This window comes from Carassius carassius, chromosome 19 (assembly GCF_963082965.1).
Source record: "Carassius carassius chromosome 19, fCarCar2.1, whole genome shotgun sequence".
NCBI classification, from domain to species: Eukaryota; Metazoa; Chordata; class Actinopteri; order Cypriniformes; family Cyprinidae; genus Carassius; species Carassius carassius.
This window is the reverse complement of record NC_081773.1, coordinates 16,545,663-16,680,847: the sequence shown is the minus strand read 5'-3', so window position 1 is coordinate 16,680,847 and position 135,185 is coordinate 16,545,663. Positions and strand designations below refer to the sequence as shown.

At 36.7% G+C, this 135,185-nt stretch overlaps 11 protein-coding genes and 1 non-coding gene across 16 annotated transcripts in view; 5 read left to right on the top strand and 7 right to left on the bottom strand.

Annotated features, from left to right (window-relative positions):
- The window catches only part of gypc (glycophorin C (Gerbich blood group)), a 21,773-nt gene extending 17,778 nt beyond the window's left edge, over positions 1-3,995 (top strand). Inside the window, exon 3 of the mRNA XM_059500007.1 lies at positions 3,132-3,995. Coding sequence (XP_059355990.1) covers positions 3,132-3,328 — 197 coding nt within the window. The 3' untranslated portion in view covers positions 3,329-3,995. The remainder of the gene's footprint in view (positions 1-3,131) is intronic.
- A 12,553-nt stretch (positions 3,996-16,548) lies between these two features.
- ndufa10 (NADH:ubiquinone oxidoreductase subunit A10) lies at positions 16,549-21,040 on the bottom strand. The gene is made up of 10 exons (XM_059500005.1): positions 20,873-21,040; positions 20,338-20,506; positions 20,005-20,220; positions 19,801-19,887; positions 19,539-19,660; positions 19,033-19,112; positions 18,789-18,843; positions 18,627-18,712; positions 17,511-17,619; positions 16,549-16,780 (listed from the first exon to the last, which is right to left on the bottom strand). Exons 1-10 carry the CDS (start codon positions 20,945-20,947, stop codon positions 16,712-16,714), a joined length of 1,068 nt encoding a protein of 355 aa, XP_059355988.1. The 5' UTR covers positions 20,948-21,040; the 3' UTR covers positions 16,549-16,711.
- A 3,885-nt stretch (positions 21,041-24,925) lies between these two features.
- LOC132094719 (fas apoptotic inhibitory molecule 1-like) lies at positions 24,926-28,747 on the top strand. The gene is made up of 5 exons (XM_059499375.1): positions 24,926-25,074; positions 25,458-25,588; positions 26,461-26,689; positions 27,594-27,643; positions 28,290-28,747. The coding sequence occupies exons 2-5, from the start codon at positions 25,475-25,477 to the stop codon at positions 28,434-28,436; spliced, it is 540 nt and encodes a 179-aa protein (XP_059355358.1). The 5' UTR covers positions 24,926-25,074; positions 25,458-25,474; the 3' UTR covers positions 28,437-28,747.
- Positions 28,748-32,084: 3,337 nt separating this feature from the next.
- LOC132095198 (protein mono-ADP-ribosyltransferase PARP9-like) lies at positions 32,085-40,951 on the bottom strand. Of its 3 annotated transcripts, none has more exons than XM_059500002.1 (9): positions 40,810-40,951; positions 35,429-36,342; positions 34,974-35,195; positions 34,682-34,894; positions 34,395-34,476; positions 33,724-34,266; positions 33,477-33,586; positions 33,152-33,308; positions 32,085-32,982 (listed from the first exon to the last, which is right to left on the bottom strand). In XM_059500002.1, exons 2-9 carry the CDS (start codon positions 36,305-36,307, stop codon positions 32,696-32,698), a joined length of 2,493 nt encoding a protein of 830 aa, XP_059355985.1. In that variant the 5' UTR covers positions 36,308-36,342; positions 40,810-40,951; the 3' UTR covers positions 32,085-32,695. The 3 variants fall into 3 exon arrangements, with proteins under 3 accessions (XP_059355985.1, XP_059355986.1, XP_059355987.1); XM_059500003.1 differs by having other exon boundaries at positions 35,429-36,336; positions 40,810-40,945; XM_059500004.1 differs by lacking the exon at positions 40,810-40,951 and adding an exon at positions 40,635-40,790.
- Positions 40,952-41,016: 65 nt separating this feature from the next.
- On the top strand, positions 41,017-51,172 carry parp14rs1 (poly(ADP-ribose) polymerase family member 14-related sequence 1). 2 transcript variants are annotated; one of them, XM_059499999.1, is made up of 17 exons: positions 41,017-41,209; positions 41,427-41,530; positions 41,614-41,647; positions 43,363-43,593; positions 43,723-43,950; positions 44,031-46,291; positions 46,493-46,726; positions 46,819-47,040; positions 47,162-47,246; positions 47,432-47,578; positions 47,727-47,789; positions 47,929-48,105; positions 48,560-48,766; positions 48,951-49,616; positions 49,789-49,931; positions 50,201-50,375; positions 50,490-51,172. In XM_059499999.1, the coding sequence occupies exons 1-17, from the start codon at positions 41,026-41,028 to the stop codon at positions 50,771-50,773; spliced, it is 5,445 nt and encodes a 1,814-aa protein (XP_059355982.1). In that variant the 5' UTR covers positions 41,017-41,025; the 3' UTR covers positions 50,774-51,172. The 2 variants fall into 2 exon arrangements, with proteins under 2 accessions (XP_059355982.1, XP_059355983.1); XM_059500000.1 differs by lacking the exons at positions 49,789-49,931; positions 50,490-51,172 and having other exon boundaries at positions 50,201-50,320.
- Positions 51,158-66,900, bottom strand: esyt3 (extended synaptotagmin-like protein 3). The gene is made up of 23 exons (XM_059500001.1): positions 66,280-66,900; positions 65,261-65,302; positions 64,979-65,113; positions 64,785-64,861; positions 64,586-64,655; positions 64,165-64,254; positions 64,014-64,069; positions 63,454-63,574; positions 63,171-63,347; positions 59,479-59,561; positions 59,346-59,394; positions 59,087-59,176; positions 58,826-58,888; positions 58,619-58,678; positions 54,794-54,865; positions 54,603-54,689; positions 54,295-54,444; positions 53,029-53,399; positions 52,847-52,945; positions 52,631-52,762; positions 52,437-52,542; positions 52,277-52,326; positions 51,158-51,875 (listed from the first exon to the last, which is right to left on the bottom strand). Exons 1-23 carry the CDS (start codon positions 66,598-66,600, stop codon positions 51,836-51,838), a joined length of 2,541 nt encoding a protein of 846 aa, XP_059355984.1. The 5' UTR covers positions 66,601-66,900; the 3' UTR covers positions 51,158-51,835.
- Positions 66,901-67,973: 1,073 nt separating this feature from the next.
- On the bottom strand, positions 67,974-68,086 carry trnal-caa (transfer RNA leucine (anticodon CAA)). Its single transcript has 2 exons — positions 68,049-68,086; positions 67,974-68,019 (listed from the first exon to the last, which is right to left on the bottom strand). It is a non-coding gene; the product is annotated as a tRNA-Leu (tRNA).
- Positions 68,087-68,293: 207 nt separating this feature from the next.
- LOC132094718 (dehydrogenase/reductase SDR family member 12-like) lies at positions 68,294-73,667 on the top strand. The gene is made up of 10 exons (XM_059499374.1): positions 68,294-68,451; positions 68,578-68,711; positions 68,931-69,013; positions 69,116-69,208; positions 69,555-69,636; positions 69,862-69,923; positions 70,224-70,328; positions 72,980-73,070; positions 73,179-73,316; positions 73,461-73,667. The coding sequence occupies exons 1-10, from the start codon at positions 68,396-68,398 to the stop codon at positions 73,571-73,573; spliced, it is 957 nt and encodes a 318-aa protein (XP_059355357.1). The 5' UTR covers positions 68,294-68,395; the 3' UTR covers positions 73,574-73,667.
- Positions 73,668-77,323: 3,656 nt separating this feature from the next.
- Positions 77,324-85,173, bottom strand: wdfy2 (WD repeat and FYVE domain containing 2). The gene is made up of 12 exons (XM_059499998.1): positions 84,774-85,173; positions 83,049-83,116; positions 82,649-82,722; positions 82,513-82,567; positions 81,230-81,380; positions 79,848-79,960; positions 79,214-79,340; positions 79,004-79,109; positions 78,775-78,876; positions 77,922-78,052; positions 77,735-77,843; positions 77,324-77,646 (listed from the first exon to the last, which is right to left on the bottom strand). The coding sequence occupies exons 1-12, from the start codon at positions 84,908-84,910 to the stop codon at positions 77,617-77,619; spliced, it is 1,203 nt and encodes a 400-aa protein (XP_059355981.1). The 5' UTR covers positions 84,911-85,173; the 3' UTR covers positions 77,324-77,616.
- A 1,707-nt stretch (positions 85,174-86,880) lies between these two features.
- ints6 (integrator complex subunit 6) lies at positions 86,881-103,518 on the top strand. Its single transcript, XM_059499996.1, has 18 exons — positions 86,881-87,339; positions 87,427-87,504; positions 87,901-88,050; positions 89,225-89,314; positions 92,260-92,443; positions 94,763-94,888; positions 95,523-95,671; positions 95,827-95,979; positions 96,108-96,240; positions 96,463-96,557; positions 96,670-96,780; positions 96,865-97,080; positions 97,387-97,513; positions 97,710-97,852; positions 97,936-98,107; positions 98,257-98,595; positions 98,955-99,048; positions 102,031-103,518. Exons 1-18 carry the CDS (start codon positions 87,229-87,231, stop codon positions 102,122-102,124), a joined length of 2,565 nt encoding a protein of 854 aa, XP_059355979.1. The 5' UTR covers positions 86,881-87,228; the 3' UTR covers positions 102,125-103,518.
- A 465-nt stretch (positions 103,519-103,983) lies between these two features.
- On the bottom strand, positions 103,984-112,211 carry serpine3 (serpin peptidase inhibitor, clade E (nexin, plasminogen activator inhibitor type 1), member 3). The gene is made up of 9 exons (XM_059499997.1): positions 111,620-112,211; positions 110,689-110,955; positions 110,328-110,561; positions 105,985-106,215; positions 105,688-105,886; positions 105,503-105,603; positions 105,290-105,376; positions 104,778-104,861; positions 103,984-104,074 (listed from the first exon to the last, which is right to left on the bottom strand). Exons 2-9 carry the CDS (start codon positions 110,939-110,941, stop codon positions 104,025-104,027), a joined length of 1,239 nt encoding a protein of 412 aa, XP_059355980.1. The 5' UTR covers positions 110,942-110,955; positions 111,620-112,211; the 3' UTR covers positions 103,984-104,024.
- A 2,992-nt stretch (positions 112,212-115,203) lies between these two features.
- Positions 115,204-125,354, bottom strand: LOC132095191 (protein FAM124A-like). 2 transcript variants are annotated; one of them, XM_059499995.1, is made up of 5 exons: positions 125,002-125,354; positions 124,489-124,527; positions 123,332-123,363; positions 119,248-120,011; positions 115,204-116,027 (listed from the first exon to the last, which is right to left on the bottom strand). In XM_059499995.1, the coding sequence occupies exons 3-5, from the start codon at positions 123,345-123,347 to the stop codon at positions 115,245-115,247; spliced, it is 1,563 nt and encodes a 520-aa protein (XP_059355978.1). In that variant the 5' UTR covers positions 123,348-123,363; positions 124,489-124,527; positions 125,002-125,354; the 3' UTR covers positions 115,204-115,244. The 2 variants fall into 2 exon arrangements, with proteins under 2 accessions (XP_059355978.1, XP_059355977.1); XM_059499994.1 differs by lacking the exon at positions 124,489-124,527.
- Positions 125,355-135,185: the final 9,831 nt, after the last annotated feature.

The window sequence follows — 135,185 nt, the reverse complement described above, 5'->3', positions numbered from 1 at the left end:
ACACACAATCTGCAAAACGGTTAATTTCATGCTCAAAATCACACATTGTAAACTAAACTCCAAATCTAATTTTCAAAATACAATAATACACTAACACAATACACGATGTCTACCAAAACACTGCAAACATGTTTCAAAATCAAATAATTATTCAAAACACTAACACATGTTCTCTTCCAACAGGAACATTTAGTCAATCATAACACAATGACAAAAAAAACACTATCATCAGCTGAAATTACAGAAACTGCATTATTTTATGTGACAGGTCTGCCCTTATACAATGGACAGTACAGTATATTGTATTGATCAGAGATTGTGTTTTGCACTGTAGTTTCTTTTGAAGCCTCTCTACATTTTTGTTTTGTTGGGTTTAGTAAATGCATGCATTTTGTCACAAAAAATGAATGACCATCTCAGAGTAGCTTTATAGAATGTACAGTTACAGTTCTAAAAAAAAGACAGAGACAGAATTGCTGCAGTAAAGACTTTATTTGCAAAAGGACATTACTGCAAGATATACAAACAGAAAAAGCACCGGAATAATAATTAAAAAAAAACAAAGTAAACTTCTAATCTGCCCGGTCTTCTGCATTTGGCCACATGTTCTCATCCACATCACACCTGATATCTTCTCTGGCAAGGCATCGTGGGAAGAATCTTTTTGCATGCCTTATCCACCCCTGGCAGTGTTCTGCTGTGATGTCTTGGCATGCAGCATCCATTGCATCCAGGAGGGACATTTGCTTTTGAAGCATGGAAGAAGAGTTTGGGGAAAGATATTTGATTTTGCTAGTGAGCTATAATGTTGAGCAGAACTGTAAGACTGTTTGGCCAAATGACCTTATGGTTTTGAGAATGTCATCTCGGTTTCAAGAAATGAGCCAAACCAATCGAGAAAAACTGTAAAATACAGGGAATATATTTGTGTTTCAATTCACAATATGAACAGCTGTTTACCTTGACTTTAGCCTGTTAGGTTTAGAACATGGTGTTATCTGTTCTGACATGCAGTGTTAAATCATTGGTAAATTTGGCAGTAAAAATCCATTGTTTTGGTCTTGTTTGAGCTTGTGTGTAAAAGAAGTTCAAGCATTTTAAATTTGTGTTAATTGTATGCATTTTGTGTTAAAGCAACAAGAAATGTGTTAATAGTATAGCTTACACAGGCGGATGTAGTGCTAACTGTGTTAAGAGTTTTGGAAAATTGTTAAAAGTATTGAAAAATCTGTCATAGCAATCGTAAAAAACTGTAGTAATGTCATTGACACAATCATGCCGATGAGTGATGCAGTGTCGTCTGAGAGCCCGAAGACCACGGGCATCCAATAAAGGTCTCCGGCCTTGTCCCTTACGCACAGAGATTTCTCCAGTTTCTCTGAATCTTTTGATGATGTTATGCACTGTAGATGATGAGATTTGCAAAGCCTTTGCAATTTGACGTTGAGGAACATTGTTTTTAAAGTTTTCCACAATTTTTTTACGCAGTCTTTCACAGATTGGAGAGCCTCTGCCCATCTTTACTTCTGAGAGACTCTGCTTCTCTAAGACAAAGCTTTTATAGCTAATCATGTTACAGACCTGATATCAATTAACTTAATTAATCACTAGATGTTCTCCCAGCTGAATCTTTTCAAAACTGCTTGCTTTTTTAGCCATTTGTTGCCCCCGTGCCAACTTTTTTGAGACCTGTAGCAGGCATTACATTTTAAATGAGCTAATTAAGTGGATAAAAGTGTAAAATTTCTCAGTTTAAACATTTGCTACGTTATCTATGTTCTATTGTGAATAAAATATTGGCTCATGTGATTTGAAATTCCTTTAGTTTTCATTTTATTAAAATTTAAAAAACGTCCCAACTTTTCCGGAATTCGGGTTGTAACACAATGACAAAAAAAACACTATCATCAGCTGAAATTACAGAAACTGCATTATTTTATGTGACAGGTCTGCCCTTATACAATGGACAGTACAGTATATTGTATTGATCAGAGATTGTGTTTTGCACTGTAGTTTCTTTTGAAGCCTCTCTACATTTTTGTTTTGTTGGGTTTAGTAAATGCATGCATTTTGTCACAAAAAATGAATGACCATCTCAGAGTAGCTTTATAGAATGTACAGTTACAGTTCTAAAAAAAAGACAGAGACAGAATTGCTGCAGTAAAGACTTTATTTGCAAAAGGACATTACTGCAAGATATACAAACAGAAAAAGCACCGGAATAATAATAAAAAAAAAACAAAGTAAACTTCTAATCTGCCCGGTCTTCTGCATTTGGCCACATGTTCTCATCCACATCACACCTGATATCTTCTCTGGCAAGGCATCGTGGGAAGAATCTTTTTGCATGCCTTATCCACCCCTGGCAGTGTTCTGCTGTGATGTCTTGGCATGCAGCATCCATTGCATCCAGGAGGGACATTTGCTTTTGAAGCATGGAAGAAGAGTTTGGGGAAAGATATTTGATTTTGCTAGTGAGCTATAATGTTGAGCAGAACTGTAAGACTGTTTGGCCAAATGACCTTATGGTTTTGAGAATGTCATCTCGGTTTCAAGAAATGAGCCAAACCAATCGAGAAAAACTGTAAAATACAGGGAATATATTTGTGTTTCAATTCACAATATGAACAGCTGTTTACCTTGACTTTAGCCTGTTAGGTTTAGAACATGGTGTTATCTGTTCTGACATGCAGTGTTAAATCATTGGTAAATTTGGCAGTAAAAATCCATTGTTTTGGTCTTGTTTGAGCTTGTGTGTAAAAGAAGTTCAAGCATTTTAAATTTGTGTTAATTGTATGCATTTTGTGTTAAAGCAACAAGAAATGTGTTAATAGTATAGCTTACACAGGCGGATGTAGTGCTAACTGTGTTAAGAGTTTTGGAAAATTGTTAAAAGTATTGAAAAATCTGTCATAGCAATCGTAAAAAACTGTATTGTGATAACAAACCCAGAACAAAAACCCTTTTTTTTTGTCTCAACCACTGACAAAAACACACACCTCCAGCAATGCTCCTCTGAACTCAAAACAGTGTAGTCAGTTTATTTCAGGACATTCAGTCTCACCTTATAGCTGCATCCCCCAGGTTCCCTTCTAATATAACTTCTCTTTCTCTGCGTCTGTGTGTTCTAGTTGTCATTGCTGTGGTGGTTCTGGTCCTGATCCTTCTCCTTGCCATCATTCTGCGATACCTTTACAAGCACAAGGGCACATATCATACCAATGAGGCCAAGGGCACAAAGTTCGCGGAGACAGCAGACACTGCTCTGCGTGGAGACCCTGCCCTGCAGGACGCCATGGATGAGAGCAAGAAAGAGTATTTCATATGAGACACAATAGCTGGCCCTTTATACACATCATATTATAAACTCCTACAGGCACACATGATGCCTCAATCCTGTTTGCTGGAGCGGTGAAGTAACTGTTTTCTAACAGAAACAAACGTGTGAAATGTCTTCTATATTTGAGATTGTGTATATTTATTTGTTCCACAGAAAGAAGTAATATTGAGTACAGATGAAAGAATATTCCACACTCCTTGTAAAGCTGAGTGTCTGAACAAACATCAGCTCAGGAGAATGAGATGCTATTCAGATAAAGGGAAGGAAAGTCTTTGATCTCGTTAGACAGAATGTGAATGATAGGAGATATATGAAGACATTGAAATCAACACTGTTACAAAACAAGAATGTGAAATTAATTGGTCTCATATCTATATTCGATATACTGTTTATGACATATGTAACCCTGGACTATAAAAAAGGTCTTTATGGTAATTTATTTTTTAATTGAGGTTAATACATCATCTGAAAGCTTAATAAATAAGCTTTCCATTGATGTATGGTTTTAAATATTGGACAATATTTGACCGATATACAACTATTTGAACATCTGGAATCAGAGGGTGCAAAAAAATCAAAATATTGAGAAAATTGCCTTTAAATTTGTCCAGATAAAGTTCTTTGAAATACATATTACTAATCAAAAATTAAGTGTTGATATATTTACGGTAGGAAATGTACAAAATATCTTAATGAAACATGACCTTTACTTAATATGCTTAACGACAAATAAAACAAATTATATTGCTTGCTGTTGTTTTAAAATTCTTGATTTTATTCGTATTGTGAAGTAAAAAGAACATATCAAGAAAGAAAGCAAAAGAAATAGTACACCCCAAAATGAAAAGTGTGTCATCATTTACTCAACTTCAAGTCTTTCAAAACTTTCTTATTTATAGCATATTGTCTCAGCTGCTCTTTACTATGAAGTAAAAGTAAACATAGCTGTCAAGTTAGATTTTTAGTTCAATTTAGTTGTCAAATGGCTCAGAAGACTTGGAATACAGTGAGTGAGTCATATTTCCTTTTATGAGGCTTTGATGGTGCTGTTTTTGCTAAAATCTTCTTTTGTTGTCCAAAGGGAAAACATAGTCATTCAGGTTTGGAACAACGTGAGGGTTAGTAAATGATGACAGAATTTTCATTTTTGCGTGAAGTATTTCCTTTAAGCTCACAGCAACTGGCAGTAAAGAGAGCTCATGCTGTGCTCAGTTTAGTGATTTTTGGATCAAACAAGCAGGCCTCGGGCCATTGATAGTTTCACTTCCTCTTCACGGGGGAGTAATTAGTACAGGTGTTGTGTTTTTCACTCCTGGGAAACCAGAATGTGCAAATAAAACACTGACATACTATCTCATGCAAACAGTTTGCATGGAAGTGGGACGTGGAGTGCTATAAATATGATTTGAGTTGATGTGTACCGTGATAAATCATTTTTCAATGAGATCTCTTCTGGAAGATTTTTACCAAAAAATGTACACATTATTCAAAGGCCAGTACAGATGCTGATGCAACAAAATGAAAATGCCAGACACTTTGGAGGTGAGCTACACTGCGAGAATCCGACACGAGTGAGAGATATTTTTCTTTTGATTAATTCTTAGCTTCAAGGATGGAGGCTGAAAATAAGCCCTGAGCACCAAATCTCATCTCACCTTCTCACCCCGCTCTTCCTACATCTGACGCTCTTGATTAATGACACCTCACTACTAAAGGTTTCTGTTGCGTTGTTTTTTTATGTGAATTTAACATCTGAAATTACAGTTTTTTTGTAATAGCTAGAAGTGCCTTTCATCACTTATATTTTGATGATCAACAGTGACACCTCTATGTTTAATCATCCAAAAACAGGAGTGAAGAGTGCATGAGGACACAATTATCACCTCCCACAATGCTCCAACACAAATGTTTGTTTCCTACATCACTTCATCATTTCTTAACTGCTTCTGAAAACATTTGAAACTTTAAATATGTTCCCAGAGTTTTGACAACAGCGAACTGTTAAAAGAGGATAAAAAGGATGGAAAAAAGTGGAAATATGCTCTCAAAAACTCTACAAGCAAGCTAAAAGAAGAAAAAGATTTATTATTATTATTGTCTGTTGCACAACAGAAAGCCTGAGGTGATCTGGCAAATCAGACACTTTCCAAAAATTTAAATTTGCTGAAAATGCACTCACCCTCAGTCTATCCAAGATGTAGATGAGCTTGTTTCTTTATAGGAACAGATTTGGAGAAAGCATTACGTCACTTGCTCATCCTCCGAAAGTAAATGGGTGCCGTTTCAATGAGAGCCAAACAACTAATAAAAACTATAATCTGCATGACTCCAATCCATCATTTAATGTCTTGTGCAGTGTAAAGCTGCATGTTCATAGGAAACATAATACTTTTAAACTTTAAAAGTCGTTTTTGGCAAAAAATAAAAATAAAATACCTAAAATAGTCAATAATAATCCATATTTTTAAACAAAATCCATCCTCTGTTTTCCTCTCACGTCAAAATCTACTGACTTATTTGTTTAGAACTGTTTTTTATTGAGCATATTTCTTTCCTGATTCAGACAGGACACCTTTTTCACTGGAAAAGGCAATATTATGGAGGAGTCATATTTTACCCAGAAACAATGGTTTTAAGTTAAAAACATCTTAATGGTGGATTTGTCCATTACAAATATTCAGCTATTTACTTTACCATACATAAACTGATGGACTGGAGTCACTGCCAAATTTCTCCAAATGTGATGTGATGAAAAAGGAACTAAGCAGAAACATCATCTTGGATGACCTGTACATTTCTTGCAAATTTTCAAATTGAGGTGAACTCTTCCTTTAATGTACACCTGGCTGTCATTTTCTAGTGAACTTAGACCTGCCCTGAAAAGTTAGAGCAGCAGTTTTCTGTGTAGCTAAATTTCTCTCCAATATTAGACTGAAAAGCCTGTAACATTAAAATGAAATGATCTATTGAAATGAACAGTATGTCAATAATGCAGCTTTTTTCAGATGTGCGGAAATCAAGTAGACTTGAAATAAGACAGGGATTTGCAAACAATACAATACAAAAGTGAACAGAAACTATGTCAAATGAACACAAAGAAGCCATCAGCACATCAGTTCTCCACTTTTCAAGCAGAATGCTTCTCTGTGACATTTCTGAGTATTCAGAATCTCTCTTCACATACAGTACAGTAGCGCTTGCCAAGCACAAATTGCTTTTGTAACATTTTGATTTTACTAAAATTACACTGGAGGGGAATAAAGTCGCAAGACTGTCCCCAACTGAGTTTAAAGCTTGACAGGCTGTTAAATTCACAAGTGCTGAATATCAAAGTGACAGCTTCAATACAGAGGCTTTTCCTATTAGCAGCTGCTTTCCCAATTCATATTTTTCAAAAGGTGCTAAGTTTGCTTCTTCTTTCTTTTTTTCCACAAGGGCACTTATACTACTGTTCAAAAGTTTGGAGTAAGTAAGCAGCAGTAAATGATCAAAAGTAACAGTAAAGACATTTATCATGTAACAAAGCTTTCTATTTCAAATGAAATTATGTGCTTTTGTACTTTTATTCAATTTATTTATTTTTGAGTAAAATTGACACAAAAATATTATGCAGCACAACTGTTTTATTAGCATTAATATGAATAAGAAATGTTTTCTGAGCACCAAACCATCATATTAGAATGATTCCTGAAAGATAATGTCAAAATGGAGACAGGAGTAATGGCTGCTGAAAATTCAGCTGCGCATCACGGAAATAATTTACAAAGTTTTTTTTTTTTACTTTTATTTCTGATCAAATAAATACAGCCTTGGTAAGCATAAGAGACTTCTTTCAACAATCTTTATATTTTATTTTCCGTCTATAAAATTTTTTTTACCAACCCCACACTTTTAAACAGTAGACTAAAAATGGTTACTTTCATATTTTTTATTATCTGAGATGCTATTTCACTCCTGCAGATATAGGCTTTTGAAACTGCCTGATTGTATCTGTATGGCATCAAGTCTGAATCCAAAGTTTTCATAATATGCTTTTCTACAAAGATGGCTTCATAGTTTTTCTGAAGGCACCATTGATTTATCCTTTGTTGCCATAAACCAACACATGTCATTTAGCGGATGTTTGAATTAAAATAAAAATGCCATTTTCAGGTTACTAAAGCACACTTGAATTTGTTCTTGATCATTAGACATTACGTTATGGCACCTGTCTGAAGCAGTTTCCCCATAGAAGGTTCCTTCATACAAACACGCTGCCTGTGAAGTCACTGAAGGACTGGGCAGCAAAACAGCTGCATTTGGATTCAGACAGCTTCACACATCCTCTGACGAAAATCTCTAAACTTTGCATTTTGCAGTGTTTAGAATAAGAGAGATTTGTAAAAGTAATTGTAGCCATAATGAACCACAGTGTATGTCTTTACAAACCTGTAAGAGAGCTAGAGGAAGAGAAGATTAGAGGTGATGTACACTATGATTTCCATTAACCTACTTTCCCCTCCTCATTCTGAATTCAGCCATCGGTGTGCTGGGATCACACTCTTTCCTCTCTGACATAATGCTGAAAACAACATAGCATCTCCAGCCACAGCTCAGCAGAGACTGATCCAGATCTGCTCGCTCTATCCAGCTGTGTGTCAGTGGCTGAGCCAGAGCTGTGGCACAGAAGGCTGACATCTGTCCTTAGTGGGGTGGATTGAGGGAGCTGCTCTGCACAACTGGAAATCCAGCAGATATATTTAGAGCATGAGGACAAGGTTGTTCATCTTGAAAATGACTGTGACTGTTGGCAACCTTGATGCCCTCTGCAGCTCCACAGGAGAACGTGGCCTGGCTCGGTTTACTGAACTCGCTTAAATCCACAGCCAAAGTGCTCTGATTCCTCCTCTGTCAGAGGACTTACAGTACACGTACTCAGGGTGGTGGAAAGCAGCTTATTTAGACATTAATTAAATTAATCTTTTTTGGTTCTATTTTTTAAATCATGATGAACAAAGGACAACTCAGAATAACTCAACTGGTATTTTTTTGTTTAGACTTTTTATCTTTAGTCTTATCTAAAGATTAGTGATTTGTTGTTTTATCATATTATTTGACCATTTACTATTAAAAATAAAGGTTCTTTATTGGCATTATGGAGAATCTTTACATCCATGGAACTTTTAAGATTCTTTATAGTAGAAAATGTTTCTTTAGATCATTAAAATGTTCTTCACTCACAAAAAAAGAAAAGAAAAATAACTGATTTCTGTTAATGACATCACTTTATTTTATTTATTTTATTAAGAGTGTTGTTGCCGATTTCAATCTTAAACTCACATAATCAAAACAAAATATTTAACCCCTTTCAATATTATTTGTGCATGTGCAATATTACTATGTGCATGTAGGATTTTACAAAATTATGAAAAAATAACAAATTGAAAAAAATATATTTATTAAACCATTTTTAATCATTTAACATAATTTTAAAAAACTTATCAAATCTATAATTTTTAAGAATTCAAAATAAATTATTATGTTAAAGGATGTTTTCAGAGTTCACAATTTAGAGATGTCCTCTTTTCAGTGTTTAGTAGATTTTTACGTCATGCTTTATTTTAAGGTCCACCTCTCATTATTAACAAATTATTAACTACTATTTTTCCTCAATAAACTCCTAATTTTCTACTCATTAATAGTTAGTACGGTAGTTTTTAAGTTTAGGTATTAAGATAAGGTATGAAGAATGTGGTCATGCAGAATATGTGCTAATAAACAGCCAATATGTTAATAACATAGCATGCTAAGCAACTAGTTAATAGTGAGAATTGGTCCTTAAAATAAAGGGTTACAAGATTTTCAATCTTAAGGAAAAAAATATATATAAAAATAAGTATTACAATAACAATAAAAAAGCAACCATTTCAATATTAGTTTATAACAAAATGTTTAATCATTTTTAACATAATATATTGTATAATTTAGCAAGAAGACAACAATGTCAACTAGAAATCATGGTATAGTAAATTTAACATTTTTTTATCTATATTTTGTGTCTTGTCCAATCAAGCTGTAATTTTATCAAATTATGCAAAAAAGTGTGAAAATATTCTACATAGTCCTAATCCATTGCAACTGTTTACTATCAAAAAAAATGTTTATGACAGAAATACAAAACTTAAGTCATACAACTGATCAGCTGCAAGTGACAGTTGTCTTCAGTGTGCAGATATTTACTGTAAATCACAGTAATTATGCCAGTAACAGTGATTCTTTGGCAGTCTTTTTTTTATCTTTTCAGTAACAAATTAAGACAGAAAATACTTAGCAATAGCCAATGGTCCTTAACGGAGCCATTTGTAAACGCCTGGTGAAATTTCCATATCGAGTCAGCACTCTAAGACAGTGTTAACTCTCTTGAGCAAACAAACTGCTCACCACAGATCATTAGACAGTACAGGGGATGTATGAAATAACATAAACACAATATGAAAAAGGAAACCATTTGTAACCAAGGCTCGTAGGCTGTTTTCTGCATCCGGACAGGTTTACGTCTGGACAAAGGATGTTAGCTGTTAAATGTGGTGAGGGATCTGTACTTGTGTGGGCAGTCATCTTGGCAAAGTCATTATATCTGATGTTTGCTCAGCCAAGTAATATGAGGTTTTTACAGGATCAGGTACATTATATGTTCCTAACACGGTTTCCTCGTGATAGTCCAATATACTAGTGCGATGGTGCCCCCATAAAAACTGCTAAATGCTTTTAAGAATTTAGAATTTGGTTTTATAAGCACCAAGTTGAGAAATGAACTTTTCCTGACCTCCCCAATGACCAGATCTGAACCTCTAATGGACATTCCCACCTCGAAAAATTGTAGCCATTTCTTCTTGAAGAATGGTTAGGTTTCACTGCACTAAGAACTTTGGGGGGTTTTAATCAGATAAGTTTAAGCACTGAAGCTATATTTAAAGAGGAAGTTCACCCAAAAATGATTCTGTAAAGTATATTCATCATTTGCTCACCCTCATATCATTCCAGAGATATTTATACGATTACCATTTAAAAATATGGGTTACTAGTCAGGGACAGTTCTTGACAGCTATAGAAGGGTGGGCTGGCAGATATCCTGGGTGAGCATTTGTCCTGGTATTCCTCTTGTATTGCAAGGGGGAAAAAATCTAGATATTTATACTGTAGATATTGCTTTATTAACTACATTATGGCTGTTATATGTACACTGAAAAAAAAAAAAAGCTTTCATGGGCAGCCTAGAATATCATGCAGTTACACAACAAAATAAACTTTTTTTCTTTGTTGAATAATAATAATAATACACTTGTTGTTCTCTTGAGACTCTTTGGTGCTTAAACTCCTCAAAACTCACAAAATGTAAGCTACTAAACTCCAAAATAATTGGCAATATTTTATCACAAAAATAAAGAAATATATATACACACACACACATATATATATATATATGCTTAAATAGTGCTGTGCTGCATTTAAATTAAGTCAGTGTCACGTTTGTTTTTTTTTTTTTTCAGAAACACGCCTCTTTATACATCTTTGGTCCAAAATTTGTTAACATACGTTTTCTGTTGCCATGATCAACACTGGAAGCATTATAACTGTCCATATCTATGGATGTATGATGTACTTGAGCACACTTTTGCCACTGAAATCTATACAGACACATATAGATTAAGTGCTATAAAATAAACACTTAAAGGTGTATTTCTGGTATTTCTTTCCACTAGTCTTTAACAACACTTGATGAAAAACCAAACCCGCCAAAATCTCTAAATTGACCATTACATGAAAAAAAACAACAACAACATGCTTTTACATGTTTTGCCTTAACAGCCACACTTCATTCTCTTAGCGAAGGTCCCTCATAACTTTTGTACACATCTTGTCTTGAAAAATGATGGAATTACATCTGTAAACTAAAGTCCATTACAGCCTCTCAACTCAAAGTATCCACCTTCTGACTCGCTCTGCATGAATCACAGTCTCTCCAAGCACACAATGTGCAGTAAAACCATCTTACAGTTTCAAGCAGAGGATAAATACTGAGAAAGAAAATGTGTGCAGTTGGCTCAAACCTGATGAGTCAGCCATGGTCATCTTATGCGGTGTGTTTAAGAGGGCCATTACACAGGAGCTGCAAATCCCCATAAGGCACAATTACCTGAATGAGCTGATTTATCTCCTCTCATCACAGCCTATTATTCCTTGAAACCAAGAGTGCTGGCCGGGCAAGACAGCCACCTTATGGAAAAGAACTCTTTGTGAATACTTCATAAATATTGCTCTAAACAAGCTACATGCTCATTTAAGTGCTCGTTCGTGTTTTTGGACAGCGTTATTGTCGCAAACACGCTGCGGCTTTGAAATGTCTTCACAGCATTGTACACTTTGCTCACCTGCAAGTGAATTTAATGAGGTCATTACAGTGAACAACTGACATCTCTGTTATGAAGAGATGTATTCATGGTACTAAGATGAAAATGCTGTATCACAGCAATTATTTGTAACCTTTGGATATTGCTTGTGTGAAGCCTGGCATCAAACCAAAGTAATCAGTAAAAGTCGGTAAGCGTCCATTAGTTTGCTTTCGGTTTAACATCACAGCATCACGACTGAAATGACACCAGAAAAAGGCATTTTATTATACAATTTAATCGCCATGCAGAGCTTTGTAAATATTTAATCGTCTCCAGTGGGGAAGTAAAAATATAATTTTTATAAAAAACAAAGAGTGAACAATCACACTGTTCTAGTTACAGAAAGTAAATGCTCTTAACGTTGTTGCAAATGTTGTGTCTACAGCAGCCTCTACATTGACCTTGGTCACGACAGGTGCATCATGTTTCTCTTGCCTTGAATTTAAAATTGGGAAAATTTACATGCATATCTGAATACTCATGGGGGAAAATAACCTAAAAGCTAATGGGTGTAACTTGCAACACACACCAAAAAAATAAAAATCATGTTCACGAGTCTCATATTGCAACATACTAAATAATTGCTAGAGGTCGTTAAATTTTCAACAAAGGCAGGGAGGAAATAATGGATGGATGGAAGAACAGACTGGGAAGGTTCTGACCAGGTATGACGCCGAGTGCTTGGGGTATAAGACTATTTTTTTCCTTCTGTCTTTTTTCTTTGATAGAAACAAGACAAAACACAGGGCTCAGAGGGGCCCTTTGTGTCTCGGCGGGTAAATGCTTCTGCTCTTTGAAGCAGCTCTACCTTTCAGGTGTTCATTATCCTTCAAAACAAATAGCTCCTTTACGTGGACGTCCCTCATTTGTTTAAGACAATATCGTGTAATTAAAATCTAATCAGAGAAAGGAGGGAATCCATGAATATTTAAATCTGTTTGGCTTCTGAGTCTTAATGAAATGGTAATTTATGATGGCTCCGGGCTTAATTCTAGCCAGGGAGCAAATTAACTGGATTTCCAGAGATTCCCTCAAGAAACTTCCTCATTTTTCCCATTGAGTGTGCTTAACATATGGAAATATGATTAAAACATCTATTTAAAGCCCAGAGGATTAAAATGTATGTGAAAGTATTTGCTAATGGGAGCTGAAGTACAGGCACTTGTTTTTAATATCAGTGACTTCAAGGTCTGACAAAAAACTCAGCCGAGCATAATAACCTGAATTGAAGATTTGACATGAAAGCGCCTCAACGGGAACAGTTTTTGACAAATGCTTTATCTGATAAAAGATGAGGTGAGAATACCTGATGTAAAATGAAAGCTGTTCTCATCACGGCAGCTTAGCACCCATGTAACGTGATAAAAAATATCAAGAACAAGTCTGACTCCGAACATGAGAGACATCAAAGTGAGTTTTCTGACGCTAGACTCTGACAGCGTGCTCAGAGGTGATGGCATAACCTATAAGTAGACTGACCATTAAAGCAATTACTGAGAGGCTAGTTTGTATGTTGTCATGAGTTGCTCATTTGAATTAGCATGTTTTAGAGGAACTTTCTCCCACTTACTGCACATCAATTTCACTCATAAATGGTAAAGGAAATGGTGAGGAGTTTTTACCTTTAGTAGGTCATTTTCAAAAATACGACTATTTAACTGACACACACACAAGTTTATTTACCATTATAGGGACTCCTTTGACACTTAATGTTTTTATACAGAACTAGGTTAACCCTCACAGAAACTGTGTGGTTTTCTATCCTTGCGGGAACATAAAAATGTATCTAGAGCTCAGTTTAAGTTTAACGACAGCCATGGTACATTACTATTTCTCCAAACGTTTCCAAAATACAAGGAGCACTTCTACAAGAGTACATGAGTAATAATAAAAGCCAATCATGTTCTCTCCTCGCATGTTAATGATGCATTTAAAACGATGTGTGAAATCTGATTTAAGTCACATGAGGCAAAACAGAGCTGTCAAAGGAGACCCACTCGTGATGGTCCGAGTGTGAAATTGTGGCCCCAGGTTTTCAAACAGTGTAAAAGCTTCTCTTTAGAGACACACAAAAGGTCTTGAACTTTCAGGTGTGGGAGATCCCAGCCAGAGACGAGCTTTTATCATATCTTCCAGCTAATTCATACTATCAAAAACGTAGTTATATTGAGAATTTTTGGATGAGGATACAGAACTGCTGGATGAATGTAACTAAATGTGACCTTGGGGTCTTCCTTAAATTCTTAAGTGTATTTTAAAACATGATATTACTTTTGTCATGTTTTATGGGAATGGTTTAGTCAAGATCAAGGTTAAATGATATCAGATATTCTGAATAATGTTGTTTTACCTTCATACTTGTTCTAGTTTTGGGTCTGTACACTTTTTCTCTCTCTTTCTCTCTCAAAAATACAGCAAAACAGCAATTATTGGGAAATATTATAATTAAAACTTTTTTTTTTTTTTTATGTTTTGAAAATGTAATATATTCATGCAATATATTCAGAGCAAAGCAGGATTCTTGAATGAATAGTAGGCCAAGTTGAATAGAACAGCATTTATTTTTAAATAGTAAAGAGATTTATGTTACAAAAGATTTGTCACTTTTGATCATTTAATGCATCCATGGTAAAGTTTTATAAATAAAATAAAGTATACATCATACACTCTGAGAAAAAAACATGTAAACTCAAGTAGAGTATAATCAGAAGTCAAAACAGTAACTATTATCTCTTAATAATTGTTTCTAATTATTTTGCTTTGTCATTGATGTTATTCAGAGTTCATTTTACATCCATTCATGTTGCTTCAGGCCATTGCTGTGTGTCCATTGTCTGTCAGCACTGCTACAATAGCTTTATTTATCTTTCCATCATCCTCATTTAGCAGACCAACCCTCCAAGCTGCCGGATAACACCACCAATAAGTGACAACTCATAGCTCTTCATCCACAACCGTTTGAAATCAGCCTCTTAAACCCTTTTTGAAAATGCATTAATGTAGTTTAATGCAAATGTTGTGCCCTTTTCTAACCATTTCTAATTTAAATTCAGAGCCCTATTTGCCTTGTCAAGTCATTACCAGCCCTGCAACATCTACTAAAAGAGCACATATAATAAAAGCTGTGGAAGGATCTATGGGTATGAAATATTTATGCATTTAAAAGAGCGCTATCAAAATAAAAGACTCGTAAAGACAGATATACAAGAAACAAGTGAAGGAGAAAAAGAAGGAGTTCTGTTTTGTGAGACATGAATCCATAAGAGACTACAAGGCTGGTTTCTTTAAGATGGAAGGTACAACAGTGCCCTCCTCTGAGGAATGAGAGACAAGTAAAGGGACGGCCATCCTATGGACTAATTATAACATTCTATCTTAATTTACGAACCAATATAACTATTTTTCTCTCTCTCTCTAAATGTTATGCAGCATGGGAACTGACAGCATCAGTCACCATTTACTTTCATTGCATCTTTTTCCACACAATAAAAGTGAATTGTAAGTGAGACAGTAGAAAGAAAATCATAGGCTGCGACATTGCGCTTAATAAATGATAACAGAACTTTCATTTCTGGGTGAACTATTCCTATTAATAAAGCCCATACACAGTAAAAGAAAATAATAAGATAAAGCCAGTCAAACAGGATGTACAGCGCCCTCTGATGATTTCCACCCAAAACTACTTGTAATGACAAATTTGAAACGCAAAACTGACAAGGTTTTAACAAAATAAACAAAATTTAACAACATAAACAAAAAAGAACAATAGCAGCAAACACAACCACATCTCAGTGATGTTGTTACTCAGTTTAAAGGGAAACAAACTTGTAGGCTACTTACAGTGGTGCTGGATTCCCTCATTTTGAAACAAGACACTTTTAAGGTATTTTCTTCATTTTCTATCTCCATTGAAAGTTTTTGAGCTTTACAGGTAAACAGATTCTCTCTCACAGCATTAATCAGTTTTAAATCTATGTACATTTATGAATCCCGTTCCATTTTATAGAGGGACTCGGACGTTTGTAAATATAGATGAAAGCGATGGAATGAAGTCCGGCGTTTTTTAAACAGCCACTTTTATTTCAGGGTCATTGGAGATTTTGGTGAATAATCAACCTTAAAGGCCAGAATATGAGAATTGCTGGTAATATGAGAGGCACTCAGGAACAAATGAGCAGCGGCGCGAGGCAGCGCTATTCCTGGACGCGCGGGTCGCTCGTTTACCGGCAGCGGCAGCGCAAACCCGCCGCAGACACATATCATCTCCTCTCATCTCTGAGTGACGAGAAACGACTGGTTTCGGATGTCTAATGAGCTGTGGTCAGTTCGCACTGTGCCATTTCTAAAAAAATAAATAAATATATTTTTTAAGTATTTTAATTGGGGTGTTTAGTCATCGTCTCACCGCAATGAAACAAAATATTGGTGGGCAGATGTTTCTGTTTGTCCTTACTGAATTCTTTCTTGGTTAGGTGTCACATTTGTTGCACCATTTTCACTTTTCCAATATAAATGTATTAACAATAATAATTCTTAGTGATTTATTACAAGAACTGTAAAATGTATTAGTCTGTATTATTAGCATCTAGTTTGAATAGTCCGTCATGACTGAATTAAGGGCCTCTGACTACTGCTACAAGACCTGGCTTTGCCAAAGAGGTCTCCAAAGATGTGTCCAGGGGCCTCATGGGACCAAGACCTTGGAACCAGAGTTTAAGTTGACCTAAGCAAGATCCCACCCAAGAACAACACTGAGTCAAAATAAAAGGAAACAGGTTTTTTAACATATACAATGGATGTTTTAATAGCAATGTACAATGATATCTTCAGCTGCGTATAAGCAGAATATATCTTTTCCCACAAGACATGGACAAATGGTTGAAATACCACAAGGAATCTGTCTTTCAGATGTCCTTCCCACCAGCGACAACAGCGTTTCTCACTTCAGCCAGATGCCTTTGTCCCCGACGTCTTCATTATAACCTTCAGCGTACTTCTTTCCTGGGAGCTAAGGAGAGATTTTCATGTCAAAGTTTGATTCTTTAAAGCCCCAGTGTGCAATGGCAACATTTTACAGTAACCTTTAAAGAAATGCATTGAAAATAAAATAAAGTAATAGACTAGACACGTAATCTTTATTTGTGAGCTCCACTTCCACGTGTTCTCTCGGCTGAGGTAAAGCTCCATATGTTTTAGAGTAAAGGACTGACAAGGTGGTGATAAGATGAGCAGATGAAAAATCTGATGGCTGAACACGACAAGGAGCTCAACACTCCCCGAGATCAATATAACAGTGCCAGGAATCATTAATGGTCATACAAAGTGCTTCTGTCACCCACTCCAGAAGTCTATCTGTCTCCTGATTTTATAATGCCACAGGTATCACTGAATGTCCTCAGGTGACACTCCTGCTTTGTGAAAACACTCACTCATTATGCAGGCACCTGTTGGGACATTGTTTGGGCTCCTGGACAGAATAACTTGTACACTAATGTATCTGGCAAAAACATCATTTAAGAACGATCTATCAACACTGAGACACCCAAAGCATCACTGCTCCATTCTCTCTAATAAATTTAGTTAATATCACCTGTCATTCCTGATGAAATAAGAAGAATAGCTTATTCAGTACAGACATAGTTGCACATGCACAAAATATGATTTTAAACACATGCAACCCATTACATGTGGTCTATGATCAGTCTTTTACATTTATTGGCACAGTGGAGGGCACTTACTGATTTGAAAGCATAGTAGGCAGAATCAAACTCATGAGCACCGACTGTAACTTCTGGAAGATATCTGGGGATGCAGGTCATGTTGGCTACTCTTTGCTTGTCCTCCACACTAGTGAATGGGGAAAAATGGGAGAAAAGGCACATTTGCTTTCATTTTCTTTGAACCGCTAGAGGGCACAAAAACTTACAGAACCTTTCTTTCTCTTCTTTTCACTATATACAAGCAAATGTTACTGATTCTTGAAGTGGCAGCAATGCAAAGTTTATTCTGCCCGAAACTGAAATAATATATATTTAATGTTTTTATATATGTTTATATATGTTTTTCAGTACTGTTCAAAGTAATTCAATGTATGTATTTTTCCATTATTGAAAAGCTGTTAAAGTATTGTATTTACTGTTACTGCTTAAGACACAATAACTGAGAAAACAAACAGCTGGCTCACTTTTACATTTACTAACATGACATGCTTCGATTCAGATGGTTGGTATCATTTATTAGATTGGAAATCATAATTAAATCAAAAATAAAAATGTTAAATTAATCATATAATAAAATCAATGTGACCCCTGGACCACTAAACCAGTCATAAGGGACAATTTTATGAAATTCAGATTCAAACATCTGAAAGATGAATATATGAAATCTAAGGGTGCAAAAAAATAAATAAATATTGAGAAAATTGCCAAATGAGAAAGTTGAGAAAGTGGCCTAAATGAAGTTCTTAGCAATGCATATACCTAATCAAAAATTTAGTTTAGATATATTTACGGTTGGAAATTTACAATATATCTTCACGGAACAAGATCTTTACTTAATATCCTAATGATTTTAGCGAAAAGAAAAATGTATCATTTTGACCCCATATAATGTATTGATAGCTTTTGCTACAGATATACCTGGTGATTGGTTATTACTGGTTTTATGGTCCAAGGTCACACACACACACATATATATATCTCAGTTAAAGAATTAAAGCAAGTATGGATGATATCAACAGAGATTTATTCAATGTGTTTGATGTTGCCAACCAAAACTAAATAACATAATTCCAGCCAGCACAAGTAACAGTCTACAGAAGAAAATAGTGAAATGGAAATAAGTCAAGCACTCACAACATTCGCATATGGTGGAAAGTGACGTCATCTTGCTCCAGCCAAGGGCCCTTCTCAAACTTGAGGTACTCGATATCCTCCACAACCTGAAAAGGAAAAATAGAGTGAGAGCAGTGAAATTTGCCAGCCTCAATGTCCTCCATATACAGGTTTGATCCTTACCCTTTCAATGTCCTGGGCTTGGGTTGTGCCATACGCAAGAACCTCTGCCTCTTCACTGAAAATCAAACATAAGATTTTAAAACTAAAACTGAAATCTTGTTTGATATACTCACATCACCAGATTAACCACCTGCTTTTAACTTTATCAAATTAAAATAAAACAATAACTCAGATCTATAAGAAAAATGTTTAATGATACTATAAAACAAACATTAAAATACTGATATAAATGCATATATATGACCTGATTTTAGGAAGGAAGTTCTTCTTGTACGCCGTCTCAATCTTCTTCAGGTAGCTTAAAGGAACATTCTGGAGGTATGACTGTGTAAGGCGACAAAAAAAAAGGAAATTCACACATGTCCTGTTGGTTATTCAGTCACCATTTTATAATCATCCCTTCTTGCATTCATCAAAATCTCCTGAAATATTAAATTCTTTACTCAGTTCCCTTATTAATCAAAGCGGAGATAGTTTTAGCATGAAAACTGAAATAGAAAAATCGCTTCATAACTTGTATGAATATATATATATATATATATATATATATATATATATATATATATATATATATATAGTAAAAAAATATTTTTTTGACAAACAAAAATTTAAACATTTTCTAATTTGTTTCCCCAATGATATGTATATAAAAAGCTTTCAAGTGGCAAAAGAATCAAAACATAATTAAGAAATTATTTTGTGTTCTTTTTGTACATTAAAATCAAAAGATGAATTATTCCTCACGCAAACCTTTCCTGATGCCTTGAGATTTTTCTGGACCTCTTCAGCAGGAACGTCCACATAGATGACCAGATGAGGAGGAAGAAACTCAGAGATACTGATGCCCTTAACCTCATTATAGTGATCCACACCTGCAGAATAGCATCATATACCATACATCCTTTTCATTTCAATAAACAGCTCTGATATACTATATGCTGTAATATGACCACCAGCTTTTTTTCACTATTTACATTATTTCATATTATGAGTTTCGGACATAATCACTCACACTGCTTTCGGATGAAGCCTTCTTTGAACATGGCCTCCACAAATACAATGTCACTAAATGGAGAGCGTTCCAGAATAACTCCCTGTCCTGAGAAAGGGAAAGAGAAAATATCCTTGTGCTTTATAGTTTTGATTTTCAATCACAATGACAAACTGTTTGTTATTCAAGTGAACAGCTATGGGGTATCAAACAGGTGTGTTTTACCTGTAGAGAGCAGGTGTTCAACGGCATCAGAGTACTGCAGCAGCCTCATGAGGTACATCCAACACTGCAGACGGTAAGAGTTACCATCACTGGCTTTGGGCTCCAGGTAAAACTTCTCCAGACTGCAGTTTCCATTAAAAGCCTTATCTAGAGGAACTTTCTCCTTTGTCATTTTGTCCACATAGTGTGTGTCTGGCTCTGGCATGTACAGCATTCCTGATCAGAGACACATTTAATCATTTTATTTTACGTACACATACAAACAGACACACAAGCACTTAACATACATAAAATAAAAATTTTAAAACAGATGTAAGCCAGATATTATCTTACCCAGTTTGTCTGCCAATTTTTGTGCAAGCACTCCCTTTCCAGATGCCAAGTTGCCATCAATGGAAATGATCTTGCTGTTTTCCTTGAAGCGGGGGGTTGTCCTCTCCCCCAGAGCATAAGCCCACCAGCCATACTGCAGGTTTCTGACAGCACTTGTGTGGATTTGAGCCTAAAGGGTTTAAAATATCCTGTTATATTTTACTGCAAATACGGTAGTTTGACAGCGTACACATAGTCATGATCAGCTACAATCTCTCTATACATAGTGTCAAGCCATTAGTAATCGCTGACACGGTTTGTCAATACAAAACAACAAAACAGTTTGTTTTGACAGAACTAGCGTGAGCTGCATACGGAGTTTTCATTGTTATATAGGGCCACCAAACATACGAACAATCTAATGTATCAATGTGACAGTAATACGTGTTTTATTACAGCTGTAGTTTTCCTGTTGTCCTTCAGTCTGGACTACACGAGGCCCGACCGAGCAGATCAACTGTTCATCTGGAGTGTAGAGGCTGTTTATCAATCTTACCGTCGTCACAGGCGATACTGCTTTCCAAGCTGCTGCACCCGAGGGCCCAACCAGCCTAAATAACCGCAACGCCATCGCGAAACTTCACAAACTCCGCTGAGTCTGTCTGACAGTCTCGTCTTCAATGTCGCCGAAGGATTTCTGCGTCGCGTCGCGGGTGTTTTGCGTCATCGGTGCGTCATGTGGTTTCTTCACGTTGACATTTGACAAAAGCCCTGGCCGTATGATTGTATCGATTGTATTGACGTTTCAAAAATAGTAGACTTATACTTCTCCTTGAAGCTTTTTGTGTTGGGGGAAAAAAAAACAATTTATTGTATTGCTATTTTGTAAGCCCAGCTCCAGCTTTGAGATGCAAGGCGTGGACTATGCTTCACTGTTTGAATAAATAGATTTATGGTCATTAAAGAAAAATAAATAAATAAATAAAAAAAAAAATATATATATATAACACTGAAAATGTACATAACATGCATAGCTTAAAATGGATTCATTTATAATGTTAAATGACAAATGGATTAAAAAAAATTGGTTTTTGACTGAATTAAATGAATTAATGAAAAATATATTCAAAGAAACAAAAACAAAAAATCTCCCTAAACCTTTAAAATGACTCAACATCCTACTGACAGCCCTATGGCTGCTCTGTTGTTCGTTGCTTCTTCTCTAAAAAAACTGATTGCAACATGTGCTATGATTGTGCTTATGAAAGCAACTATACTGTAGCCTATACATTATTTTTATTTGTGTGATTTTGTCAAATAGTTTCTTAGTATTAACACATCTTTGTATTGTATTTTTAAGTAACAATTTTTCTTTAATTTTGTTCTGCAAATGAAAAACATGAAACTGCATTCTAAATAACAAGTAGGCCTATTCAGTTAAAATGTATTAAATGTATATAATAAGCGAGTACACCACAAATCCATTTTTTTCCACTTCTGGTGACTGAAAAGGCGGAATTTGGGTCAATATTTTGCTAAATGTGTTTTTGTGCTGGTAGTGCAGGCACCTTGTCTTGTTTAGGAATATCATGGATGGAAGTTTGTGTCAGCAAGTCCATGTTTTAATAAATTATTTATTGAATCATTCAAATTAAACAATTCATTCAAAACGGCTGATTCAATTAGAAATGAAACAAATGAGTCAATCTGAATGGACTGTTGAAGCACTGGTTCACTCGATTCATTTAAAATCTGATTCATTCAAGGAATGAAACGTGTTGCTATGCGTTATTGTATACAATTATTGTATTAAAGACATTACTGGATCCTCTTCAGTTTGCCTACAGAGCAAACAGGTCTGTGGATGATGCAGTAAACATTGGACTGCATTATGTTCTGCAACACCTAGACAGACCGGGGACTTATGTGAGGATCCTGTTTGTGGACTTCAGCTCGGCCTTTAACACTATCATCCCAAACCTCCTCCTGCCCAAACTAACTCAGCTCTCCGTGCCCACCTCTATCTGTCAGTGGATCACCAACTTCCTGACAGACTGGCAGCAGCTAGTGAAGCTGGGAATATACACATCCAGCACCCGTACAATCAGCACCGGAGCTCCCCAGGGCTGCGTTCTCTCCCCACTGCTCTTCTCCCTGTACACTAACAATTGCACATCTAATGACCCCTCTGTCAAGCTCCTGAAGTTTGCAGACGACACCACACTCATCGGCCTCAATCAGGACGGTGACGAGTCTGCTTACAGACAGGAGGTTAAAGAGCTGACTGTCTGGTGCACTCTAAACAACCTGGAGCTTAACACGCTCAAAACAGTGGAGATGAGAAAGTTTACTACACTTCAGGAGAAACCGCCCTGCTCTCCCCCCACTCACCATCATGAACAGCACTGTGACTGTAGTGGAGTCATTCAGGTTCCTGGGCACCAGTATCTCTCAGGACCTGAAGTGGGACATTCACATTGACTCCATTGTGAAAAAGCTGAGGAAGTTTAACCTGCCACAAGAGCTTCTGAAACAGTTCTACTCCACCTTCATTGAATCCATCGTCTGCACTTCAGTAACTGTCTGGTTCAGCTCAGCTTCTAAATCGGACCTCAGAAGACTACAGAGGGTAGTCAAGGCTGCTGAGCGAATCATTGGTACAACCCTCCCTTCTCTTCAAGAACTGTAGTCATCCTTTTCCTATTTGGCGCCCAAACTCTGGAATAACCTACCTAACATTGTTCGGGAGGCAGACACACTCTTGCAGTTTAAATCTAGATTAAAGACCCATCTCTTTAACCTGGCATACACATAACATACTAATATGCTTTTATTATCCAAATCCGTTAAAGGATTTTTAGGCTGCATTAATTAGGTAAACCGGAACCGGAAACACTTCCCATAACAACCTATGTACTTGCTACATCATTAGAAGAATGGCATCTACGCTAATATTTGTCTGTTTCTCTCTTGTTCCGAGGTCACCGTGGCCACCAGATCCAGTCTGTGTCCAGATCAGAGGGTCACTGCAGTCACCCGGATCCAGTACGTATCCAGACCAGATGCTGGATCAGCACCTAGAAAGGACCTCTACTGCCCTGAAAGACAGCGGAGACCAGGACAACTAGAGCCCCAGATACAGATCCCCTGTAAAGACCTTGTCTCAGAGGACCACCAGGACCACACCACAGGAAACAGATGATTCTTCTGCACAATCTGACTTTGCTGCAGCCTGGAATTGAACTGCTGGTTTCGTCTGGTCAGAGGAGAACTGGCCCCCCAACTGAGCCTGGTTTCTCCCAAGGTTTTTTTCTCCATTCTGTCACCGATGGAGTTTCGGTTCCTTGCCGCTGTCGCCTCTGGCTTGCTTAGTTGGGGACACTTCATCTACAGCGATATCGTTGACTTGATTGCAAATAAATGCACAGACACTATTTAACTGAACAGAGATGACATAACTGAATCCAATGATGAACTGCCTTTAACTATCATTTTTGCATTATTGACACTGTTTTCCTAATGAATGTTGTTCAGTTGCTTTGACGCAATGTATTTTGTTTAAAGCGCTATATAAATAAAGGTGACATTGACATTGACATTGACATCCAGAGTGAGAAAAAGGGCTGGCAAAATCACTCTGGACCCCTCATATCCAGCAAACTCCCTCTTTGAACTGTTGCCATCTGGTCGACACTACAGAGCTCTGAGCACCAGAACAACCAGACACAGGAACAGTTTCTTCCCTCAAGCAATCCAGAATGAATCTGTCATTCTGTTGTACTTTGGAGCTTCTATCACAAAAACAAATTCCTTGTATGTGTAAATATACCTGACAATAAAGCTCATTCATTCATTCTGATTAATAGCACATTTGTACTCACGCAGAAATATTCGAAAATATTCAGAAAATGTTTTTTTTTCTTTCAATGCTTGATTTATAAGTGCATTCTAACTGTATTTTAACAGCCTTCATAGCGCATTGAAGGCTTTTGGGCTCAAGGCGTGTTTTTGTTTGTTTTTTGCAAAGTCGGTGACTCGATATTTATCGTCTCTCAATCCGTCATAAATACAACACAATACCATAATGTCTGGGAATGTCTTTAAATTACAGTCAAGTTAAAAACACATCTTTTCTGTTGTCTTCTTTTTAAAGAACTTCAAAAGATGCACCTGAACCATTTAGCGCGAAAACTTGCTTCCGATTGCGAGTAGCTTGCAGTACCGAGGCCACTCACAATTTTGTTTGTGAATTATCATAAGTTATTCAAATAAAAAATTAAATAATGCACATTTTATTCTAAAGAGGATGGTTAGGGGGATGGTGGTTTTACCAAGGGGATGTTTTTTTGTCAATTTTGTTTTTCAACCGGGCCACAACCCCCTCAATTCGAGCCCTGCGCATGTATGTGTATGGATGTGTAAGCGTGTATCATAAACTGTATAAAAACCATAGACAATAATGGATAAAAACTGGCGTGTATATGCACTGAAAGTTCAGTGAATGCGGCTCTGTTTTTACTGCCAGCAGAAGTCAGTAGAGGCTACTGTGACGTTTAAACCTTCATAAACGCGGGTAGACGAAGAAGAATAGGCTGTTGCCATAGTTACTGTTGTTAGCTGGAGCAGATTTGTTGTTGGCTAAATTTGGAGCTAGTTGTGTTGATGCCGTTGGCGTCAGTTGTGTCACTGTTTTCTACCTTGAGGAAAAGCTGATCAAATATACACAAAAGCGTTTTATTTCTGCTCTGATTTGGATCGGTAACTACGTTAAGTTACATGTATTTATTATTGTCTTTAATGCTGTTGACTCTTGCGTTTTGAATGACCGACAGATTACTCCGGTTCACAGATTTAATGGCTCTGACACATCGCCAACAACCTGCTTTGGCAGGATTTCTTAAAGTATTCTTACCACAGAAAATCATGTTATCTATCTATCTATCTATCTATCTATCTATCTATCTATATATATATATATATATATATATATACATACTTTATCTTATATGATCCTGTTTGTATGCTGTAATGTTACTCATCTTCTCTACTCTGCCTTTTCTCATAAAACATTTTTGTTTACTATTATTCCTAGCTTTTATGAGCAATTCAGTCATGTGTATCTATATTGATTTTTCTGTTAGGCACTGGAGGACAAAAGATGTCAGGAGATCTTGTAGCTGTGTGGGACGTGGCTTTGAGCGACGGTGTGCACAGGATTGAGTTTGAACATGGCACAACCACAGGAAAACGGGTCATTTACATCGATGGAAAGGTACGAATTACTAGTCCTAGTACAAAAAGCTGACATTCAGGAAAATACTTTGTCAAGTTCAGTATATGTACTTAGAATTTATTAAATAAAGTCTATGTAGTCTATCCGAGCAGCTGAGTCATTAGCCATCTTCAAGAATCGGCTTAAAACCCATCTCTTCCATCTTTATTTGACCCTCTAACTTTAAAACTCACTATTCTAATTCTAATCTTAAAAAAAATAAAAATAAATTAACTACCTTTCAAATCTTTTTGTAATCTATTTTTTTTTTCATTTATTATGAAATTTTTGTGTATGTATATATATATATATATATATATATATATATATATATATATATATATATATATATATATATAAGACCTCTAACACTAGCTTGCTTTATTCTTTTTCTATTCTATCTGTTTTCTTTTTATTTATTATATTATTTAAAATCCCATGCTAGGTGTACTGTGTTAACCTAACTGAGACTTGTTATAGCACTTATATATCATTGCTCTTTTTGTTGTTTTTGATTGCTTCCACTGTCCTCATCTGTAAGTCGCTTTGGATAAAAGCGTCTGCTAAATGAATAAATGTAAATGTAAATTTAGGTTTGCTAATTATGGATAACTTAGACCAAAACAATAATGGAAATAAATGAAAAGGTTGGAGTTAGTTTGTTGACATTGAATTTACTGAAGACAATCTATACAGAAAATCGGTAGCCAGAGCTGTGTAATTATAATATAATATTGTAATTATATATATATTTTTCCATTAGTTGATGATGTTGATTTTAGTGTTTTAGAAATATGTGACATGAGTATTTTCATTATAATGATGGGAAAATAAGTGCCGATGCCTCACAGGCTTGTTCATAACTGTCCCAGGAAGTCATAAGGAGAGATTGGATGTTCAAACTGGTTGGAAAGGAGACTTTTCATGTGGGTGGTACAAATACAAAGGCCACTATTAACATAGATGCAGTGAGCGGCTTTGCATATGAATACACTCTCGAGATTAACGGACAGAGCCTGAAGAAGTACATGGAGAATCGCTCCAAAGTTACCAGCACATGGCTCCTCAACCTCGAAGGCATCGACTGCAGAGTGGTTCTAGGTAAGAAATACCTGGTCACAGGTTCCTAAAATTAATATGTGATTTTATTGGTCAGTGATGAAGTTTTGCATCTCGTTCCCCCGACCTGTATTCTACTATAATGTAGAATACAAAAGCAAGGATTCATTTTGTGTGCATTGGTATAAGTGGATAACAATGAGCACAACAAATAACACAATCTGTTATTTTGTCCTTATAGTACAGCTGCTCTCTGAAATGCTGAAAGCCTTTCCTCACTTAACCTGCACAGCAGCAATGATAGATTAACTCTAGGTTAAATGAAGGTTAAAAAAAAGATTACAAATCCCTTTAAGTAATTAGTGCAGAAGCAGCTTATCTAGTAATAAAACACACGTTTTGTTAACCTCATAGCGGCGCCAGTGAGCAGATATCAAGCTTTACTGAAAGCTGATATAGAGAAATCCCCATTTTTCACATGAATAATTTAAGCATTGTGCAATTAATTCCTCCCAGTTGCATGTTTTTAATATATAATTTGACTATGATAACATCATGGATTATTCAAATTAAAACATCTTTTTGTGTACCAGTTTGGACACCTGCCACTTAGGCTAACCATTACCTGCGGTCATTTGGCTTATGCTTTTAAATAATAATAAAGTACAGTTAGAGTATTTCATAACTGACTACTAATGTGACTGAAAAGACAAGTAAAGTGCCAACAAGAAAAGCTCAGCACAAGACAAATGAATGTAGCCGCAATGGCAGACACACATTGGATAATGCTGAGATCCTAGATTTACAGTAAGTCACAGATCAGAGCACTCAAGGTGAGTCAGTGAGACTAGTCTGGTAAAGTAGGATTCATATTGATGTTTTTATCTTTATCACTCATGCTGCAACCTACTAGTTGATCACTTATAAACTCTTCCATCCTCAACAGAGAAAGATACCATGGATATATGGTGCAATGGACAGAAAATGGAAACGGCTGTAAGTCCAGCAATTACTTTATCCATTTATATTAATTTGCTAAACTTTATTTAAATTAAATTAAATTTAAATTAAATGTATGCATTTAACAGACGCTTTTATCCAAAGCGACTTACAGTGCATTCAGGCTAACATTTTTTTACCTAATATTTATTTAGTTATTTATTTATGTCATGAACTAACCATGAACAATATTTGTTAAGCATTTATTTGTTGATTTCTGATTTCCATTTTAATTTTTCTTCGTACTTTTTAACAGTTTAAGTTGTATAAATTAACATTAGGTAATGAATTATGAATGAATGTAAGTCAGCAATAAACATTATATTTATTAACTTTATTATAAAAAAGTGTGTAACTTAATATGAGCCTAAAATGATAAATGCTATACAAATTCTTGTTCATTGTTAGTTCATTATATCCAAAGCATTAACTATGCTAACAAATCAAACTTTAATGTAAAGTCTTAATATTTTTTATTATAATGTATTATTTTCTTATTTACATGTAAGAAATGATAACAATGCCCACCCAGGTCTAGTAGATGTGGTCATAGCCCTACCGAACATACCTTTTCCACAACATATGTGAGTACCATAACTACAGTACCATTCATTCAGGAGTAAAACATGTCTTTCTCCCTCAGGGTGAGTTTGTTGATGACGGCACAGAGACACACTTCACTCTGGGTGACCATGACTGCTGCATCAAGGCAGTGAGCAGCGGCAAGAGACGAGATGGCATCATTCACACGCTGCTGGTGGATGGCATGGAAATCTCAGAGTCAGAGTGATCTGTGTGAATGAGTGTGTGAGGAATATCCATCCTTATGAAAAGTGCGTAATGTATTAATGGAAGTTGGGACAGTATGTGCTCATTTGTGACCGCAGGTCAGCTTGTGCTGGTTCAGTAATGGATTATTTTGAGGCAAAAGAGAAAAATGTGTCTTACAAATGCATAGTTTCGTTATATTGCTATATACCTCACATAGCATCAGTGGATAATTGTTTTAACCCTACAAATGGTTAATTTCTTAAAGGGGTGGTTGACTTTTTTTTCTCCTTTATTTTGATTTGATTAACATATGTTAATGCTTTGTTTAAAAAAAAAAAAAGAACGAAAAAAAAAGCCCCTCTGGCCCAGTGTGTTGTGATTTGCTAAACCGCCTAGTGCACGTCTAAATATCCCACCCCTCACCTAAGTGGCATGTGCTCTGGTTATATTGTAAACAATAGCGGCGTTAATATTGCTTATCAGTTTGAACCCAATTGAGATGCAAAGGATATTAGTGAAGAGGATCGCGCAGAACCTGTGCAAGTGCACGTCTCTTAACAGTATGTTTTTTATTTGTTGTTGTCTCTACTTTTAGATATGCTGTTGTTTGTAAATGCTACTGCTTCTGTTAGCTTCTAATATACAGTTTTATCCTGATTAAAGCTTTATTACAGTACAGCAATCGTACACGCGTCCATGTATAATGCTTCTCATAACTGAGTGTGAATGTGAAAAAATATCTGTCTTTCTATTAGGGCTGGGCGATATATCTAACGATATGATCATGCACATTTAGTCAGTAAATCTGGTTCCATGATTACAGCTAAAGCGCCATCACCTGCTTTTAAATGGAGTGGCATTTAATAGACAAAGCCGTAGATCACTGACAAGCTACGCAATATCGCGTCCATTATTGCAGATGAATCTCCTTCGATAATGAATTGGAACACAGTTTACTGGCGCTGACGAGCTGATGATCAGGTGTGAGAGAGAGAGAAATGCAGAGCATGGGACACGAGGAGCTTTAGAACATTGATTTTGAAACTTGTGAATCCATTAGAATTGTTAGAAGACAGAATCATGATTGGTATATGAATAGATTTTTTCGTGAGAGTATGGCAACAACTCTTCCTCTTCTCTAAAGGAGTGCAACATGGCCTCGCCCCCCTCCATTGCATGTTCCCGGGGGTGGGGTTATATCAATGATGTCACAAACCTGGGAAGTAGCTTGTTATAGTCAATAACTGCGATTGCATTGAACTTTCAGCGTCGTAACAGATATTATGCTCAAACAGCAACTTTACACACCAACTAATATTAAAAAAGGGAAATTGCAATCAACCACCCCTTTAATTTATAAAAGTGATGTCAATGTGGTTTTTCTAATCTGTGATTCTCAAGATGTGAGGAGCCCTAAAACATTACTGGATAGTTTGATATGATGGGCATGTCAGGTCTAGACAAGATTGATGTCAAAATTTTTATTCTTTGTCCGTTAGCACAATCATGTTCTCAAAAGCATGGTGGTTTAGTGGTCAAAAAGTGAATTAAATGTGAACGTGTACTTGTTTAGAGTATTTGGTCCAGAATCTGATCCGATTTGATCAGCCACTGACTCATAAATTGGGTCAGACAACAGCAATAACATTCAATAGGAAGTATCCATTTATGTGATTATCTGTGTTTTTAGACACTTTGGCCTTGTAACAAGCAAGATTACTCTTTTCTGTCATTTAGGCTTCATGTGTCTAGTGAATTCAAGGTGATATGACATTCTAGTCACCTGTTGGCATCAGCTTCCTTCTGAAAAAAAAAAATCTTATGTGAAATATTTTATCATGACATACTGTATGGAACAGACTGAAATGAAAAATCAAAATCTGAGTCTAAATTTGAATCAAGCTATATTTATTTCTGTATTCCTCTTTAGTAGAATGAAAATTTGATTTGCATTTAAATGTTTCTTATCACACACACACACATTATATATATATATATATATATATATATATATATATATATATATATATATACTGTATATATAATTACAGAAATATTATAATAACAGTATGTTTTGAACACTCGATATATTTGCTGTTAAAATCTTTTTGACCCTAATATTTAATCTTTTATGTATAGCAACTCTTACATTACAGATGTTAAATGTCTTATATATTTGTTATAGTTCTGTAATAAATATTTTATAGTATAAATTGAAGTAAATGTCCATTGTATATAGCTATAATAATGTAAAGATAAACGTCACCATGACTGAATGTTTAGTTAAATGTTGGCTTTTATTTGAGTCAAAGCGTTCAGTATAATTCAGTTGTACAGATTACATCACATGAATAGAAAGACTTAGATTACTGATAAATAAACATCAGTAATCATTTGTAATCAAAATGGTCATTTGTATTGCATTAATGAATAAATGAATTTAATTGGTGAAATGAAATGTGTTTGTGGTTTAAAGTTCAAAAAACATCATTTTCCACATATTGTACATTATTAATGCTCCTCCAAGCACCGGCTTTCTAAAATGGTTTTATGTTTATGCAGCGCGATACGCAACACAACGTAAAAAGACAGTATAAGTCACGAGTGAGTCAGAACAGCCGGCATTGTAGGCTACTCTCCCAGGTTCAGGAAACAGTCCTGCATAAAATGCATTGTACACACAAATATTTGGGTTGAACTGTTCTGTGTCCTCTTTTGGAAGACCAAACAAACTAGTTTCGCTGTCGCAATGAAACGCAGCGTCTCCACAACATATCGCTGGCGGCAACAGCAAGAATCAAAGTTACACTTTCTTTATTTGAATAAACATTTGGGTGGTATTATGGAAATCTTCCCACACAGTGACCTAGACATGTGGGGGCATTTAAACAAGGCATTTTAGGAGGGCGCGGACTAGTGTTCATATATCCAATAGAATATCTCTTTTGGTTTGAGACCTTAAGTCTTTGCAACTTTAGGGTCCTTATCCATTCATGAACAGCTTGTAACACTCCAAAGAGAAATTAACTTGAAATTGCATAATTTGAACCCTTTAAACATATTTGCTCTGATTTGCATTCTGTTGTGAGCATAAAAAACTCATTACAAAAATATATATATTTTCAATACATGGGTTTATAAAACTCATTAAAATAAATTTTAAAACACTACAAAATAATTTTAACAGCACAGTAGTTAATCCAAGACCTGTGAGGAAAAATCTGAAAGATTAAATCTATCACTCATCCAGTAATGTCTAATTTAGACTAATGATTACAAAGACCTTAATTCCTTATTTTTATTTTTGCACATTATTTACGGTCTATCACATCTTACAAGAGGGGTTTTTGCCCGAGCCCCTGCCACAGCACAACAACCACCATTACAACAAGATCGCTTTAAAAGGCTTTATTAACAGCTTGGAGTGCACATGATTAAGAGGAAAGCAAAAAAATGTTTTTTAAAAACCTTAAGGAGAGGGAACAATGCCAAAATTATTTTTATGCATCTCTTTTCTTTGGGTTACATTATTTCTAAACCGATCAAAGAAAAAGAAAATAATAAGAAAAAAAAAATCAACAACAAAATTATACACTCTCTCCCGATCTAAACCTCAAACCAGGAGAAAACGGTTTCAAATAGTACAAAAAGAAAAAAGGCAAACAAGGAAACAAAGAATCAATCAAGAGAATATCTGTTTAAGCAGTTGGTAACGCAGGAAGAGACTAATTAACTTTAAAACAGCAAACCTGTAGGCTGAGTAACTTGAAATATCTTGCTCATCACAGAGCACAAAGTTTAGCAAGAGCTTCTAACAGCAACAGGAAGTTAGTCAACCATTCTTTCAATTAATGAAGATAAACAACCATACAGAACCACAAATGGCTTCTACAAACTAAACTGAGCTGGACTGGACACAGGACATGCTCTAAAGAGAAGTTCTCATCTTCTGAGAGTTCTGCTCAGTTTTTATACTGCTTCTCTCTCAGGGGGTGAGCAGGTGCAGCTGAAAAAGGCAATCAATTACCTGCCATACTGGAAAAAGTGGGAGGAGCCAGAGGAGGAGGAGCCAGAAACAACCACAAAAAGAAATCATACCACAATGCAGATAACATAAAAGAGAATATGTCATTGGACATAACACTGTCTGTGGTTTTTTTTTTTTTAAGTATTAAAAAAAATTAGTGTTTTGAAATCTACATATCCAGCCATACATTTGCCCTAAAAAATTATGTTCTCAATTATGTTCTCTGTGTTTGCATTTTGCTCTCTGCATCTTTACACATGGCTTGGTCTGGTATATATGATCAGGTATTCAGGAAGAGCTTGCTGGCCATTGAAGATGACATATGTCTGCACCATGTCAGACAAGCTATCATAACAATCTAAAGGGTCTCCATGTAAGGGAGGGGGCAAAATATGATGTGGGGAACCAATAGTGGACTTCCCAGTGAGGACCTGGGCTTGAATGATGTAGATGTACTGCTCATGTTCCTGGTCTTTCCACAGCTTCATTGCTCCATCGACTGTACTGCTGAAGTATATTCCACTGCCATACCTTTGCTCTAGAAATCAAATAAAAAAAAATTAACATAGAAATCCCAAACATCACCTTAAAAACACAAACTAAAAATACATAAATATATACAGGCATTCCTTGTATATATATATATATATATATATATATATATATATATATATATATATTATTCTGAATATTTTCACATTTGTTACCTGCAGGAGGTGCGAACACTTTCTGAAAGCCTACTCTGCAGATGAGATCACAGAACTGAGCGGACACACGCTGGTAGAGGCACTTCGGTTTGTCATTCAATCTCTGCATATTCATTTTGAACAGCTGCTTCAGCGCAATGTTCTCTATCTTCTCCTTCTGTAACAACCAGTGCAACCACATGCCATTACATTCTTTTAGTATCAAAGCCTTGTGCTAAACGTCCTCATTGCTGCCTTTGCATTTTATAGTTGAACGGGGATTAAAATAAAGAGCAACTCTAAGAAAATAACTATAGTATCGTGATTGGGATGGCAGCTTTCTCACCTTTACAACATTAAAGGCTTTCCATGCTTCTTTTCCAAAATAATCATTCCTGGTCTCAGGTGTTCTTGAATAAAATGAATTGTTGAGAGACTTAAAACGATCCAGCAGACCTGTATAGTAAAGGAGAAAAGACTGGATCAGGTCATCCAGATGCTATGAATGACAAACTTAACATGAGCACTATACTGAGAAAACTATTACATTTATTAAACTATAATTTATTTACAGTCCAAGTATTTGAACATACATGTCCTTTCCACATTGCTGCTTCTCCCATAGTCATCAACCAAAGTCTTGTGAATCAAATTGACTTTGTGGGTATTAATCTCATGGTTTACATTCCCTGCCAAATAAGCTTTCTCCAAATCTGCACTGATTTCAGGTGTTTGTATCCAAGGTACATCTTTACAGCTCCAGCGAACAACAGAATACAGCATGTCACGTTCCTCAGCTTGTGCAAACTCCTCCTGAGCCTTGCAAAGCATGGACTCCACCTCAATTGCTGCACAACTGACATTTGAAGGGTTTCCAGTGATGGTTATGCCACCTTTACCATTCCTGAAGAACTCCTCAATGCAAACATTCAACATTGTTTGGAGAGAGAGAAGACTTGCATGGTCATCTTGTCCAAGATATATGACATGATTATTCTTTATTGTCATGATATCTGATGGCTTTAGCATATTGGTTGTCCACTCTTTTGCTTCTCTCAGAGCTTCCCTGGAAACACTGTCGAACTCAACAGATGGCATTTTATGTGCTGTGGTTTCACTGGCTGCAAATGCAAAGTCTGAAAGCATTTGAGAGTAATGAACGTCTATCTCAGTAGTTAACATTACGATATGGGCAAAAGCATGACACTGTAAAATCAGCAAAATTTACCATAAAAACAAAAACAATGAAATTTGTTTTGCTTACTTGTTTTTATGTCATTGTACACTACTGGGGACTCTGCTGCTTTCGCTTTCTCGTTCCTCGTTTTCATCTCGTTTTCAAAAGCCTAAACATTACAATGAAATCACACATGAGAAAAGTAGATTTTCTACTGAACTGCTTTTGTGCTTGATTAATTTTAACTTATGCATTCACTTTTTCATAATTCAGTATCAAGATGCTGATTAAAGAATTCTGTCATGCGATGGGGACATAAAAAATTGGTTATGTTAAACAACTGAAAAGCATAGTACTTTATTAGCATACATCACCTCCATCATCTCCTTGTCCTTTGGATACACAACAAAGTTTACATCCAGTTTTTTCATGTTACTTTTGGCAAAATTTGCCACAGCATCTGTCATGATTCTGGCAACCTCAGATTTCTTAAAGCCCAGATTACCAGTACCAATAGCTGGGAAGGAGATGGATTTGTATACCATTGAAGCTTTCCACAGACATTCTGAGACCACATTATAAAGAATCTACAAACAAAACCAAAACAGATAGTGGGTACAGAGACTGATATGAATGGCCTGAATTACTAATAAAAACCCAATCTACCTGTGTGGCCATAGGGTCAGATCTAACTACGCAAACAGTATGATAAACTGCTTGACAATTCAGATTATGTCCTTTTGTCACATGGACATTTGTGGAATAACTGTGTTTTCCTCTGGAAATCTCATCTTGAATCTTTCTGCCAGCTTTGTTCAAAATTGCTTTTGAAATTAGCCCCATGGACAAATTACAATCTTCTGAAATTGTATTCACAATTACATGAACCTGGACATTAAAGCAAGGTGAAAAGAAAAAGGAAGAGTGTTAATGTAATTAGCATTTCCCTGTTTTTATATGAGGGAAAAAAACTTTTCCTTTTTTTTCAAAATTACTAAATGTAATGAGTTACTGTATTAGCAGTTGGAAAATTTATACAAAACAGTTTTGATAATATATCTCAATCAACTTAAAGCTTTTTAATTGATCACTCTTTCTTGTGCTTTACATATTTGTCTTACCTTTTCTTCTTCAATAGCCCCTGTTTTAAGTTGCAGTGTTACATTCCAAAATTGGAACTTGCTGTTTAAAGACAAAGCCATGCTGCTCTGAACAGCTCCGCTGTATGTGCCAGATATGCTGGACTGCACCAAAATCGCCTTTACTGCTCTCTCCATTTCTTGGACCGAGGGTTCATCATTATTGACTAGATGGATTTCTAAGTTGCTTTGAAAACTTGTGCATTCATCAAACTGTTTTATAGCCTTTACAATAATGTCTGCACAGCGATCTCTTGGAAAATGGAACAGGCCAGAACTTAAGGCAGGAATTGCAACAGAGGAAATGTTTTCCTTTAAGACAATATGTAGGATACTGTTGATTGCATTATATAAGTATGGTGCAGCTTGATCAGTCTCCCGCTTGGATGGGTTTGGAGACAAGCAGGGACCAACAGCATGTATGATATATTTACACGGTAGATCTCCAGCAGAAGTGTACACAGCCTCACCAACTTTCACTCGTCCATTTTTTTGTATAATGTCATGACTCCATTTCTGGATCATTGGTCCTCCAGCCGTGCACAGTGCTTGTGCAAGACCACCTCCATGATTTAGTTTCTCATTGGCTGCATTGACCACAGCCTCCACTTTATGACGTGTAAGATCATCTTTCCAGACTGATACTTCGACTCCGCTGGACAGCTTTGTGGAGTACCTCTTCTCAGCGCGCCAGACACCACTTGTGCTACTACCAAAGGAGCCAGCCTCTTCCACATTGCGGAGAATAGCCGTGCAATTAAATTTGACATTAACAGCATGACAAAAGGCTTCACCACACCTTGCAAGAACGGCAGCCTGTTCTGAAACCAGTGGCATCCAACCCTGTTCCTTGTCACTCATGGCTTGTAGCTTCCTCAGGACACAGACCCCTATGACTTGAGAAAATGAAGCATCAATCATTAAATGAAAATGAATGTTGTGTTGGAATAAAGTCTTACTGGACAATTCAAAGACATCACATTGAAATATTTTCTTGAATTTCCTTTTAATGTCTTAAAGTGTTTTACTCCCCTTTTGGTAATCTTAAAAGTCCCACTTAGAACTACATTTTCTAGTTTCTTTTTGTTTTCTTGGAATCCGATTTTATTTTAATTTTTTAAATTTTTACAATAAGGATTCATTTGTTAACACTGGACTAATGATAAACAATACTTTTAAAACATTTATTAATCTTAGTCAATATTAATTTCAACATTTACTAATATAGTTTTAAAAATCAAAGTAATCTGCACAACATCTTGTCCAGGCTGGAAGTCTGTAAGAAGGTTAAAACGATCTTCCTGTAACCCTGTCCAGACAGCAGAATCCCTGACAATATTAAAGAAATATTCATTGTCTTTAAAAAAAAAAAAAAAATTCGGAATCTCCGCCTTTTCTATCTTTTACTTTTCTGAACAATGTTTAAACATTGCATTACTAGCACTTTTCATGTTATTGCATCCTTAAAGGGTTAGTTCACCCAGATAGCAAAATTATGTAATTAATAACTTACCCTCATGTTGTTCCAAACCCGTGAGACCTCCGTTTATCTTTGGAACACAGTTTAAGATATTTTAGATTTAGTCCGAGAGCTCTCAGTCCCTCCATTGAAGCTGTGTGTACGGTATACTGTCCATTTCCAGAAAGGTAAGAAAAAATCATCAAAGTAGTCCATGTGACATCAGAGGGTCAGTTAGAATTTTTGAAGCATCGAAAAAACATTTTGGTCCAAAAATAGCAAAAACGACGACTTTATTCAGCATTGTCTTCTCTTCCGTGTCTGTTGTGTGAGAGAGTTCAAAACAAAGCAGTCTGGATATCCGGTTCGCCAACGAATCATTCAGTTCACCAAATCGAACTGAATCGTTTTAAACGGTTCCCATCTCTAATACGCATTAATCCACAAATGACTTAAGCTGTTAACTTTTTTAATGTGGCTGACACTCCCTCTGAGTTCAAACAAACCAATATCCCGGAGTAATGCATGCACTCAAACAGTACACTGACTGAACTGCTGTAAAGGGAGAACTAAAGATGAACACCGAGCCGAGCCAGATAACGACTTGTTCACAGGTCAAGAACCAGTTGCATCGGTTTTCGGATCACCAGTAGTTCTTTCGGACAGTTCGATTCAATAAACCAGTTGAAGAAAACGGTTCACCTGTTCTTTTGCGCTCGACGTAATGGCGTCATTTGCGATGATTGCCCTTGATTCAAGCCTTCGGTTTACCCGCGCTCATAACACTAGCACAGAATCAGTTCAGAATGAATCACCAAAAGAATCAGTTCGTTTCAGGCGCTCTGTGTGTCAGTCTGCTTCACGCTGAATCACACATGCGCAGTATCATCAGCTCCTCGATTCTTCTTATCTGGCTCGGCTCGGTGTTCATCTTCAGTTCTCTCTTCACAGCAGTTCAGTCAGTGTACTGTTTGAGTGCATGCATTACTCCGGGATATTGGTTTGTTTGAACTCAGAGGGAGTGTCAGCCACATTAAAAAAGTTAACAGCTTAAGTCATTTGTGGATTAATGCGTATTAGAGATGCGAACCGCTTAAAACGATTCAGTTCGATTTGGTGAACTGAATGATTCGTTGGCGAACCGGATATCCAGACTGCTTTGTTTTGAACTCTCTCACACAACAGACACGGAAGAGAAGACAATGCTGAATAAAGTCGTCGTTTTTGCTATTTTTGGACCAAAATGTATTTTCGATGCTTCAAAAAATTCTAACTGACCCTCTGATGTCACATGGACTACTTTGATGATGTTTTTCTTACCTTTCTGGACATGGACAGTAGACCGTTCACACAGCTTCAATGGAGGGACTGAGAGCTCTCGGACTAAATCTAAAATATCTTAAACTGTGTTCCAAAGATAAACGGAGGTCTCACGGGTTTGAAACAACATGAGGGTAAGTTATTCATTAAATAATTTTGCTATCTGGGTAAACTAACCCTTTAAAGGAGCTATGTGGAGGTTTTTACTTTAAAAAAATCAAACCATGATGTAAAAAAAAGAATGACACCTCGACTGTCCACCACGGTTGCCTCTATCAGCCTGTAGGCTCAATTGTGTGTGGAGTCGGGCCCGAATTGGCGCGAAAATTCACAAAATGTGACATCATGCGCGTTCTCGTCTACTTGGGCTTACAACCATACGGCATGCCAGCCATTATAGTAAACAGCGGCAATAGTGTTTTCAAATGGACTCTGAGGATGGAAAGAAGCGACCAGCCAAAATTATATTCCTCATAGTCAAGTTATGTCAAAAAGCCACCAGTGACTGACTGTATGCATGGGGGAAAAAAGATGCAAAGTAAATGGTAACTGAGGCTTTTAGTCTCACTGGATATGGAATTACATTAGTTTCAATAATAATGAACGAAACTTTATAAAACTGAACGTAACTTTTTCAGAAACTATCAAAAATATGCCATTACAAAAGAAGAAAAACACAATCAAAATGAAAAAAAATGAACTCAGTCGCACAAATTTAATAGGCTCTTCAAATATGCTTCATTCTTTGTTAATATTTTTCAAAGATTCGTTTTCGCTAATCGTGGATTCTGAATTCATTGCCTCAGATTTCGCTTACGTTTCGCAGTTTTTCGTTTGGTGTTTTGACACAAACCTCTCGTGGGGGCGGGCTTAACAGTGATCTACTCTGATTGGATAGTGAGCTTTTGATGGACAGGTACTCTCTGACCGGGAAGACGCCACTCAGTGGCGCGCATATACTGGAAAGCGCACGTGATTGTGATTTGTATTACTAAATATGTAAATAATATTTGACCTTCGATCGACTCAGTCTGTAAAGATGAGCTCTTGTCCTTCAAGGCAGCTTGAAGTAAGCTTGTCTTACTGAATGACAATAATAACCCGCAACAAACTGTAGCATACTGTAACATGAAAAACTTGCATCGATGTTATTGGTTACTTCAGTAACACAAGCTTACTTCAAGCTGCCTTGAAGGACAAGCGGAGGAGGAAGATGACGCTACTCCGTGTCTCCTGAGAGCTCATCTTTACAGACTGAGACGATCTAAGGTCAAATATTATTTATATATTTAGTAACACAAGGCACGACGTATTGCATACAAATCACCGCGAGAGCTTTTTTTTTTCTTTTCTATTTTTATTAATGCAGAGAACAAAAACATACAAAGGTATAAACATACCTCACATAATATCCACCACAAAAAAACAAACAAAAAAAAAACAAAGAATAAAAAGAGGGCCAAAATCTAAACAAAATTACACAAGGAGATCAAAGACGGAGCATATCTAACAGTCCTTATAGCTTTCTTATTAGACACTGAGATTACATTCAAATAGTTTTCCATTTATTTTAGGAAAACAGAGAAGACAGGTTTACAGTTGGAGAATTTGCATTTGTGAATGTGAAATTTGTTTAGGACATTTTTTTTAATTAACAGCAAAACTGTTATTTTCGTTTGTGTGGTCAGAGTCATAATACCCAAATATAGCCTAATGTTTTTCATATGTACTGAGAAGCCTGGCAAAATCTTACACTTGACAAACACACCAATATCATCCCAAAGTTTCTGAGTGTAGTGACATGACCGAAATAAGTGTAGGCCAGTTTCTTCAGAACTCGAACAAAAAGAGCATGTAGGCTAAGATCAATGTCATTTTTTTTTTCATTTTGATTGTGTTTTTCTTCTTTTGTAATGGCATATTTTTGAGAGTTTCTGAAAAAGTTACGTTCAGTTTTATAACGTTTCGTTCATTATTATTGAAACAAATGTAATTACATAACTGGAGAAGTCAGGTTTTGCATGAGGGCGCGTATACTAACTTATGACTTGGTTTTATTTTATTTTTGAGTAAACTTTAAGATAAGAACTGCAAGTATATCAATACAGTGAAACAATACAATTATGCATCGTAAGAGCCATAACAATTCGACAAACAGCACAATAAAAGGGAGTAAATGTATAAAAGTACAGTTTAAGTCATGTGTTTTGGAAGCATTGCTTTAAAGCATAAACGTCGTGTTTTTACACAATGCATATGCTATCCATGTTTCTAATGATAGAATATGTCATCTACGAAACTGCAACAAATCCTGTTCGCTAGACCCGGAAACAGAGTAACTAGTAACATGTAGGCCTAACTTAAGTAGCTATAGCCTACTTTATTATTGACATTTCAGATAAATCTTACCTTGGTTTTGACAAACAGACGTCAAAAAAGACAGGCGCCTCAATGACTGTTAAAATTGCATAACACACTATCTGAATTAAAATCGAAAGCGGAAGAGTTGTTCGATGATGTTATATTCATTAAATGCGCACAGAGTTCGATATACTCAATAACCTACAAATATCTGTTCACTCACCTGTTATGTTCTTCAATCTTTTTCTTTTGTGTCAAAAACAGCGATAGTTTCAGAGTGTCGAAATGAGGAGAGGCCTATTAACGTCTTTGCTTGAAGCGGAAACTGTTTTCTGCGTTGTTGTGAAAAACCAAGCCTGACGCATGGCCATGCACAGAAATCAAAAGTGAAAGTTTTCAGTCTTTAACTTCGATAAGCACAGTCGCAGCACAGGCGGACATGGCCACGGATGAGTTCCCATACCCTCTCTATGTGGAGGGCCAGTGGGACTCCCATACTCCCAAACTAAAAAACAAACTAATCATCTACTTCCAGAGTAAGAAATCCGATGGAGGCGACTGCGAGGTGGAATATAGTGTTTCTGGCGGACAGACAGCAACTGTTCGATTCAAGTCAAAGGAAGGTAAGTTGCCTTTTAAAACTCTGATATGAATCACTGTAACATATAATGTAAAAGTGCTTTGTTAATATTATTACGTGTCATTGGCTATATCGAAGCATAAATATGTCGTGGAGTTACCGTGGGAGGAGTCCAATAAACGAAAGCGATATTTGCGTGAATATGATAATAAAAATAATAGCCTGTTTGTTAACACATTATGTTCTTATTTTTGACTCAGTGAGGCAGCGGGTTCTGAACAAACAAACGCATGAGCTCAAGATTGGTCAAAAAACTGTGAAAATGACTGTGAGTCTCCCGCCATCCGATGCCTCAGTTTCTCAGGTGAAGAGCCTATTTAAATTGAGTAACACGCACGGCTAGCCTACTGACTTAAAGTAAGCTAAAAACGAAACTTTGTTTTCTAGGAATCAACTTCTTCGGTCAGCACAATTGCAGCAGGTGAGTCATCCAGCTTCACAATAACGCTATTCTGCTGTCCTCTGCTGGGGGCTCTTGCATAAAACAAGTTTAACAAACAAGCCAGGCTTATTTCAGTTGGTCTGATTTGTTTGAAACAGATCAATGGACAATTTGGTCTTATTTAGGTAAATTTGTTTTAGGAAACAGGCCCCTGCACTTTATATGCCACGATACTTGCCCGACCTCAACTCTAAAATGTACACTAATAACTAACAAACTAATTTAAACGATTTATTCATTTGTTTTTCTAAACTCAGAAATATTAATTAGTTAATCAGCTTAACTAACTTGATAGCCTAACATGAGGTTGCATCAACAAAATAATTTTTAGGTTTAATTAGATAAAAAAATTATTAAATATTTTCTGACTTTCAGGTTATAACCTTTTACAGTTTACTCTAGAATCATGTATGCTGCAAAATATGCAATAATGCAAATTGTAGAACTAGTGAACTGTTACAACTTATAATATAACAGCCAACATAAATCTTTAAGTTAGTGGATTTGTGGCAACCTCACTTGTTGGGAAAGTCGTGGCCTTATGGTTAGAGAGTTGGACTCGCAATTGAAGGGTTGTGAGTTCGAGTCTCGGGCCGGCAGGAATTGTGGATGGGGGAGTGCATGTACAGTGCTCTCTCCACCCTCAATACCACGACTTAGGTCGAACCCCCAACAGCTTCCCGGGCGCCGCAGCATAAATGGCTGCCCACTGCTCCGGGTGTGTGTCCACAGTGTGTGTGTGTGTGTTCACTGCTCTGTGTGTGTGCACTTCGGATGGGTTAAATGCAGAGCACGAATTCTGAGTATGGGTCACCATACTTGGCTGAATGTCATGTCACTTTCTTTCTTTCTCACTTTCTTTCATGACACCAGTGTTTATTAACCAGATGATATATTGCATTGCCATTGACAACCGTGACATAACGGTTAAAGTAAATAATAAGTAAATATTTGATCGATGAACAATGCAATCAGAATCAATTGTTATAAACAGCCATGTTATATATATATATATATATATATATATATATATATATATATATACATTAAATGAAATTGAGTTAATGCTGAGTAAAACCATTGTCATAGTATATATATATATATATATATATATATATATATATATATATATATATACTATGACAATGGTCATAGTATATATATATACTATGTTTTAGGAAACATAGTATTTATATATATATATACTATGACAATGGTTTTACTCAGCATTAACTCAATTTCATTTAATGTTTATGACAAAACGAAGTATAGGCTACTTTGGGTTTCATTAACAAGAGTTAGATGATTTTGTAGGAAAACTCAGTTTTAAAAAAACTTTGAAGTGTTGTTGCATTCATAAAAGGCTGGATTGGTTTGAAGAGGTGAAAGGTAAAGTGAATGTGGACTTCAAAGATGAAGCATGTGTGCCTATGAACTAATGAATATCTCTGAGATTGGAAAAGATTCCCCTTGATGGATTCGATTCCAACCTAATGAACTGACTCTAGATTCCCAAAGCCTCAGAATCAGGGAATCAATTCAAAGCCCTACCTAGCACAAACATGATACCCAAACTTCATAAATGTGTTAAATGAATGATAATCCTGAAATTAATTCAAATAAAAGTAATTCTGCATATATTTGGATCAGCACAGTTGACATTTTTCAAAGTAAATGAGTTTTTTTACATTCAGGTGAACGACAGAGTGAAGAAGAAATAGAGGATGTTGAGCAAGTTGAGGAAACAGAAGAAGATACAACACCTAGATCAGCTGTAATTGAAAATACCCAAAACTGTGGTCAAGAGTTTCTGACAATGCTGGTGGAAAATGTGCTGAAAGGATCTTCTGCTGAGTCAAAGGACTTTAACACTGAAATAATACCAGAGATTAACTGTGCTGTGGTGTCATTTTCTAATAGCAAGTGTAAGTCTTGGGTTCTGTCTCCCAACAGAAAGTACTTTTCAGATGTACATGCAAAATACTTGCCTCTTATTAAGGTCTGAGTGCTGGTCACCTGCTTTTATTTCCTGTTACTTATATTTCATTCCATAGATGCAGAACATTTCTTGGTATCCTCTCCAAGCAATGGAATAATTAAGAAGAAAAACATGAAAGTCCGATTGCTCGAGGTGACTTCAAAGGTGAAAGCCGAAGGCTTACCTCCAAACTCAAACTCTGACTTAGTCATGCTCTATTTTGACAAATTTGCAGAAGTAGAGGATGATGGGGTAACGTTTGAAACGGATCAATCAGCAATAATAACTTTTAAAAATCCTGAAGGTACATGAAGTGGTTTGATTTGATGTATTAGTTGAATTTAATTTTGACACATGCATAAACTAAACTGTGTGCTTTTTCAGATGTGCAAAAAGTCCTCGAAGAGCAACATCAAATTAAAAAACAGCCTTTTAGAGTACTACCATACTACGAATCACTACAAACAGCTCTATATGGTAAAGACAGACCCACCCTGAGACTTCCAGAGACATTTATAGAGAAGGTTGATAGAACTGTATGTCACCACCTAAAGGAAAACAGGAAATCCCTGGATTCAATCAAGCAAGCTATGTCCAATCATTTTTGTGAGATGGATTTTCAGTCCTCAGCAGTTAACATCAGTCCTTCTCGATCCCTACTTAACAATGGTGCGAAGACAAGAAAACTCATTCAGACATGGAGAGAAAACGCCCTTTCTGTGTTCTTAGAATCAATGTCTAAGTTTAAATCCAACAAGCTCCACATTCAGGAGGATGCATGGACAGAGATACAAACTGAAATTGAAAACGCAGTAGTGGGAGAGACTGTCACACTGGTTCCCTGTATGGATGAAGGAACGATAGCTGTAGCCGGCCTGAAAGAAGATGTGGACAGGATTGAGGGAATCCTGACAGAAACTGTTGAGAAAATCACCCAAAGAATCCAAAGAGAGAAGGGCAGTGAGATGGGTGACATCAATATGACTCCATCAGTTTATAATGTTGTTCTCTGTGATGGTTTGGAGAAGCAACTTTGTGACAAATTTCCAAAAATGAACATCACATACCATGTGCACAGCCAAAAGTTAACTTTCTTTGGTCTAAAACATGAGGTGCTGGAAACAAAGAACGAAATACTGCAGGCTGTTCTTAATTTGATTCGTAAACCAATTGAGCTCCACCAATCTGTTTTAGATTTTCTGCACAAGAATGATCTAGAGGAAATAACTAGAGATATGTTTTTCAACAAAGGAATCTATGTAGCATTAGAAGCTGATGGCAAGAGAGTTTTGCTTGTTGGAAAAACACACAAGGCCTTGAATGTAGGTGAGAAGCAATTGCTGACAGATCTGGGTCATCTTAGCTTCAATGTAGAAGATCCCAGTGTTCTAGGAACATCAGATTGGCATGACCTTGTCTCACTCATAAAAAGCACAAATGTTACAGTACAGACAGCTGTCAACCAGGTGGTGGTTTCTGGCTTTGTAGATTCCATCAACGATGTTAAGCAAGAGTTATATAATTTTGTTCAGGAAAACTCTCACTTTGAGAAAACTCTGAAATCTCACAAGACTGTTGTCGCATTCATAAAGGATCACAAAAAGCAGGAATGGTTTGAAAATGTGAAAGGTAAAGTGAATGTGGACTTTAAATGTGAAGATATCGTGATCAGTGGCTCAAGACTTTATGTCTCTAAGTGTGTGCCTCTGTTTGAGGACTTGCTTGGATCTGTGCATCAATGCACCATGAAAATAGTTAAACCAGGGGCAAGGAAGTTTTTCAAGGAGAAAAAGTTCATGTGGGTTGCATATGCCAAGACAAATATGAATTGTTTGGTCCAGTTACTAGATGAGTATGACCACCCACGTGACATAGTTCAATCACGGTCAATAAAGTCTATTTATGAATATAAGACGCATGAAGGAATGGAGATTACAGTAAACAAAGCCGACATGTGTTCATTTCTAGTGGATGCAGTAGTCGGTGCATGCAAAGCGAACCTCCTACTTGATGGAGGTTTAGCAAAGGCCCTCTCTGATGCTGCTGGTCCTAAACTTCAGAATGACTGCAACCAGATTGTCAAACGACGGAAGCTGACAACAGGCGACGCTGTTCTCCTCGATGCAGGAGGACAGCTATGTTGCAAGCATGTCATTTTAGCAATAGGACCACATTATAACTCTTCCAATCCTCAAGAGTCTATAAAGCTCCTGAAAAAAGCTGTGAAGAAGAGTCTGAATTTGGCAGATCAAGAAAGCTTCCAGTCATTGGCAATCCCAGCCATTAGTTCTGGTGTATTTGGTTTCCCACTGGACCTTTGTGCAGACACCATTGTGAAAGCTATAAAGGAGTTCTGTGATTTTGTTGAGGGGAATACGCTGAGGAAGATTCACCTAGTTGACAATAATGAAAAGACAGTCCAAGCTTTAGAAGCTGCAGTGAAAAATGTTTATGGGGTCAGTGCGCGTACCCATAGCGTGACATCTGGAAGCAGTTCAAGCAGCCAGCAGCAAAACCAAAACCAAGCAAGTTCTTCTCCAAGCCAACCCCAGATAGCTGCACAATTTCAAGGATCATCACAAAGTTTTCTGACAAAAGAAGGTTTAACCATTACCCTTATGAAAGGAAACATTGAGGACACAACAGTGAGTTCAATATAATTATGCATAATATAATTTGGTGTCTCATGTTTTATCTGAAATATCAATTTTTTTTTTTTTATGTTTTCATCTCCAAAAGTTACAAAGGGCACCCCTGCTATTTTAGTTTTTTTGTTAGTTTTAAGTAAACTATTGGAGCATGGTTTGAGCTGACTAACCATCTGTAAATATCTGCTTTTTGTACAGATGGACATTGTTGTGAACACTCTCAGCAGTAACCTGAATCTCAGCGTAGGCGCCATTTCAAATGCCCTTCTCAAAGCAGCTGGTCCTCAGCTTCAGGTTCTGCTCAATCAGCAAGTCACAGGTTCTGCCAATAATGGAGCGGTCTTTGAAACTGCCGGTGTAAACCTGAAGAACAAACTGGTGTTCCATGCTGTTGTACCCCACTGGAATCAGGGGCAAGGAAATGAGCAAAAGGTAATACACTTTGATTCTTAATTGATGTTTAGTGATTAGTAGTTACAAATCAAATGCTTTTAATGACCCTCTCTCTCTCTCTCTTTGTGCAGGTACTGGAGGATACCATGGATAAGTGTTTGGATCTGGCAGAGCAGCGTCAGCAGAGCTCCATTGTATTCTCTGCCATTGGCACAGGAAACCTGGGGTTTCCGAAGCCATTGGTGGTCTGCACTATGCTGGACTCTGCCTTCAAGTTTAGCAGTAAAAGAAGTTCAAAGCATGTGAAGGAAGTGGTATTTGTGCTTCACCCCAAAGATACACAAACCATTCAGGTACCTGATGTTTTATGTCATCTCAGTCTTTTTTAGATCCATATGGATTTTCACATTCTGTATAGATTTGACCCTTGGTACAATAATAATGAGTTATTATTCCTGTTGTCATCCACAACAGGTATTCACAGATGAGTTTAGCAAAAGGTTTTTGGGCCAGTCTGCCTCTGCCTCAGCAAGTAACCCCACACAGCCACAGAGCACAGGTGCTCAAAACTTTTGTTATTATTCCCTTTTACACTTTTTCTTACCCAAATCATTGATGCAGTCTTACTTATTTATAACTTACTGGTCTCAATGTCATTTTAGTAGATGCATGTAGTCAGTCAGTTCCCCATGATATACCTTTCTATAATGTTTTTTACTTTTGCATTTTACAATGAAATTATAGGCCCATTCTCAAAGGTCATAACAAAATCTGGGATTCATGAGACTACAGTGGGAGGAGTAACGCTACAGGTCCTAAATGGTGATATTACTTTAGAGAAAACCGATGTCATTGTGAACTCCAGCAATAAAGATTTTACAGGGAAATCAGGTAAAGTTACTAACTCTGAATAAGTAGAAGACTGTAAATCCTTTTTATTTGCTAACTTCTCAAGCTCTCAAGCACTAGAATTGCTTGTTGCTTAATTTGATAAGATTAACAGAGAAGATAAAAACAAATTTTATCTCTAATTGTCAAGGTGTCTCAAAGGCTATTTTGGATAAGGCTGGTCCAAACGTAGAAACGGAGTGCCAGCAACTCAGTGAGAAGAATGTTTCAATTTCTTAATTAAAATAATTTATAAGAATGAAATAATAAATGTATTAAATATTATAAAGAAACTTCAGCACACAGAAAAGAGCATGTGGTGTCTTATAATTCTGGTTAATGTGTGTTGCCAGGGGCCCAGGCTAACAGTAGACTGATAATGACTCAAGCAGGGAATTTGCAGTGTAAAAAGATCATCCACATTGCAGCACACAGCGATGCTATAAGGATCCAAAAACATGTAAGAAAGGCTCTAGAAATGTCTGCCAAGGAAAAGCTCACCTCCATTGCATTCCCAGCTATTGGAACAGGTGAGAACAAACTCAAATGTTGTTAATCTATGTCAAATAATAATGACTGTCCTTACATATAAAGACAACATACAACATATTCAATTCAAGTTTATTTGTATAGTAGTTTTCACAATCCAAATCGTTGCAAAGCAGCTTTACAGACGATAACGTTTCTACAGTAAATTTGAATATATGAATTGATTGATTGTTTTAAAAAAAAAAAAATTTACACCAAATTTACTTGTATTTATACAAAACAATGTATAATAACATATTCTATTTTTTTTTTAATTGAGAAATCTAAGTCTGGATTATTATTATTAATAAATGAGTGCTTATTATAAAATGTGATATATAAGTTTTCACCTTATATTAACTTCCGCAGCCCAAATTGTTACATTATCTTTATATTGTCAATTCAAAACTTTCACTAAAAACATAGATTTTAGTCAAATCGCTTTGTTTTTCCTAGGACAAGCAGGGTTGTCTCCGGGTCAAGTAGCTGACTCCATGATGGATGGCATGCTGGACATGATAAGAAAAAATCCCCAGTCCACTCTGAAGCTGATCAGACTGGTGGTCTTCCAGGCCCAGATGCTCCCTGAATTCCACAAAAGCATGCAGAATCGAGAAACCGGACCTGCCAAACAAGACCAGAGTACCTGGTCAAAAATCAAAAGTATGAATCACTTTAATTTCAACCTAATTTGATAGAACATTAATTGTAGGAGTAGCCTTTAAAACATTAAACCATTCATTAATAAAACAGAATAGTTCAAGAATACATTTTCATGAGGTCATGCACAACAAAAATATCAAATGGCTAAAGATATTTCTCTATTCCAATTTTGTGTGTTTTGCAGCATATGCTGCTAGTGTTAAATCCTTACTCACTGGATCGTGGGAGAAAGAAATAAAGCAACATGGTGGCAAAGACTTTGTCATTGAAGGTGTGCAAGTAGATCCAGTGTTTTTTTCTATCTGTGGCCCATCACAAGCAGAAGTGGACAAAACAAAGCGTTTCTTAGAGGATACAATCAATGATGAACAAGTGTTTGAGTCCATCACAGACACAGCAATACTTACCCTATCAGATAAAGACCAACAGCGAATCCAGGACCTGCAAAGCACTATAGATGTGACCATAAGGCTGGAATACAAAGCCCATAAAGGTTCAGAAGAAATCCCTGGAAAAGCCACACTAACAGTACAAGGTTTCAGTCGAGATGTTCTAAAAGCCACTCAGGAAATCCAAGACATGCTCAAAACAGCCAAAGATGATGCCATACTAAAAAAAGAAATGGATTACACAAGGGAGCTTGTTGATTGGCAGTATGAGCAAGGTGGCCAATATAGGAGTTTTGATCAACGTACTAATTTAGATTTAGAGAAGGCCCTTGACAGAAAAGCTGCAGACATCAGAATTTCCTTCCAAGGCCAAACTTATCAGGTCAGACTGCCTGAGGGTCCTGCAGTGAGCACCACTGGTGGAAACCAGATGAATATCAGACGCATCGACAAACTGAAAGGTATTTGCTGAATTGTACCATTTATCAATAAGAAAAACAAAATATATGTATAAATATGAATTATATTATTGTAATGCATAAAGTATGTGAATTGTATGTGATTTAAATGCACTAGAACTAATGTTGTAAATTTTACAACCACCTTAAATTACTAGATGTTTTTCTCCATTAGCTACTGAAGATATTCCACAGCATTGGGATGCAATGGCGCCTAACGAGTTGCACAGAAAGTTTAATTTGCAACCTACCAGCACAGAATACATAGATGTATTGAAGCACTTCCAGGCCACTTGTCCTAACAAAAAAGTCTTGAAGGCATGTGTATTATTTTATTTTATTTTATTTATAATTTTTTTTTCTTACTAGATGCTCTACAGGATTGAACATTTAAACTTTAGGTAACTGATCGACCCCCCCCCCCCCCTTAAATATTTATTTATTTATTTTGGGGAGTCAAGGCAGTACAATACATTGTAAATGACCAGGAAATAAACACATGGTAACATCACAGACAGCTCAGTTTCATACTTCTATTCATTATAGGAATGTTAACTGGTTTTACTCCTGTTTTCTGATTCCTGTAGATTGAGCGAATCCAGAATCCTGGCATGTGGAGGAACTACCAGAATAACAAAAATGTCATGGAAAAAAAGAATGGTCATCAAAACAATGAGAAAAGACTCTTTCATGGAACCAGTGAGCAGACTCTCGGTCACATTGAAAGGAGTGGATTTAATCGTAGCTATGCAGGAAAAAATGGTAAATCATTTACTACAATCACTTTCATTTTCACAATTCACCTTCCATGATTATACTTTGTAGTGGTGTATACATTTTTCATCTTATAGTTTTTTTGTTTGTTTCTTGTTACAGCTGCAGCTTATGGAAATGGCACTTACTTTGCACTCAATGCAAGCTACTCTTCTAGCGACACATACTCAGTGCCTAATACTCAGGGACACAAATACATGTACTTCTGCAGAGTCCTTACAGGTGACTACACTAGAGGACAAACAGGGATGATTGTGCCACCTGCAAAAAATCCTAACTGTGACCAGTACGACACGGTTGTGGACAATTCTAATGCACCGACCATTTTTGTGGTATTCCGAGATGATAATGCATATCCTGAATATTTAATCACTTTCACGAATTAGTCTCTGAAAATAAATCATTTTTCACAGTGAGGCAGATGGCTTGATCACATCAGATACAATCAGGGAGATGAAGCGACCATAATGTGTCTTATTGAATCATTAAAATTCAAACCAGCTTTAATTATGGAACCTAAATGTGCTTTAATGAATTCATTTTCAGTTCTTTCTACAGTAAAGTTTACGAAATTGTCTTATTAAAGGGATAGTTCCCCTTTCAATTGCTGGTCCTCATTGACATTGTTTTTCTTTCTTCCAGACTATGGAAGTCAATGGAGGTCAGCAAATGAAGTGAACTATCCCTTTAATTCTGGAGATAGTTTCAATAATTTGCACAAATAATACAATCTTCAGGAACATGTAAACAAACTACACTGCAAATAAAGATCACAGAAAACTTGAGTTTGTTTTATTGTTATTTCTTACACCCTTCTACAACATACAGTTGATACTTTTGGCATTCAAAAACATTTATAGGCACAATTTGCTATTCCACATCTTAGTTACAAATACAAAAATAAGTAAATACAGTAAATTTTCTGATTTATCCAGAAAGTAGGCGTATAAAGATATATTAGGGGGAAAATATCTTAGGAACCTTGCATTCCATTATTACAACCGAAAATAATACTAATACATTTTAAAATCATCTTCATAATATTTATATACAAAAACTCTAAATTTAAATGTGACCCTGGATCACAAAACCAGTTTTAAGTCGCTGGAGTATTTTTGTAGCAATAGCCAAAAACACATTGTATGGGGCAAAATTATAGTTTTTTCTTTTATGTCAAAAATCATTATGACATTAAGTAAACATCATGTTCCATCAAGATATTTAGTAATTTTCCTACGGTAAATACATCAGAACTCAATTTTAGGAAAAATTAACCCTGGTTTTTGTGGTCCAGGGTCACAAATATACTTGGACAGAAAGGTTGAAAAAAATATTTAAAGCCAGATCACCTCCTGTCATGTCAAGAAATTACTATATTACACACACAAAGAATTTAAGTGAAAATGAATGTAAAAACTATGCGCTCAGTTAATTTGTGACTAGTTCTATTAGTTTGTCTTCTTTAGTCCAGGGAGAGTGAGTTCATACCTGTTCATCAGAGAGAGAGTGAGAGAGAGAGAGGGAGAAATTTAAAAAAAAGTTAAACAAGAGTAAACCATCTGCACCATCTTACTTCAACCTTAAAAAAAAAAAAAAAAAACAGCTGTGCGACAGAGTGCATTAATGCCACCGTTTTCAGATGCGTTGGTTTTTATGGCGAAGCATTTCTTTTTTCTATTATTTTTTTCCAATAAGGATTTTTTTTTAAGGTCATATTTAGAGCATTATATGGCAAGAAGCAAACCAACCAGCTCTGAGCTGAATACAACCTCTGAGCTCACAACAGTCTTTTAAAAATCAGTTTCCCTATGGAGAAAATTAAGTTTTCACTTCTGGAACCCCATTGTTTCATTCTAAAAATGTAAGCTAACCACATTTGCTGTCCTTACCAATCTGTGGATCCCTTGATCAGATCCATTTCAGACATATCAATCAAAACCTTTTGAAAAAGAATACAATTATTTTTTTTAAAGTGACAGTGCTGATATTTAGAACTTTTTTTGTATCTATGTTTTTATCCATGTCAATCCATATTCTTAATCTATTTACCATTCCAATCTCCTTTCTCTCTCTTTTGTGAAGCATTTTATTGTTTTTTACTGCAACATCCAACTTTCTTGTTCTTGCTTCCTCCATTGACACAGAAAACTCAAATCTGAGATAGAGAATTATGTCAGAAATCTTCAATACATTTCTAACAAAGGTTTATACATGGTTTTCAAATAGCCAAAAACTTCTCTAACGTCTCATTGAAGACAGGGTCCACAGTCTTCTTTTTAACCGGAGTGCGCTTGCGGTGCTTCCACGTCTGATCAGGCAGCAGATACATGCGGACGTAAGTATCAGAGCCGCTCTCGCTGCAGGAGACCAGATCCCTAGGCAGAAAAATAAAAGCTTTTTTGAATCTTTGATCTGTGAAAATCATAACAATTTAAATAAAGGAAGGATGAGCTTCTCACTTGCAGCAGCTGACAATAACAATAAGCCGCTTTCTTAAGGTGGCATAACGCAATGTGAGTTGAATCTGCCCAAAGCTGCCCTGATGATTCAGGATGGCCCTTTAATGAACATATGAACTCATAAGTTAAATCTGAAGATTTTTGTAGAACACTATTTGTAAGCAGCACCAGAATGCACCTACTCTGGATAAGTGGCATTATCTGTTAGATCGAAGCGAGAAGAAGCTATCGAGTTCTCTGACAACAGACTGTGGGAATCGTAGCGACGCATTTGACTGGGGGTGGAGGGGATCGAACGCAGTGCCTCTGTGCCAACAAAAGTGCTACGTCTGTAGGGAGTATACTCTGCTTGAAGATCATTATAGGAGCTGACTGAAGATGGCACAGGGACAGGAACAGCCTGTGTTCTGGAGAGTGGAGCAGATGAAACCAGTGCTTTTTCTTTCGGGTTGCTCTGTACAGGCTGAGCTGGAGTTGGAGTTGGAGATGAGACCTTTGCCTTAGCCTTTGGTGGAGCGACAACCTTTGGTTCAGGTTTATCCAAGGTAAGAATCTATTTGAGACGACAAAGGAATAAGGAATTTTTGTTAACCATTATCCCAGCAAATAAAAAAAAAAAAAATTGATTAAAGTCAATTTTATTTTGAAATGGGATACTTTTTCCCCAAAAAAGCGACTAGCGACCTTTTAGACAATCATTATTTAGTCTCTGAGACTTTCTGGTGCTGTCGCACGAGCGCGAGGTCTCTCTTTCCCAGCGCGATCCTCTCTCTCTGCTTCTGCGGTGTTCAGTGAACGCAGAGAGGAACAGCACTTTCAGTAAAAAAAAAAAAAAATATTCTGTTGCTTCTAACTCTATTTTACAAGCAAGTATAGCCGACATCAGTCACAGCACAACCACTGACTGTCGGATTTCATTAGAGCAGATTAATGTTTGAGAGCTGGTTATGTAGTCTTAATGGGCCGCGTTTCAGTCATTGTAATATTCATTCCGTTGTCTACACAAACATTAAAATATAGTAATAAAAACAGTTTTATTGAGAATTAAATTAAATGGCTAAATTAAATTGCAGTATGTGAGCATAGGGAGGCAATACAATACTACGCACTTACGTCATAAATATGCTAATTAGCGCATGACGTCATATAGTTCATGTTCTCATGATTTATTTTTATGAATTAAAATGTTTCAAAACATCCCCCCCTCTGTTTTTTTCACAAATCGCACCTTGATTAAATATATATTAAATAATTTATGCAAATTGTAATGTTGATTTTTTTTTGGTAAGCTAAATAAATGATAACATTTTATTTCATGATACCTAATGCATTAAACAATGTTACTGCATTCAACACTAAGGTAAAGTGTTTTTTTAATGTTTTTTTTTTTTAGTACTGTGTCTGGGCTTGTAAAATCCGGGTGCTGAAGAAAATAAAAACTCCCTCACCCTGAGAACAGCTTTAATCTTGATATGGCTGTTGGCTCCGGAGCGCTCAAGCTGAAAGCGCTGGTCCATGGTCATGTCGGATATATTGAGTAGCCGGACCAACGGAAGAGTGAGCTTGCCCAGTGAGGATTTTTTATCGTGTTCTTTTACCTGAGGACACAAGATAAAAGAAAAAGAAACATAATTTTCTATATATTATATAATAATACCATGAGTTCTTGTTGTTTGTTATATTTATCAAGTTTTGTGTATGACTTAGTTCATTCTTTATGATTGCAAAATAGGTTATGGTTTTCTGATAGGTTTACCTCGACATTCAACACTTGGTTATTCACACTGTGCACAAAGAATGTGAAGCATTCATCATAAGTCGGGTCTTTCGAGGCATACACAACCTTACAGAGAAGAAACAAACTCAGATGAAAACTGATTCATTGCGTTTAAAAACTGGGAAACAGAGTGGATTATCATTAGAATTATATTACAAAAAGTTAAATACCTTGCTTTTTTGACTTTGCTGATCAATGGAAATCTCCACATATGAGTTGGGATCATTGGTTTTTCTGGTGAACTGCAAGTTAAAATGGACACAAATGGAAATAAAGCTGATAGACACATTTTGATTATGTATATTCTAAATAAACATGAGATTTGGTTCCCAAATTCTTTGAATTGCTATGACTTTTCATGATCATGAATTCCCTTGCCTTTTTCTTGACCTTTCCATTCATTTGTGATTACAGGATATAGATTTCATTCAAAACAATCTAGCAAAGATTTACATTTATGTCCGGTACCAATCCTTGGAAATGATATATTTAAACAAATATGCATATCAGTGTAAAAATGTCTCCAGAGAGACACAAAAACTCCTGATTGCAATGCAGTTCACAGATGATTTAGCTAGTGGGGCAACAAATATCACATTATGCCAAGAGTCATTCTAGCAGCTGCAAAAAAAAAAAAAAAAAAAAAAAAGGAAAGACCAGCAGATTACTTCACTAATAGGTATGTTATTATGATTAGGAGACTACAACACTATGAACTAAGAAAAAGTCCTAAGTTTCACTTTTTACTTTGCATGATATGCGGTTAACTTGATTATTTTCATAGTTGAACCAGTGGTAGAAACCAGTTGAACAGGTTGCTACAATTACGGAGAAGCAGAAACTAAAACCTGCGCCTTGACTTTATCATGCTTACAGCTAAACACTATGATATCATCTCTGGAATTCTCCATATTCAGTGCAAGAAGGCTGCATTCCAGATGCAGATGAGTGAAATACTTTGATATCTAGCTTTTTGCCCAACAACAGAAAAAGAAGGAAAAGCGTAATGGGAGGAAGCCTAATACACAAACTTTCAGGAAAGGCTTAAAGGAATAAATCACTTAAAAATCATTCAGTCATCAATTGCTCACTGATAATAAGGCCAAAATGTATTTACATTTCAGTTTGCTCCTCACACAAACCTATCACATGGTTCCAGAAGACTACTTATGGTATGCACCTTTTTATAATATATATATATGCAGGGGTTAAAGTGGAAAAAAATCCTGAGCCTGAACTTTTGGACGTTTGGAGAGAAACTCCACAGACAGACTTAATTCAAATATTGACGATAGTCAATAACACAGTAACAAACAAACATACAAACAAAAATACAGTAACAAGAGCTTAAAGTGCTTAGAAAATGGTAAACAGACTGATATAGACATGAATCTCTTCAATGATTATGTTTGGCAACATTTATTTAAAAGTACTATGTCAAATAAAGTGTTTTCTTCTAAACAATAACAAGTGCTTAAAGTGCTTAAATAATTAAGTGCTAAAAGTGCTAAAGAACTGAACTGCTAAACTGAAGTTTAGAAGTGAAATCAAGGCTATTATCACTTTTCTTTCTGGGATGTAACTCGCATGTTGATTTGAAACCAACAGGCTAGTGAACGCTTTTTTTGTCTTCTGCCAGTTTTCTACACAGGGTAAACAGTTGCTGCGAAATTCTGAATGACAAATCATTTTCTGCTCTAAATGTGCACACACATATTTTTTAATCGCAGACATGGTCAGTCATAGACAACGGTGTGTCAGCTAATAGTTGCTCCCGGCTAGAGACCTGAACTCCCGCGGGAGTACCGTGGGAGCCAGCGCAACCGAGTGCGGCGCGGGACAATATTTGATGGGTGAATGCGGACGCGGGCGGCAAGATATTATTGTGTGCGGGTTGCTGGGAAAATAAAATTATTTGCGGGACAAATAAAAGACAAAATAACAAAACAAGATAAAAGAACTAGAAACAAATAGACCTTTGTTTATAATAAAATTAAATAGACTTTGCGGAATGGGAGGATGCGGATGATACCATAGACAGCGACGTGTAATTCGATTCCGTAATAGCGATATATTTAAATGTCAAATTGGATGGATTAGAAGCACACAGACAGGATGATGTCCTCCAGTAGTGGAAAAGACGAATTTCCGAGATTGAGCAAACACGCCATGTACTTTGCATTCCAGCTAGCGCACCATCGGAGAAGGCTTTCAGTATTTGCGGTCGCATACTGGAGCAGAGACGGATTAAACTGAAGCTCTCAACAGAGAACGACATGATATTCCTGCATGGGCACATTAAGTAGTCGTACAGGTTTTTTTTAGTCAATTCAGTTTATTTTTATTTTATTTATTTAGCTTAATATTTAAAATTGGTCTATTTTGTTATTGAGGAATAAGGATATTTTTTGTTAAATGTTTGAATGAATTGCTCAGGCCCCATAAGCTACTTTTCCTTTGAAACTGAAATAAATCCAGATTTATTATTATTATATAATTTATTAGGCTATATAGCCTAATTATTATAGATATATATATTTTTTATTTACATTTCTTACTTTTTTTACTGTATATGTTCTAAGTTCCTTGTTCATGTTCATACTTTTATTTAAACGCAAATAAAACGAAACATTTGTTTAATTTCCGTTTCTTTTAAAATTTATATTCAACAGGGGAGCAAGTGAAAAAATAAGAGTAGCAGGCAGAATATGCAATTTATAAAAAAAAAAAAAAGAAAAACTACTGTAGGCTATACGTTTACCCGCGGTATTTTGCGGGCGGGAGCGGGACGAAACTTGATTGTTTGCGGCCGGGAGCGGGAGAAAATAACATATTTTTGCTGGAGCGGGATGGAGAAATCCCTCCCGCGCAGGTCTCTACTTCCGGCAACGTCGTGGTAAGTTTAAGTGCACGGGCAGCGGCTCTATGACCGGAGTCTGGTGCTGCTTTCCAGGCAGGTTTTAGCTCGCAAGTCACTATTTCAAACCACGACTAACGACTTTGTACCGTTCCAGGCAAGTCACGCCAAACTTTCTGAGCGCAAGGAAATTTAGCTAGATTATTAATTTTATTGCAACGTTACATTGTCCTAAAATCTATTTTTTTACGTGTACCACTTGCATAAACACTGGCTGTTGTTTCGCGTGCTGTGTGACGTCAGAACTCGGAGTACATCGATCTAGTAGGAGTTCACGGGTGGGAAGTCACGGGTTTGACTGCCGTTCCAGTGCACTTTCACAGGTTTAAGGTTGGAAAAACACGGGTTACGGGTTGCCTGGAACGCGACATAAATCATAACGAGCAAGCACTTTCTTTCCGCTGCTGGCATTCAGTAATACCTCGAGCAAATCATGCAGAAACAAGCCCCAGGCTCTCTCAGTTTCTTGCACCAACTGCCAAAAAGCTCCATTTATTTTTGAGTCCTTTATCTATTGCTAGGAGTCTAGGACATCATCCCCAGGCTTCATAAACTTGCGCTCCATTTTTGTTTTCTCCGACAACGCTAACGTGACATTGACGTATGGGCGTCAATCATCCTTCACGCCCTTCTCTGCTTCTGATAGGCTTGTAACGTTAGTTTAAGCTGCGTTCCTCTCATATGATTGGTATAAGAAATAAATTGGCTCGAAAATATTAAACTGCATGCGCAGGCTCTCAAATATTATATATTTTTTTTTTTTCTCACGGCCACACGCCGGCACGGTGCCGGAATACTTTAAGCCCTGTATATGGATAAAAGCGTCTGCTAAATGCATACATTTAATTTAATTTAATTTAATTTAATTATAATCTCCATCTGTTTTTCACTGCAAAAATAACAACATACAGGTTTGGAACAACGCAAAGGTGACCAAATGATGATGGTGTTTTCATAATTCCATTAAAACTATATGGAAAGTTAACCATATAGTTTTGCTTTTATTGATTCTGAGAGGTTTTTGGATGTGCTTCAATCTTCATTCATAAGGTCAAGGACAATAGTGGACATTTCTTACCCGAGATTCTTTGGGTGGTTTTCCCTGCTTTTCATTATGGGTGAATTCACGGTGGTCTTTCTAAAGGCAACAAATAATGGCAAGCAGGTAAGAAAAAAAATAAAGAAAGAAGATATATCACAAAATAACTAGTTCTCACATGCTGTGTTTGTTTTATGATAGGCTGACAGTTTTTTAGTTGTGCTCTCATTGTACATATATACTCACAGGCAGATTAGAGGCACTATCCAAGTATACAGCTAACATGGCACAAGCAAGCCCATCTCTGGTCTGAAAGGTGAAATTCAATAAAAATCCATTAAAACACCTTTACATTCATTCCAGTTGAATTTTTACAGTTAAATATAATAATCACATTGAAACAAACAGACACACATTTTATTACACCACTTAAATCACAGCAGGTATTTTAACCATATAAATTATCTACAGGCATATAAATGATCTACACTATTATAATAAGCTTACCTCCTGCAGTAGTGCTGGGTTTGCGTGCAAAGAAAACCATTGCAATTTCATATGTATCTGACCATTCTCAATATCCTCCAGGGTGAACCACTGCAAATCAAAGACAAAACTTGGTGAACAACAACGACAACAAAAGTTACATTTATATTATATCACAGAATATTTTAGCACTTTTTCCAATGTACAGAGAAATTCTGATAAAATCTTTGATCAACTATCGGTTAAAAAGCCTGGCAATTTTGATCTTTCTAAAGCTCACCTCATCTAATTCTCTGTTTTTCCTCACATCCCCACAATCCAGACTGTACCTGTGGCAGACAATCCAACATCTCAGACAAAATCACATAAAATAGGCAAAATAATATCCATCATCTGAGCCACCTCATCATTACCTGCCCAAAAAGTCATCGGCATCTGTGTCTTCGTCATAAAGTTCCACCTCCAATTCTTGCCCAGGAGCTTCATGAATGACAAACTATTGAAAACAAATATTATAGGGGTCATATGATGCGATTTAAATTTTTCCTTTCTCTTTGGAGTGTTAAAAGCTCTTGGTGTATAAAGAAGATCTGTAAAGTTGTAGAGACTGAAGTCTTGAATCCAAAGAGATATTCAACCATGCCCCCCTAAAATGGCTCATTCTAACACGCCCCCATGTCTACATCACTGTGTGGGAAGATTTGCATAACGTCGCCCAAATGTTCACGCAAAGAATGAAGGCGTAACTTCTATTATCGCTGTTGATGCCGCTGCCATGTAGTGGAGTCGCTCTATGTTTCGTTGAAAGCAAAATTACTTTGTTTGACCTTCCAAAAGAGGACACAACTAGAAATCAGTGGATAAGTAAGCGATAATGTACATGCAGCCGGTTGTTCTCTCAGAATAAACCCCAATGCGAAGCGAAATGGACATTATCCATCTTATAACACAGCTACTTGCCACATAAGTAAATAATTCAAACTAGATGGGCATTTAAGGGAAACAGTGCAGTCAAACCACTTATTTAACAACATTTAACCATATTAAAAATTAAGGCAATAAAAGATTTAAGACAAAAATGTTTTAAAATCTTAACAGTTTATTAATTATCTTATAATCCATTACAGCGTACCAAACAATCGTAGCAAAATGGCAGCACCTTTGTTTGTATGAAACGAGAGTGAGTCCGCAATACCAGGATGACATAATTAAATAATTGTACACCAATTTTAATCGAGTTTTAATACTTTATTAGCTAAACAAACACAAAGCTTGCACCAAGAGAAATTGTTCCTAGCAAGAGTACAGCGCCGACTGCTGTTACCCGGATGAGCCTGTGTTATTAGCTTTTACAGGTTGTTATCGAGGGATAACGTACCTTGGAATGTCACAACTGACCAATCAGAATCAAGTATTCCACAGAGCCGTGTAATAAGTTACATCGATTCAATATCAATTCTTTAAAGAAGTGAATTAATCTTTTACTATATTTATTTCAGAAAAAATTTTAAGTAAACATGAAATCAAAATTGATTATATTTATTTTGTTAGTGCACAGTGCTATTTTTGTAGTGAACAATTCATCCGTGCAAGTCAATCCACAAAAAAAGTCTTTGCCTTCGTAATCTTTAATACATATCTGAGAATGCTCCTCCTCTTCAAAACGACAGACCTTTTGTGATGACGTCAGTCTGATCTAACACACGAGTCTAACTACGCCCCTCCAAATGTCAGTGTATGGAGATAAATCAGTAGCTTAACTCGAGCAGTTGAAAATCTGAATGTGAGAACTTGTTATATTAACATTCGTATTTGTAAGTTGAAATTTACACTCGCAGCTCTGATGTGAAAAGCTGAATCTTTCCATTTACACACACAGACAATGATCAAATCACCTGTGTTTTGAATTGAATGTTAGATTAATAGTCACAAATGTGTAAAATGATATTCACACAAAGAAAATGATATACACAAATGTTTACAACATTTTTACTTTTGCACTTTACTTAAGTTTCCAAGAGCAAAGCGTGATTTGTAATGCTCAGTTAAAATTTTAGAGTAATACTACAAAATCTGTATTTGACATCACGCGTAAAGGTGCTATAATTTCCGCAATGAATGAATGAATGGCGGATGGTACAACACTGTTTCTTTTACAGAAGCGTGGACGACGCTCGCAGTGTTTTCAACATCTGTCGTCTTACTAAGATGATATAAATACACCAATTTCATCCCCAGGTGCTCTGAGAGTCACATCATTAGCATTTTATTGTTTAATTTGACAAAACTACCGTCATATCACATACACAGCAGCTGCAAGTTCTTTACAGCAACCCATCAAAATAAATGTTTTTTTTTAAAGAAAAAATATATTACTATTTAGCAGACTTAAGGCTCAGTGTAACAACAATGCTACTACTAATGATAAATATTGATAATTCTTTATTTTTAAAGGAATAATTAAAATTGTTTTCTTTTTCATTTTAACAGCTAACCCCTGTTGTGCAGCACTTTCTTTGCCAAAAAATCAAAGGTATTTTCATTTGACTGGGATAAATTAAATTGTTTTATGCCTTCATCTGATTACCAGAAAAATTAAGAAGAACATTTTATATGACCCTATTATTGTTTAAAAAAAGGACCCTATACAAAAAAAAAAGGTTTAAAAAACAGGCCTTAATTTCTTTTTATAAAATCAACATTTGTAAACTGGTGTTTACTGTTTATTTTTTTTAAATTTCAATAGCATTTGTATAAAAACTATATTCACTGAATTTAATAAAAAAAATTAAATAAAAAAAATGGAGAATCGATTTGAGAACTTGTGAATCTATACAAATCAAATTGGGACATCTGAATCGATACCTAGCCCTAATGTACATCCACGCTTCACATCAGGGTCCTGATAACCCTGTCGGGTGTATAACCGGGTGGATGTACATTATCCTGCTTATTATAAGGCTAAAAATATTAGTTTTTACCATATATGTTAAAATGAATGCTGAAGTCTTCCATTGTAACACGCCGTTGTTAAGTATTTTCAGTCACAAGATGCCGCTAGACAGTCAATGATAGTGGAGTGACTTGTTAACCATATAAGTAGTACTCAGAATTCAGTACTACTTATTCAGAAGTATTCAGAATCAAGTATTCCACAGAGCTGTCTAATAAGTTTTTACAACACTGTTCCAGGCCAGTTAAACCCAAATATTCAAATATGTTCAGCACATTTTATGGAGGATGAGGTCTGTTTCCTGAACCAGTAGCTTACAATGTGTCTGTGACACAACGGCTATTTCTATAAAGTTGGGCAGTTTAAACATTGCAAAGACAGTCTGGCGCTTCTGACTCACAGCCTGTAAGTACGTTTTTTATATTTAAATAATTTGCCACAAACGCGAATTTTTGGCAGTGTAGAGTAGAGCTTGTTATCGTTTCTCAGATCGCAATGCAGACATGGTTTTATGTATACGCAGTGCGATACGCAACGCAATAAATAAAAAGACAGTTTAAGTCATTAATCAGTAATTATGTCCCCACTGGACTGCAACAAATGCCTTGTTTGTAATGAGTTTTAATGTTTTTGTTTTCGTCTAGTTATGTCCGGATCGCAGATGAATCGTTCTATTTAACCAGGTCACCAAATCCAACTGAATCGTTTGAAACAAGCTATTCGATTTATAAATGTTCCTGACACTCCCTCTTATGTGAAATAAACCAAAATCCCGAGTTTTTCAGTTACTCCTAACAGTACATTGACTGAACTGCTAAAAGAGAACCAATGAAGGGATTTGCACAAGCAGAGCAGCTGGACTAAGTCTCGTCCTGCTTGGAGAAAGCGTCGCCGTTTTAAGGGACATAACATTTCCGTCATAAGCTTGAGGCATTTGGCCAATCACAACACACTGGATAGCTGGGCAATCAGAGAACGATGAGCTTTGTAAAAATCTACGTGTTTCAGAAATGCAGGGCATAGAGGAGAAACAACAATGTACATTATATGGAAAATAATGTGTGTTTTTTTTACCTTAAACCGCATAAACACATTGCATTACACCAAATACACAAAATAATGACTTTGTACCGATATATAATATATAATTACCTCATAAACTTCATTCCAGCGTGGATTCAAAGTTTCTTTGATGGTCTTTGTTTTGAATTGCTTGTTTCCGACCCTCAGCACAGTATATGGATCTGACTTGCCCTTTACAAGTCCCATCATGTACGTGTCCTTTGCTACAAGATCCCGGGCCTCCAAAACATGGACCCGTACAACACCCTAAATATGTTCACATAGTGTATAGTGTACTGAATTTTGAAAACAGAACGTTTTTTTTTTTTTTTGACAGATTTTAGCAATGGGAACCAACTATTCTCAGTCTTACTCGAGGAAGAGGAAACTTCATTTGGTCAACCTTGACTTGATCAATCAAAGGGATGCACATGCGATTAGGCAGAACCATGAGAGAGGCGATGATGTCCACAATGGCCGATTCTGACAAATGACTAGAGATGAAATAGAGAGTCAGATTTACATGACAATGAACACTAATCATCACATGTGTTTAATTTGTTAAGAAATCCCTGCATTTCTCAATGGCCACTAAACTTAGTAACGAAGATTTTTAAAGGTAAAATCTATCTTGGGTGACAGGAGGAGAGGCTTAACAAGCTTTAATCTTTAATAATCCTGTCCTATTTATCCCTCATTGTACAGGAGGCTTTCATGTTATACGCATTTGTCTAAATGTAAACTTGTATGACAACATTCCATGTCCGGAAGCAATTTTAAAGAAGTGTGGTTTGGTTTTTCAGCGTGACTGAGTTGCTCTTGCTGATTACAAAACAAAATGTAAAACATAACTGACAAACTGTTCATAAATACACGGAACTTTAAACTGTTTGTTAAGTCACAATCAAAAATAATTCAAATCTATGAACATACCTTAGTCCTGGACCATCCAAAACATTAGTCATTCCAGTCCAATTGACTTGCAGAACCTGGAAATTGAATTTAAAAGGTTCATGTTTTGAACTCATGATACTTTTGTTATTTTCTTTTAAACTAGCCAGCTGCAAGTAATGTCCATACTCACAGGTCGACGAATGAAGAACATGGTGACCCCACCTACAAGGGGTGACTGGCCAATCAGAGGCTCCAGAATTACACGTAGCATTCCCTGAAGCTGAAAGAAAAAATAAACACCTTTATAGTTGTTAATTGTTCTCTTATTCAGTAACTTTTTTTATACATTAAGTTGTGCTGTAAGGACTCAGTAAATGTGAGCAATGCAAGTTTATATATATATATGTGTGTGTGTGTGTGTTTGTGTGTGTGTGTTTATGTATATCAGTATATTTCATACACAATTGTAATTAAAAGTGTTTTACACTCTTTCTTCAGTGCCAAACCAACAAATTTTAATGATTTCTGAAGGACCATGTGACACTGAAATCTAGAGTAATATCTGCAGAGAAAATGCCATCTATTATCATTAAATTCAATTATACACTAACCTGAAGGCCTTTGACTCCTACTTTGATGGCTGGTTTAACATCTGCATCAATGTCTACATCAGCATCATAACTACAGGAGATAAAAGGAAAAGAGAGCCTTCATATATTTCAGGAAGATAAGGTAGTAAAACCATGCATTATTTCAGTCATGTTAGAAAGATAATCTGGTGTCAAATTGAAGTTTTATGTCATAGCTCACATAATGTTGAAGTCGAGGATGACCTCTTTTGTTTCCAGCTCATGTGTGTACACTCGTACACCTGTAATAGTTGGAGCCTGAAATGCAAATAGACAATTGTAAGCTTCTGTATGACAACTGAAATATTTATAATAATGTGCTAATGCAGTCTATTGCCAGTTAGGGGCAACAAGTCTCAGATTACGGAATCGTACATTCTGCCCCATGTGAACTTTAGTAAAGGTGAAGGTCTTCAGATGGGGGCTGGACGATCTTACAGATGGCTGAATGTTATCAATGAGAAGCTTTTCCATGTACATGCCAAAGAACGGCCACGCTTGCTGAAGAATCTACAACAAACAAGCACATTACAGAAATGCAAGAACAGCAAAAATACTGAAACAGTACAATGTATGACTCCCACAGGTAGACAAATTTATGAGATTTGCCAGCATAGATAAGAGGCGCAAATCATCATCTGAGGCAGGAAATCTAACCTTGTTGATCCAAGCAGCCTTCTCAACATCTGCAAAGTGAATCTATCAGAGAGAGAGAAATAAATAACAGAATAATTATGGACATTTCACCACAAAATTAAGGTTCACTTGTTTAGAAATAAAAAAACACTTGTGTGTGACTTTAAGCACATCGAATTTCACATAATTCTGTTTTCCTTTCAGCTTTTTATGAAATATGAATGAGATCAATCCCTTAAAGAATCAGATGTTCAAAGGGCAGTTTTAATTTTATTTTGTGGTGTCATGAATATCTGTGGCCTTGAATCTATTATATCTAAATCAATTCTGAAGATCAGATATGTAAATTCACCCAGATATTTAAACAGAGAAGACAATGAGCAATCTAAGAACCTGAAATAGCTTGACAATTTTGGTCACAAAGGGCTAAAGGGAGCATTCACACCAAAATAAAAACTGGCTGTCTCTAACATGCTTCCAATATCTAACAGCAGCACATCTTTTGTGTTTGCTAGAAGAAAGATCATCATACCAGTTTGGGATGACACAAGGGTGAATTAATGATGGCAGAGTTTTATTTTTTAAGTGAACTACCCGTTCAGGGTTATACTGGAGTTTGTAAACATGGAATTCTTTGGAACTGTAGCAACATAAAATCAGGATACTATAAAATGATACTTTACAGGTACAATAAAATTGTTTTACAGGATAATCCATTTTACATATTTCTTTAAACTTTAGTAAAGGGTGTGTCAGATTCCTGTTTTGAAAAGGGCTGGGTATTTTAATTTAGAAACTCAAGCTGACACCTTGGTGTGTGATGTTCCCAAAGCAGCACAACAAGAAGCCACACCTCATACAGTTCAATACCATCTAGTAGGCCTATTGTTTAGATGGTATGCATATAAACAAGTACAGTTGCCTACAGTATTTCCCCACCAACATGCTAATTAGTTTACAACTAATTAAAACACTTGTAGCAGAGATCACTTAAACTAAAATTATTCCAGGTCAGTAAAGAGGTCAAAATGACCACCCACCCAAGCTGGCATGCTCATGGCTTTGAGTTCAGTGCTGATCACGTCCTTCTCGTTTTCCAAAAAGTCGATGGCTGTGTCGATCCTCTGATCTTTCCACCTGCGGTTGTTTTTCCACATGGTCCACATCAGCATGATCAGAAGAATCCAGCTGATGCTGAGTCCAAGCGAGCCGGTCAGGTACACGGGATAGCACAGGACAATCGCTCTCATCATGAACATCAGGAACTCCATGATCGACTGACTGACATCTTTTACACTGAGTCCCTCTGGATCTCCAGCAGAGATGGAGGGCGCTTGACCCTCACTGGCAGCAGCGCTCATTATGTGACTCTGGAGCCTGACAGCTGAGTCTGGTTTAAAGGTCTGAAGAAGGCAGTAGAAGAGCGTCTGAATTCACATCAGAGACGCATCGCCTGTCGATCGTTGTACGGAGGGTGGTTTTCCTGACTACCTGAGATTAAATCCAACCATCAGATCGAAAGAGTAAACAAAAGATTTCCCGAGACGCGTCCAGCATCCCTTGTCACTCGTCGTGTTCACTTCATCTCCATTAAACCCACTGTGATTGTGCAAGAACTCTGTCAGGTTTAGCGAACTTCCGCGTTTCCCATCCATTGGGTTTTTACCTGCCAGCCTCGAAGTAGACACGCCTAAGTTCCACCCTTTTCTGTGTGTGAGAAATAGTAACTTGCATTCGTTCGTGCAGTAAGTTGACAGACAGGATCTGCCTCGAAACCAAACGATTGCATTTAAAGCGATCTGTTCGTGGAACTAGACAGACGAAGTCGCATTAAATAGCGGCTCACGTAGTGAGTGGACGAGATTTTTTCACTGGGAAAAAACTTGCTTAAACAGCATATATATTTACATTTATTCATTTAGCAGATGCTTTTATCCAAAGCGACTTACAAATGAGGACAATGAAAGCAATCAAAACCAACAAAAGAGCAATGATATACAAGTGCCATAACAAATCTCAGTCAGTGATGGAAATGCATTACCCGAATTTTTGTATCCATAGCAAAGTATTTTGTAATTTTTCTCACAACAAACATTTAAGTGAACACCATTAAAAAAGGTAATAGTGGAAATTAAAGACACGATATTTACCCTATGATCGTGACCTGCTGAATGTTTTAACACAAATGCATTACTATTATTATTATTATTAAAAAACCTTTTCGTTTTTCAAGATATTTATATGCAGCTCCTATTTAATTGCAATTGTTTGATCTTGCGCCATCTCAAGGGGTTTCAAAGTCATTGTAGTCCAGAGTATCATTTTATCAGTTACTTTATGTACATAGCGATAAACTTCTGGATAATAGCTTGACCTGTCTTGGTAGTGGAGTTAAAATTGCTTATTACTCATTTATTACTCTTTTATTACTTTTTTAAATTATAAGACATTCACAAACATGACTGCTTGTCTCTCAAAACTTATGAAATGGGGAGGTGAGGAGAAAGATCACTGATTGTATCACATGACATTATTTGACACAATGGCAGTGCAATGAGAGAGAAATAACTGTTAGGCCTACCTAAATTCTGATACACTAAATTATAAAACAATATTTTTTAATACAGATTTTTTTTAAGCTTACCTTGTCTGTCCTGGGTATATTTTAACAGTTTAAACCTCAATCAAATATATTTTACAAATAAATTCGTAATCAACTTAAAAAAAAATATATTGTCAGAAGTGGGATTCGAACCCACGCCTCCATTCGGAGACCAGAAGACCCATGTTTTAGTGGGAAGGTTTAAACCTTGAGTCTGGCGCCTTAGACCACTCGGCCATCCTGACAACTAGAAATAATAATTAATTTGCACATATACGACAATATATCTACTTGAAAATAAATATTTCTGTTTTTCATTTCTGTTTTAAAAAGTGCACATTATTAAGGATTTTACTGAGAAAATTTTTACTGAGAAACCTATAATGAAGCGCGCAAGCGTAGCAAAGGGATCTGCGCATGCGTGTTGTAACGCGCGCTTGCAACACATTCAACATGTGATCAGTTATTAAACGCCACAGGGGCGTAGCTCTGATTTTCAACTTTCTGTTATGTTATCACACTGCTCTTGAGTGAGAACGAGAGAATTCCGAAAGATGTCTCTCTACCGAAACACAATTTGGTTCCTGAAGGGTCTACAGGAATATACAAAGTAAGTCATCATCAGTGTCTTTTCATTTCAGCTTGCCTAACACTTTGATAAGCACCAATCATAAATACCATTTACCATCGAAGGTGTCTGCAGTGCACCAGTTAAAATCTCATTAACACTCATCAGGGGTGGCTATGAGTCCGCGGCGAGGCTCTTTAACGAGGCGGATCTGGGGGTGAGTGTGAGGGGCCGCTCGTTCATCATCACCGGAGCGAACAGCGGCATCGGGAAAGCCGCCGCCTGCGAAATCGCCAAAAGAGGTGAGAAAACATGGCTTTTGTTAATTCAGAACAGAGACTTCTGGTTACAGTAATAACTGGTCAATTTGAAAATCTTGTACATTCCATCAAAACCCAGTTATGACATTTAGGTTGAAGTTTAACAAATAAAAAAAGGACGCAACAGTGGCTCCTTCTGGCAAAAGATGTGCAGTTCTTAAAAACAGCCATTCAAACTCCATTCAAACAGTTTTTCTTTAGGTGGGACAGTACATCTGTTGTGCAGGAATGAAGATCGTGCAAATGAGGCAAGAAAAGACGTTGTGGAGCAAAGTAAAAATGAGGTATATTTTCAGAAGTACGTTTAGATCATTTGAAAACTATTTTAAACGCTTCTAGGACAGAAATAGTGGATTCTAATCTGAGTTTGTCTCATTTGCTTTCAGAATGTCCACGTTCACCTAGTTGACATGTCCAGCCCCAGGAAAGTGTGGGAGTTTGCTAGTGGATTCTCTCAGAATCACAATCTACATGTTCTGGTAAATGCACTCCAGGTTTAAGTATATCAACATACAATAATGAGCTGAAACAATAATTAGTGAGAGCCTGTGCACAAAGTGAATCACATTAATCCAAGTGGATATTGGTGTTGTTATTGTGTGGGGGTAACTGCACTATGATAAATATGGAAAATCAATTGTATTTACAATAACAATAATGTATTCTTCATCATGTTAAATTATTCGTAATAATTAAAAAAGAAACAGATATTCATCTCCCCCCAACTAATATATTTCATTAGTAACATGGCACATTTAATATAGCATGTCATGTCTGTTTTGTTCAGCCCCTTGTCTTTTATCTTCATGTGATTTATTAACGTAGATCAATAATGCAGGTTGCATGGTCAATCAGAGAGAACTGACAGAGGATGGCCTGGAGAAAAACTTTGCGACAAACACACTAGGTAGGAAAGTTAGTATTTTTTTTTCTGATCATATGTTTTTTTCCAATATGGACAACAAGGTATGAGCTTTTACTGCAGTATTTTAGATTTACATGATTTATACTATTGAGTAACAAAGGTCACAGAAACCCCTGGGGTAGATAATGTTTTTATTACCTCTTGAAATCAAGGGATAAGAAGAGATAAAAGTGACTAGTGGTCTCACTCATCTTGGGTGTTTTACAGGGATGTATATACTGACAACAGCGCTGATTCCCACACTGAAGAAGTCGGAGAATCCCAGAGTGGTGAGTGTGAAGAAATGCATCCTAATGCATGGTTAATAACTGTTTCCAAATACATTTACGCTCACAATGTTAACACAATGTTATGACTTAAATGACATGTTTGTGAAATTTATAAATGTTAAAACCGCTTAATTAAAACTGTATTATTATTATTATAACATTTTTTGATCTTCATATTTTTTTTTATTAATGAATGTTTCAGAGAAAAAAAAAAAAAAAAAAATTGTATTCTAGTTTGTTTATATTTTGTATTGTTTATTTTATAATTATTTGTATGTATTATTAAATTTTTTATTACAGATCACTGTGTCATCTGGTGGAATGTTGGTTCAGAAGTTAAATGTAGAGGACCTTCAGTTAGAGAAAGGCTCTTTTGATGGCACCATGGCCTATGCAAAGAACAAGGTACTAATATAAACTATAAACTAAAAAATTAAATCCGTAAAAACTTTGCACTGCAGCATCTATTTTATATGTATATTATTGTTTGGCTTAAAAAATTCATTAACTACAAAGCATACACAAATGTAGCCATTATGCTATTGGTGACTTACTAATCCAGTCCATCATTTACTGTTAAAATACTAGCACAGTACAGTGGCACAGATTCAGGCAGCATCACCTCTCTGCCTTTGTTACAACCCCAGTTCCAGAGAAGTTGGGACAGTTTGTAAAATGAAATAGAATCAAGAATCTGTGATTTTGTTCTTTGTTTTTAACTTTTATTTAATTGACAAAAGTACAAAGAAAAGATTTCCAAAGATTTCACTGACCAACATAAATGTATTTTGTAAATATGTAAATTTTTAGAGGTTGATGGCTGCAACGCATTCCAAAAAGTTTGGAAATAGGCACGTTTAAAACTCTTATCACCTCAACCTTCCTTTTAAAGGGTTAGTTCACCCAGATAGCAAAATTATGTAATTAAAAACTTACCCTCATGTTGTTCCAAACCCGTAAGACCCGTAAGTTTATCTTTGGAACACAGTTTAAGATATTTTAGATTTAGTCAGAGAGCTCTCAGTCCCTCCATTGAAGCTGTCTGTATGGTATACTGTCCATGTCCAGAAAGGTAAGAAAAACATCATCAAAGTAGTCCATGTGACATCAGAGGGTTGGTTAGAATTTTTTGAAGCATCGAAAATACATTTTGGTCCAAAAAAAATAGCAAAAACGATGACTTTATTCAGCATTGTCTTCTCTTCCGTGTCTGTTATGAGAGAGAGTTCAAAAAGCAGTCTGGATTTCCGGTTCGCGAACAAATCATTCAATGTAACCGGATCTTTTTGAACCAGTTCACCAAATCGAACTGAATCGTTTTAAACGGTTCCCATCTCTAATACGCATTAATCCACAAATGACTTAAGCTGTTAACTTTTTTAATGTGGCTGACACTCCCTCTGAGTTCAAACAAACCAATATCCCGGAGTAATGCATGCACTCAAACAGTACACTGACTGTACTGCTGTGACGAGAGAACTGAAGATGAACACCGAGCCGAGCCAGATAACGAACAATAGACTGACTCGTTCACGAGTCAAGAACCGGTTGCATCGGTTTTCGGATGAGTAGTTCTTTCGGACAGTTCGATTCAATAAACCGGTTGAAGAAAACGGTTCACCGGTTCTTTTGCACTCGACGTAATGGCGTCATTTGCGATGATTGCCCTTGATTCAAGCCTTCGGTTTACCCGCGCTCATAACACTAGCACAGAATCAGTTCAGAATGAATCACCAAAAGAATCAGTTCAGTTCAGACGCTCTGTGTGTCAGTCTGCTTCACGCTGAATCACACATGCGCAGTATCATCAGCTCCTCGGTTCTCGAATCGGACGCGTCTGACAGAAACGGTTCTTGACTCGAGAACGAGTCAGTCTGTTGTTCGTTATCTGGCTCGGCTCGGTGTTCATCTTCAGTTCGCTCTTCACAGCAGTTCAGTCAGTGTACTGTTTGAGTAAATGAATTAATTGTAATTGAGTAAATGTTGGAGAAAGATCTAAACTGCAGGTAGGCCAGTCTAACACATTCACTCTGTCTCTATGAAACCACGCTGTTGTAGCACATGCAGAATGAGAGTTGACATTGTCTTGATCTAATAACCATGGACTTCCCATGAAAGACATCACCTTGATGGCAGTATACATCTCCGTACAATCCCAATACATGCCTCCATGTCAATAGTACCTTCACACATATGCCAGTCACCCATGATGTTTGCTCTGCTACACCTCTAATACCATGAGAGAAGTTTGCTTTCGCTTCTGTCGCTAGTGAAAGTCTGGGTGGTCCTTTAGTCTTTGGGACCGAGAATGTGAAATTATATTTTCCTGGAAACGAGTTGAAATCTGAGTCATCTGAGAAATCTGAGACTCATCTGAGTATAGCACACATTTTCAATGTATTTTTGGCTATCTGAGATGAGCTCTGGCCCAGAGAACCTGGCAGCATCACTGCATAAAATTGATGTATAGCTTTTTCCTAAAGTAACAGATACTCAAGTTGCATTTCTTGATTCAGCAGCAGTGGTAAATGACAGTGGTTTTCTGAAGTACTCCTGAGCCCATGTGGCTATATTTAATACTGCAGCATGACGGTTTCTTATGCAGTGCCATCTGAGATCTCAAAGGTCAAGCACATTCAACTGAGGTTTCCTGCCTTGCCCTACATGAACTGTGATTTCTCTGGATTCCCTGAATCTTTTCACAATATTATGTATGGTACTTGGTGAAAGACCTAAATTCTTTGCAATTTTCCATTGCAAAATTTGAATTTTGATTTGTTTGACACTTCTCTCGTGAAATTTGGCACAAAGTGATGAGCCATGATCCAGAATTCAAAACAGGACATTTTGATATTCTACAACAGTTTCAGTTATTTTAGTTACAGCCGACAAAAACAAACAAAATTTGTTCATATTTACAAAATACATTTACGTTGGTCAGTGAAAACTTTGTAACCTGATTTACTGTCATTGTATTCATGCAGTTTTTTTTTTTTGTATTGATGTTTTTAATAAAGAATCTGTAGTTTTTCAATGCTAACTGTGATCTTTTTCAGAGGCAACAGGTGACCATGACAGAGCAATGGGCAGCTCAGCACAAGGAAATCCACTTCTCATCAATGCACCCCGGCTGGGCAGACACCCCAGGTGAACAGCATGTGTGTGTAGTGTACATCAGCTGCAAGGAAATATCTCGATTGATACAGGAATCTTGCCATCTCAGTCACAAAGATATTGTTTTTGTTACATCTACAGCGGTGCAGTCATCCATGCCAGATTTTCATGCGAAAATGAAGAATAAACTCCGTACTGAAGCTCAAGGTGCAGACACAGTGGTGTGGCTGGCCATATCAGATGCCGCCAGCAGACAGCCCAGCGGCCTCTTCTTCCAAGGTCAAGCATCTTTATAAAATGTGAACGCATGCTTTAGTATGCTGTACACATCATCTATAACATGTCTTAGACGTTGCAGACTAAATCTCCCTTTAACATGTACCTGAACTTTGACCTGTGTTTCTCAAACTGATTCATCTGCAGACAGAAAAGCGGTTTCTACGCATCTGCCTCTGGCCTCATCCAGGTCTTCACCAGCTGAAGACCAGAATCTGATGAGCAAGCTGGAGGAGCTCGCTGTGAAATTCAAGTGTTAATTGTTTGGCTTGGTGGCCAAATTCACAGTCATTCCACACACAGACTGCTATTTTCATTCTCAGTAACGGTGAGAATTGCAGAAATGTGAAAAGCCCATGAATACTGTAACAAAACGGCTTACCAAAACACCCTGAAATGTTTCAAATATTTCAAACCAATCGTCAGTTCTTCAAACAAATACACTCCTAAACATTTTTTGAGGTAAGAAACTAGTACATCCACACTTTTTTGAGTTTGTTGATTTGTAAGTAAATTGATCTGTGGACAACATTACGCAGATGTTCTGCATTAATTGTTTGCAGTCTTACCTCTAACATGAATGTTGACGCTGCCATGCTAAATGAGTAGAGCAACCTCAAGGAATTGAGTTTGCATGCTTGATGAATCAGATTATTTTATTCATAAATCTAAAACTGCTATTCCAAAAAAGAAAAATGCATCTCAAGACTCAGCTGTCTGAGAACATGATATACACTACCTATAACACATATTCGAATTAAACAAATATATATGAAGAAATATTCTAGACCTTCCCCTTATATACACTTACAAATGAGTTTGTAGTTGTGCTAACTAAAAATGACTTTCTTTTTGTCCATTTGTTATGACTGACATGATTCTTAATTAAAGATAATATTAAACAATTAATCTCTCGGTCTCAATCTTTTTGGGAAGTCATTATTATATCATATCTTTTCATTTCATTAATTTTTTTCCCAAACAACTGTTGAGATCCAATTTGTGTTCATGATGTTTACATGAGCCGGTAGCTAAACAACAGGACTTGAAATGGGTTTTATTTATAGAATCAAAGAACCATTACAGACAGTAAAAGTAAATAACAGTGTTGCTCCAGTGACAAAAAAAAAAACAGTACTTTCATTTCAAAATGAATAAAGATTTTCTCTCCAGTTATTACTTACACTACCGTTCAAACATCTGGGGTCAGTAAGACTTTTATTAATTTTTTTTGTTACAAAAGATTTATTTCTCCAAGTAAATGTTTTTTTTCTTCAACAAAAAATACCGCAAAATGTATCACTATTTCCTAATGAATATTAAGCAGCACTTGCTGTTTTCATTACATTACATTTATTACGATGTTATCTAAGCAACTACAACAGCACTTAGAATTATTTCTGAAGGGTCATGTGACACTGAAGACTGCTGAAAATTCAGCTTTGCTATCAAGAGAATATATTTTAAAATATACTCAAATAGGAAACTGTAAACAATTCACAGTATTACTGTTTTTACTGTATTTTTGATCAAATGAATGCAGCCTTGTCGAGCTTAAGAGACTCTTTTCAATAACACAAAAAACTGACCACAACTTTTAAATGGATGCATACTTTAAAATGATTTTTTTTTTTTTTTGTCATTTTTAAAAGCTAATAGGCAATCAAATCTTCACATTTGTTACCCTGGACCACAAAACCAGTAATAAGTCACAGAGGTATGTTTGTAGCAATAGCCAACAATACATTGCAAGGGTCAAAATTATAGATTTTTCTTTTATTCTAAACATCATTAGGATATTAAGTTAAGGATATATTATGTTCAATGAAGATATATAGTAAATTTCCAACTGCAAATACATCATAACTTATTTTTTTTATAGTAATATACATTGCTAAGAACTTCATCTGGACAACTTTAAAGGCAATTTTTTGCACCCTCAGATTCCAGATTTTCAAATAGTTATATCTCGGCCAATTATTGTCATATCCGAACAAACCATACACCAATGGTAAGCTTATTAATTCAGTATTCGATTCGTTTAAATCTAAATTAAAAAACTTGCCTTTTTTTTTTTTTTGGTTTTGTGGTCCAGGGTCACATTTGCAATTACACAGTTACAAAGTAAAGCATCTTTATTTAGGGCCATTCCTGCGGTTTTATTTATCTATACCCTGTGAGCTCACTGTGAGCTGTACAATGAACTATTAACAATTCCCAAATGTTCACTTGCTTAATTCAACTTACAGTAAAAATATGCCTGACAAATAAAGTCAAAATTAGTTTTAAACCACCACCATAATATTGTCTGATCCAATGAATGAATGAAATACCATATTTAAATATTAAAACACCAGTAAAACTAAGTGTTTACATTTAAAAAGTCAAATAAATGACCAGGGGCCTGTTTCACAAAGGAGGTTAAGTGAAAACTCTGAGTATGTTAACCCTGAAATTGAGGGAAACTCTAGGTTTTCTGTTTCAGAATGGGAGGTTTGTCAAACCCGAGAAAGCAGGGTAAGTCAAGCCCGTTTCCGAAAGAGAGCTAACTTATACTCAGAGTCAGTTACCATGGTAACTTACTCTATGAACCTAACCTGGTCAGGAGAAGGTTTTCTTCGGTAAACCCAGAGTTTTTTTCGGTCTCCTCCCCCTTTTTAAACACTTCACTGATGCACTCTGGAAAAATGGAAAAATGTTCTTCTTACTGAGTGCCCCCCCCCCCCCCCCCAAGTACAAATATAAAAAAAAAATTAAAAATAAAGATTGATTTTTTGTATAAGAAAATGATATAAGATACTTAGTCTTGTTCCCTTGGGGGGGGGGGGGGGGGGGGGGGGGGGTTCTTATTACTGAGTGCAAATCTACTGTAGCTCAGCCCTCCATTGACACATAAGGTTAAATACGACACATGTGAATAACGGCTTCAATGGTGTAGGCAGTAATGTTTTGGGCACGGAAAACTAGCTTGTAACGCGATTGATTGTGTTAGAGTCCGGATTTTGCCGAGCTCGTTCTTCTCATTTTTCCCATCAGATGTCACATTAGAATTTATTAGAATATAAAAATAAACAGAATGTTCTAAAAGTGGAAGTAAAGTGCCTAACGAGTGTTTAATAATGATACAACTATTTATAATTGTAATAAATATAAACATTTACAATCTGTTATTATTGAATCCTGTTAATGTATAATACTGAGGTGCAAATGTATTTGCCAGTATAAAGAATAACTAGCATCTAATTATTATTTACACTTAGCCTGTTGCAAAGAACTGCTACTTTTACATGGTAAATAGAATATATCTCACGATTTTCACTGTACATTTTTTCTGTAAATAGCATCTAGAGCTACTTGCACTTAGCCTACTGTAAATAGGATCTATCGCTAAGAAAGTATGTTAATTCCACTTAGTGTAAATAGCCACTGCCGTATTTTTCTTACTCTATTGGCAGATCATTTGTAAAATAAGAAAATTGCACTTAAAATATTATTATTTATATATATATTTTTGCCCATGAGATACCATAAAATGATTAGCTATTAGTTCATTAATCTAACATTCTGTCAGTTTTCACCTGTGATATTATAACAGTGATAAGAATTACATTTGTATTGAGTCTGAAGTATGCAGGCAGCTTTTTGGCAGGAGCTGTTGCCATGGTGAATCGTAATATCCATTGATAATGGCTTTTTATAGTTGTGGTGCAAGCGCTTAACTCAGAGTCAGTCAATTTAGAGTTGATTAAACCAACTCATTTCAGCTGTTCTGTAACCGAAAACTCAGAGTTTCCCATCTCAGGGTAAGTCAACTCAGAGTTCAAGTTTAAACTCAGAGTTGGTTGAACCTCCTTAGTGAAACGGGCCCCAGGAGGCAATAGTAGAGACTATTTTCCCATGCCAAAAACCACTGATCGAGGCGTGGTAAAGGCACTTGCATATAAAACAGTTCCAGCATGCTTTGATGCAATGTAACAAGGATTCATCTGCATTTGGGATAAGACATACGATGATGATAGAATGAGTGCAAAGAGTTTCACAGACAATATAACAACACTGGTATATGTCAATATAAACAACCTGAACTAAGCAGATTTAAAATGGACAATATTTACACGTTTGTTCCCATAACCCGTGTGCACATGCACAAATACATACAATTGCACATGCTCAGTTCAGTGTCAGGATATCCTTGAGATGAAGCTGCCCATGGAAAGTGACCTGAACTCTGAATGTTCACATGATTCTCAGTTCAGTTCAGTGCTGATTCTTCGTTCCTGCATTCAGATGATACACATGATTCCTATGATACCACTGGAGTCATGTCCCATAGCTGAAAGTAAACACACCACAGATATTAAAGCCAGCTCTGTCTCTTTAGCAAATAGTACACTCACAATTAAATAGAAACAGGTACTGACCTTGATGATTTTGTCTGTCCCGGAGGTGAGCAGCCAGCCCCTGGTGGGTTCATACTGCATGTGTGTGATGCTGTGTTTACTGTCATGGAAGGTTGCAGTGGGCGCCCGTCTGGACAAAAAGAAAGCTTTAAGTGATTCTAGCATGTAAGAGATTCAAAACATTGAAGACAATCAAAATTTGACTTACTCCTCATCTGTTATGGAGTCGTGACACCTGTCACAAACCCGCACCTCAAACTCAAATCCCATCAGAGGAATAGTGGAGCGTTTAGAGGAGCACTTTCCACACACGGCCTGGCCACACTTCCTGCAGTGATGCTGGGAAGGAACAAATCAAGCTGCTTTATATGAGATTAAACTGTGGGCTGAGGGCTGAATTACGGACTGCAAACGTACTCCGAATCATATTTTCTGAAAATAGTTTATAATTGCATATGCAGTCCTCGTATAAATGTATTTTATGGTAAGATATGTTAAATATAATTCCAGATATGTATATTGAAACTTGATTTAAGGTATATTTTAAAACTTCATTTAGCGTACTCTACAGAAATAAATTCGGGGTCAGTACGTTTTTTTTTTTTTTTTTGAAAAAGATTATTTGATTCAACAAGGATGATTAAATCTAATGTATCAAATTTAATGTAATAATTTTATCAAAAGTGACAGTAAAGACATTTAAAATGTTACAAAAGATTTCGAATTCAAATAAATCCTGAACTTAATGTTACTTAATAAATGCTTTTCAAAATAATGTTTCACAATATTACCATTTTACTGTATTTTTAATCAAATAAATGCAGCCTTTGTGAGCATGGCATCTTTCAAAAACATTTTTTTAAAAATCTCACAACCCCAAATATTTGAATGATTGTGTAATATTATATAAAAAAAAATCTTACACAATTAAGCTTCTCAACTAAATTTATCTTGTTTTAAGGCCTTTTAGATTATATTGTAAAATGCGACAAAATCTTGATTAATAAAATGATTTTTATTAATGATTTTATTTATTTTTGCAGTGGTTTTGTTCACTGTACCTGTCGCAGGCCAATTTTCTTACTGTCCCACATCTGTTTAAAATTCCAGAAGAATGGCTGTTCACATTTCTGACACGAGTCACTGTCAAGCCACTCCGGAGTCTGAGACACAAAACAGATGAAGAGATGCTTAAACTATGTAAACAGACATATGTAACTACCATAAATACCACGAGGCAAGCCCTACTGTCCTAGACGCTTCACCCTTGCTCTACACAATCTCTCTCACCTCTTGTCGTGTGACGTCCATGTTCCAGATAACTATTCCTCCATCTGAGCCACAGGAAATGAGCTGACGGGTGTGAGGAGCGTAACACAAACCCTGCACTTTATCACTGTCACACACACACACACACAACCACTCAAATATTAAGACCTGACAAGTGTGCTTCGCTTATTCTCATATCTTAAATGCATGACAACAATTCATCTGTCCTACTTGTGTCCCTGGAGCTCAATGGCTGTGCCTTTGCGGCCTCCAATGTCCCACATGATGATAGAATGATCAGAACTTCCAGAGAATAAAACCCTTTGCACAGGATCCCAACACAGGGCTGTGACATTGCCTGCACACACACAAACACAGTAATCGCTGAAAGATTCAGATTCAGGTACGGCGCAAGTAATGGAATACTCAATTCCCTTGTACAATATTTTATGGATGTAGACATGAAGATGAATACATTTGTGTATTTTGAGGTTATGAGGACTTTATGGCTACTCAGGGGGGTGACAGTATTGTAATCCAAGCCACCAGGGTACGCCATCCACACTAAAATGATGGAAGGAGGTCGTTTAAATGTTAACCCTTGGTACACTTTAGAACAAACAAGACTTGTTTGTTGGTTAATTTGCTTTTTTGTGCTGACCAACTGCTTTTTTCTTTTTGCAATGTTAATGATTAATGTATCAACTTATTTGCTGCTTGCTAAGATGCTTATTTTCATGCTACTACTCTTTGGTCTTCTAAGAAAGTTTTTTTTTTTTTTGCCTTCTGTTTTTGTTTGTAATTGAGGAGCCCAATTAAAAGGCTAGTTCACCCAAAAAGGAAAATTCTGTCATTAATTACTCACCCGTGTGGCCTTTAAAGGTGGTGACCAGGCTGCAGTTGTCCTGCTCCAGCTTTAGGATTGTCACTTGACCGGAATGATCTCCAACGAAGGCATGTCTAGTTTCCACATCAAATCTTACACAGATTGTCAAGAAGCCAATGCTATAAAACTTCTAAACCCCTCTTGAATGTAATTATTTACACGATTACCATGAATTGCACCAAAAACATTTTTTTTACATTAATATATATGATGTTTCCATTGAACCAAAAACAAAAAAGTATATTTAATTAATTTGGAATAATTAAAAATTGTATGTTCTTCAGAGCATTGTGTTGCAAGGTAATAAACCAGTAGTAATGTTTTTTTTTCTTTTTTTTCTTGGCAACAAGATACCTCTTAATATTTCACCCAAACCAGTTTAGCATATTACGACTTTGGGATATTTATGGTAATGTGGAAGTGTGTCAATACTGCTAATGTTAACCCCTTCTAGTTTATTTATGCTGTGTGTATGAAATAGACAGTGACACGGTCAAAATGAGTCATCAGAGAAGCGCTAATACATTAAAGTCCGGTTCACACCAAGAACGATAACTATAAAGATAACGATATTAGCGTCCACATCAGCGAACGATATCGTCTGTTTATTCTGAGCGCACGTGCGTCTGCCGCTTTAAATCCTCGAGCTCGTTACAGCAGGATTGATTCTGATTGGATGTCAATGTTTATACCGGTCATCAGCTGGAAAAAAAATCGTTCTGAAAATGATTCCAACGGTACCGTTTCTCTATGCCTTTATCGTTATAGTTGTAGTGTGGACTCTGCTATTCTTTAATTCTTTAACGATTTTTAGAACTATATCTTTATCGTTATCTTTTTAGTTATCGTGCTTGGTGTGAACGGGCCTTTAGGAACCACATTCCTACAGCATTAAAGAGATAGGTCACCCAAAAATGATAATTCGGTCATCATTAACTCACTCCTCATGTTTCAAACCTGTTTGACCATCTCCTGCATAACAAAAAGAAGAGATTTTGAAGAATGTTGATAACCAAACAGTTTTGATTACCATTGATTTCCATTGTATGAAAAAACAGACACGTTTCTCAAAATAACTTTTCCAAAAAAGTCATACAGGTTTGGAAAGATATGCGGGTGAGTAAATGACCAAATTTCCATTACCCCTTTATCTAATTAAATAATTTATATAAATTATACACACTTAACATTTAAGCAAATTACTGGGGTTTTTCTTACGATTTTAAAGATGAGCAGTAATTTAAAGAAGCTTATTTTCTATAATAAAGCAAAAATAAAATCAGTCAATGCCTGATTTGTGACTATAAACGTGGAGGTTTTTGCGAGATGTTTCATATCAGGAGTGGCGTATGAATGGATACTGTAGTCCAGACACCCATGCTGTGGTCCTGTATGTGCCCAGCTGCTGTCCGCTCTCGGAGCAGTGCCACGTAAAGCTCTTGTCCTGTCCTGTACTTAGAATCCACTCCATCTCTAAGACAAACAGCACCACGGTCACGCCACCCTGATGAGCTAACACAAACAAAAAACAAGACACAATGAGAAAAGCAAGGAGGGATCACTTTAGCACATTCAAAAACACAAGCAATTAAGCTCTCATATATATTAAAGATAAATAACAAGGCAGCAGATGGTCTAATAAACACAGATGTGGAATTTAGCAAACCTAAACTGCAGCACTTAATATACTCCATGTTTATACTCTACATGTCTATCTCTATCCATAACGTATAATTTACCTTTGTTAGAAGATTTTTTAAAGAAGGTTAGCTAGCTGTTTCACATTAATGCCATTCTAGGCCATGACAACACTCACACTGCGATTAAGAGCTGAATGTTCAGATTTAGAGCTTCACAATACAGCTGTCCTGCATATATATTGTTCTGTACAGAATTGACCTGACCCTTCTGTAAATGGCTGAATTAGCAGGGAATTTGATTGACAGGCGATCTGACCAATCATAACGCCGAATCTGCCATTTTTGTCTGACAAACAAAGCAGACAGGAGAGTAAATTAATATTGGTTGACTTGAACTTGAACTTGTGTATTGCAGTCTTTCCACAGTGAAATAAGATACCTTTTGATATTCTGATATATTGCTTCACGTGCCACTTGAACTAATGTGCTACAGCGATCTGTCATGACACATTAAAGAGCCAAAAAATGGCATTTAGTTTTGCATTTTCTTTAAAAATTACAAAACGCTGGGACTATGTTTTATGCCTAAAGTAACCTTCTCTGTCTTGTCTGTCGGCGTGTTGTCAGTTTCTCTTTGCTCTGTGATGTATTTTTCACAGCATGATAACATGATTTGTGGGTGAGAGCTTGTCGGATGTAGAAACAGTAAAGTGAAAAAAAACTGTTCATAACAGCAACGTTTTAATATATACACTTTGACCATTCTAGAGTTGCTTAAAACAGAAACCTATACAATTTCCTACTAAAAAGATCTCAAATGAAATTGGATAATTTTGATTAAAACCATTTTCAAGGATGTCAACAAAATAAAAGAGTTGAAATATTACTTTATCTGACATATCAAATGGAAGGGAGAGATAGTTGTTATGCTTGAACATGTTCATGTGATTTATGTTAAGTTAGGAAAACAAACGTAATTGTTTGAGACTGTATTTGTGACTCACCCTGATATGTTCGTGCAGGAATCATTTGGTTGTAGTCCTCCGATAAGACAAACTCCTGGTAAGAGAAACACCAGGCTTAAAGTATATTACTACATAGAAAACCGGTGTGTGTGAGAACAGTGTTTAATTAACATACCGATACAGTGCCATTTTCCAACCCTACAGAGATCCTCCTTGTCTCTGGATTAAATGACATACATGAGCTCGCCACTGCAACATAAGACAAACACAATGAGTATGAGATTCTATCTAACAAAATCCGTTGATCAGCATTTGACTATAAATAAACACTGTGTACTGAGAGCCAGTGCCCCCACAGTCTACAATAGTTAACTAGAAAGCAGGCAAAAATGTGGTGACATTACTGAGAAATGAAACTCCTGTCTGAATAGGAAAACAAGCTGAAGTTCATGCCCATACTGGTTTCACTTCACGCTTTTCCTTTTGTAGTAAAATTCCTGAAGTTATGTGATTGCATGTCCCATAATGTTAGATCTGTTTTGCTCTCAGAGAGCAGCAAAGGACTGAGGACTCACCTGGCATTGTGTGAAACACACTAGGCCAGTACTGACCACTGTCCCTCTTCAACCACACGCGGATTGTCCTAAAACAAATTGAAATAAACAATTAAATCTTGATTATAACATTTACAGACATGTATTTAACAGACACTTTCTTACAAAAGTGACATGCAGTACAGTAGACAAATTACCAGAACACACATCTAAGAATATATATCGTTGGCTAAAATAAGACCTAATCACCTTAACGCTGAACATAGTTAAAAACATTGCCAGGATCAGGCAGGATACTTAAAATGACAAGGCTAGTACAAAATGATGAACCAAATATATATATATAAATATTAAGGGAAGAAAGGATTTCTGCTATCCTTTGACAAATCTCTAAAAACAAAAATGAGGAACTTAAAAAAAATGTTAGGGGCTGCTAATAGATTAAAATACTTTAAAACATTACATTTTTAGTCTTTTTTTCTACATAAAAACACATTATGCCATTTAATTTGTTTTTTAAAAAATAAAATGTGTGCAATTGTGCATCCATTGACATATTTTTGTACAATGCTGCTCAACCTAATGTATACTTCCCCACAAAGTACAGCATACTGAATAACCTGTGAGTTCTCCTTCTGGCTGGCAGCGGAAGTTGTCATGGGTCTGATGCTGACATGACCTCTGGTGCTATTTTAGAGCGCTTATTTGCATGAACATAAGGTGTGCTGGCAAAGCCAATCATATGACACTCATTACTTTGAGCTGCTAAACAATTCAGTTGGAACTAAAGTGCTGAAATCAATAGTAAACACACACACACACACACACACACACACACATATATATATATAAATGAAAATTTTTTTTTTTTTTTTTGCATGAACTGCTGTGTTATTAACTTATTATTAAATCTGTTCACTACAAAAACGTTTAGATTGGTTTACAGAGTCCAGTAATGGCACTTTCTGAGCGTGTATTTTTTATTTAGATTGAGAGGCCGCCTACACATCTAACGTTACCAAGAGATTCAATCATTGTTATATTCACAATAATACAGACTGAATACACCGAACTGGATAGAAATCCAAAACAATATAGAAAAAAAAAACTTTCACAAACGTATTCTTCTGCCATTTCCTCTCCTTTTGCAAACAAGATTTTCCAGTTCATTCGCGAATGAAAAGTCTTGTTCAATTCCGCTTTGAATCTTTTAACTTCAAATTGGCGACTTTTTCATTAAAGAATGTATTTGTTTGTATTTTTCCAGTAGGTTACTAATGAAATACTTAACAGACCGGACCTGAATGGTTTCTGTTGGGTTTTGTCAGTTACTGGAGGCAGGAAAAGGCAGTCACGCGTTTCAAAGGGGACGCTTCAGTGACGGAAATTGATTCATTCACTTAAACGATTCTTTAAAAACATCGATTCGTTCACAAACCTCTCGCATAAGAAGATTCGCAGGCAAATGCTTGCTTTACAGTGCGCGCAAACGAAGTCCATTGATAGCAGCGGCTTAAATTATCCGTGTTTGAATATTAAAGCCTCAATTCGACTCTTTATGAGAGGATAACTGGGGTTACACTTAATTCCTCCGAAAATCGTTTATTAAACCAAAACAAAAAAGGACAAATGTGTCTATGTATCATCGACTGTATACGTTATGCCGGTGCATCACTGTACAAACAAGGTGAGTATTCTGCACTGTAATTCTAAGAGGCTAATAGTTGTGGGTTTGAACGTGCTGACCTGTCTTGAGATACGCTGATAACCCCGTCCTCTTTGGGGATGATCACAGCCGTGTTCACAACATCTTGGAAACCCTCGATCTTACTCAGCAGCACGGGTTTTCGTGTCTGTGGCCGGGGATGGATCTCTGCCGCCATGGCGCTGTAGTTCCTCCGTCCCCTGAGTCCTCGTCTCTCGGGGAGCGCAGGTCGATGGTCAGAGCTGCAGACCGTCGGTCAGGGATGCTGCAGGTCAGCTGATCAGCTCTCACACGGCCCGAACTGCTCTCACTCGGACACGATCTCTATGCCATGTTCGGTAAAGCCACGCGCGTGTTCTCCTCTCGCTCTCCACGTACGACAGACGATCCGCCTCTTGAATGAATCACAGATGTATGCGTTTGAGGTGTGCACGGTTGACTTTGACGAACACTGTATTTGTAGAACCGGAAGTTGAACGTCATTCCTTTTTTCCAGTTGATTGACATTTGTGCTTGAACAAAGATTCACTGCACCAAATTTGGTAAAACTATGCTATTTGTTCAACGGAAACAGTTAAATTAACACTATATGTCAGTTAAGTCTATATTGTTTTCTTTATTTTTTCTGAATTCTTTTTTTTTTTTAATAAATAATATGTTCTCAACAACAAAACCACAGAGTGGAAATTGTTCTATTTATAGTTCGGCCTTAAAATGTGGAGACAGACATCACAGAACTATTTCCAGGTTTTTGCATTCCAGTTTTTATTTTTATTTTTTGGCTTCCTTACCAGTCATATATGACACATGTTTTTGCAGATTATGTGACCAATAAACATGCCATTTTATTTACTATATAATAAGTATTATTATTACTAGAAGTTCCTCATATTGCTTGGGTAGGTTACATGATAAAGTGCTAATACTCAGACCTAACCTAAGGACTTTGGTTTATAACTAGAAAAATGAAAGCAGCAAATGCATCAAGAAGAGACTCTTTATTTCTTTGCCAGTTGATTGATTGCCAGTTAGTATTATTGGTATTCTATAGTCTTTGTTATAAACTCTATGAAATATATGGGATTTGAAATAACACGCACAGTACCAGTACCTAATTTGATTAGCTTGCTTGTGTGTGTGTGGGGGTGTGTGTACATCAAATACGTAATTACACTGCTTCTTTCTCTTAATATAAAGGTACATAGGGATTTATTGTTAATCCCCCCCCCCCCCCCCCCCGGAAAAAAACAAACAAACAAAAAACTATGGATGTAGATATTTTTGGTATAATTTGCATTCTGCAGTCTTTTATGTCAGCATAATATATAACAAATATTAATGCATGACCTATCTGAGAAAGTTTTTTTTCCTGTTAGAAAATAACAATAAAACAGATTTTTTTCAAAGGGAGATTTTACTGGAACTCTTTGTTGAATGGACAAGTGATTTGCTGGGAAATGTGTGGTTATTACCAGAGGTTTCATATTAGCCATAAGGTTTTAAAAAGAAACAAAAACTCCTTTAATCTAATAAACAGATTTATCTTTATTTAGCCTACAAATCATTAATTACAAAAATTTAAAAAGCATAAATATAAAATGTGCTTTCTGTAATAACTATCATAAAACCACTTTGCGTTTATTTAGCTTTGTACTTAAAATACAGAATATTGTACAGGAGAATGAAAAATTATTTCATTTAATTAATTTACTTTTATTTCTGAGCAAGTTTGACATCCATAAATGCAAATGTACAAATAAAAACAACTTTATGGTTTTGTCGGATTGAGTAAGGCTGCATAGTTGGTTATTAAAGACTGTTTAATTATCCTGATTCTTATATTTGGCCCTTTTTAACTTATTTATTTATGCAGTCGTTTCTCCTTTTTCCTTGTTGTTTTGTATGCATTGTGTTTCATGTTCAATGTATAAAGATTTGAGCTTGCATGTAGGCCTATAATTTTTTTCAATAATAAAAATAATAAATCATTAGGTCTACAAATGCGCATGCTCCTTTTTTAGCCTTTTTTTTCGAGAGAATATGCTAATCACTTATTTTCAGGTGCCAATCAGGTGAGGCGTTTTGACGCACAGTGCTCCGCAGCGCTCAGGGGGCGGAGTCAAGTGCTGAACGCAGAATAAAACCACCGCAGCCCGCGAGCAGACCTCAGAGTGAGGAGAATCATGGACGTAAACTAAACAGAAAGTTACCATGATAAAAGTTAGGCATTTCTTTCAAATTACAGCAACAACACCCGTTTCCCTTGTAAATCAACAACCTTCCCCCCCCAGGGTCTGAGGTTTGCTTACGTTTACAAGGCATCGCTTTTTCAACACTAACTACAGTCACACTCAGACAGAAAGAATGCGCGAGTCAGTTAGCATTAGCCGGCTAGCAGCGTGCTGACAGCAGCGACAGGAGGCGAACAAAAGATTGCTCTGCATTTGTCCGTTGCACTGACATTCGGTCCATGTAGAAGGGGCAATTATCAACACAATGCCCGTGTTACTTTTCCTGATAGACACGTCCGCCTCCATGAACCAGCGCTCCCATCTGGGCACTAGCTATCTGGACATAGCGAAGGGCGCAGTTGAGACTTTTCTGAAGGTAAATGAATACACCCCTCTGCTTCACACTCTCACTTTACTGAAAACAAAAAAAAAAACATGCGTTTCCGTTCGCTTTTCTCCACAGCTGAGGAGCAGAGATCCGGCCAGCAGGGGAGACAGATACATGTTAGTGAGTTTCGAGGAAGCACCGGCTGGAATTAAGGTACAAACTCTTTTATTTTCTTCCAAACCTGATTTATTTCACTCCAGACACTCCAGCGCTCGCTTCGTCTGTTTGCGTTTCAAATACTATGGCTAAATTTGTAATGTGAACACATTCTGTCCAGCATGAATTCTTGTGTTTAAACATGGCCGACATTTTGTTCAGTGTGGCAGCAGAGAGCTCTGTGTGTGTGTGTGTGCTTGAGAAAAGAGAGCTGTGGCCGGGGGGATAACATAACTTAGTTTTCTCACCCACAGAGAGAGAGGACTCTTCACTGCCCTCTACATTAATACCCTCTACATTAAGCAAAATTCAGATCACTCTGTCTGTCTGAAGACTTCTTATGTGAGGAACTCTTAAAAGGCATAACTAATACATTTCGTCTTGATATTTCAGGCTGGATGGAAGGAAAGTCACGCCACTTTTATGACTGAGCTGAGGAACCTGCAAGCAGTTGGATTGACATCGATCGGCCAGTCTTTACGGACTGCTTTTGATTTGCTCAATCTCAATAGATTAGTTTCGGGGATAGACAACTATGGACAGGTATGTTATAAACCAGGGACTGGTATAAAGTCTATGGCCTAGCCCCATGAGCCCATCCCCAACACATCACAGTTAAATAAGCACCCAATAGGCTCACACTGTGCCAACACAATCCCATGAGCCCCTGGTGATACACAGTAGTAACAACTAAAATGCATCTTGGATGCAAATAAGATAATGACTAACTGAAAAACATGTCTTTATAGTAGGCGCTGGTAATGCTTTTTTTTTGCATGCTTGCTTTGAACATTTTTCCAGTTCTTTGTATTCTCAGGAATTTTTTTAGGACAGTTCTTGGATTTCTGCATGTTGAGCTGTGAAAGTTCAATAGATTCAATATTACCTCACATAGATATTATGATAAATGCTATGAAGGCTATTTGTGACTTTGATCACTCATCGAAGGTTAATTTTATTATTACTACATTTTCACTTTTTTCCCTCAAAAATATGATGCATGATTCTAGTTATTATGCAGAAACTAAATGTTCTCATTCGTTTTAAGCACGTTACTGTCTTCACTTTTCACAGCCCTTGTTCCTTTACCATTCACATTTACTGTGGCTTTCCTAGGTTGAGATCCAGCAATTGCGATAGGAATCTGCATGATCAGTAATTTTTCTGAGAATTTGAACTTTTAGGGATTTTTCTCAAACAATTCCTATGACAATCTAGTCTCCCTACCCTATTTTTTGTTGCTCCAGTCGTTTGTCCCTGCTTGACTTTTATTTGTAATTTTTTTTGAAAATAGTGTTTTTAGTTTTTGATATATGCCATGTTTTTAGATTATATATATATATGATTTCCAAGTTTATTATTGGCATGTAATGGAGCTTTATTGGGGTCATTAAATCTCTGCCTGCCTAGGTAAATTTAGATACAAACTCTCTCCTAATGTTATTGTGAATACTTGGTAATGCATCTTTCTTGGTTTCTTGTTCACGTATTTGTTTCCGAAATGATTCATCCATGAAACCTCTCTGTGCTGAAGATATAATGAAGTGTAATAATAATTGATAGAGCAGAGCGTTTTAATGATTGATTACGCATTATTTTAACAGTGCTCATGTTTTGGTTTGTATAATAAAAGCAGTGTTACTACCAAATAGTTAACACCAAAAACAGTGGCAGTGGTTATTATTTTATAATGATTATATTGTCTTGTCTTTTGCAGGGTAGGAACCCTTTTTTCTTGGAGCCAGCTATCATTGTGGCCATAACTGATGGCAGCAAGCTGACCAGCAGTTCTGGTGTACATGACGAGGTGGGTTATTTGTCAGTATGGGAGTTTCCTATTTTGTTTTGTACTTGCTATCTCCTTCTTGTTGTTTCCCCTTAAACTTTTCATCTTGATATAGTTCACTCCTTCCTAACAGGGATGGAAATTAACTTTTTTGTCCACCGGCCACTGTGGCTTTTGGATTTCCAAATCTACCAGCCACTTTCTTGTTTTAAACCGACAATGTGTAACTGCATGTGAAAATTAATAATACAAGATCTAATACTAATACGAATACTAATCTCAAGTCTCAATGAAATACTGACATTTTACCTTTCAGTGATGCTCAAAAATACTGCCTATCTAGGCACCTTACTAGGTTTTGAAACAGCCGACTCTTGCTGAAGTAGCTCATTCTCTCAACTCCGTAGCCCAACCGGATGATGCACTGCACTGAACTTTTTTAATGCACAGAAGTTATTTTTTCGTACGCATTAATAATGTTGTACTTCATTCACCAGTATAAGTGTTTTTTATCTTTTCCTTTGTTTTTTCTTTTGTGGTTGAGAGAACACGTGGGGAAAAGTCCCCTGTTCAACACTGCATCACTGAAAAAAATCTTGGCTCGCAAACTTTTACGCCGTCGACAAACGAACACACAGCATTTTTAATACACCGTTTTTACTCGTCTCGTCACGCCAGAGCTGTCAAACACGTGTAGCGATACATTGCTGTTTCTACAAACAAAAATGAACAGCGTAACAACTTACTAGCCACAGAGCTAACTTCTGAAAAAGTACTTGAAGACTGGAAATAAAATGCATCCCCCGGATAGCAGTTATTAGACACGCGACCGATAATACTGTTTGTTAGTTTGCTTATTATGCTGTTAAAAACAATAAGATGAACGTAAACTGTCCATTAGCGTTGTCACAATACCCATATTATTGTTTTGATACCGATACCAAGTCAAGAATTGCGATTTCGATACTTTCCCTGAAAGGGAAAAATACACTCTCAAATATCATTGCTGTGCTTCACTCTCTTCATATCATTGCATCATATAACACACTAATAAATGAAAATATGAACAGCGTGTATGTTAAACATTTGAACAAAATATGAAATATCAAATTCAAAAAAAAAAAATAGAGCAATGACATTCAAGGTAAAAAAAAAAGATTAAATCTAGCAGCATTATCTCAATTATCATAAGAAACATAAGAGTAATAACTTTATCTTGATTCTGAACTTTGAATAAAAATATGAACAGCGATTTATATTAAACAATGTTTCTGAACTCAGAAGATTAAATATCAAAATATAAATATCAATTTAAGCAATGGCATTCAAGGTATAAAAAAAAAAAGCAAATAAAATTTAGCAGCAATATCTCAGACATTGTAACTTATTCTGTCAGTTTTGCAACCTTTCCTTTCAGAGGAGAAAACTCAGCCAGTGAGCTTTGAGCGTCATCTTTATTGAGCATCATCTTTTTCTACCAGTTGTGGACCGGCGTCCACAGTATCACTTGTGCTCTCACATGCAGCCTAGTGATGTGCGGGTCGGGTTTTTGTCCAACCCAAGGGTCCCGTTTTTTTAAGTAATTTGGCCCGCCCCACAAATAAAGTAACATTTCTTTACCCGCCCCATGCTTCGGGGACATCACGGAACATACGTTGCTACTTAGACCTTCATATTGTAAGTTACCTTATCAAAGAACCTAATAAAATATGAAAATATATATATCAAATATTTAATATAGGTTATATGAAATTGCACTAGTGATAGTTCGTTCAAGCACAAACCTTTTAGGTGAACTAATCACTTTTGTTCACATAATCCACTGAATCATATTCACTGAAGTTCCATATGCTTGTTTTAATATTAAGCAAACAGAACATAACTCCACGTTTAATCCCCGATTTATTAATGTGAATATATTATAATATTAACTGTCTGACCAAACAATTAAATGTTAATTATGCAAGAAAACCTCGTGCTTTGTTCATCTGAACAACTTATTTAGACTATTTAGGTAATGTGATTATGCACACACTTTAATAAAGCCAAATCAGTTTTTGTCACATGGTTATGAGACGACCCGTGCATCACTAATGCAGCCATCTCGCTGTAGTGTTTGTCACATGACAGCTGTAGCTTCTTTGCTGCATGTGTGAGGAGAAAAAACACAGACAAGTCCATAAGGCATTGCACACCCCAACATGAAGTATGTCTCTTACAAATCTGGAACACGGTCATTCTTTGAAGAATCGATACTAATAAATGTAATTTAACTTTAGTTTTTCATTTCCGAGAATCGCGATACTTTTGAAGTATCAGTGCACCGTGCAACCATACTGTCCATATAATCTAAAATGTTGCAGAATGCTGGAGGAGAATGAACTTACCGGGGTTTGACAGAGATGTGACAGTATGCAGAAATTTGTGCGTGATAAATTCAATTCTTCACACGATCTTGTATATCATGAGCTCGTGCTATAAAACATACTGTAAATAACCAACAAATATATCACTCCACCAGCGGCACTAACTTCAGCTGCAAACACTGAACTGGGAACAACGCCGCTGCTTCGAGCCCTGTTTACACCGCCTTTTCTCCACGGAGCTGCTTCGGATGATATTACACTTTATTGCGTTTTGTACACATACCAGGGATGGAAATTAACTTTTTTGTCCACTGGCAGGGTGAAACGGTATGCTATTTTTATTTACCTGCCACCGTGGCCGGTAGGTGAAGCAAGTTTACCCACCACAACACTAAATCTCCCGCATTTGGCTGATGGCGGGTGCTAATTTCTATCCCTGCATCCTTTCTTTATCTAACATCCATTGTTCTTTTTGGCCGAATAACTTGCAGATCTTTAAAAGTAGTTGATAAAATGAGCAACAGTCAATGTATCCTACAGATTTTTTTTAAAATTTATGTGATGACATGTGAATTAATTCATTATTTTTCTCTGCTCCAGTTACATTTGCCCCTGACAACACCATTGCCTGGCAGTGAGCTGACCAAAGAGCCCTTTCGATGGGACCAGCGACTCTTCTCCTTAGTGCTTCGCATTCCAGGCCACACCTCTCCTGACCCTGAACCAATAGCTGGAGTTCCACTTGACCCATCCCCTATTACGCCCATGTGTGAGGTCACTGGGGGTGTGTATGCATTTTAACTACTTGCAAGTGAACATTTTATTGCTGAAAGACAAATGTTTGGATTAGAAAAGTTAATGTACTTCATGAACTCAAATTCATGAACTTTTAACTCAAATGAAGTCTGCTGGCCGTGTATTTAGTGGTTCTAGTGCAAGATATTGTATAGTAGTGATGTTTGGCACTTATTATTTTTTAATTATTTTGATAATTATATTTGGTGTAACAGAATATGTTGACATGCTTTAATGTTAAAAAAACAAATTATTTTTCAAATACTGTACATTTATTGTAGGTCCTCTATGGCCCGCCTCTCTCAAACACTCAGTTTCTACAAAGTCCCTCCTTCCGACATCTGCAGTCTGCTCTGATTGGCCAACTGACCCAGTTCATTGTGATTGGCCGAACACCGCAAGCACTCGTCAGAAAGATTCCATATTTCCTTTCCATAATCGCGAGTTTAATCTTTCAAAATATATGTAAAAACGGTTAATAATGTCCTTGGTTTTACCATCATTTCAATCCCAAAAGGGGAATAGTCGCGTGACAGACACAGTGATGAAGCTTGTATGTGTTTGTCAGTTTGCTACAGTCAATAGCAAATACTTAAACTAATAACAAAACATACTTACAGTAGCTGATTCAGGAGCGTCAGATTGTCGTAGCAAAGTCAGAGTTACCTCCTCTCCTAGGTTCATGAAACGGTCGTCCATAAAATGCGTTGCTGTTCTGTTGGAAATAATCTTAAAGATTCAGATAGTGTAGCCAAATAGTGTTATTTTACTTTCATCTAGATATGCACAGCATCTCCCTGACGTGGCTGCTGAAACACTTACTGCGGTTACTGAAACCACGCCGCCTTTGCGTGAACATTTGGGGGGCAAAACGCAAATATTTCCACATGATGTCAAATGTGGGAGATTGTTCGAATAAACTGTTTTAGGGGGCGTGGCAGAGTCTTAACTTTGATAAAGAATATCTCTTTGGATTTGATACTTTAGTCTTTGCAACATTACAAATCTTTATGCACCAAGAGCTTGTAACACTCCAAAGAGAAAGGAACAATTGAAATCGCATCGTATGACCCCTTTAATAATAGAGTTGCGTAAAAGTGACATTGCATGATTATGTGAGCAAACTTTTTTTAATTTTTTGGAAACGAATGTTAACAAGAAGAATTACCGTATTTTCCGGACTATAAGTCGCACTTTTTTTTCATAGTTTGGCTGGTCCTGCGACTTATAGTCAGGTGCGACTTATTTATCAAAATTAATTTGACATGAACCAAGAGAAATGAATCAAGAGAAAAACATTACCGTCTACAGCCGCCAGAGGGGGCTCTATGCTGCTCAGTGCTCCTGTAGTCTACACTGAAAACATAGAGCGCCCTCTCGTGGCTGTAGACGATAATGTTTTCTCTTGGTTCTAAATAAATGCGACTTATAGTCCAGTGCGACTTATAGTCCGAAAAATACGGTAACATACCTACTAGAGGTGGGAAAAAACTATTCCTCATTGCATCGCCATTCTCTCTGACGATTCTGGATCGATTCTAAACTTTGTTTTTAACCAGATGTGCGATAATGCTGAGTTTTATTTTAGAAACACCCATATTCTGCTTGCTTCCAATTCTTCACACACATACACCACTCGAACCTTCCTTAAAATTATCTTTCAAATAATTTCGAATAAAGCCCCTCCGCGAGAATTTGCAGGAAGTTGAGAGAGAATTGTTCATGAGCAAGCATATGTAAAATTACAAGATTTATCTTTTTTGCATTTAAACTAACATTTTTGAATTGGATATTTATAGGTTTGAGGTTACAGAGTAAATTTAGACCACTCTTTAAAAAGCTTTACATGCCCTGCTGAGTAAATGTCAGGTTGTACCTGTCTGGTGATGCTTAAGTGCTGTGAAATGGTGTTTGAATTGTGTATTAAAGAGAATTGCTGATTTGTGGTTAAGTGCAGATTCTGCTGGACTTGCGTGTGCTGACTAATACAGCTGTGTAATAGAGACAAGCTGAACTTCACTATAGAGCGAGAAACAACGTCTGTCCTCTCATGCTGATAAAATACTAAACACAATAGAGCGGCTGCTCTGCAGTGTGTGTGTGCATGCATATGTGAAAAGCTATAGCCTGCCAATGAACTGGCCAGAAAAAAAAGGCCACTTAAAATGGTTTCCTCTTAAACCAGTGTGTTAAACAAGTAAAAATAGTTGTGGATAGAATTTACATGAAGCACTTATGAAGAGCTCACATGTCAGATACAATTGCTAAATGTCTTTTGATGGTGTTTTTTTTTCTGGTGTGTGTTTAGGCCGTTCATACAGCGTATTTTCCCAGAGAATGCTGAACCAGTGTCTGGAGTCTCTGGTGCAAAAAATCCAGAGTGGTGTGGTTATTAATTTTGAGAAGACTGGACCTGATCCCCCACCTACTGAAGGTAAAGGTGGTCCTGGTTTTTGTAGCTATACTTTCAGTAGTTTTTCAGTAAAGTGCATATTAGGCTGATGCATGGGGCAACTTTCTGAGCAATTTTGCCGGGCAACTATTTTTGAGCAATATTTCTTGGGCGCTTTCCCATTAAGAAAGGGTAACAAATTTTTATATGGATACTTTAGATCAGTCGTCAGCCCTGGGTCTCACCTGATTGCCCTTTGACGGCAACATTGTTCAAAAAGTTGCCCTGTGTATCATCGGCCTTAATGTGACCAATATGGGTATATGGTGGATATAGATGGATACTTCATAACTCATAGTATTCAAACATGAACACGATTCAGCCACAGAACACTTTATATAATTTACACAGTATAAACACTAAAATGTAGAAATTGTTAAAATTTTAAATACATTTCCTTTGATCGCAAATTAACATTTTCAGCTTTTTGTAACAATTTCAAAGTCTTTGTCATGATTTGATCAGTTATATAATGAATGATAGAATTACTTTCTTTTCAAAAACAAGCTAAATATTGATCCCGATTTCCCAAAAAATATTTAAATGGTATTATTTGCTTTACAAAATTTTTAAACCAGGCCTTTAATAATGACTCTACTTTTTTTGTTTTACCCAGATTGCCCAATAGAATTGAAGTATGGACCTCAATCATGGCACAGCTGTCATAAGATGATCTATGTCAGACCCAACCCTAAAACTGGTGTTCCTGTTGGTCATTGGCCTATCCCAGAGTCGTTTTGGCCTGACCAGAACTCTCCTACTTTGGTATTTAAAAACTTGTTTCAGTGTGCTCTACCATCTGTTCAGTCTGTTTTATTTTTAATGTAATGTGCATATGCTCTGTTGGTTTTTCTAGTGTAATGAAAATTTCTAAGCCTTGCAAGTGTACTGTCTGCTCATTTGACTCTGTCCCTCTGCAGCCTCCACGTGCAGCTCACCCGCAGGTGAAGTTTTCATGTGTTGATTCAGAGCCCATGGTGGTGGATAAAGTGCCCTTTGACAAGTACGAGCTAGAGCCTTCTCCACTCACTCAGTACATACTGGAGAGGAAATCACCGCACACCTGCTGGCAGGTACTGCTCGTCTTTAAACACTGTTATACACACTGGTCAGGTTACATATACCCTGTATGTTCTTTCAGACTGCACTGACTTGCACTCCTGCTATGGCTGAGCGTTAATTGCTGTTTATACGTTCTCAGGTTTTTGTGTGTAACAGTGCTAAATACGGAGATCTCGGCCAGCCGTTTGGTTATCTGAAGGCCAGCACAGCTCTCAACTGTGTCAACCTGTTTGTCATGCCCTATAACTACCCTGAGGTGCTGCCTTTGCTTGGTAAGCTTCATTAGTAAAATCAAATCTATTATATGGAGGTATGAAAGGAATAATTCATAAAGAATTGGTCGGTTTTTTCTCTAGTTCTGTCTCGTCTTTAAAACCTTTGCAATTAGTTTGTTTGATATTTTATTCCACCAAACTAGAATAAAACTAGCCACCAGTTTTCTTTGAATGTGAATGGATATGACTGTCATATATAACTCTGTTTATCATTTATAGATGACTTGATTACGGTGCATAAGTTCAAGCCTCCAGCAAAGTGGCGACAATCTTTTGAGAACTATCTTAAAACAGTCCCGCCCTACTATATCACTGTAAGTAATGGAATCAGTAATTCATTTTGGACACTACAACATTGTGATGGTATCTTTTGGAATGCATTCAAGTTATTTAGTTTTTTTTTTTGCTTAATCCTGATTCACACAGGCCCTGCGGAAAGCACTTAGAATGATGGGAGCTCCAAACCTGTTGGCTGACAACATGGAGTATGGTCTGAGCTATAGTGTTGTGTCTTATCTCAAAAAGCTCAGTCAGCAGGTATGTTCTTACATATTTTGTTTTTATAGTTTTTATTCTTAAACATGCTTCATGAAGTTATATATTATTCTGTGTACGTCACAGGCAAAGATCGAGGCAGACAGAGTTTGTGCATCAGTAGGAAAAAAGGCGGCACTAGAAGGTGGGATCAAACTTCGCTGCAGAAGCTCCGCCCTCTCTCTGGCACACAGGAAGGATTTCACGCAGCTGTTGCACAGTATCATGGGAGATGGGCCAGCTCTGCCAATTGAGGCAAACACCAAGGAGTTTGCTGGCTTTCAACTAGCTGCTCTGAATAAGGTACATATATATACAACCATAAATTCAGCACACCTTGTCAATGTTTTGTACTGTTTTCAAGTTGTCAAATCCACAAAGATGTACATGACATTGCTCAATGTGAATCAAGTCAGACTGAGATTAATATTTAATGTTGTTTATTTTGAGGGCTGGAATTTGTGAGTGCTTTACATATGGCATTTTTGCAGTTTAGAGGCAAGTTTTGTGCCTAACTATTCCAAAAGGACACAGATGAGCAAATCATCCATGTTCAGCTCTCACCGAATCCAGATCACTTATCTCCTGTTTCCTTCTCTTTTTGCACAGGCATTAAAACCTCAAGGACTGCGGAACCCCTATGATATCCCAAGATCTCATCTGCTAGACCAGCTGAGCCGCATGAGGCGGAACCTTCTGCACGCAGGCGTCTGTGTTCTGAAAGGTCAAGATCAAGGTAACGCTCAGACAGCCATGAATGGTTATTGATTTTCTTAGAGCAGTTTCCCGAGTATCTGGGTTATTTGCTCAATTAAATTTAGCTTCTGCTTTCCAAAAGAATTGTAAGCCTTTTTATCTGATATGGTTATGCTGTTTACATGGTAAGTTTTTTTTTATGTTATTGTATGTTTTTATAATCAATATTATTTTAGACCAGCTGCACAGCGTTCCTATTGCTCAGATGGGCAACTATCAGGATTTCTTGAAGCATTGCCCGTCCCCTCTGAGAGAAGCAGACCCCGATCAGCCTAAACGGTTGCACACCTTCGGTAACCCCTTCAAATTGGACAAGAAGGTGCCTTTAGATCTCTTACTTTCAAAAAAGGAGCATAATAAAGATGTGACTTTCAGGCAAATCACTTTGTCTCTCTGTGTCAGGCGATGATGGTGGATGAGGCAGATGAATTCGTTACTGGCACTCAAGGCAAAGGCAAACGTCCTGGAGAATCAAGCAGTCCTGCTGGGGGCGGGGTCCCCAAACGCAGACGCTGTATGTCTCCTTTGCTCCGGCTGGGACGAGCATATACACCTCCCAAAACACCACCTAGAAGTAAGTAACCAGCACATACAGGCCGAAAAAACCTTTAGTAGCAGGTCATTCAGAAATTAAAATCTTTTAATTAATTCATTTACCCTTATTCTGTGAGCAAAACTTTGAATCTTCAGTTTTATGCATGTTTCATACCTGATTTAACACAGCTCCAGATAATGATGACACAGAATTGGGCAATCACATCAACAACCATCTCGAGTCAAACCTCGACTCGGACGAGGAGCCGAGTCCTGCACCTGAGTCTGAACTGATGCAGCAGAGGAACCTCCTTCAGCTGGATGAGGTCGAGAACCAGGAGAACATAGTGCAGGAGAACGGCCAGTCCAGCGATAGTGAGTTTTCTCTGGGCAGCGAGGGTGAAGAGGAGGCCCCACGCCGCTACCCTTCCCCTTGCCAACTGAAAATGATCAGAAACCAAGAGAGCCAGGAACTGAACTCTGAACTCCGAGTACTCATCACCAAGGAGATCAGGAAGCCAGGCAGACGTGAGTCACAGTGCACACATACATGTGCAGATGTCTGCTACTTGACTCTCCTGATGCTCTTTCTTGAGTGGTGTCCAATAAGCACAGGAGGGGTGACCACCCACAAATACTGTCTTGGGCCTTGTGAAATCAACTGGCCATGCTTGCTTGCTTTTGCTACACGTGTAGATCTGTAACCTTGTTACAGCTGGTTTTCATTTTTATTTTTACATCATAATGAATATTACAGGCTTTTGGAAATTAATTTGTTCTTGTTGTTTGTTACAGTTGCTTTTTGGCATTGCTCATAACACCATATATCAAACCTTTCTTCTTCCCCAATGTCTTTTTTTTTTTTTTTTACTTTTGTCTTAATGCAGGTTATGAGAAAATCTTCTACCTCCTTAAGCAAATCCAGGGCAGTTTGGAAACGCGTCTGATCTTTCTGCAGAGCATAATCAAAGAGGCTGCCAGGTAAACTCCAGATTCAAATGCAGATTTTTCAAGTAGATGCTAACTCTACATACTGATATTTTAAAGGTTAAAGCCCCAAGTATGCTTTATTTTTTTTAAAGCATTCTCTACCTCTCACAGCTCTAGTCTAAATGAGTGTAAAGTGTGTCTTCATATCGATACGACGATGTATCATCACAGAGATTTGACAATACGAATATCGATGCAGCTGGCCCTTTATCGATATTGTGGCACGTGCACAGCAGTAGACAGTGCTAAATTTGGATACAAGAACGCCTTTTTAAATTGAGAGGAAAAGTGCAAGGTTTCTAAAAAATAATGAATGGAGCATATGTAGGCTACAACAAGGTTTAATCTGGCCGCAGAGGAACAAAACCGGGGTTGCCTGATATAAAGAGATGTTATCCTCGAAACATTATGCAATACGGAAATATCTGTTAAGTGTGTTACTTATCTTTGTAAACCTGGCAACCCTGTCTGTGCACACGCTCTCCACTATAAACACGCTTGTTTTCTGAAAACACCTGTTAGCTTACAGTTTAGCGATCTCCACTTCAATATTCAATTCTCAGAACATTGTAATTCATCAACTGTTAATTTACACGAGAGTGAAAGAAAGGAGAGAGGCTGTGCACGTATGAATTGCCACATTGCTCTAACAGTGAAGATGTGGCTTTAATTCCTTTAGAAACAATGATGTTACCAGCTCCATATTGAGAAAGATAATGTAGCTATTTTTAGTTTATAAAAATATGCGGGGCAGTCCTAAAAAGTTTGTTCCTGAATGTCTGATTGACTGAGCGTGTGTGTGCTTAAGATACAGAAGACAGTGCATTAGTTTAAAACTCTTCTTTTAATTTTATTTTAAAAAAAAAGTAGAGAGTGCATTCATTTGTACAATGATATTTTTAATATATATTTGTGACATTACAATATAAATTTATTCGACTGAGTAAATTATTTATAGGCTTATAAATAAAAAAAAATAAACAAACAGAATGTTGTACCTGGAGGGGAGCACCCAATGTAAACATTAAACATATGCCATTACCTATTTTGTACTGTGGTACAGTTACGGAGGCCCTTCATATTGCAGAGGTCAACTGCTTATAGTTAGCACTGGCCCTAAAGTATGCAGTGTTTCATAAAAAGCTGTTTTACTAAATTCTACTTGGGTTCATTGCTGTCCTGCATCGTTATACATATCGTATAGTGGCCTCTGTATCGTGATATGTATCAAATCGTGACTTTGCAGGTGATACACAGCCCTAATATATATATATATATATACATATTCATATTGAACCATTTCGTATGAGGCTTTCGGTTCAGTTACATTACGAACCAAACGATTCGATCCATTGGACTAATCAATTAAATTTGGAAAATAAAACCTCTTAAAGGGATACTCCACCGTGTTTTCATATTAAACTGTTTTTCCCTTACCTAAGACGAGTTGATACATACCTCTCTCGTCTCAGTGCGTGCACTCAATCGCTTTGGCGCGCGGTGACACTTTGAAAGCACATAGATTAGCCCATTCATTCAATATGGGCCAAGCAGAGAAGCTTCCAAACACCTCCACGTTTTCCCTATTTAAATAGTTACTCGCGTAGTGTAACTCGACCTGGGACGGTAACACAAAACAAAACGTTGCGCTTTTCTAAGCGTGTAAAATGGATAACTATATTGTATGGCGGAATACCATGGCAAGTGCTTGTAAGCACTTCGTCTTGGCGCAGTAATATCTTCACTCGTGAAAAATCCTCTCACCGGCCACTGCTCCCTCTAGTGAAGATATTACTGCGCCAAGACGAAGTGCTTACAAGCACTTGCCATGGTATTCCGCCATACAATATAGTTATCCATTTTACACGCTTAGAAAAGCGCAACGTTTTGTTTTGTGTTACCGTCCTAGGTCGAGTTACACTACGCGAGTAACTATTTAAATAGGGAAAACGTGGAGGTGTTTGGTAGCTTCTCTGCTTGGCCCATATTGAATGAATGGGCTCAGCTAAGTGCTTTCAAAGTGTCACGGCGCGCCAGAGCGATTGAGTGTACGCACTGAGACGTGAGAGGTATGTATCAACTCGTCTTAGGTAAGGGAAAAACATAGTTTAATATGAAAACACAGTGGAGTATCCCTTTAAAGTGGGTGAAATATGATGTTCTCGGTGCCACTGCGCTCAACAAGTCAGCCCAAACATGTTACAGGAAAGTGCTGTCTGCCCTGCGGTAACCTCCCCTTGCTGGAGTGCATCTAAAGATGATGATCTTGTATCGACGATAGCCAGAGATGTTGTCAAAAACATCAATTTTTGGTAATATTAAGATATTTGGCATTTCCAATTAATGAAGGCCTGTTAAATTATTTTTATAAGACATATTATTATTATTATTATTATTAAGTTACTTTTATTAGGCCTATTAAATTAAAATTATAGTTAATTTGCCCCGCAATAATTACCAAATAACTGATGCGTTTTGAGGATAACAAAAGATAGGGCTATATATTTACTCCTCAATTTAAAAAAAAAGTTAAAAAGCTTTTATTTTAAGCACCAACTTCCACTGGAAAAACAAAACCATTTAACAATGTTTCTTTGCGGTTTTTTTCACTATGTAATATTCAAAATATTAAGGGAATAAATTAAAACAGTTAGCTGTATACCGTTATCAGCATATGTTGAAGTAGATTCGTCTCTCATCGTCTCTGAGAGAACATGCAGCGTCAGATGCTGAAAGCACCAATATTCTGGTTTTACTTTCACTTTCTATATAGAGAATTGACTGAAGTTAAGACGGTCACCGGCATAACTCCTGCACAAAGTTTGCACGTTGCTTGTGTGATCCATTGGCTCACCTTCATGGTTTAAAACAAATATTATCCAACATTGCGACTTAACTAATTACCATATATAACATGCTGTTTTCATGGACAAAGCTCTCTAATTACTAATCAAGTTATATGTGTGTGTGCAGATTTAAGAAAAGGGTCTTGATTGAGCAGCTGGAGAACTTCTTAGAGGAGATTCACTTAAGAGCCAACAGCATGAATCAACTGGACGGTCTCTGAGCACTCCATCTGTCCTACTTGAAGGACTCGCACACATATCTGCACTATTTATGTCGTTATTTTGGACTTGTGTGTCTCCAGTCTTTATCAGTATTGAAGCTGATGTTATCAATGAGGACTTGATGGGGTGTCGCTAAACCTTAGGATTGGGAGAAATGGGGAAAGTTGCTCTTTCTATAACAAATACACACGCACTTCTTTCTTTTTTCATCTAAATGTGCCAAAAAGAGAACTGGTTGGCATTGACTTCATTTGTGTTTTTGTATTCCCTGCAACATTTTGACATGTGGCACTGATCACCAATATAAAAGTTTTTCTTTCATTTCAGTCGGGAATTGCACCTCTGTGGACTCACTGCTACATTCAGTCTAATCAGACAAGACAGACGATTTACTGGAAATCACATTTCTTAGGTTGGGTCTTTCTTAATAAAGCAACTAAATCAGCAATAACTCTACACCAATAAAAAGGCGAGTTACCCAGCAATTCTTTAAAGTTGGAGGTTTGAGTGACTTTGAGGTTTTATAATTAAATGCAGACCTGCACACTCCAAAAGTCATTTGTTTGTTAAATAACTCATCTCAGGAATGATGTTGCAGAAAATTTAGCATTTGTTAGCAGATGAACATCTATGAATATTCTTTAAAAGCTCTTTCTCCTTTCACAAAAATGGTAGTTAGTTTAATCCATAGAAACAAATTTGCCTCTTAGACTCATTTTTAAGCCACCCAGCATTATTAAGCATGGCTCCAAGCAACTGTTTTGCCTTTTGCAAAAGACCTTCTGTGGCATGCCATGTGGTTTTCAGACCGCAGAACCATGACAAACTTCTTTGAAAAGGGAAGGACTGTATAACTTCTCTAAACCTTTGCTCTATTGACTAAAAATTGCAAATAACAGTTCTCCACTGAGTAACTAGATTTGATTTACAGAAGCAACAACCAGAAGGATATAATAAAGAAACACCCAAACGATGTAAAGTTGATACCTAATCATTCAGAATGGAGTTAAGAGCCACTTATTCACTGATATGGAAAGTTGCTGCAAATGTATTCTTACATTACTGCCAAATCATCAGTATCCCTTAGTTTTTTATTTAGGTCTGTCTGTGTCTCTCACTCTTTTGACCCTGCACCCTAATGTAGGGACCAAATCTTTGCCATACATGTTACCGATAAAGGAGAAAGGCTTCTTTAAAAAGTATTTTTATTATGCTGTATATATGTACATGGTGACATTGAAAATATTATTTAAGAATGTTTTGGTGGAAAGCCTTTTTTTGTATGTATTTGAATAGTCTATTTTACACTGTGAATAGTCATGTAAATAAATGACATTTTACTGTCATTAATTTCTCCGTGGCACAATGTCATTAAAAAGGATTGCAAATCTTACCATGTTCATTGTGTTTCTATATACTTAAAGCCATCAGTTTGCAGGGGAAAAGATTGAACTGGCTTGTCATGTGATTTCTTTTTTTTCCTCTTGCTAAACCACAGACTGATGAAACCAACAGTTGCTACTTGGAAGTTTTGGTTCTAGATCTCACAAATTTCAACAGTTTTTAAATGTGTGGCTCAGTACTTGACAGAGTTCTTATTTCTAAGATCCGTGAACTGATGGTAACAAAACATTTCCATCGGAATTTAGGAAATTTATTGAGAGCAGATGGGAAAAAATGACAGCGGACACTTTGAAGTGCAAAAACCCTGATGTAATAAAATTTTATTTACAGATATGTACAAAAGTCTTGTCCCTCTTCCTGAAGTGTCAGTGGACCCTCCTAACAGTCCTCAGATATCCCTCTGACCCCCCCACCCATGAGGGAGGGGTGTGTTGAGTTGACAAAATCATAAAAATGTATATGTCCTTTGAAGCAGTCGTGATTGCATGTATCATCTCAAGACATCTCAGCTGGATTCAGAACTCGACCTATAAACAGCAATGACCCTGTGAAGTAAAAACCTACAAATGAAACTGATTCTCCAACGTCACAGAACAGATGTCATGCAGATCTGTGTGGGTTCATGTAGACTAATAACATGGTTTATGACGGTTGATCACTCTATGGAGAATTACATTTGCAACAAATTTAGTCCCTAAATGTAAATATAATTGGCCTCTCTCTCTCTTAGGTACAATACACAAACATTTTGGCTCAGCTTTTTCCTTTTGATTACACTTTATTTTAAGGTTTCCTTATTACAGTATAATTATACATTTAAGTACAGAGTAATATAAACTAACTATATGTACTCACTATATGGTTAGGATTTGGCTAAGGGTTACTTGCATGTAATTATGCCTAATTAAGTATTATTATAGTAAGTACATGTTACTTGTGTAACAATTACACCTTAAAATAATGTTACCTTTTTTGAGAGAGAGAGAGAGAAATTAATACTTTTATTTAGAAAGGATTCATTCCTTTAGATATTTATAATGAAATTTATAATGTCACAAAACAGTCGTGAATAGCACAAATGTTTTTAACATTAGTAAGAAGCCCTGGTGTGCCTAAAGAGACTTTGTCAAAAACATTAAAGAATCTTACTGACCGCAAATGTTTGGACATTATATACAATTTAATGTCAGGGTAGAGTCATTTTAAGAATGCATGCTATCAGTGACAATTGCAGATTTTAGTATTTACCTGTACTCATCTGCCATAAGATAAAGAGAAATGGTCGATCTGCTTTGAAAACCGCTGATCGGGATCTTTTCAGTAGCACCATTGCTAAAAAGAAAAATAGAGGAAGAAAGAAAGCTCGGTCATCAGCTATTTCCCAGCCGATTCACAGCTTGAACAGTCTGTTCAACTATCTCCCATCTGTTGACTACAACTGATTCTCAGGTACACATACACCAGGGAGTAGCCTTGCTGAGCATATAAAAGATACCATCTTACCACTTAAAAAAGAATAAATAAATCAAGGCTAATATTTGGTAATATTCAGATGTGCTTTTGTCTTCTTCACAACAGAATAATGTTTCTTTTATTTGTTTAACAATGACTTGAGGCTTGATATAACTACATCAGTGGATGATAATGTTGTGTTTATTATAAGCATGCGCTGCAGTTTTATCATCTGCTGCTCAAATGCTCAAGCTCTTTAGAGCAGGATGGATTTTGATTTTTTTTTTTTTTCAAGCAAATTGTCACACCTGTAGCTGAAGCTGCTTTTGTCCCTTCCTCTGTCACTTCTATTCTTGCTTCATGGAAAGCCTCTGATACAAAAAGCCCTTCTCCATCTGTAAGCATATCGAACAGAAGGCTTAATCTCCACAGAATGAATCACTGATTTAAACTGATGGTGTTTGTGATTATTTCTCAGCATCTATGACTGGTATAAATTGTTTTCAGCTTAACTGTCCTACCTGAGATGCCTCTAAAATCAGCAGCTGAGGGACTGAAGACATCAGAGACACCAAGAGACTGTAAAACAGGCTTCAGATTGAACCTGCTCTGCATCTTAAATCTAAAATACACACACAACAAGGATATATCCAGTTTGCATAACATAATATTTGATAAGTTATTTATTTTTTTTGCATGCAGTTACCTGGGCAGAAATACATCCATCTTAGTGCGTCTTAATCCAGTATCCCACAGTCCCAAAGCATGGGCCGTGAGCTGCTTTTCCAGCTGGGAAAGAGAGGTTTTCCGGTCACTAGGTAAGGCCACCAGTAGCCTGAGTGAGCGATCCAAGTACGGAAGCTCCAGCACTGTGTACTCCTGCTCGGACGGCAGGCGGAAATGCCCTAAGACAGGTGGACAGGTAAATATATACGCTCTTAGCAGAACAATATAGGCTTCCATCCAACTCTTGTATTGGTGTCTGTCTTATTCCTCCCCTTACCAATATTGACTTCAGTTGACTGGTACATCATCGGAACTTTGACTGTGCTGCCATCTGAGAGACTGAAGGGCAGGTTCTGGGTGTCAGTGAAGAGAAACTGTTTCTGCCAGGCACCGTGAAACACCACCGTGCTCAGAAGGGCCATGTGCAGTAAACTGTCTTGCCTGGAGTCCTCTTCCTGGGACTCACTGGACTGAAGCTGTTCCTCTTTTGTCTGGAGATGGTCATCAGCTTTAGAAAAAAATCATACACTTACACTTAATAATTTATATGAAAACATACAGTATATATCCTTCATATCCTACATGTACTATAGTTTCATGTGTCTGAAAAATATTTGGTGTAGAAACAATTTAAAAAAAATTTGTGAAGTGAAAATTTTACACAGAATTACAAAGAATTGCAAGTAACACAATTAAACATGACATTTCGAATTAATTTAAAATAATTTATATTTACATAATTATATTTGAAATTCAAATCAATATCTAATTTGGCATAATATTTATTTTTATCATATATGTACATAATTACATTTAAAAGTCATATTTAAATTCTAATCAATATTAACTTTTACATAGTAAAAAAATATATATTTTTTTACACTGTGGAAATCTATATTTATATTTATATAATATATATTTACATATATATATTTGACAGTCAATTATATTTAATTGCACATTGCACATATATACTGTACATAAAAAGTTATATTCTAAATTCGTAATTATATTTAAATTCTAATCAATGTTTAATTTGACATATGAAGAGGACATCATTTGTATATTTTGTAGTCTGTTCTCAATAGATTTTAGTGCATATCACGTGACTTCACTATGTGCTTTCAAATCTCAACTATTATTACTACAGGAGGTCACACACCGGATGAGAAGCATAGTGCCGCATTGCCTGGAGCCAAAATTCGAACACATTATTTTTAATGAGTAGGCCTATACACACACTGGTGGTGCCATTCTGCATCTGTCCACGGCGCCCAGCTATGTCGTGTTTTGTACTTATGCGAATTGTTCTAGACCTGGCACTGCACTTCTCGTCCGGTGTGCGACCACCTTAACACTCGAAAAGCACCCACTGTATGTTGGAGGCAGGCCAATCCTAATAATCTACGGTCTGTCCCTATGTCCTCAACATCTTTACTCTCTATTCTATTTGGTCTCTGGAACTGCCAGTCTGCTGTAAAAAAAAAATAATAAAAAAAAAATAAAAGTGACTTTTTTTTTCTTCAATAATTTCACTTTTTCCCACACCCCTCGCATGAATGGGAGGGGTGGAGGTACTTGTCTACTTATCTCAAATGAATGGAAATTTGATCTTCTACCATCTATTACAGGCAACAGTTCATTTAATTCACAGGCAATTACTATTACCCAACCTGTCAAAATCCACTTTGAAGTTATTTATCATCCCCTATGTCAACTGGGTAACTTTTTGGAGGAGTTGTTACTATCAAACTTTCCTGAGGATGGTACTCCTTTGGTACTGCTCAGTGACTTCAACATCCACCTAGAAAAACCCCAGGCTGCTGACTTCAACACTCTGCTCACCTCATTTGATCTCAAGCAAGATACTATGGCTACTCACAAATCAGGTAACCAATTGGACCTCATTTACACACGCTATTGATCCACTGACAACACTTTAGTTACTCCATTACACAGCTCAGACCATTTCCTCATCACATGGTTTCATCCTCACTTCCTTCACCCTCTCAGTTTTCAGCACTGGACACAAATAGTGCTACTGACACTTTCTGCTCCACTCTAACATCTTGCTTAGACAACTTTTGCCCCCTTTCATCCAGGCCAACATGTACTATCCCCTCTGCCTCATGGCTGTCCGATGTTCTCCGTGAACATCGCTCTAGGCAGCAGAGAGAAAATGGCACGAATCAAAAAACTTTGACTGACCTTAGTGTTTATCAGTCACTCCCCTCTTCCATCTCTGCAATTGTCTCCACTGCTAAACAAAATTAAAAACTGTTCTGACTCTGACACACTTTACAAAACTTTTTCTTCTCTTCTCTGTGCCCCCCCCAACTTCATCAGCTCTTACAGCTGATGACTTTGCAATATTCTTCATAAATAGAACAAGAATCATCAATGATCAATTCTCCCTACCACAAACTGATGATAACTTCATATCGACAAGTACATACTCTCTCTCCTCCTTCTCTCCACTCTCAGAGACAGATGTTTCCAAACCTATCCTTTCCAATCATCCTACTACTTGTCCACTAAATCCTATCCCCACTCACATACTTCAGGCCATTTCTTCTACAGTCATACCTCCGCTTACTCACATTATCAATACCTCTCTTCACACTGGTACATTTCCTACAGCATTTACGCAGGATCGGATAATCCCACTGTTTAAGAAATCCTCCCTAAATCCAGCACTTACAGAGACCGGTATCCCTTTTTTGTTCATAGCAAAGACACTTGAGTGAGTTGTGTTCAACCAACTCTCTATGTTCCTTGCACAGAAAAACCTCCTGGACAACAACCAATCTGGCTACAAGAGCGAAAGAAAAGCAGCCACTCAACTGAGACTGCCCTGCTCTCAGTTACTGAAGCCCTGAGACCGGCAAGAGCAGCTTCCAAAACCTCAGTACTCATCTTGCTGGATCAGTCTGCTGCTTTTGACACAGTTAACCACCAGATCCTCCTGTCCACCCTGATAAAGATTGGCATCTAAGGAACCGCACTCCAATGGTTCAAATCTTACCTCTCAGGTAGGTTTTTCAGGGTGTCTTGGAGGGCTGAGGTTTCTAAGTCAAAACTTCTTGCTTCTGGGGTTCCTCAAGGCTCAGAGCTTGGACCTCTTCTCTTCTCCATCTACATGTCATCATTAGGATCTGTCATTCAGAAGCATGGCTTTTCTTATCACTGCTATGCTGATGACACTCAACTCTACTTCTCATTACAACCAGTTGATCTGATGGTAGCTGTTCGCATTGCAGCCTGTATGAGAGACATTTCTAGCTGGATGAAGGACAATCACCTTCAACTAAACTTTGCTAAAACAGAACTGCTCGTGGTCTCAGCCAACCCAGCACTTCATCACAACTTCTCTATAAAATTGGTTTATTGACCATAACTCCTTCCAGGAAAGACAGGAACCTTGGAGTTGTGATCGATGATTACTTAAGCTTCACAGACCATATTGCTACAATGGCCCCGTCATGCAGATTTGCCTTATACAACATTAGGAAGATTAGACTCTTCCTATCAGAGCAAGTTGCACAACTCCTTGTCCAAGCTCTTGTTCTCTCCAGACTGGACTGTTGTAATGCTCTCTTGGCGGGCATTCCCACATGTACTATCAAGCCTCTGCAACTGATCCAGAATGCAGCAGCGAGAGTGGTCTTTAAATAGCTGAAAAAGAACACGTTACACCTCTCTTCATCAGTTTACACTGGTTACCAATAGCTGCTCACATCAAATTCAAGATACTGATGTTTGCCTACAAGACAACAATTCACGCTGCACCAATATACCTAAACTATAAGCTTGCGTTCAGCAAGTGAATGACACCTTGTTGTTCCATCCCAAAGAGGTGCAAAATGGTTATCACGGACCTTTTCCTGGACTGTGCCCAGCTGCTAGAAAGTCCTCCCTATCTCAATTTGAACAGCTGAGTCTTTGGCCATTTTCAAAAAAACGTCTAAAGACACCTTTTTTTCTGCAGCACCTGACAAACTAATACTAGCACTTTTCTATTCTATTCTATTCTATTCTATTCTATTAAAATAAAAAACCATAGCTATGTGTACTGTGCTAGACTAACTGAGACTTGTCACAGCACTTGTATAATGTTGCTTTCTCATTCGTCTGACTGCTTCTACTGTTCTCCTCATTTGTAAGTCACTTTGGATAAAAGATTCTGCGAAATTAAATGTAAATGTAAATATATATTTACATAATTATATTTTAAATTAATTATTATATTTAATTTCAAATCATATCGAATTTTTTACATTTTAAATGTAATAATAATATAATAATATACAATTTTTATATACACACACACACATATATATATATATATATATATATATATATAAATTCGAATCAATATTTAATAATCATAATTATATTTTAAAATCATAATCATATGTAAATTCAAATCAGTATTTAATTTTACATCATATGTACAGTATTTACATAAAACTATAAAAATGTATATTTATGTTGGGGTATATTTTTGTAGGCCATATATATCCATCACTTAAAATGATATTGGAAACAATCTAAATCTAAATGATGAATATGTGGTGGTTTTAGGGAAACTGCTTTGACTGTTAGTCAATATAAGCTCACCTTTACTCTGGGAACGTGTCCATTGCTGTAGCCGACTATGAGTTTGGTTTGGATTACTGAAGTTTACACTCAGTAGACTACTGTTACCCCATCCCAAGGCATGCTGGGTAAATTCTGGCAGGAGTTTCACACCACTTTGGACAAATAAGGCATTGGCAAGCTGAAGCCGCACCCTATCACTGGAATTACCCAGGTCTCCTTGTGGCTGAGACAGAATGTCCTGCACTCGAGCATCTGCAAGGAGACCATTGTATCATCAAAACTGTCATGTTAACTTTTCAAGCATTCGACAAAATTGATATTTTTAACTATTTAGGAAAACAACATACAGATTACAGGTGTGCCGCTATTTTCCTCTTACCATTCACGTCATATCCCAGAGTTTCCTCAAGTTGTGCTCTAGTGTTTCCCCTGGCACCGAACTGCAGAAGACCCAGACACAATGAGACGCTGGCTGGGGACACGATAAGGTTGGAGTTGTTCTCCATCTCTGTGATTGTTTGGTAGAGGCTGATGCCAAACTGTGTGTGCAGATCATTGTGGCTGTTGCCATGGCAGCGCTCCAGCAGCCACAAACAGAGCAACAGGGAAGTCACAGACAGCTGATGCATCATCAACAGGTCAAAATCTGCCAAGTGCAAAATTATTATTGTTTTCCAGAAAAGCTCAGAAATTATTCATGGATGTGGTTACAAGTTGAAATAATAAAATATAGATAATGTATTTGATATCTATCAAAGATAACCTAATAAATTACTTTTGTTGGTCTAACCCTATGTTTATTCAGTACAAAATACTACTAATATCACCCATTTATTTTTAAGATTAGCATTTTGATTGCACTGATGTGTGGCCTGTATTCTGAATGAATGTAAAAAAAAAAAATACAGGATAATTTACCAAAAAATAAATACATAAATAAATAAAAATAAATTATGACATAATTTTCAGTTTTGGGTGAACTATGCCACAGCCTCCATATATCCAATATTAATGCAACATGAAACAGTACATCTCAATATGAAAATAATGAAATTAAACTTCTGAACAGAAATCCTTGCTACATTTATATAGTTTTGTATTGATATTGATCAAAATAGGCCTATAATTAAAATAAATATATAAAAAATATATAGTATAAGAAAAAAAATACTAATTAAAACAAAATATAATTCAAATGTACGATTGAATTTAACTATTTAAAAGTACTTCTTACTTATATAGTATAATTTAAAAAAAGAAAAAAAATATTAAAATGTATGACTGAATGAAAATATTTAGGAACTTCTGACCTGCCGCTCGTCCTCTGGATTGGTTGAGTGTCAGCTGCTCCTGATGCTCAGTCGAGGAGGATGTGCGTTCGCCCTGATCCTCCACGCCAGGACAACTGATTGAAAGAGCTGTCGATCATGAGACCTTGTTTAAAGGGAGAGCTTCGTGTTTGTGGTCTCCGGCGGCGATGTCCGTACCACTCGGTCAGAATTCCTGCCTCCCGCCCGGCGCTATAAGGAGCCAGGCAGAGGGAGGCATGCGCTCGACCAGCAAATCCGCACTCCACAAGTTCAGCCGCACACACACACACACACACACACACACACACACACACACACACACACACACACACAAACACATATAATAGAGAGAGGAAGTCATTACACAAGCAGCTTGTTCTTTTGATAGAGTGAGCAAATGCCATCCCAGGATGCTGCATCAGCATTTCTGCAAGAGATGCTATTAAACATTTAAAATTCTCATGTGATCAATGCCAAGGTGTGAGCTTTACCAAACTGTTAACATCTCTATACACTATAATTACTGATTGATTGAAAAAAGCGTTATATTTACCAAGCTGCATGTATTTGAACAAAACTAAATAAAACAGCAATATTGTGAAATATTACTCTTTATATATATATATATATATATTTTAACATTTTCAGTCTTCAGTGTCACATGATCCTTCAGAAATTATTCTAATGTATTGATTTGGTACTCAAGAATTGCATTTATTTATTATTATCATCATGTTAGATGGATGTACTTAATATCTGTGCGGAATTTTTTTTTTTTTTTCAGGATTCTTTAATAAAGAAAGAAACAAAAGAATGTTTGGTCACACTTTAGTTTAAGGTTCAGTTGGTTAGTAAGATATTTGTGAAATTTAGGTACTGGATTAGGGATGTAGAACATGGTCATGCAGAATATGTGCTTTATAAGTGCTAATAAAAATCCAATATCTTTTGTTAATAATAGGCATGCTAATAAGCAACTAGTTAGTACTGAGACATTATCCCTATACTAAAGTGTTAGCGAATATTTATTTTAAAAAACTGTTATATATTGTCAAAGTCAGATCTCCACTGTAAGTGGAAGTTTCCACAAATTACCCTAATGGATTGAATAAACATTTTTCCCATGGTAAACAGCAAGTGGGAAATGATCAGTAAGCATCAGGTATTTGGACGGTGCCCATCAGAAGGCATGTTAATTAGTAGAACCAACTTGGCAGCCATCAGTGGAGAATACAGATTCTTTAATTCCAGTATTCCATCCATGAAACTTGAATTTTTAAGAAGGGAAATGATGATGGGAAAGTCACGGTCACTTGGGCAAGAACAATGCACCCAAAGGAACGCCGTCCCTTTCATCTCGAGGTTGATATTTAAAAGTTAGTACGCAAACATACTTTGAATAGGGAAAATTCTTTAATGGGTGAAATATTAATGAACTAAAACATTAAAAGTTTTTAAAAATATCTCAAAAACACTCTTTAGCCCCTTAACTTATAATTGGATTGTTTTAAGTGGAAATACCCTATCAGAGTGTGTGACATTCACTGCCTCGACATACTACTGCAGGTTCAGAATTACATTCTCACAATTAAGTGTAGTGGATTGCATTATATGATAATAATTTAATATATTAGTGCCATGATGGTGATGGTTGTAATAATAATACCACCTTAATAGTGGTAATTATTAGTATTAATATAAGGTGAGTATGAATACTAATAATATGCATCACCACTGTTATAAATATTAATACATGTGTATATTAATACACATTAATAGTAGAAGTTATTATTATTAATAGGGTAAGCAGTACTACTTATGCTATAGTATGCAATAATAATAACTTTTTTATTTTGAAATGAATTGCTATACTATTCCTGTTAATAGTAGTAATTATTATTAACTTTAGTAGTAATTATTATTATTATTAATAATAAAAGGTAAGTACTAATACTAATATCTGCTAATGATATTCATCATTACTGTTACAAATATTAATAAATGTGTCTTTTAATACACATTGATAGTAGAAGGTTTAAATTAATTACTGTTATTCAGCTATATAAGTTATATTGGTCACTTTAGTTTAGAGACCAGTTCTCACTATTAAGTAACTATTAACTACAAATTTTGCCTTGATAAACTCCTAATTAGCTGCATATTAATAGTCATCGAGGTAGCTGCTTCACAGAAATGGACTTTATTAGACCTGGCTTATGTTCTAGCAGGGAACTACTCGCCGTCGTTCACCCCTCCTGCCCTATTTCTGTAGCTCTATGGCTGCTGGAGTGGATTACCAGAATCCCAGTCCAGAGCCGGAGCGCAGTAGCACTGAGAGGCGGTGTCGCCAGAGCGATGTGCCAGGTACGCTCATGGGATTAGCTGGGAACGTGTGGGGAGTGATCTGGCACTGAGAGAGGGCCAACTCACAAGGGCTGTCCTGTATGTGTTCAAGTTACATGATTGTAATGAAACATGAACATCTTTGACCCCACACTGAACCAAGTTTTGAAAAGAACTGTAAGATTTATATAGGTAAATGATAGTAATGGTTTGATTAACAAGCTGCATATTACTAGAATGAAGTGTAAGACTTGTACCCCGTGCATGACAACATGAACATATTGGCAACATTATGCACAAGATGCAATGCACTTGGAAAAAGAATTTCTAAACAATTTATAACACAACCCAGTGACCAATTGTTGTAAAAGTATGCGGCTTCCCACAGTTCATTATTTTATTTATTTCTTTTTTTCTCAGAGAAACAGCTGCTAACCCCTGTAATAACCATAATAATTATTTGGGTTTTGTTTTTACAACATCAACAGCAAGTAATTCACACCATAATTGTATATTTGTAAACACAGACATTAATGAGTTCCTTGATTATTTTCTTGTCTATCCATATAATCACTGATATTTTGCACAGGGCACTGACATCTGTCACTGAGAGGTCATTAGAACAAAATAATTACATATCATTTAAAATGTGTGATAATGTAAATCATTACATTCAGATAAAAAAACACAATTTTCTTAAACTCTTACATGGAACAAATAGTGAAACTATATCATCTCTAATAATGAGTGACCCGCCTCATGTCTAGCTGCTGTGTAGTTACCATTTTAAACCACTGGGTGACAGAGTTTCATTCTTTCATTCATTCTTCGCCGAACACTCTGACATAAGCAATGAATCCCTTTTGTTATTACAACTATGACGAAACACTACAGAATACCACATCATACAACAAATATAAGTCAGTTTGATTCAGTCTTTAAGTCAATCATTATGAATGCACATTCTTAAGGATGGCCTATTGCTAATAAAAACAAATTCACTGTAGAACAAAAGCTCAAATATATTTCACCCAAAAAATTCTGTCATCCTTGACTCAACCTCTTGTCATCCCAAACCCAAAATTTGATATTTTAATTAAACCTATGTTTCTGTCCCTCCATTGAAAGTCAATGCACATGTTTGTGCACATATAGTGTTTACCATGTGTTTTCGTGTGAATAACCTCAAAATTTCCCCTTTAAGACCTGCATGCAGGCTGATGAGGTGATTGTCCTGTACGTGTCAGATATAAAATTCTTGCTCTTCCTCCGCAATGCCTTCTTAATTACAATCATCTACAGTCACAATGCCATTGCTGTTCTGCTGCCCTTTGTCCTGCAACACATCTTTCACATTCTTTGGCTGTGGTTTGTGTACTACACAAGGTGTGGATTTAGCAGAGATGCTCTGTGCTCTAGATGGCACAGGAGTCTGTCTTATGGAGGAGGCATTATTATAGTTCAGATCAGCAAAGTCAAGACCTCGATCTGTTGGAGGAGCGGACTTGGGTCGCAGTGCTGGGGCCTTTAAATGGGGCCTCAGCTGTGGATGGGAATAACCTGAGACCACCGATAGGTCCACAGAGCTGCCGCTGATGGTCTGTCCCGTGTCCACATCTGTCTCTTCGGCTCCCACTAGTGTATCGACATTGACACGGAAAATTGGAGCGGCCATTGAAGAGTAGCAGCGAGGACGGAAGCTTGAAGGAGAGGCACACGAGGAGCGGGACTCGTCTGTAGGCAGAGAAAAGAGGGACTGTGTGCGGTGGCCTGTCCATCCCGCGCGTAAGAGCTCCACATCCCTCTGGAGGCTCTCCATGCGGCCCTCCTGATCGCACAGCGTGGGCGTCCTGGAGGTGACCGGAGATGGAAGGGTCTGGGTTCGCGAACGCGATGAGTTCCGGTGATAACGGCGATTTCGATAAGAGGCGGGCCCGCGGCCGTATGGTGGAGGAGGTGGAGGGGGCAGCTCGGGTGGAGGAGGGGAGGTAACCGGAGGATCATCAGGAGGAAGGTGACAGAACTTTGCAATAGTGTGCTTGCGGTAATACCGTGAACCTTGAACCTGACAAAGTCAAAATGAGAGCATGAATTTATGTGCAATTAATATGTTCAGGACACCATTTTTGAAGATCCTAGTACCTATTTTAATTTGGTCCCAAATAAAGGTGGCCTTAACTACTAAGTTCTTACATTTAAATTAATCATTTGATGCAATGCACTTAGTGCACATACATGATTTTACACTGTACAGATATATATATATATATATATATAAACCTGCATGTAATCACATCTGCAATGTATTTCTGTAATTACATTTATAATTACACAGTTGACCCATCTCTTACACCTTATCCCACCCTTAAACCTACCCATACAACTAAACAACCAACAAAAGCGTTTTGCAATACAATAGGAACACAATAAGTATATTGTACTTTTTTTTTAAATTATGTAAGTACATAGTAGTTAAGGCCATCTAATATAAAGTGGGACCGTATTATATTGATAAAATCTACACAAACATTACCATTTAGAAGTTTGGAACGTGTATAATTTTTTTTTAATAATGGTATCCAAGACTGCATTTATTTGATCGAAAATACAGCAAAAACTGTAACAGTAAACCTCAATGTGTGATATTAAGGATATTTTGTTTAGCTCATGTATAATACATATTCAGTTGCCATTTGACAATCTATGTTGATATAAAATCTGATATTAAAGCAAAACAAGTTAAAAAGCAGCTGCTTTAAATCTTGAACTGTTCACGTGGCAATATGATGAACAACATATCTGCAGTGAGCTGTCAAAATAGTTTGACATTAAACAAAAATAGCTTGGGAAAGGGAACCATGTTCCTGCAAATGCCAAGCAAAACACAATGTAGGAATGTGGCTTTGATAAGGTAACTGTATACCTGTGTGTGTGTGTGTGTGAGAGAGAGAGAGAGAGAGAGGGAGAGAGAGAGGAAAGAGAGAGAGAGAAAGAGGAAAATGTATCTTTAAACCTAGCAAGAATTGTTGAGTGTGTGTGCATTAGAGTAACAGAGTTCCACTGTTTTCTGCTTCACACCTCACTGCACATTCCCTCCATCCCTCTACCTCTCCCTCAATCATTTCCCTCTGTTGCTTTATTTGGTTTTCCATCCATCTTTGAGCCTCATTGTGCCCTTCTTCCTCACTGTTCCACTCACACATTTCCCAGGTTTTCCACATTCATACATTTCTTTCATTATAAGCCATTATATTCATTCTGTATGTACTGTATATCCCTCAAAATAGTAGATATCTCCCTGTATGAAAATTATGAACTCATTGAGCACCAAATTTGAGTAAAATTTTCTTTGGTGTGTAAACAAATTTATAGTTTCGTAAAAATGTTGTCATTATTTCATTATCTTGCGTATTTACAATACTGTTCTAAAGTGAAAATAATCTCATATTTATGTTTTCAACAATACAGTAAAAGATGTCAATTTGTCAAATATAAAATGTACTGTTTTCTGCTTTTATAAATTTATTCCTGTCATAGCAAAGACAATTTTTCAGCAGCCATTACTCATATTTAATATACTCCCGTCCCTGTTGTTTTCCAAACATTAAATGTTTCAAATGTTCAGCAGCAGATTATAGTCCATAAATTCTGAGGGGACTTGGGTAAATTGAGAGAGCTTGTCTATGTGTCTGAATGTACAACCAGTTCAGCTTCTCTCCATTTGAGACATAAAGTGTATTATGTGTGAAATCCTCTCTGTGCCATTTGGCACCAGCAGGGGTTGATTAGTAATGAGGCTGTAGTGACAGAGAGCCAGACCTGCTTTGATCGCAGTTAATCCAGGTCAGGCAGAATTGACCTGTATGTGCTTGTGTGTTAGTTCATTTGGTTTGTTTGAATATTTTTACATTGAGTACAGTCTTTCCACACACATAAACACACAAACACAAAAGGCCAGAGGTGTTTGGATCCGAACCAGGACGCATTTAAAAAAAAAAAAAATGTGTACAATTTATGCAAATGCCTTGGTGTTTGCATACTATTTTTTCCCCTGTATGCAATTCTGTGGGGTGTTTAAGCAGTAATGCTCTGTTCAGTTGCCTGGGCTGAACCTGAGCTCAATATCAATTTGGCTCAAAACTGTGTAGTGACTAGCAGCAGTTTTCTACAGTAACTAGGTAACAACTCAGGAAGGGAAGGTCGCGCTGCTTCCCTTTTTTCAATTTTGGTTTGTTTGGTTTCTACCAAAACACCCTCAGGACGCCACAGCAAGAGATTCAAAGAATATGAGCTGCTCTCTGAAGGTGATTTATGCAGAGACAACCACCATTACAGAGCTCACATGTGATTCCAGGGACCTGAGTTATGGAGTTATGGCATTTTCCTCATTATTTTTCTCCATAGGCATGAAAGAAAATTTCTGAATAAAGAGTCCTAAGCCTCGAAACCAAAGCAACTAAGAGATGAATCACAATACATCATTCAAAATTAAAAGTAGTATATATAAGAAAATCTAAATATAAGACATGTTTAAAACTATGAATGAACTACTCAATCCCACAGAAAATATATAATGTAATGCAATTAGTTTGGGATAACTGATTTTGACACTACCACGTCCCATGTTAACCTGATTTGACTATTGTTACCTAGTTAGTAGTAATTAATTTGCAAAAACTCATAAAAAGTTTGCAAAAGGTTTTTCTAATAGTAAAAGGTTTCAAAAGGTTTATTGGCAATTGATGCATAACATATTGTGCTTTTTAATCCAACATTACAAATTTAGGTTATCATGTATGAATAATACATATGAATATATATATATATATATATATATATATATATATATATATATATATATATAAATATATGTATATTTCGTTTTACATTTTATTCACAATTTCACCTTCACTAACTGTCCTGTGGTGTGTGAAAATTATTTAGCACAAACATTTAATGTAGAGTCTCATTTATTAAGAGTTCATATCACGTTATGTAAAATATATATACTGCAACTTACAATACTTTAGAACACTAGGGTTACTGCTGACAGTTCATTAAAATAACATTCATGCAATGTTTAAGATATATATATATATATATATATATATATATATATATATATATATATATATATATATATATATATATATATACATATATATATATATATATATACATATATATATATATATATATATATATATATATATATATATATATATATACATGCAAAATGTCATTGCTTTGAGATATATTTTCTAATAATATATTCTGTGTCGTACCTGTAGCAATATTTTGTTCCCGTCATAATCATTTGTTTGCCAGCGGATGTCGCTGATAGGCGTGCAGGGACATGGCAGCAGTGGCACAAGTTCACCGACATCCCTCACTCTGATCTCCATCACAGCATTTTCAGTGGGGATGAGGTTCTGGCCACGGGGCATGCGCTTGAATGACAGCTGGATTTCTGTTTCAGGGTTGGAGTAGACTACACAGAAACAGAAATCCTCCTTCTTCTGGGCTAGCCTTCGGCGCAGGAGCAGCCTGTACATACGCACCTGTTCGTTGTAGGTCTCGTAGCGACAATAGACTGTAAAGCGCACAATTTCTTTGCCGTAGTGGACCTGGCGAAGCGCCCATAGTGGTGTGCCTGGTGCAAGTGTAACAAAGTCCTGGTTGGCTGGAGAGAATGGTAAGAGGCCTCGTCCGTTCACCCGCTCTGTGTGGTGGTATCGCCACGGTGGGCATCTCAGCTGATTGTGGAGACATTCAAGACTCTCGTCACCTCTATATTCATCCTGTAGAAACAGGATTACAGCCAAGGCTGGCTGGTGCGATGGTGGTTCGGTGACGCGCTGCAACTGGACATTGCGCTTTCGAGAGAGACCACCTGCCCGTTCTGACACCCTGAAGAGGGTGAGATCAGGGTGGAGCCAGGAGAGGACCTGATCAGCAGCTTGCTGGAGCGTTTTGGCCTGACCAGGGTCAGTGATGATGTGGATAGAAACTAGGAAAGGATCTTGTAGGTCCCCCATGGACAAATCACCTAAAAGATGAGAAAATGATCCATAAAAATATGAAGCAAAACTGATTTAATATCATATATTACAATATGTTAGTTATAGTTGTGATGAAACAGAAACAGCAAGAAGATCTCTTCTTCGTTTATGTGAAAAGTAAAAGTGAACAGATTATCAAAATAGAAAAAATTTATGGAATTGGATGGAGGGAGATGTGAACTCAAGATTGTGGTGGATTGTAAGAAAGAGGTGGAAGAGCTGGCTTAATGAGTGGAGAAGTTCGGATAGGTTTCAAGAGAGACGTTTAACAGGAAAATAAAGTTCTACATTCTAGTAAAAAACAACAACACACTTAGTTCTTCCCTTTATTTGTATTAGGTGTATTAGTGTGTTCTGCTTTATTCTGGCCTCAGGAGTCACTGTAAGACTACTTTGGTTTGAACATCTATAAAGGAAAGAACAGTACAAAATAGTGAAAATGGATTGGCTCTCAAGACTGAATGAAATCTTTACATCTATGCGCTCCTGTATATCACTATAAATAATGATATATAGTGAACAGTGCAGCCTCATTAGTTGCATTAGTGGATGGTTAGTAACCCTGGAGAAATGCTTTGGCTCCCTGTAGGACTTCTTAAAAACGTTTGGCCTTCCACTGAATCTTTGACCACAGTGAGCCCTGAGTGCACATACGGACGCACAAATATCCCTGAGCACAAAAGTACATGAAAGCCCCCCTTAACAATGTGTTCAAGGCAAATGTGACGTTTTGTGGTTGCAAAACGATATCATTGAGAGCATCAATTAAAGAATTTCATTAATGACTGTATTTATCTGACGTGTGAAAACACATGATGTCTCTTCATTATGAGTAACATCCTTCAAACCCCCTCTTTGATATATTCATCTCCCTGCCATAATCTAGCAACAACAGCAGGAAAACTCTTTGTGTTGTTATTATATTATGAGAAAAATTGTGTAGCTATTCTCTTATATATATAAAAAAACAAAACAAATATAGCAGAAAGTGGCAGAAAATGGACAGCTGCCTCTTTCTTTTTGCCTACTCTTTTTTTTTTTTTTTTTTTTTACCCCAAACTCTCCTGACTCATGGGACCCGTCCCACTTTGTTTGTTGTTTAAGGTTGGGAGCACCAGAGGTCGAGGGAACGCTATGCTCTTACACACTTGCACACAAAAACACACTCACGCAAGTAAACATTCTTCTCTAGTTGCACTGCACTCTTGCAGGTGTAAATGACGCACATCTGAGTTCAATGAAGGATCCTTTCAATCGATCAGTGTGGAAAAACCAAGCAGTGTGTTCACCAGGCAAAGGTACTTGTTCAGACTTAAAAACACACAACACATTCTCTATTGTACAGTATGACCTTTAATAACAAACATATGCAGACAGCCGTACAACAAACCTAATGTGATCCAGTTATTAATGTTTTAATTACCAAACGCTTTCAGCTGGAAGAAATTAAATGTGAATGTTAGGGCACTTTGCCCCGCAGACACATGGTTTATTTAGACACTGTTTACAGGACACTATTTATAGGAAACAGCATAATTTGAATTATTACTGATGCAATTTTGAGGAGAAATCACAGATACTGAACATAATCATGTTATCTGATAGATTTCACTCAAAGGTAGTGGTAACGTAAAATAAAATGTATTTTTAAATGTTAGTTTTCATTGAAACATTGGCCAGTTTGCATTTATCACATTTATCGTGTTAATGACTTATACTAAATAATCTATCTATCTATCTATCTATCTATCTATCTATCTATCTATCTATCTATCTATCTATCTATATATATATATATATATATAGTTTGATAGTTATTCTGTGATATTTTCCCATTTACATTTTACATTTTACATTTTATTTATTATGATTGTTCTGTCACTCTGAAAATTCAAGAAGATTCAAGAAGCCTCGATCACTTTAAACCATCTGTAATCTGAGTTGAGTCTGTAATGGAATGTAATCTGGCTGTCCGATTTAAGCAACTAACATTAAATAAGACACCATATTTAGCCCCAGCTTAACCCTCCTTAATATACACTCCAATCTGGTGTCAATTTTTACTTTAAGTGGCTATTTCTCTCTGATCTAACGATTTGTTGGTGTGCCATAATTGTTTAAGGTTGATTTTTGACTCTTTGAAATTAGTTTAAATGTTACCACATGAAGCCCTTTTTTCAGTGCAGTTAAGTGTCCAGACTGTAAAAGGGCGAAACAGATTTCACTGAATCTGCACTTGAGTTGTTAGTGAACAAAGATATATTGAGGAAAGTATTGTGCACATGGATACAGAGAGAATCTGATGAGCTGCAGAAGTGGCAAAATGCTGACATGACTGATGATGCAGCATTAAGCAGTTATTAATGGCAGCCTTTCAAGAAAGCATACTGTCATGCCATTAAAAAAGAGACAGAACGCAGAAACAATATGGGGAAATGTGGTGGAAAAAAACAGATCTCTCATCCATGCAAAGGTACTCAGACAAAGAAAAGACATAGACAGTAAATAAATTCTACAGAACTCCCTTTCTAGACAATAATTAATGTCTATAAGCAGGATAAAATAAAACTACATATTATTCAATAAATACATTTATTTTGATTCATAATTGTTGAATATTCTACTGTAAATTGCACCCTGTCATCAAATTATTTTTTTTCATATGTGAGAACAACATCGACTAATTTTAGCATTTATTTCTTCTCCAGCCCCACTAGTTATCCACATCTACCATTATTCCTCAAACCATCTCATTCTGTTTTCTTCATTTTCTCTCCCTGAGTCCACATTGAACCACTTTTCTTCATTCTTCAAGAAATTATGCACAGTCTATTATGTGGTGTCCTTGAAGGGCTCTAGGTTTTAGTGTGTGTGTGTGTGAGTAGGTGAGTGTGTCTACATGTGAGTGGGTGAGTGAGAGAGTGCTTCCTGCACTGTCACTAGGAGGAGTGTTTCCTGCTTCCCAGATTAATGGGCTAATATTGGCCATTAATCCCTCCATAGGGAAACAGACTGGGCCCGACGCAGCCACGAGGAAAGGTCAGCCCCAGATACACACATAAGCAGGCACTCACAAACAAACAAACGGAGGTGATAGAGCTCTCCAAGCACTTCAAGCAGTGACTCCCCGAACAAACTCATCTGACTGTCATGGCAACAGTTGTCAAATGACAGAAATCTTCCTCTTCTAAATTGTAATGTGCTTTTCAAAATATGGCGAATATGTGTTTGATTAAGGCATGTTTTGTTGGAAAATTGATCTGAACTGCATAAAGGAGAATATAAAAAACAAGTGGCATGTACTCACTGCTTGCTGATGACATAAGACTGTAGTCAGACCTGAGAAGAGCGTGAACGACAGAAAGGGGAGAGAGAAACAGAGAAAGACTTTTGTTAGAGACTGTTACAGTGATTTAGGATCCCAAGGTTTCAAAGGGATGGTCCTACATCTGGATAAACAATCCTGGGTGTCATGGTATACAGTGTGTGTTAGTGTGTAGTAATGTCTCTAGTGTATTACACACATATATATGTAGGTTATGATAAAATGTTGTTTCTTGCTGGTTTGTGTCAGAAACCGTCTATTCTCTCAGATGAGGAAGGTAAAAAACAAAGTAAAAGGCCTATTTGACATATCTCATAACTTATGTCCATGTGTCTTACATAGTGACCTAGTCATTTGGGTTACATTGTACATTCTTTTTTTTTCTTTTATCGCTCTCTGGTCAATCTTTTCCCTTTCCTCTCCCTCTGTCTTTTTCCTGTTTCTCTGGTAGTGAAAACAGTGTAACAGGGTATTAAATTATTTTTAAGAACAGGGAAATTCCACGTAGTTAAACTTGAATTTTAAATGTTCTAATTTAATGCTGTAATCTGCATATTGTTCACACTTCAACAACGCACTCACAAGCATCATTAAAAAACATCCTTTTTGAAAGTCTCTGATTTACAGCCATCAATTAAGTTTACAGTTACTGTTGTTAAATGAACTAAATGAAGATATAAGCCACACACAACATCTGATAGCTCTCATTTAGCACCAAGACAGCCACGTCACAACCAAATAACAAATTTTTTGGGTCTGAATAATAATTTCTAAGAGTGTTTTTTTTTTTTTTTTTTACATTACAGGTTGTAGTTCAAACTCAACATAAGATTTGAGATTAGAAAACTATCACCATATTAGTTTAAACCCAGGATGCTCATGGTTTTAATGTAAGTGGCTTTGGATAAATGCATCAGCTAATTGAAGAGTTAGTCATTAGAAAGGTACCAAGGCCATTTTCTTCAGGACAAATGACTTAAAACGTACCTACATAAATATTATTCTAAAGCAGATATACAGATATATACCATAAAAACAGATGGAAGAGGACAGAGAAGATAGTCTACTATCTACTAAATCACCATACCTAGCTTACACCAACAAGACAGAACAGCCATTATGATATGACATAGGCCTACCTATAAAAAACCCAGGATGCATCTTTTCATCGATCACAGCTGAAATCACAGAATGATGGTACAGATCATACATGACTTTGAGATAATAGAGAGTTAAATTTACGTGATTAGTATATTGGCTACTTCTGACACTCTCTTGTGCTAAAAAGCCTGAGCAGCATGTCCTAATACCTCAGCTCATTGGCTTTCAAGCTACTTTCCAGCAGTAAATCTCTGCGCCAGATGTCTTGGGTGTTAATACCAAACAACAGATGGTTAAATAAGAAACGGACCAAACGAGGTAGAAACCAAACGAGAAAAATCCAAAAAAGCGCACTGTCTGATGGTTTTATTGATGACCTGTCCTGCGCTGCTCAGGTATCCGAATCCTCATCAAATAATTCACTTGAAATGAATCAGATTCTTATATTTGTAGCATATATCTATACTATTTAGTGCACTATAACTATACTCCCTATCCTGTGTAGCCTATTTCATTTTCTTTATAAAACAAGCGAGAGTATCATTACTCACCCTCCGGTCTCCGCTCCCGAATCAGCGCACTCATCTTCAACTGAATTCTCCATCTCTGGTGAAAGTGACAGTAACTTCACATACCTCCCGTCTCTCCTGCACTTTAACGCTCACCTACACTACACAAAATGAAGGCGACGAAACTTGTTAAAGCATGGATGAAAAACCGATTCCAGTAACGGTGACAGGGACAGATAGTAGTGACAAGACACGCAGAGTCTGACTGACCCGGTTCGTTCGTGACGTGAAGCTTGTGCGTCACCGCCGTTCATGCACCTCAATAGCGGCGCGTTTACCGCTCCCAGGTGGCCAACGCAGTTAAAGCGAGTACGCACTTATTGACCAAGAGACTATGAAGATAAAATTATGCCATAATGAATTGCAAGCGCAAGGTAAAATTTGTGAAAGTGTAAATAAGATTGCAAGCGTAAATCAAATTTGCATGCGCAAGATAAGATTTGTAAAGGTGTAAGTCGACTTTCAAGTGTAAGAAAAAAATATTTGCAGCATTTTAGTGTTATTCGTAAGTGTAATTCATGTATTGTGAAACTGCAGCTTCATGCTAACGCAAAATAATAAGGATCTGCATTCTTCTGACTTCCATTTTTCCGCGTGTACACTTTTGGCACTGTTTCAGCGCACAGATGCGGCCAAAAGTACTGCAGGTCTGTGAACATCAATTTGCAAGCGAAAGCAACAGAGTCAAGAACTGCAAAACAGATTAATTGCGTAAAATCAAACTTTGTTTAAAAAATAAACTGCTGCAAACGTCTAAATTACTTGTTGGGTGCGTAGGATAAACGCTCCCGAAATAACCTGGTTTGCACAGTTCGTCTTTCTGCGCTTACAGTTTTGGCACGATTCTATCACTGACTTAGCTTTGCAAGCGTGAAAGAGGAGGGCGGGTCCACCTTCTTCATGTAGCCAATCAAATGAGCTTCTTGCTGACTCTCGATTTACTCTTATCTGATTGGTTCAATTATCGCGCCAGTCACCAGAAGAGAAACAAACTCCTTCGTGAGTGACTTTCTGACTTGGCTCAGCATCTTCCTCGCCGCCGTTATGGTACTTTTAACGCACACACAAATATATAATAATAAACAATTGTTGTAGGCCTATATTAAAATAATTTATAAGTTGTGTAGGCTACTATTAAGCCGACTCCCGCCTCCCGTGTGTTAATACTGCATACTATGACATTCTCGGTGTTAAGAAAAACAGATTCGGCTGGTTTGGCATTTTCATTGAAAGGATGTAGGTCTATATGTTAAGCATCAGCTCAAAATTATGTATATGTTAGGCATCAGCTCAAAGGTCTAAGCATATTAAATGGTATCTGCTTTGAGCTGATGCTAAACTATATAATTAATACATTTTATAGCAAATCTATAATGTGCATGTTGCTAATTGTTATACTGCTGTCTAAATCGTAGGAACTACTAATGAATGCTGTGATGGATAGACTTCACACACGACTGACCCATCTGCTTAATCGGCCACCAGTTGATTTAGATTTTTTGGAGTTTACCTGTTCACAGGAGCTAGTTTTTTTAAGTGCAGTTTCAAGCCAGGAGGATGCAGGATTTCTACATGCTGTAATGAATGGACTTAGAGAGGTTGTGCAGGTGATTGGTGAGATCAACGACAATCACGTGTACAACATTCTAGATTTTGAATCTGGCAAGCTTGGGCGACCAAGAATAGTTTTGTCAGAGGACCGTATTGAGGAACTTATAGCCATGTCTCTACCAGTCCCATGTGTAGCAAAATTGCTGGGAGTGAGCACAAGAACCATACGCCGGAGAATGTCAGAAATAGGATTGTCAGTGAGAGACACATACAGTAGGGTTCAGGATGAAGAGCTAGACACATTAGTCACAGCAGTAAAATCCAGACATCCATATGCTGGATATAGGATGGTGAAGGGTTTGCTGCAGGCTGAGGGTCACAGAGTGCAGTGGGAAAGGATTCGGGCCTCCATGCACAGGGTTGACAGTGCAGGCATCATCTCCAGGCTGACACAGTTGGGATGTGTGGTTCGGCGAACATACTCTGTGCCTAGCCCAGGAGCACTGATGCACATTGATACAAATCATAAGCTCATTCGGTATGTATATACTCATCCTAAATTAGTCAAGGAAATGTTATTAGCTGAACCTTTTTATTTTTTATTTTTCTCCAAAACAGCTACAACATTGTGATCTTCGGGGGCATTGATGGTTTCTCTAGAAAGGTATTTAAATGTGAACAAAGGGCTATTCTGCACGGAAGTCAACTAATTATTACTACCAAACTTGCAACCATTGCTCGAGATCTATAACATGTATATTGCATATTGATGTCTGAATCACATATTGTAAAAAAATGTTTACACAGATCATGTACCTTGGTGTTGCAACCAACAATCTGGCTTCAACAACCCTTTACTACTTCCAGTGCTCAATTGAGAGATTCGGTCTTCCACTCAGGTAAATGTTGGATTTGATTCAATTTGCATTTGGTCTAAACCAGGGGTATTAACGCCTGGTCCAGTCCATTGTCCTGCATTAGCTTGTTTAAGTGCATTTGGTTAAAATTTTAAGTTAAACTTATTTGCAAAGAATGTAATGCATACAGTATTTAACATTTTATTCAAAGTAAAATGTTGTATAGTGTAAACCAATGTTGGTAACACTTTATAATAATGTTCAGTTGTAAGCCATTTATAACTGGTTAGTTAATGAACTTATCATTTACAAAACATTCATAAATAATTAGCAAGTGATATACTAACATTTTATGTATGTTTTATAAATTCTGTTACAAATCATTTACAAGTGATTAGTAAATGATTAACAAATCATTTATGAAACATGACTGCATTCATAAATTATTAATAAGTGATATGTTCATTATTTTATGTATGTTTTGTAGATTCAGTTATAAGTAATTTACAATTGATTAGTTAATGATTACTGTAACTAATCATTTACAAAACATGACTATGTGTTTCATAAATAAATAATACATTAAGTTACATTTATTTGTATGTTTTGCTCACATCAGATTGACTGGTTAAAGACTCATGTGTTTCAGAGAAGACAGCTGTCTATACCCTCACCAATCAGCACTTACACTGCAGTAGCCTACACACTGCAGTGTTCAACACCTGCTATAGATGTGTAAACACATGAATAAGTCATTTACAACACTTTCTGCATCCCCTAATCTAAAGTGTAAACCATTCATCACTTCTAAATGTGTTACACATCATTCATAGATAAGATCCACAGATCTTATGCCTTATTGATTCTTTAAAGGAACCGTATGTAAGATTGTGGCCAAAACTGGTACTGCAATCACTTTCAAAACATCAACATCAGTTGAGGGCTGCAACTTTTAAATGACGATATCCTGGCCGGACTACTGTTGTCAGTCATATAAGTATTTGAAATTAACACGATTTATTAATGTCTAGTGACATATCAGGGCAATTTAATGATTAATTTAAATACATTTCTTACATACAGTTCCTTTAAGTGTAAATCTACGAATGATGTGTAAGACAATTACAAGTGATGATTAGTTTACATGTATGTGTATATAAGCCATTGACAACACTTTTTGCACCCTCTAATAATTGCTACATATATACACAAAAAAACTATTTATTAAATATTTATGAAAAGCATATTCATGTTTTGTAAATTATTAGTTATTATTTTACTAATCACTTGTAATGACTTGTAACAGTTTACAAAATATACATAAAATATTAGTATATCACTTTCTAATCATTTATGAATGTTTTCTAAATGATTAGTTCATCATTAACTAACCACTTAAAAATGACTTACAACTGAATGTTATTATAAAGTGTTTTCCAAATTTTGTGAGATAGTTATTTTTAAGATGTGCTATCTAAATATTTGTTTAGGGTCAGGGGAGATCAAGGGGTTGAAAATGTAGAAGTGGCCCGTATGATGTTTTCAGTTCGAGGTACAGGAAGAAGCAGCTTCATTGCGGGGAAGAGTGTCCACAATCAAAGGTTGTACTGTTGTTATACCTATTTCAAATGTTAATTCAAAAAACAATAATGTCAATATTGTAACATAAAATTTATACATTAACAGAATAGAGAGGCTTTGGAGAGATGTCTGGGTTGCAGCCACAAACATCTACTACAATGTGCTTCATCAACTGGAGGAAGAAGGACAGCTGGATATCTCTAACCGTATGCATCTCTTCTGTTGCCACTACGTGTTTGTTCCACGACTTCAAAATCATCTGGACACTTTCCGTGATGGATGGGACAATCATCCCCTAAGTACAGAAGGAAATCTGACTCCAAATCAGTTGTGGGAGATGGGAGGACATAATTTGTGTCTTCCTGAAAATGATGAGGTGCCAATGTTTTATGATTGTATGTCTGGACATTCCATAGGCGTTAATGGTTTTTATACTGTACAAACCGTATATTCTATCCCCTTACACTGCCCCTATCCCTAAACCTACTCATCACAGGAAACATTCTGCATTTTTACATTTAAAAAAAAACCACTGCTTAGTATGTTTTTAAAGCCATTTGAAAAATGAGGACCCTCAAAATGTCCTCATAAATCACGTATTTTCCCGAGTGTCCTCATTTGCAGGTGTGTTATCATAAAAATGTCCTCAGTTGTCATGAAAACAAGTACACACACACACACACACACACACACACATGTCTATATATATATATATATATATATATATATATATATATATATATATATATATATATATACATACACACACAAAAACCTTTCAGTGTGTGAGGGTGTGAAGACCTTCTTAAAAAACTTTCACAGTTTAAGACAAATCAGGGACTAAGGCAGAACTATCACAAGAGATATAGTCACATTGACCATCCATCCATTGTTTCTTATTCTCAAAGTAATATTAAGCTTTAAGGGAAGGCATTATTTTCTGAAAGTTCACCAAAATAAAATATGTTTTGTCTCATTCATATAGGGCATCAACATTCCCTTGATTGACTGGGAAAGCAGTGGCCTCCCTGAAGAGCCTGAATCTGGAATCCAGGTACCAGAAATAGAGTGCCCGCTAACTGCAGAGGCATATGGGGAACTTAGGGTTGCAATGGACCCAATGGGGCCATCTGAGTGTTTTGGCCGTGATATTTATATTTCAGTTGTACAGTATGTGCAACAACATTTCAATGTGTATATGTAAAGAATTACAGTTCCAGACAAAGTCTGGTAAAATTAAGTGCTGAAGTGAAGTGGTCAGTGAAATTGTTGGTATTTGACATCTGTGTAATGTCTGAATACACTGTTAATAAAAATTTTTTTTTTGAAAAGTCTTTGAATTTAGAATTTTTTATTTACTTTTTATTTTCAGTTGTAACTCTTTTCTAAATAATGAATTGAACATTCATCATAACATTGACAGAATCACAGATTTTTTTAATGCCATTTACGATTATTTTTATTATTAATGATCTTTTAGAGGTTCTTTTAAGATCAGTCTTTGAACTGAACAGTTTGTTTTTGAATAACATTTTGGTACATTATAGATGTAACTTATGCCAAGTCATGAGATATGAATCACTTCAATTACATCATAACACTGACAAGAATGTTGAACTCGGAAAACAGCTGGATTAGGAAATGTACAGTATTTTACAACGTATGCCATTTAACAATAGTAATTGTTTTCTGAACTTTCGATTATCAGGTGGTGATGTGTTTTCTGTAGAACAATATTTTAACTCAATCTAGTGCATAGTTCGACTAATAAGCAAACTTATGCCAATTCAACCACACCTTTACACTAACCCAAATCCAGTGTCACATGTTGCAATACAGGCCTCCAGATCCATAGAAAACTCATTAAATGTACTGTAGTGACCAGGTAAACGTAGGATTTGGAAACATGTTGATGATCTTGGATGATTAGAACGGATCACTTCAACCTTCATGCCACATGAGGGAAGCTCCCATCCGACCCAGAACTTCACAAGTTGTTGAAGTGTACCTGCACTTGCTTCGAAGCAATAGTAATAATAATATATATTAGTAAATGCATTTGTTACATTTAAAAAAATGTCTTGATTCAACTCAGTCTCAGAATATCTATCATACCAATTTCAATGAAACGACGTAGGTACTCTGCAATGCGACATTTAATGTGAAGTGGGTATGTATCCTCATCGTCATCTTCCTCCTCCTCAGCAGGCCATACAATATTATCCAGGATAGTCTTTATTTAATTAAGAATAAACTGAAGAATTATAGATTCAACCAAAATATTTGAATGTAATCCTGTCCAATACTACATAAAATTCATGTTATAATACCTGAGCACAGCATGCAATGTCTGAGTGTCTGGGGAACATCAAAGGGACAGCATCTGGACGTTCTTGCAGCAGTGACCAAACGTTTGTGTCTTTCAAACCACGTCTGAATTGTTTGATCTGACGAATGGTCCTTCCAAGAACCTATACAACAGAATACAGACCAAATATTTAATTATAGTTTGACTGCTTTTAATTGTGGAGCAAAACAGATGTAGGTAAGATTAAAATATAAAATTACAGCATGATGCAGAAGTCGGTTGAACAGCCAATGTCTATTGTCATTTGTGACACCAGGGAGGTCCCAAGATAGAGCCAAGTCTAGGATGGCTTTCTTGTCTTGATCTGAAATTTTAGCATCTCCCTCAAGCTGTAGGAAACGTTTTCATTGTGAAATTTCAAATATAATTTTAATTGTACAGGTGATTGATAAGTGGTTTAAAATCAAACATTTGCATACCAACTGTATAGTTTCACGATGATCTAGGTCTGGGCAGTCTTGTAGCTGAATAGTGGCTGTTTCAGTTGGTCTTCCTAGTAAAACATGTATTACAGCAGGACTAATCCCTGGTAAACAAGGGCCACCATGGATGAAGGAGTGGCCAACCATCCTCCCAGCCATTAGGAAAAGGTCACTCTCCACTAGAATTTGGGATGTGGAGGGTACAAGATGATCGGGCTCACCCTCAAATAACAAAGTTGTTCCTGTGTTCCCTACAAAATAGATTTGTGAAAGAAAACTTTTGGCCAATAAATTACTACAGTTAAAATTTCAATTCATAAATATTTACTTAGTTATGTTATACAAAATGGCTACAGTAAAGCATTCACATTGGTCTATTATCTTTTTTTGTGTGCAAGTCAATAAACAAGGTCATTGGAATCAACAGTTAACTCTTACCTAAATTGATCATGAAGCCATTTGTCAGTTTTAAAACTGCCGTACTGAGAATATGACGATTCACCCCCTCACCAGTGGCGGCATCACCTGTTAAAGATGACATTAAATAATTAGTTCTCCCAAAATAGTAAAATCTGCATTTTACATTGTAGATGAACTAACCTTTTTTACTAGGTAACAACTTTTCAGAGAACATACCAGACATTTGTTTACTATTTATGGTAATACATTATCAGTGTACTTTTTATAAATCATGATATTGAGAAAATATTACCTCTGAGGATACAGGAAAATGGCCTAGCCCAGTTGATATTTGGTCGCTTGTAGAAAGAAATTATCTCTCTATCCTGCTCCTCTAGGTCGTCCCTGAGATCTAACATGAAACGCAAGGGTTGTCCCTGTTCTTCAGTACTCAGTAGTTGTTTTCTGTACACATCTGCAGCCATTTTTGGCTCAGTAATCTTCTTCCAATCTGAAGTTATAAGAAAAACTAATTTTGTTTACTGTTTTCAACTTAATGTTTTAACCTATTTAAAACTCAATGTCAATGTCAACCATTATTCTTATTGCATCCACTCAACCTTCTCTTTCAAGAGATGTTCTGGCTACAGCATCCTCATCGCCCCTTCTGCTGGATGGTCCGGCTACAGCATCCTCGCCACCTACTCTCCTGTTGGATGGTCCGGCTACAGCATCCTCGCCACCTACTCTCCTGTTGGGTGGTCCGGCTACCTCTTGCTGTTCAGATGCAGCATCCTCTCCACTTTCACTGCTGTGAGGTGGTCCAGTTACAGCATCATTTGTCCACTCTGAAGAGTTCTCCATTTCTCTAGAGCAACTTGCGGAATAAAACAACAACATGTCATCTATGATGATACAAATATTTAAAAAATTAACCCATCTATGTGTAAACTGTACTTTAACATACTTTTCTACACAGAGACTAGCGTGGAATTCAATCATGTCTTCTGGAAAATAACTTCCACAGACTGGACATTGTTCCTATAAGTAGCAGAACAAATGTTTTAAAATGTGTTCAAAGTAATAACATTAATATTTATACTTGAAGAAGTTTTTTTTTTTTTTTTACAGACCATGCTAGGTTTGATCTTTTTTTCCTCACTGACATAAATTATGTCCTCATCTGGACTTTCTTCCTGTTACAGAAAAAAAAAAATCTTACTGGGAAATCAAACATTACACATCTACAGTATAGTAGTAAAATAAACTATGATATATCTGTAAACTTTACACAAACTTACTGATGCATTTTCTGAGTCTAGTGCACAATTGTCAATGTGCAGAGCCAAAACTTGAAGTGGCATGGTGACTCCACACTTTTTGCAAACAGATTTGGGCATCTTCTCAAATTCTGCTGAATGTGGGGATAATGGTGTACTGTCTATTGTATCTTGCAGTGGAACTATGTATAGTGTGATCTTTCCATTGCTAGAAGACACTTTTAAACATTTGGTTGTATAGCCTTCAGACTCGGGTGGCACCACAGTCAACTTTCTTTGTCCGCATCCACCTTGTTATTAAGTACAAGACATGGACCTGATTAGTAATATTTTGAAGTGGAACATTATTAAACATAGAATACATACACTGTAAAAAGGCTTACAACTTTCTGCATGTGTTAAAATATTCCTGCATTATAATATGCTGAATAAAAGATAAACATACTATAGTAATTACTATTGATAGTGCTGTGGAACTTAGCCTCTGTATTTTCTTATAGAATCAAACAACAATCCCCATACCTGCAGCTTTATAGCAAAGCCAACCGCCAGCTAGTTGTTTCATTTTATGGTACTCGTCTTCGAGGATACTGACAATCTTAATCAAGAATCAGAAGGAGTAAGAATGAAGAACAGTCACCAAAAGATTGTATTAAATAAAGTGAAAACTGAGCACATATGCCGAAGTGAGTACACTACCTCTTTGTGAGTAGCATTTTCTGGCAATGACACTACCCTTCGTCCAAGGCCTGCCTGAAGCAACCTAAGCTCTTCTGCCCCCTTAGGAGTTCTGTCAGTATGCTCTGGGAGCAGAAAGAATTGTATGGAGAACGTCCGTATGGATTTGGTTACTTGAAAACGGCGTTTTCCTTGTTTTTTTAAAAACAGTCCAGGAAATGATCTGTCAAAAAAGAAACAGTTGAGGGTGAGGAAAAAAGAAAAAGTCGGAAACACCTCTGAGCTGATTGGTCAAAAGATTCTATTATAAGAAAGATCTGTGAAATACATTTTCAGACATACAGCTGGCATCTCAGTTTTATGGACTGCACCAATAAAGTCTGATCTTCGGTATCTGGAACTTTTGGAGGTTTTTTTGGAGAGACAATTTTTTTTTTTTCACAACATGGCTATAACAAACATTTATTTTGTGTTCCAAATAACAGTGAGTGAATAATGACAGATTTTGCATTACTGTTAATGGTTTTAAAAGTAAAAACTAACCTTTGCATTTCATTGTTGACAGTGGGTGCTGGAGTAGGCCTATTTGTCCCTGTATTAGGAGATCCACTAGGTTTTCCGGAGACAGATGTGACCCCTGTATGTATAAGACCAGGAGCTCCACTTCTAATCGATCCTGGCCGGGAAGGGGTAGGGGTGGCTGCGGGGGTGGGGTTGTGGCGTGCTTCCTCCACACAGTCCAACAAATTTTTAAGAGCATTTTGTAACCTATCTTGCCGGGCCTGCTCCTGAAAAGTAATTAGAGTGGTAGCTGCACTACTACAGTACTCAACCTGCCTTTCTTATTACCTCACACATAATCATAACAGCAGGATCTAAACAACTAACAATGCATACTTTGATAGGGAATATTGCTTTGGGATTGTTGGGATGAGCACTGCATGATATACTGAAAACTAGCTCAATCTGCTGCAGAAAGAATAACGTTAGTAGAATAAATGAGCAATGGACACACACTGTGTTTAAATTA

Coding starts and splice junctions, on each gene's coding strand:
- LOC132094718 (XM_059499374.1), top strand. CDS start 68,396: ATGTCTCTCTACCGAAACACAATTTGGTTCCTGAAGGGTCTACAGGAA. Junction 68,712..68,930: donor CTGCGAAATCGCCAAAAGAG/GTGAGAAAACAT, acceptor GTTTTTCTTTAG/GTGGGACAGTACATCTGTTG. Junction 70,329..72,979: donor TGGCCTATGCAAAGAACAAG/GTACTAATATAA, acceptor GATCTTTTTCAG/AGGCAACAGGTGACCATGAC.
- serpine3 (XM_059499997.1), bottom strand. CDS start 110,941: ATGATGCATCAGCTGTCTGTGACTTCCCTGTTGCTCTGTTTGTGGCTG. Junction 105,604..105,687: donor ATGGATGTATTTCTGCCCAG/GTAACTGCATGC, acceptor TGTGTATTTTAG/ATTTAAGATGCAGAGCAGGT. Junction 104,075..104,777: donor CTTATGGCAGATGAGTACAG/GTAAATACTAAA, acceptor TTTACTTCACAG/GGTCATTGCTGTTTATAGGT.
- ints6 (XM_059499996.1), top strand. CDS start 87,229: ATGCCCGTGTTACTTTTCCTGATAGACACGTCCGCCTCCATGAACCAG. Junction 95,980..96,107: donor CACCGCACACCTGCTGGCAG/GTACTGCTCGTC, acceptor ATACGTTCTCAG/GTTTTTGTGTGTAACAGTGC. Junction 98,108..98,256: donor TCCCAAAACACCACCTAGAA/GTAAGTAACCAG, acceptor GATTTAACACAG/CTCCAGATAATGATGACACA.
- LOC132095198 (XM_059500002.1), bottom strand. CDS start 36,307: ATGAGTGACAAGGAACAGGGTTGGATGCCACTGGTTTCAGAACAGGCT. Junction 33,309..33,476: donor AAGCCTTTAATGTTGTAAAG/GTGAGAAAGCTG, acceptor TGGTTGTTACAG/AAGGAGAAGATAGAGAACAT. Junction 32,983..33,151: donor AGTGTTCGCACCTCCTGCAG/GTAACAAATGTG, acceptor TTTGATTTCTAG/AGCAAAGGTATGGCAGTGGA.
- LOC132094719 (XM_059499375.1), top strand. CDS start 25,475: ATGTCAGGAGATCTTGTAGCTGTGTGGGACGTGGCTTTGAGCGACGGT. Junction 25,589..26,460: donor TCATTTACATCGATGGAAAG/GTACGAATTACT, acceptor TAACTGTCCCAG/GAAGTCATAAGGAGAGATTG. Junction 26,690..27,593: donor CGACTGCAGAGTGGTTCTAG/GTAAGAAATACC, acceptor CATCCTCAACAG/AGAAAGATACCATGGATATA.
- parp14rs1 (XM_059499999.1), top strand. CDS start 41,026: ATGGCCACGGATGAGTTCCCATACCCTCTCTATGTGGAGGGCCAGTGG. Junction 43,594..43,722: donor GTCATTTTCTAATAGCAAGT/GTAAGTCTTGGG, acceptor TTCATTCCATAG/ATGCAGAACATTTCTTGGTA. Junction 47,790..47,928: donor AACGGAGTGCCAGCAACTCA/GTGAGAAGAATG, acceptor GTGTGTTGCCAG/GGGCCCAGGCTAACAGTAGA.
- esyt3 (XM_059500001.1), bottom strand. CDS start 66,600: ATGAGCGCTGCTGCCAGTGAGGGTCAAGCGCCCTCCATCTCTGCTGGA. Junction 65,303..66,279: donor CCATGAGCATGCCAGCTTGG/GTGGGTGGTCAT, acceptor TCTCTCTGATAG/ATTCACTTTGCAGATGTTGA. Junction 59,177..59,345: donor AAAACAGAGAATTAGATGAG/GTGAGCTTTAGA, acceptor TTTGATTTGCAG/TGGTTCACCCTGGAGGATAT.
- LOC132095191 (XM_059499994.1), bottom strand. CDS start 125,054: ATGGAGAATTCAGTTGAAGATGAGTGCGCTGATTCGGGAGCGGAGACC. Junction 123,364..125,001: donor TCGGGAGCGGAGACCGGAGG/GTGAGTAATGAT, acceptor CGCTCTTCTCAG/GTCTGACTACAGTCTTATGT. Junction 120,012..123,331: donor TCTTATGTCATCAGCAAGCA/GTGAGTACATGC, acceptor CTCATCTTTTAG/GTGATTTGTCCATGGGGGAC.
- ndufa10 (XM_059500005.1), bottom strand. CDS start 20,947: ATGGCGTTGCGGTTATTTAGGCTGGTTGGGCCCTCGGGTGCAGCAGCT. Junction 19,888..20,004: donor TGAACACCTGCTCTCTACAG/GTAAAACACACC, acceptor TCCCTTTCTCAG/GACAGGGAGTTATTCTGGAA. Junction 17,620..18,626: donor TTCCACCATATGCGAATGTT/GTGAGTGCTTGA, acceptor CCCATTCACTAG/TGTGGAGGACAAGCAAAGAG.
- wdfy2 (XM_059499998.1), bottom strand. CDS start 84,910: ATGGCGGCAGAGATCCATCCCCGGCCACAGACACGAAAACCCGTGCTG. Junction 79,341..79,847: donor CACCTTTAAAGGCCACACGG/GTGAGTAATTAA, acceptor GTGTGTGTGCAG/GCAATGTCACAGCCCTGTGT. Junction 78,877..79,003: donor TGGACGTCACACGACAAGAG/GTGAGAGAGATT, acceptor TTTGTGTCTCAG/ACTCCGGAGTGGCTTGACAG.